The sequence below is a fragment of the Suncus etruscus genome, chromosome 12 (genome assembly GCF_024139225.1).
Source record: "Suncus etruscus isolate mSunEtr1 chromosome 12, mSunEtr1.pri.cur, whole genome shotgun sequence".
Classification (NCBI taxonomy): Eukaryota; Metazoa; Chordata; class Mammalia; order Eulipotyphla; family Soricidae; genus Suncus; species Suncus etruscus.
This window is the reverse complement of record NC_064859.1, coordinates 51,594,971-51,739,149: the sequence shown is the minus strand read 5'-3', so window position 1 is coordinate 51,739,149 and position 144,179 is coordinate 51,594,971. Positions and strand designations below refer to the sequence as shown.

Here is a 144,179-nt window from a genome sequence, read left to right as displayed (position 1 = left end):
TGTATTCACCTGAAATTTCTGATAGGTATTCTGCATGTCAGAGATGCTTTGAGCGAGCCCTTCAGTGCTAACGTCATATGTGTGTGTGTGTGTGTGTGCGTGCGTGTTTAGTCTTTAGTATATATATATATATATATATATATATATATATATATATATATATATATATATATATATATATAGGTTTGGGGCCACACCCCCGGCTGTGTTAGGGGTTAGTCCTGGCTCTGCACTCAGAAATTGCTTCTGGCAGGCACGGAGGACCATATGGGATGCTGGGATTTGAACCACCGTTGGCTTTGAGTCGGCCACTTGCAAGGCAAACGCCCTACCATTGTGTTATCTCTCCGGCTTTATAGAATTAACTTATATATATATTATTATACCATTTGTAACTTGTAATATTTATAATACTGAGTTGGGAAGGTCACACTTGGTCACACAAACCTGAGTACCTGGGTCAGACCTGGTCACCATCATTCAAAGCTTGTGCTCCAGTTCTTTGAACTATCTTCCTAGCTCACTGACTTCTTTTTTGATTGTTTTTGGGCCACCTCTAGCTGTGTTTAGGCTTGTTCCTGGCTTTGCTCTCAGGTATCACTCCTGGCAGGCTCAGGGGACCATAAAATGGTGCTGGCAATTGAACTCAGGTTGACCTCATGCAAGAAATGTGCTGTGCTTTCACTCTGACTCCTATTTGTTTGTTTGTTTGTGTTTGTTTTTGGGTCACACCCGGCAGTACTCAGGGGTTACTCCTGGCTCTATGCTCAGAAATTGCTCCTGGCAGGCTCAGGGAACCATATGGGATGCCGGTATTCAAACCATCGTCCTTCTGCATGCAAGGCAAACGTCTTAGCTCCATGCTATCTCTCCGGCCCCTATTTTGTTTTTTAATAATTTTTTTTTTTTTTTTTTTTTTTTTTTTGGTTTTTGGGCCACACCCTGTGACGCTCAGGGGTTACTCCTGGCTATGCGCTCAGAAGTTGCTCCTGGCTTCTTGGGGGACCATATGGGACGCCGGGGGATCGAACCGCGGTCCGTCCTAGGCTGGCGCAGGCAAGGCAGGCACCTTACCTCCAGCGCCACCACCCGGCCCGTTTTTTAATAATTTTTATTGTGACCAATGTGAATTACAAGTCTTTCATAGTTATATTTAAGGTACATAGCAACAGTGAATTAGGGTCATTTCTACCACCAGTGTTTTCTTCCCTCTACTCCTGTTCCCAGCATGCATCCCATACCTTCCCCTTTTGCCCCCTTTTATACTTTGCCCCCTGGACTGCTAGTGTAACAGGTTCCCTTTGTATATAGTTTGTTGTAGATTGGGTATCTTTATTATGTTGTCATTGATTTTGGGTTTGGTGTTTATGTCTGATCATTTTATATTTCCACTCAATGTTCATGCAACTGTTTGCTCCTGGTACATACACACACACACACACACACACACACACACACACACACACACCCCAGTTTATGAGGCAGAACAAGATGATTTAAGTTCTGTGGTTCTGTTGAAAAAAAAAAGCTGGAAGGAGGGGCCGGAGAGATAGCATGGAGGTAAGGCATTTGCCTTTCATGCAGGAGGTCATCGGTTCGAATCCCGGCGCCCTATATGGTCCTCTGTGCCTGCCAGGAGCAATTTCTGAGCCTGGAGCCAGAAATGACCCCTGAGCACTGCCGGGTGTGACCCAAAAACCACACACACACACAAAAAAAGCTGGAAGGAGCCCTTCTAGAAGCTATAAATATCAATTTAAAAGAGAAAAGAGGGGTTGTAGAGATAGCACAGTGGTAGGGCATTTGCCTTACATGCAGAAGGATGGTGGTTTGAATCCTGGCATACCATATGGTCCCTGAGCCTGCCGGGGATGATTTCTGAGCATAGAGCAAGGAGTAGCCCCTGAGTGCTGCTGGGTGTGACCCAAACAAACAAACAAACAACCAAAGCAAAACAAGCAATGACAAAAAACACAAGAGCACCAAAAACAACTACAAGAAAGAAAGAAAAAAAAGTAAGGAGGACTGGTGTGGCAAGAATTTGTGTTTCTTTTTTGCTTGTTTTTTACATAGACACAGTAAGTATTGGGGAAATTAGAATGGGAATTCTCTTGGCCTACAAGATACAGGGTTTCTCTATCCTTGACACATATTGTTATGTGAAAAATTATAGGCTCTGGACATGCTCAATATCAAACCTCAAGGTCTTTTTATAGAGCCAGGAAATGTTCTGCTCAGTTGTGGTTGATAAAATCAGTCCTCTATAATTAGAGATCTTGGTATTTGCACGATCATAGGACAAAGTCTAGGATAGAGTCTTTCTTTATGGTTCTAAAAGTTCTGCTCCATCATGGTTGTTGTAGTCATTCTTCTGTAATTAGTGACCTTGGTTATTGCACAGATCCTAGGATGAAGCCTAGGATAGAGTCTTTCCTTATGGTTCCAGAAGTTTTGCTCAGTCACAGTTGTCAAAGTCAGACCTCTGAAATTAGAGATCTTGCTTTTTGTATAAATCCTAGGCCAAAGCCTAGGCTAGGGTCTTTCTTATTGGTCCTAGAAAAAGTTCTTCTCAGTTGTGGTTGTCAGAGTCAGTTTTCTGTTGTATAATATAAGCCCTTTGGATGGGCTTTGATGGTGGTGGATGGAGATGGATGGTGATGGAGGCCTTTCTCCTTCAGCCCAGGCCACGTGTATCTTCAACCCCCTCTCCAGCCAATGGGTCAGCAGCTTTCAGGATAGCGGCAGGTAGAAAATTCACAGGCAGTCAGGCTTCTGGAGATATCATCTTTATTCAGCCCTGGCCAACATGTGTGGCCTATAATCTTAAATCTATTTAAGCATGCTATCCTCAGCTTGCCCTGTGTCTTAGCTTCTTTCAGCTATCTCTCCTCCTCCTCCTCTTCCTCCTCCTATCCTCCATCAATCCTCACATCTCCTCCTTCCTGACCTTCAGACCAAACCTTTTGTAACCTCTCAAAGACCCTGGCCAGATATGGGCAAGCCTTTCCCTAAGGTAAAGTTATTTAGAAGATGGGGGTGGAGTAACATTCTGTAATTAGTGATCTTGTTTTTTGCAGAGATCAAATGACAGAGTCTCTTCTGATTTCATCTTACAGTTGGATGTTGAGGGAGGGCAACCTGCTCTTAGATTAAGTTATTGCTGTTTTCTCATCATCAGGATGTCATATCAATCGGCGCAAGTTGGTGTCTGGCTTCTCTTTAATGCCTTTTATTTATTTTTCTTGCCTAATTGTTCTGCCTCAGTCTTCCAGAACTATTCCATAGTGGTGTTTAATGTGAACATCCTTTTTTTCCTGATCCATGGGATCAAGCGGTGTTCAAAAGAATTTAGCTCCTTTACTGAGATATATTGAGATTTGTTCTTGTTAGTTCTAATATATTAAGAATGTTTATGATGAATATAAGTGTTGACTATTGTAGATGCTCTTTCAGCATCTACTGATAGGATCATGTGGCCTTATATTTATATATTTCCATTTACTTATTTATTTTTTTGGTTTTTGGGTCACACCCGGCAGCACTCAGATGTTACTCCTGGCTCTATGCTCATAAATCACTCCTGGCAAGCTCGGGGGACCATATGGGATGCTAGGATTCGAACCACCATCCTTCTGCATGCAAAGCAAATGCCCTGCCTCCATGCTATCTCTCTGGCCCCTATATTTCTCTTTATTGATGTGATTTATCACATTAATTGATTTGTATATATTGAACTCTCATTGAATCAATGTAACAAATGACACTTGGGGCCGGAGAGATAGCATGGAGGTAAGGCATTTGCCTTTCATGCAGGAGGTCATCGATTTGAATCCCGGCATCCCATATGGTCGCCCATGCCTGCCAGGAGCAATTTCTGAGCCTGGAGCCAGGAATAACCACTGAGCGCTGCCGGGTGTGACCCAAAAACCACTAAAAACAAAACAAAACAAAAATGACACTTGGCCATGGTGATCTTGATTAACCAAGATTTGAAACTCTTAGAAGTAAACTTAAGGGGAACACTGGTAGCTTTAGATTTGGATGTCTTAAATGTGACACCAAATCAAGAGCAACAAAAGAAAAAAAAAAACATATAAATTTCACTTCACCAAATTCTAAGCACTGGAGGCCAGAGAGACAGTGCAACAGGCAGAGCTCTTGCCTTGCAGACTATTGACTCAAGTTCAGTCCTCAGCACCACAATGGTCCCCTGACACACAGGAGTCACACAGAGGTGATCCCTGACACAGAGCCAGTAGTAAGCCGGAACACCACTAAGTATAACTCCAAAACAAACCACAACAAATAAAAGCTATAAGTATTGTACATTAAAAAACTTTATAGGGTTTGGGACTGTGGTGGAATAGCTGACTATGTTCATGAGGCCACGAGTTTAACCCCTGGACCTCTCCCCACCAGTGGATACTATCCCTGCCTTGCTGTGTGATCCTCAGTGCTATAGCAAATGTGGTTATTCCTGGTATGCCGCAATCAAGTGTGTGGTCTCAAATATCACAACCTAGCAACAAAAGTAAGGGGAAATAAAAAAAAATTTTTTTTTTGGTTTTTGGGTCACACCCGGCAGCACTCAGGGGTTACTCCTGGATCTAGGCTCAGAAATCACTCCTGGCAGGCTCGGGGGACCATATGGGATTCGAACCACCATCCTTCTGCATGAAAGGCAAACGCCCTACCTCCATGCTATCTCTCTGGCCCCAGGAAATAAAAATTTAAAAAGACCTGGGGCCAAAGAGATAGCACAGTGTGTAGGGCATTTGCCTTGCAAGCAGCTAATTCAAACAGATGGTGGTTTGAATCCTGGCATCCCTTATGCCCCCCCCCCCCCCCCGTGCCTGCCAGGAGCTATTTCTGAGTGCAGAGTCAGGAGTAACTTCTGAGAGCCTCCAGGTGTGACCCAAAAACAAAACAAAAACAAAACATAACAGAAACTTAAAAAGACCTGGGGCTGGAGCAGTGGTGCAAGCAGTAGGGTGTTTGTCTTGCATGTGCTAACCTAGGATGGACCGCAGTTCGATCCCCTGGCTTCCCATATGGTCTCCCAAGCCAGGAGCAATTTCTAAGAGCAGAGCCAGGAATAATCCCTGAGCATCACCGGGTGTGGCCCCTCCCCAAAATTAAAAAGACCCAAGAGAGGGACTGGAGTGGTGGCACAAGTGGTAAGGTGTCTGTCTGTCTTGCCAGTGCTAGCCTAGGATGGACCTCGGTTCAACCCCCCTGGTGTTCCATAGGGTCTTCCAAGCCAGGAGAGATTTCTGAGTGCATAGCCAAGAGTAACCCCCGAGCGTCACCAGGTGTGGCCAACCCCCCAACCCCCTCAAAAGACCCAAGAGAGCACTATGGGCTGAGCTCAGGCTTCTTGTGGAAGAGACCCAGGTTTGATCTCTGGCACTACATGGTACCCTGAGCCTCACCAGATGTGCCCTCCCCAAACAAAACAAAACAAAAAGGCATTTGAAAAAAATGAAAATCAGCTCTCTCTCGATCGTCTCTTGAGCTGGAGGCTAGTTCTAGCCGGCATGGGGTTGGGGGAGACCTCATGTGGAAGGCCTTCTCCCTAACTTGGGTGCGCTGGGAGCCTTGATAGGCCCCCAGCCTTCCCCTCTTCTGCCCCCGGCCTCCAGGCCTTCTGGGGTGGCAGCCCAGGTGGCCAGAAATGGTTGGTCCTAACTTGGGGTTTGCTGAGATTTGCTCGGTTGCGCTGTTTGTCACTGGCAATTTCTGACCACTCTGCATATGCACTGCTTGTATTAAGAATATTCCTGGGGCCAGGCGGTGGCGCTAGAGGTAAGGTGCCTGCCTTGCCAGCGCTAGCCTAGGACGGACCACGGTTCGATCCCCTGGTGTCCCATATGGTCCCCCAAGCCAGGAGCGACTTCTGAGCGCATAGCCAGGAGTAACCCCTGAGCGTCACTGGGTGTGGCCCAAAAACCAAAAAAAAAAAAAAAAGAATATTCCTGGGGCCGGAGAGATAGCATGGAGGGTAAGGCGTTTGCCTTTCATGCAGAAGGTCATCGGTTCGAATCCCGGCGTCCCATATGGTCCCTCGAGCCTGCCAGGAGCGATTTCTGAGCATGAAGCCAGGAGTAACCCCTGGGCGCTGCCGGGTGTGACCCAAAAAAACAAGAAAAAAAAAAAAGAGTATTCCTTATCTTTATGTTATGTTTTGCGTATCCAGAATGTCCATTTTGTATTCTGCCCTTTCCCACACCCCTTCAAAGCTCATTTTTACTCCTTAACTCTCACCCGCCCCAAACATCACTAATCCACATTACTCTTTTTAACTTCAGTATTGCACAATCCTAATCACAGACCAAAGCCATGCATTGTGTGTAACAACCCGAACTGTTTCAAAAGACATAAAATGGACACATATGTCTTTAGAATATTTTGTGTTTTCCCTGACAACTATAAGTCTTACTAAATATTCTCTTATACAGTGACGATTCTAACCACTTTTTATCTTCTCTTTATGAGCTGTTCAACAAGGAATTTTGGTGAAAGAGTCCCTATGATTGAACCATGTCATGGGGATTATTGGACTTGTTCTTATATCCCCCATATGCACCAATAACTTCACATGGCATTGCTCCTTTTTTGCATAGGCACATTAAAATGAGAAAATAATATACATACAAATAAGATCCTATCTAATAGAGATTGGAATACACAAATCTTGTAGTGCAAAGGGACCTTACACCCTGAATATTGACATAATGACCTGGCACAGGGCTCAGAAGAAAGGGCATTTTCCATTCACCCCTGAACCAGGGAATCCATCCACGAAACATCCAGGTTTGTCTATAACATCACCTAGAAGCAATCCTCTACCACGGAAGACCCTACCACTGCTCAGACATCGACCTGCTCAAAAGAGACTTTCCTTAACACTGAGAAGACTTAACAACAACGACCTGTTTACAGGACAGGGCTTCCTGCATTGTCCTTTAATGATGAGGTGAAACGAGAGGACGCTCCACATCCTGACTTCAATGTAGGATATGCAGATTCCAGGATCTTTAATACAGAAACATGATACCAACAACTGAGACTGTGTGAAAAGTGTGTTGGCAGGGCCCGGAGAGATAGCACAGCGGCGTTTGCCTTGCAAGCAGCCGATCCAGGACCAAAGGTGGTTGGTTCGAATCCCGGTGTCCCATATGGTCCTCCGTGCCTGCCAGGAGCTATTTCTGAGCAGAAAGCCAGGAGTAACCCCTGAGCAACGCCGTGTGTGGCCCAAAAACAAAAAACAAAAAAAAAAAAAAAAAAGAAAAGTGTGTTGGCACTACGAACAATGTCTTGGATTGGACGATCTAACTTGCCTGGAGCCTAGAGTTGGTCTTATGCCAGGAAACTTCAGGGGTAGGGTCTCTTTGTATTTAGTCCAAGGTTATTCTTTTCCATGCCTCTCATATTTTGGTGGGCCTATGCAAACAACAATTGCCACTCTAACACCATTTTTACTGTGCTCCTTTGACTCTAATCCTTAAAAAAAAAACCACTTAAAATTTGAGGTTAACTTATGCTAATATGCATGTACATGGAAATGTAAAAAATACTATGCCTTTAATGTTTAAGGAGTTATGTAAGTTTTATGGCTTTAGATTGCCTTGTGTGCTGTTAAGAAATGTTATAATGTGTTACAATCTGAGGACTTGAGGGACAAAGTAACTGTACATGGATTCTGTTTTATCTTAATGTTCTTTGGCTGAAAGATAACAGCAAGGGGACTTCTTCTGAGAACTATGTTATGGGTGATTGTCCTTCCACTGTAACTTTACCTTGTCCTCTTTCTTTGCATCTTTGTTCTCATAATTAAAAATAAAAAAATTAAAAAAAAGAAAAAAAAGAAAATATAATCTATAGAAGGGATTGAGAAAGTGTTTGGAAATCATAAATCTCATTCAGAGTAAAGAATTGGGATTCAAAACAAGAAGCTGTGAATTCAACAACAACAAAAAAGACAATCTACTTCAAAATATGAGGGTAGGGGCCAGAGCACTAGCACAGTGGTAAGATGTTTGCCTTGCACACAGCCAACACAGGATGAACCCCGGTTTAAATTCTGACATCCCATATGGTTCCCGAGCCTGCCAGGAGCAACTTCTGAGCACAAAGCCAGAAGTAACCCCTGAGTGCCACCAGGTGTGACCCAAAAAAACAAAACCAAAACAAAACAAAATATGAGGGTAAAACATACAATTAAACATTTTCTCAAAGTAGACACATAAACAGACAACAATCAACACAGAGAACTGCTCAGCATCACCAGTCAAATCAAAACCCACAGCGAAATAGTACTTTACTTTATTCCCACTAGGATCTTGGTATTAAGAGTAATGAAACAATAACAAGTGTCAGTGAAAATAAGGAGAAACTGGAAGCTCTGGTACAAGGCTTGATCAATCGTAAACTGGGGCATTCACTGTAGAGAACAAGTTGGCAGTTCCTTAAAAAGTTAAACATAGACTCACCACATGATCCAGCAACTCTATTCCTAGCTATTTACACAAAGGATTGAAAACAAGTATTCACATACTTGTATGCACATATTTATAGTTTCACTTCTCACAACAGACAGTTATGGAACAACACAAATAAATGTCCATCAGTGATGAATGAATAAATAAATCCATTGATTTCAAAGCTATCAACCTACAACAACATGGATGGAAATACAAGGTCATAAGTATAATTTGATTTTTATGGTTATTTAGAATAGGCAAATGCGTTGAAAAAGAAATGATGTGGGTAGTTTTTCAGGGTTGTGAAAAGAAAAAAGTGCTTAATCAGCTTTGGGTGGGTATTGCTTCATTTCTAAATAATTTTTTCTGGGGCTGAAGCGATAGCACAACAGTAGGGCATTTGCCTTCCATGCAGCTGACCCTGGTTGGACCCGGATTCGATCCATGGCACCCCTTATGGTCCCTTGAGCCTGCCAGGAGTGATTTCTAAATGAGGAGTCAGGAGTAACCCCTGAGCGCTTCTGGGTGTGACCACCCCCCAAAAATTATTGCTTCTTTTTTGGGGGGGCCACACGCAGTGACACTCAGGGGTTACTCCTGGCTATGCGCTCAGCTCAGAAATCGCTCCTGATAAGAACAGATACTACACTTGATCTTAGCCAAAAAAAAAAAAACAGAGAGAGGAAAAAAAAAAAGAAATCGCTCCTGGCTTGGGGGACCAGATGGGATGCTGGGAGATTGAATTGCAGTCTGTCCTAGGTCAGCTGCATGCAAGGCAAACACCCTACCGCTGAGCAACTGCTCCAGCCCCTAACAAAAAATTCTTTTTCAAAAAGTTTTTACCACACCTGGTGGTACTCAGGGGTTATTCCTTTATTCCTAGCTTTGTTCTCTGGAATCACTCCTGATGGGATTCAGAGACCATTTGGGCTGCCAAAGATTAAGCCCAGGTTGGTTGGTTTGTTGCATACAATACAAACACTCTACTCTCTGTACTATCACTCTGGCCCTGCTATTGTTTTTAATTTTTTTAGTGACAAATATGTATATTGGGGGCCAGAGAGATAGTATAACAGGAAGGGCATTTGCCTTGCATGCAGCCAACTCAGATTAATTCCCAGCACCCTCATGGTCCTCCTAGTCCTGCCAGGAGTGAGTCCTAAACGTAGTCAAGTAAGGCCCAACCCCTCCAAAACAAAACAAACAAACAAAACTAAAGAAAGATGCTGTGTTGTATACTCTAATTAAATTAATTAATTTTTATTTTTGGCCCATGCTTAGAGTTGCTCACAGGTTATACATGGCTCTACATTTGGGGATCACTCCTGGCAGTGCTCAGTGGACCATATGGTATGCCTGGAATTGAATCCTGGGTCAGCTACATGCAAGGCAAGTGTCCTCCCCACTGTACTATCTCTCTGGTCCCACTGTACACTTTTAAATGGTGTCTGTGGGAAGTGGGGATATGGCAGAAGTGGTGGAGGCGCTGAATTTCATCCTTTACACAGCCTTGGGAGTGACTCCTATAATTTTTTTAAACAAATTAATGTCTAACTTTGTTACATGAATCTTGACTCTATAAAATATTATGGGGTGAAGAGCATGAACAACAAGAAGGGCACTTGCCCTTATTTGTGTTATCCAAATTCATTTGGGTCATCCAATTCATGGGGGGTTGGTGAGTCGGGACTCTAATCTTGCCAGCCTCCACCTCCCAGGGCTATTCTGGGTGAAGGCCAGAAGGAACCGGGATCAGTACCCAAGGTTGCATCTTGGAGTTCCAGCTTCTCCAGTCTCTGGGTTCTCAGTTTGAAACTGGGTGAGAGAGTGTCGGGTTGTTGTTTTTTTGTGTTTTCCTTACCCAGATCATGCTCAGGGGACCATATCTGGTGCTGAGAATCCAACTGGCTGCGTGAACTCCTGCACTAAACTTTGGTTGAGGGGATAAGACTTTTGTTTGTTTGGAGTCACATTTGGCTCTGCTTACTCCTGGCTCTGTGCTCAGTGGATCATAAGAGGAATGGGAAATTGAATCTGGATGGTCTCATAATTGGCAAGTGCCCTTCCTGTTCAGCTGATCCAAGTCTTCTAAATTCAACTGACCAATCACCCCAGTGGATGTGATTTTTTTTTTTTTAATTGACACCACTGTGCTGGGTTTTGCCATTACCACCCATGATGCCTTTTGGCGATTCATTTTGTGATTCATTTTGTCTTGTGCCCTTGTTAACCAGCTGTTCCATGAACTAATTTAATAATAATCTTTTGATTGTTCAGTGATACCTCAGTGAGTAGGGTGTTTACCTTTCAAGTTTACCTTGCCTTTGTTTGCTTTTTTGGGACCACACCTGGTTGTGCTCAAGGGTTACTCCTGGCTCTACACTCAGAAATTAATTACCCTTGGCAGGCTCAGGGAGCCATATGGGATGCCCGGGATAGAACTCGGGTTGGTCACGTACAACGCAAACACCCTCCCCACTGTGCTATTGCTCAGGCCCTGACCTGGGTTTGATCTTCGACATTCTATATGGTTCTCAAAGCCTGCCAGAAGTAATTTTTGAGCACAGAGCCAGGAGTAAGTCCTGAGTGCCCCAGAGTGTGACCTAAAAACCTAAAAACAAACAAACAATAACAACAAAAAATATCCCAATGACATCTCAACCTTGCTGTTCATTTTGGGGAGGGGGTGGGGCACACTGGGCAGTGCTCAGAATTTACTCCTGGCTCTGTGCTCAGGGATCATTCCTGGTGGGGCCCTGAGAACTATATAAGAATCCTATGGATTTGTCGAAAACCAAGTAAGTGCCTTACTTTCTGGACTTTCTAACCCCCAACTCCACCTAGCTTTAAATCATGTTGGTTTTTTTTTTTTTGGGGGGGGGTCTTGGCATGCTCTAGGGACAACATGGTGCTGTGACTCTCATATGCAAAATACACTCAACAGTCCTTTAGGCTATCTTCCAGTGTTCCCCTCACCCTGATACCTCGTTTTCACTCAATTTTTAATTTTTTTTCTTATTTTTGGTTTTTGGGTCACACACGGCCGCGCTCAGGGGTTACTCCTGGCTCTGTGCTCAGAAATCACCCCTGGCAGGCACAGGAGACCATATGAGATGTCGAGATTCGAGCCATTGACCTTCTGCATGCAAGACAAACACCTTACCTCCATGCTATCTCTCCAGCCCCTAATTTTTAATTTTCATGAGTACATGTGAAAGCTACAAAATAAACTTTATTTTGTGGCCAATAGAGATGAGGGCCAGGAGCACCAGTCCATGGAAGGAAGCTTGCCACAAAGAGGGGTGAGAGCAGTTAGGGCAGAAAAGTTCTACTATGACAATGGTAGCTCATCCTGGACAAGAACTAGGAGCTGAAAGAGGATAAAGTGATATGTATGGTACCATTTCATTAACAATAGTGCAAACCATAGTATCGAAAGGAGAGGGAGAGAGGGAAGAAAGATGGAGAGAGGGAGAGAGAGGGAGGGAGACAAAAATGCAAGAGAGTAAGTGGGTGGGTGAGAGGGAAACTCGGGACTTTGGTGGCAGGAAAAGTGATCTGGTGAAGAAGGGTGGTGCACAATCTATGAGTGAGACTCAAGTATGAACAATTTTGTAACCATGGTGCTTAAGTAAAATAATGATTATCTAAACAAGCAAGCAAGCAAACAAACGGTCCTTTGCAAGAAGCCTCCCTCCACTTGCAACTCGGTAAAGCGTTGCCTTTCCTTTTCGTGATGACCCGCTGCCCCCGTGTGGCCACACGCTGAACAACTTCATCCTTGTGTCTTTGGGGGTGGCCTGCTTGTTGGGTGTCGGGCCACACCTGGCTACACTCAGGGCGCACTCCAGCCTCTCTGGTTCAGTGCTCAAGACTCACGCCTGGGCCATCTCTGATGCCCTGATGGACGGTGGCAGCCGCGTGCAAGGCCAGCACCAGGAGGGCTCGTCCACCTCTGCCTGCGGCTCTCCAGGCCTCTCCCGGCTGCAGCTCCAGGTTAAACTAAAGTCGAAGGAGAGCATGAAATGGAGTGCTGCAGTGTAAGAGGGTGCAGATGGCCTGCATCAAACTCATCCTCTGTCCTTCTCTGCAGTGGCAGCTGCAGATGCCAGCGACCCGAACCCCACTCTGGGCCTCCTCCTTTCCTTGGCTCCTGGGAACATCCCTTCCGGGACTAGTTTGGCTTTTGCAGGTTGGACTCAGATCACAGTGGAGTGACAAAGCGTCTGGCCCTGTGCGCCCACCTGTGTCTACATGGGACTTTTCCCACAAAGCTGAGCACTGGCCTCAGCGACTAACGGGGCGCTCTGACACGCGCCCACATGGACACACACTCACATATACACTCGCACACACACACATCTGTCATGCCGATGAGGTCACATCAACTGCTAAGCTACCTGACTCGTCCATCTCAAGGGCAGAAGCAGCAGCTAAAGGCAGCTTGGGTCATTTCTATTTTTTATTTTTTTGGGGGAGTTTTGGGCCACACCCGGTGGTGCTTGTGGGTTACCCCTGGCTCTACGCTCAGAAATCGCCCCTCAGGCTCGGGGGACCATATGGGATGCTGGGACTCAAACCCGGGTCCTCTCCTGGTCGCGTGCAAGGTAAATGCCCTACTGTTGTGTTCTATCTCAAGGCCTTATTTTTGTGATTTTATGGAGACTCACCCCTATCCCTCCAATATGGGTGTCCTGGATAGTATTCCATGTGCATTGTAGAGGAATGTGCATTTGTTTTTTTGGGGTGGAGGAGGCCCTTTGTGTGTCTATCAATATCTCTTCACCCGATTCTACACTGAACACTCATGTTACCTGGCTGATGTGACCAATTGTTCTTTTTTTTTTTTTTTTTTTTTGGTTTTTGGGTCACACCTGGCAGCACTCAGAGGTTACTCCTGGGTCTATGCTCAGAAATCGCTCCTGGCAGGCTCAGGGGACCATATGGGATGTCGGGATTCGAACCACCGTCCTTCTGCATGAAAGGCAAACGCCTTACCTCCATGCTATCTCTCCGGCCCCGTGACCAGTTGTTCTGACTTTATAGTGTGGGTTGTTAGAATCTCCCACTATTATAGCGTTGCCATCCCTGGGGACTCTCAGATTTATTAATAGTTACGTTAGGAACTTTGCTGCCCTTCACGTGGTGCATAAATGTTGCTAAGAGTTAAGTCCTCCTGACTTAATGTATATGTTATTTTCTTTGGCTTGAATGCCAGTTAGTCTGATACAACTATAACCACTACTTTTTAAAATCTACCATTAAAATAAACAAAATAAAATCTACCATTAGCTTACATGTTTATTTTCTATCCTATAACTCAAGCTTGTGCTTATTGTGAGAGCTCAAATTTGTCTTCTATAAGCAGGTTGGGTTTGCTTTCTAATTCAGTTCAACATTCTGTGTCCTTTGTCTTTTTAAATTTCTTTTTTTGGACCACACCTGGCAGCACTCAAGTCACTCCTGGCTCTGCATTTAGAAATTGCTCCTGGTAGGCTCAGGAACCATATGGGATGCCGGGGATTGAACCTCAGTTGGTCCTGGGTGGCTACCAGCAAGGCAAATGCCCTACTGTTGTGCTATCACTTAGGCTTCAAGAACACTGTGCCTTTTTTTTTTTTTTTTTTTGGTTTTTGGACCACACCCAGCGGTGCTCAGGGGTTACTCCTGGCTGTCTGCTCAGAAATAGCTCCTGGCAGGCACGGGGGACCATATGGGACACCGGGATTCGAACCAACCACCTTTGGTCCTGAATTGGCTGCTTGCAAGGCAAACACCGCTGTGCTATCTCTCCGGGCCCACTGTGCCTTTTTTTGTTTTTGTTTTTTTGTTTTGTTTTGTTTTTGGGCCACACCCGGCGGTGCTCAGGGGTTACTCCTGGCTGTGCTCAGAAATAGCTCCTGGCAGGCACGGGGAACCATTTGGAATACCGGGATTCGAACCAACCACCTTAGGTCCTGGATCTGCTGCTTGTAAGTCAAACACCGCTGTGCTATCTCTCCAGGCCCAATACTGCCTTTTAATACATTTTGATCTACTGACATTAGGAGAAATTATTAATACCAAAGAGTTTGTTGCCATATTTCTATAAAGATTTTGTTCATTTTTCTATTTTTTGTTGTGTGTGTGTGTGTGTGTGTGTGTGTGTGTGTGTGTGTGGCATATTTGTACTCAGGAAATCATTCAGGAAACCATATGTTGTACCTGAGTTGGGACCAAACTCAGGAATCAAACCTGAGTTGGTCATATGCAAGGCAGGCACCTTACCTGTTGTACTATCTCTCTGGCCCAAGATTGCTGTTTCATTTAAATGATCAAGTAATGAATTTCGGTTTTGGGGACATACTCTGCACTTCTCAGGGATTACTCCTGGCTCTGCACTCAGAGATATCACTTCTGGTAGTCATGGAACCATAAAGAATGCCGAGGATTGAACCTGGGTCAGATATATACAAGGCAAACATCCTCTCTGCTCTACTCTCACTCTGGCCCAATACTGCTGCTTTAGTAGGAAGGTTAGGGAAGACCTGACAAAGTAGGAGGCATAGAAACTAGGACCAGGCAGGAAAAGGGGACAGCAGGGCACAATTAACAAAGCTGTGACATGTTGGAAAAGCCAGTTAGCCAGGGAGGCGGCTGGAGGGAAGGGCAAATGGCATTGCTGAGCCGAGAGCAGCCGAGAACAGTCCCTGGATGAACACGGGGCTTCAAGCTAACCACAGCTGCATTCATATTGGGGAATTGGGCCCACGCTGACCCAGGCCACACAGGGACTAAACGAAGGGCCTGGAACTGAAGCACCCCCACCTGCCCCTGTACCCCGGACTCTCTCTTCCTCTCTCTTCTGTCACGTGTCAGGAGTGCTGCTGTGGAAAGTTCTTCACGGAGGGAACCTGCATCATTTTCAAGTTGCAGCTTTACTTCCAAGTGTCCATTCTTCAAAGCTACCCCAGAGTTCACTTTAAACTGAATTAAGGATTTATCATTAGCTCTAAGGATTAGTTGGAGACCTTTATAGTGCATATAACGCTTACCACATCCACCATAAAGTTCACTTAAAAAAACTTAGAGCCTGGTGTTGAAACAGTATGTGCATAGAACCCTGTTATAAATGGCGCTTCAAATAAAAAATTTAAAAATATAAAAAATTATAGTTTATGGGTCAGAGTGGTGGCACAGGCTGTAGGGCGTTTGCCTTGCATGCGCAAACCTAGGACAGATGGTGGTTCGATCCCCTGGCATCTCATATGGTCCCCCAAGCCAGGGGCGATTTCTGAGTGCATAGCCAGGAGTAATCCCTAAGCGTTACTGGGTGTGACCCAAAAACCATAAAAATATTATAGTTTAGGAAACACATTTATGACTGTTCATGTTTAGGGTTCTGAACTACAGTTGGCTTTTATTTATTTTTTGGCCACACCCAAGGGTTGCTTCTGGCTCTGCACTCAGGAATCATTCCAAGAGGTGGTTGGGGGACCATCTAGGGTGCCAGGGATTGAACTCAGGTCAGCCACATGCAAGGCTCTGTACTATTGTTCTGACCCCAATATTCCCTTTTTATTTCTTTTTTGTTTGTTTGTTTGCCACACCCAGTGATGCTCAGGGATTCCTCCTGGCTATTGGCTCAGAAATCGCTCCTGGCTTGGGGACCATATAGGATGCCGGGGATCAAACGGCAGTCTATCCTCGGCTAGCGCTGGCAAGGCAGCTACTGTCTTACTGCTCCGCACCACCACTCTGGCCCCCAATATTCCCTTTCTAAGGATAAAACACACTTTATACTCTTACAGGCTTAAACAGATTTACATTTGTAGAATTGATCTATTTCACGTAAACTCGAAAATGTATTAGCACAGTTATTCATAATATTAATTCCTTAAATTTATATTATATAAATAAATATGCGGGCCCGGAGAGATAGCACAGCGGCGTTTGTCTTGCAAGCAGCCGATCCAGGACCAAAGGTGGTTGGTTCGAATCCCGGTGTCCCATATGGTCCCCCGTGCCTGCCAGGAGCTATTTCTGAGCAGACAGCCAGGAGTAACCCCTGAGCACTGCCGGGTGTGACCCAAAAACAACAACAACAACAAAAAAAAACCAACAATAAATAAATATAACTGAAAAAGTAAAAAAGGGGCCGGGCGGTGGCGCTCGAGGTAAGGTGCCTGCCTTACCTGCGCTAGCCTAGGAGACGGACCGCGGTTCGATCCCCCGGCGTCCCATATGGTCCCCCAAGCCAGGAGCGACTTCTGAGCGCATAGCCAGGAGTAACCCCTGAGCGTCACCGGGTGTGGCCCAAAAAAAAAAAAAAAAAAAAAAAAAAAGAAAAAGTAAAAAAAAATTTTTTTTTGGGATTTGGGTCACACCTGGTAATGCTCAGGGGTTACTCCTGACTATGCACTCAGAAATGGCTCCTGGCTTGGGGAACCACATGGGACACCGGGATTTGAACCACTGTTCATCCTGTGTCAGCTGCGTGCAAGACAAATGCCCTACCACTGTGCTATCGCTCAGGCCCCCAAAGTTATTTATTTTTGGTTTTTGGGCCACACCGGCAGTGCTCAGTGGTTACTCCTGGCTATCTGCTCAGAAATAGCTCCTGGCAGGCACGGGGGACCATATGGGAAGCTGGGATTCGAACCATCATCCTTCTGCATGAAAGGCAAATGCCTTACCTTCATGCAATCTCTCTGGCCCCCAAAGTGAATTTTTTTTTTTTTTTTTTTGGTTTTTGGGCCACACCCGGTGATGCTCAGGGGTTACTCCTGGCTATGCGCTCAGAAGTCGCTCCTGGCTTGGGGGACCATATGGGACGCCGGGGGATCGAACCGGGGTCCGTCCGAGGCTAGCGCAGTCAAGGCAGGCACCTTACCTTTAGCGCCACCGCCCGGCCCCCAAAGTGAATTTTTTTAATTTACAATTTTGTAAGGGGCTGGAGCGGTGGCACTGGGTGTAAAGTGTCTGTCTTGTGCACACTAGCCTAGGACGGACCGTGGTTCGATCCTCTGGCATCCCACAAGGCCCCCCAAGCCAGGAGTGATTTCTGAGCGCATAACCAGGGGTGACCTCTAACCCCTGAGCATCATTGGGTGTGGCCAAAAACCAAAAAAATTTTTTTGTAAAACTTCAGTTTATCGGGCCGGGTAGGTGGCGCTGGAGGTAAGGTGTCTGCCTTGCAAGCGCTAGCCAAGGAAGGACCGCGGTTCGATCCCCCGGCGTCCCATATGGTCCCCCCAAGCCAGGGGCGACTTCTGAGCACATAGCCAGGAGTAACCCCTGAGCGTCAAACGGGTGTGGCCCAAAAACCAAAAAAAAAACCAAACTTCAGTTTATCTCTGTTCCTCTATATACGTGTATGTATCACCATCTAAATTTTTTTTTTACATATATGAGGAAAAAAAGAAACACTAGAACAAAAATGGTCAAAGCCATCAGAACTGAAGATTTTGTCTCGAGAACTCAGTTTATATTAGGGATCTTGGGACCTTGGAACCCTGGTGGAGGAGAGTGGCTTTCAGAGGTGATGTGGTGCTGGAATGAGTAGAATGAGTAGAATTTCAAATCCAGATTCCTCAATAAAAATGGTTACAAAAACAATGACTACCTCCGAGGTCGGGACATTGAGTTGGGTGCTTGTCTTGCCCACAGCAGATTGGATTGCCCACACAGGTTGGATTCCTGGCACTCAGTGTGGAGCCCCAGAGCCTCCAGAGAAATCCTTGAGTGCAGAGCCAGGAGTGAATCTTGAACACCATTGGATGTGGCTCAAAAGACAAAAAACCAACCAACCAACCAACCAACCAAAAAACAACCAAAAAGAAACCCCACCCTTATTCCAGAGATCACTTTTCAATATCACAATCCTTAGGGCTGTGAAAAATTATTTCTCAGCTTGATGTTAATCTGTGACTTTTACCAATGAGTTTCACTGTTAACCCTATTATTGAGTGTTCATAAAAGAAAACCAATATGAACCAAAAAGCTAGCTGGGATTTGGGAAAAGAAAACACTATTGAGGGCCGGAGAGATAGCATGGAGGTAAGGCATTTGCCTTGCATGCAGAAGGTCATTGGTTTGAATCCTGGCATCCCATATGGTCCCCCGAGCCTGCCAGGGTCGATTTCTGAGCGTAGAGCCAGGTAACCCCTGAGCGCAGCTGGGTGTGACCCCAAAACAAATCAAAAAACAAAACACTATTGATAGGGAGAAGCCTGGTGCCCTCCACCTAATGGGCTTTTATCTTATTTGCCTTGGGAAGGTAAGGTCAGATGTTCCACCTTTTCCTGTGGGTTCAGTTTGTCATCCAAATGTCCTTGGCAATGGGTCTTTGGGAAACGTGGGTGGATAGCAAAAAATGTGGGCAAATGAAGTGAGCATTAATGAAATATACAGACAGAAAACAGAAGGAAAGAGGAGCGGAAGCAGAGGAAGGAGAAGATAAATGAGATATTCATGGGGTGTTAAAGCTATAGGAATTTCCTGCAGAACAGCCAAGACACCTGGACGTCTGAATGCGTTGAGTATTACACTTAAAAATGATGTACTAATGCAGCCACTGAAGTGAAGCTTTGTGCTTTCATGAATGAAACAGAAAGTGAAGTGGTAACATAAATGTTTAAGTGTGTATTTAAGAGTTTACTCAGACCAAAGGGAGAAAAAAAAAAAAAGCTGGGGACTAGAGAGCTAGTACAGCAGCTGAGGTGCTTGCTTTGCATGGCAGCTGACCTAAGATTGAGCCCCAGCACTCTCACCAAACCCTACTATGAGTGGAGCCTGCACAGACTGCCCAGAGCAGCTGGGTGTGCCTCCCCAACAAGGCTGGTGGCCAAGGTTTTTAAAGAGAACCCAATTAAAGAGGGGTTAGTCAGGAGCTGTGGCCTTCTGCAGTACACAGCACAGTCTAGCTGTGGATGTTTGCCAAGGTCAGCTTGAATGTTCAGTGGTCAGGTAAGAGTGAGGCTGTATCATCACTAAGCTTCAGATTGCTTTGACAAGCTCTTTTCTAATTAGTGTACAGCATATATATATATATATATATATATATATATATATATATATATATATATATATATATATATATATATATATATATATATAAAGACTTTTCATCAGTGAAACTAGTGTCAAGTTAGTCACAGGGCTCTCAGAGGTAAGATTAAAGACACTCAAGACTGGCTGAGTTTATATGTAGGATACCAGAATCTGTGAATCGTTGGCTTCCTGCCTACTTGTTTAGACTTAGTATTACAAATAAATTTACTTGAAACATTATGTCCTCTCTGCCTCAAGTAAACCTTTTATACAGACCATGGTCATCTAGGAGAAAATTGGGACTGTATCCAGTACTGAAGGGAAGATGTACCCACTGTTTTTGTGCCAGGACTGCTATCTCCTTGTTCCCCTACAGCAGGATCTGAACCTGTCAATCTGGCAGCAGGCTTGAAGGAAGTTAATTTCCTCATCAGACTGATCCACAAAACTACCAAATGGAACATGAACAGAGACCTTGGAGAACACTTCGAGATGGGAAGGGGAGAAAGTTCTGCTCCTTGAAGAGATGGTGGTAGGAGAGCTCTAAAGCCAAAACACAGAAGCAACAACAATGAAAACATGAGATCTAAGCTGCAACCACCAGACTTTGTAATGTGTCTGTCGGGTGGCAGGCAGGGAGGTTGGGTCGAGGATGATGGAGTAAAGAACTGGTGATGGGGGGGGGCCGGAGAGATAGCATGGAGGTAAGGCGTTTGCCTCTCATGCAAAAGGTCATCGGTTCGAATCCCGGCGTCCCATATGGTCCCCCGTGCTCGCCAGGAGCGACTTCTGAGCATGGAGCCAGGAGTAACTCCTGAGCACTGCCGGGTGAGACCCAAAAACCAAAAAAAAAAAAAAAAAAAAAAAAAAAAAGAACTGGTGATGGGGGTTGACACTGGAGGTGGGAATGGTGCTGAAATATTATATGCCTAAAACTCATTAGTCAACAACTTTGTAAATCATGGTTAACAAAATAAAGTAACAAAAACTTGTCAGGGCCTGGAGAGATAGCACAGCGGCGTTTGCCTTGCAAGCAGCCGATCCAGGACCTACGGTGGTTGGTTCGAATCCCAGTGTCCCATATAGTCCCCCGTGCCTGCCAGGAGCTACTTCTGAGCAGACAGCCAGGAGTAACCCCTGAGCACCGCTGGGTGTGGCTCAAAAACCAAAAAACAGGGGCCGGGCGGTGGTGCTAAAGGTAAGGTGCCTGCCTTGCCTGCGCTAGCCTTGGACGGACCGCGGTTCGATCCCCCGGTGTCCCATATGGTCCCCCAAGCCAGGAGCAACTTCTGAACACATAGCCAGGAGTAACCCCTGAGCATTACCGGGTGTGGCCCAAAAATCAAAAAAAAAAAAACACAAAAAAAAACCAAAAAACAAACAAAAACAAACAAATAAAAAACAAACAAACCTGTCAGGCTTGAACAATAGTAGAGTTGTTAGTACTCTTGCCTTGCAGATTCAATTCCCAGCACCCCACATGGTCCCCAGGAGTGATTCCTGAGTGCAGAACCAGGAGTAACACTGTCTTGCTGTGTGCAGCCACTAAACAAACTGTCTGGGGGATGGGCTGGAGAGACCAGAGGGTACTTGCTTGCATGTGGCCATCCCAGGTTAAATTCCCAAAATTCCATGTGGTTTTTCAAGTCTCCCAGGAGTGATCCCTGAGCACAGAGCCATGAGTAAGCCCAACAATCACCAGTGTAAACCCCCCCCCCCCAAAAAAAAAGTCTGAAGATTCTCTTGCAGAAAATGTCTGTGCAAACTGTAAAAATTAAAAAAATAAACAAACAAACAAAAAAACCCCAGAACACAAAAGTCTTCACTGCAAGGTGTAATAAAACTAATAGTTAGGATCAAAACTGTATTCAAAGAGTCCATAAGAATGAAGCTGGGGTGATACAATATGTAAGCAATGGAGCCAACAAACCAAATGTCCCCTCCACTATCTCCAAAGGAAAGAACCTGGTGGCAAAGGGCATGTTAGGAACGCAGTTGTCTGTCACCCAGAGAAAATCAGCTGGAGGGGGTGAATCATCTTCAGCATTGATGGGCACTTGTGGCACCATGGAAGATATAGGACACAAAATCAGGGAGTTCTTTTCTGGGGGGATGGGAGACTCAGGCCTCTCCTGGAGATGCCTAAGACTAACTCATATGATCAGGGCTTGGAGGACTCTATGGTGCCAGAAATTAAACCAGGGCTGGCTGTGTGCAAGGATTAGGGTTAGCCTTCCACCTGCACCAACCTTACAGACAGGGTTTTTTATGATGGAAAGATCTTTAACGAGTTACTATAAAGTTTGACTTCCTAAGACACAAAAACTCAAGGGGAGCGTTCTAACTTGTCATTTTAAGCCCACAAAAGCCAAAGTACTGTTCACCTGCCAGCAGATTCAACTCAAACGAGAAACTTCTCAAACTTGAATCTGCCCAACAAGCTGAATAAGTGACACGTTTCTAGCCATTAGCTGCTGGGATGCTTAAGAAAGGAATTCTCCAAATTCACTTTAAAATATTCTCAGGGACTGGATAGCACAGCAGTAGGGCATTTGCCTTGCACACTGCTGATCTGAAATGGACCTTGAATTCTCGGCATCCCATATTGTCCCCAGAGCCTGATAGGAGTCACTTCTGAGGGTGGAGCCAGGAGTAACCCCTGAGCATCACCGGGTGTGGCCCAAAAACCAAAACAAAAATATTTTTTCATTGAAGTGGGCCGAAACTGTTGGGAACAAAGTATTCCTTAAGCATCATGTTGATGGGTGTCAGGAACCAGAATTTTTTTTTTTTGGTTTGGTTTTGGATCACACCTGGCGGTGCTCAGGGGTTACTCCTGGCTCTAAGCTCAGAAATTGCTCCTGGCAGGCTCGGGGGACCATATGGGATGCCGGGATTCGAACTACCATCCTTCTGCATGTAAGGCAAACGCCTTACCTCCAAGTTATCTCTCCGGCCCCCAGGAACCAGGTTTTTACATTAGTTTGAAGTCATCTGAGTTGCTGTTCTAATGTTGGGGGGAGGGGCTGGGGGCCACAACTAGCGGTGCTCAGAGATCAGTCCTGGCAGTACTAAGGGGACACTATGAAATGCTGGTGGTCAAACAGGAATAAGTGTCTTAGCCTAAGAGGGCTAAGGTACTCTGCCCAAGGCCACGTTTAAAGCCACAGAATTTTTCATTATCACTAATAAATGAAGTTTGGAACTGCCACTCCAGGTTGCATTTCAACTTTAACCTCTCCCCACTGCCCTAACAGTCGAGGGGAAGATTTTGGTGTCTAGAGTCCAGTTTCAAAGTCCAGAGGCTGGTGTATGGTGGGAAGCAACTGCGAGGTGCTGTTTGCTTAAAGGTTACTTTGTAGGAAAAACATAAAAAAAAAAAAAAAAAAAAAGCACTTTTATTTGTATTGGGGCCACACTTGGCAGTGCTCAGGGTCACTCTTGGCTGGTAGAGGGTAGCATATGGGATGCTGGGGATTAAACCCAGTTGGTAAGCTTGCAAGGGAAATGCCCTACTTGTTCTCTGGACCCAAAGCAGGATTTTTCTTTTTGCCAGTAATGAGACCAACTGAACATAACTCCAGAAAAAGTTTGTACTGACTCTCACTACTGTACACAAAAACCAACTCTGTGACTTCAAAACTGCATGCAACAGTTTAAAAACAGCAATTAGACACCACTGTCTTTTTCCACAAGATGCACCTATTTGTGAAGAAATTACAAGCATCCACTATTTCAATGGTAGCTGAATGTAAAGAAAAAAAAAACAAAAAACAAAAAACACCACCACCAAAAAACAGCTCTTTGATGCAAGGATTCTATTCAGACCTTTTTCTTCTTCATGAAACCCTTTCATCTTGAAACTCCTTTCCTTGCTTGCTGTCAAACAGACACAGGAACTATCAAAGTTTATAACAATGCCATGAGCCACAGACTAGGATGTTCAGGTAAAGTGGAATACTTGTCAGGGGCACGAGAACTCTGGTCCAATTTTATATAAATTATGACCAGAAGAAAATCCACAATGTTTAGTGATTACTGAAAATCTTCATGAAAGGCCTGGGGATGTGTGGCTTAGTGGTAGAGCACTTGCCTTGCATGAGAAGCCCTAAGTTTGACCCCTCAAACTAAAGTGAGAACCCAATGCAGTCAGTGTTAAAGTATTAGGACCTAATATAAACCCATATGTCTCCCTGGAGCCAGCCACAGAAATGATTATGTTACAGACACACATGTGTCACACATATGTGCAAGTATTCCTACTTGTTCAGCTGAACATTTCTAGAAAACAATGAAAATGAGGCTATGATCCCAAGTTCCATTATTCTGGTTAAATATCCATGCCATCCAGACTCTAATTCCAGCTTAGCAGGACCTACTCTGTATTCTTTTATTTTGGGGCTATACTTCCAGTCCTGCTCAGGGGTCCATATGTAGAGTTAAGGAACAAACCTGGATGGGCTGTGTGAGGTAAGTGCCTTGTGTTGTCTGATCTTTGACCCCTACTTTGGGATTCTTTTTTTTTTTTTTTTTTTTGGTTTTTGGGCCACACCCGGCAGTGCTCAGGGGTTACTCCTGGCTGTCTGCTCAGAAATAGCTCCTGGTAGGCACGGGGGACCATATGGGACACCGGGATTCGAACCAACCACTTTTGGTCCTGGATTGGCTGCTTGCAAGGCAAAAGCCGCTGTGCTATCTCTCTGGGCCCTACTTTGGGATTCTTAAGACATACTATATATAGAAATAGAAACCAATACTTCCAAACATTCCGTGTAGGAATGTTTTGGGTATTCCTATACTTCACTATATTGCTTTGAGTCATGACTTTAAACTTTTAGAACATGCTGAATGAAAAGATTTAAAGTTCTGAAGAGAAACTAAAGACAAACATTGTGGAACACTTATGAAACTTAAATCCTAAACACTCAAAACTGCACAAAAAGCTTGCAAAACTCAGCATCTGGTGCTAGGAACTGAAAAGGATGGCCACGATAAGCAATGGTATATCTATTAGTTTTGTCTCCTTCACATCAAAGTCTTTGCAATTATTTTTATTCAATAATTCCAATACTATGATGTTAGTCAGAAACTAAAGAAAAAACACAAGAATATGAAGGGCTTAAATATATTTTTATATTGATAGTCTGTGTCTTTCTACCCTAAAATAATACATCATTATTGATTACATACAGGATGAGGTGAGGTATTTGTAAAATATCTGGTAAAAAATAATATACAGTATTCTACATGAGATGGAATTTTTATGAACCTTTAGGTCTTCTGAAGTGTTAATCATTAAAATTAATTTGCCCTGATGGACTTACAGTTGTTCCCTCAAAACAGGTTTTTTTAAAAAAGAAAAAAAGATCTTACATTCCCCCAGAATATCTCCAGAAAAGGGACAGCAAATAATCGGCAACTTTTAATTTCTCACATCCATAGTAACACATTCACACAGTCAGGGCCTCCAAGTTGAGCATAAAAAAATACTGGATTAAGTGTTGGAGATATAAAATCTCTGATGAAAGATTAGGCTAATTCATCAACACCAAAGAAATTCAAGTGGTCAACAGTCTTGAAAATGCTTTATTGAAATGTGTCACTTATGTGCTGAAGACGTGTTTGAAAAGACCACAACTTGAAAACTGGTTTTTGAAACTTCTCACCAACAAATTAGGGAAGAAAAAAAAAGTCCCCACTGAACTTAACTTCTAGTATAACCAGAAGCCGGGTGTAAAATTGTCTTTGAAAACATTTTCCATCACAGAAACTAAAGGAAACAAAGCTATTGTATTTGAAAACTGTTGGGAGTTTTGAAGTTTCAGAGAAGCAACAGTTTTGGAGACATGTGGGTGACATTTTTGGTTACATCTGGATGAACATGGATTCACAGTTCTCGGAAGAACACCGAAGAGTGTTCAAGTCTGTATGCTTGTCATGGTGAAGAGACGGAGAAGCAGACGGGAAGGAAAAGGATGACAGGAGAGAGACGGAGAAAAGGGCTCAGAGGAAAGAGAACGGGAAGAGACATGATTAGGTAAGTCTAGTTATAAAGTTATCAGAAGCTGTGCGCACCTTTTTTTTTGAAAGTCCTAAATTACATTCCAAAAACTGCCCCCCACCCCCCCTGTACCCACTGTCCCTGCCTTGGAGCTACTGTGAAAGTCTATGACAGAAACCGAGACTGAAAAGAAAAAAATATCCCGGCTCCTCCACACCCCAAACAAGCCCCAAAAAGCTATACATTTTTTTTTTTACACACATAGGATTAATAATATAGGCATATAGGTGGCATGATTCAATTAAAAGGCTTTACTTCTTATGCCAGGAAAAAAAACCCAATAAATAAAAAGGTGCTAAAGTTAGCATTAAGAATTTGGTTGTACTATACTGGCAAGATCGGGGAAGGCAAATCCTCAAAGCTCCCCCAATAACGATCTGTCTCTGCAAACTATGAAGCAAATACATAAATAACGCGAAATATGATTGAGAATGTGAGATTTTTTTTTTTAAACAAAGACAACATAATTCAGGTTAACTTTGTTGAACAGTGGATAAATGAAATTCATCTACACCCGAATAAAACATTTAACAATTGAAAAAAAAAATTTCCAACAACCACAGAAAGTCAAAACTGCAAACAAGGATGAACAGGATTTGTTTTGAGGGCACACAAAGGCCCTGCAGCAGATTCCGACAGCGGCTCTCCAGGGTCTTCGCAGGCGAGCGGACACGCTGAGCTCCCACGGGGTCGATGACTGACAGGGCGACGGGGCAGCCACCGAGGGGGCCGGTGGCCTGCCGGGCCGCTGCAGGCTGGCCTTGTGCTTAGGAGGCACACAAAGAAAGGAGATTCAGGCAGACATTATTCAAAAGCTCGTTTGTCAGGTAACTTGCTTCTCACGTAACCATTGAATAATGTTTGGGAAAGCTTTGGGCTTTTGTTTTTTTTTTTGTTTTAAGTTTTACACCTTGTATTTAATTTTTTGTTTTAAATAACAAGGTCACTAAAACTCATGCACGCTGCAAAAAACCTCATGCAGTAGTTAAGGTAAACCATCCAAGCAGTTTTTATTCATTAATATTCATAAATACACACAGCAGCTTCATTAGAGATTTCAATTTTCCTCTTCAGTTTGAATGTGGAGTATTAGGAGAGCCTTTTTGCATGTCGGGGGACAGGGAGCAGCAGAGTGCGCCCCTGCGCCGCGACCTACATTTACCTGCTAGAAGTAAAAATTAGTGAAGTGGAAATGATTATCATATATATTTTCTCTCTTCCTTTTGAATGTACACAATGTAACAAGAGTGACAGACCTGAAATTACAATCACCAAACAAACCCAAGATAGTTGTTGTCCACTTTCATTGGCAAATACAGCACAGAGGACACTGCGTGCGTGGGATGTCATCAAAGAGGAGGTGGCGGAGGCTCATTTCCTTTATTACTCTCTTTCAGATTCAGGTTTTCTAAAGCAACATCTAAAGGCATAATATCTACACAGCCCATAGCACCGAAATCTGCCATCTCCCCCCGTTCATCCTCGTCGGAGGACGAGCTCTCCTCACGCACTAACGTGGACAGAAGAAGCTCTTGCACAAACAGGCTGCGGTCTGCACGCTCACTTTCCAGGGACTGGCGCTCCGACTCCGACATTTTGGGGTCATTCAACCTGTGTGAGTGAAAAGAAAAGGACCCGTGGGTAAAGAGCTGAGGAACAGTGGGAGGACCAATCTTTAGCTATTTCCCACCCGGTAAGTGGTTCCAGGATGCAAGACTGAGGATTTGAGGCACATATTTGGCAGTGCTTAGCTCATGACTTCAATCGCACAGAGTGGGGACATGCCTGTATCAACACTGCTACCTTAATCTGTGCTTAAATGGGTTCAATGAGAGAAATGTCCACTTTTAACAACATTTCCAATGAAATAGAGAAGTCGTGATTTTCCTAAGAAAAAACTCACTTGAAGATAGTAAAAAAGAGAAAAAGAAGTGACTCTAGTCACGAAAATAAACTGTAGTGACTAAAGAATTTGACTGAACAAAAATATATCGAAAGGTCCCTAGAACTTTTATTTCCACCCAGTAAGTCTTCCCAAAAAAGAAAACACCTCTAGACGACCATTGTGCAGCTCCTGCCAGGGTCACAAACAGGATGGGCGTGACTCAGTGGCCTAGTCTGCTCTTCCAATGGACGCTGCTACACTCAGCTGGCACCTGGCTCATCTGCACAGGGACTGGGCAGATGTCAAGAATGGATTCTCGTGAGTTACTTGTTAAATGAGTTATGGAAACTTTTGTCTAATTTCAGGACTGATTTCCCTACATTTTCAGGGCCAAGAGAGGGACACTAGCACTGGGATAATAAAAAAATAATTGAAGGGCTCGGAGAGATAGCACAGTGGTGTTTGCCTCGCAAGCAGCCGATCCAGGACCTAAGGTGGTTGGTTCGAATCCCGGTGTCCCATATGGTCCCCCGTGCCTGCCAGGAGCTATTTCTGAGCAGACAGCCAGGAGTAACCCCTGAGCACTGCCGGGTGTGGCCCAAAAACCAAAAAAAAAAAAAAAAAAAAAGAGGGAGAGACCGTGATAATGATGGAAGGCTGCGTGGGGAAGTGTCACAGTGGTCTGTTCCTTGAGGCCCTGCTGCTTCAAAAATGGCTATTGTCCCCCCTTTGAAAAGGGCACAGGGAACCTAAAGGAACAAGGGGAGAGGCACACTATGGGCCAGGATCTGGTCTAAGTCCTTGATATAGATAGACATGAGTTCTTTTAGCTACTTGTTGAAAGAAATAGAATCAGGTTCTACAATAATTGATTTACTATCACTGATACTTCATAAGCAGAGAAATGAAAACAATGTGTCATGCAAACAAAGTGTTCCTTTTCCAGGTCACGTTAATAACCAAGGTACCTTGTTAAAAGAAACTGGGAATTCTGGGTAGTTTGCTGACTGCTCTCTGTGTTAGCTGTGTTGGTGGTTGCTGTGGATTGTGTGATTGTAGTGGTGACACTGCTTGTGTTAGTACGCCGAGTTGCGTTGCGTGCGGTCTCCAGTTGTTGCCGGGCTGCCTGGGCGTGCTGCCGTTCCAGCTGCAGCTGCATCTGCAGTTGTTGTAGCTGAGATGCAGAAGGGCCAGAAGAATTAAGCTGTCCTCCTGCGGATCGTCTCACTCCTGACAACTGAGACAAAAGCTCTGCCAATGGAAGCACAGATAGCCTGGTAAACACAGAGGAAAACAAACGCTACACAGGAACATCAGAAAGACCTTTAGGTTCCCATGACAATAGTTTCAACTTGGAGCTCAATGCCCTTTTGAAAGCCTCCTGAAGGCTGGCTGCTGTGGTAACATACAATTATTTTTGTCTGAAGTAAAACATCACAGTGACTGTTCTTTGAGGTTTGGTCCAAGCCCAAATGGTTCATACCCTGGGCAGTTGAGCCCCTGGTTTTGTGCTCAGAGATCACTTCTAGCAGTAATGGTACTGAACCTGGGTTAGCTGCATTTAAGTAAAGTGCCTTAATCCCCTTTTCTATATATTTTTTAAGCACTCAACTCCCCCCTCCCCCCATCTCGGTCTGAGATTGCTCTTTTAAATTATTTGCTTCATGGACGCATTTTATTGTGCTTTCTCTTAGCATTTTAGTAGATAAGTGATTCATATAATGGTCCAATCCTAACATAAGCCATTCTAACATGAGCTCCCTGAAAGCAGGGATTAAGCCTGTTTCTAACATTCCCAGTATTCAAAATACTGCCAGATGCATCACAGGCACTAAACTTTACTGAATGATTTAATAAATTGTTTAATTTCAATCCAACAGATGTGAATCACTTCTCTGACCTTTGCACACTCACCTCTGCCTTCTTTCTGGTACTGGTGTTTGCGAGTAGTCAAATACCATTGGTGGCATTGACTGATGGCATTGTTAGGCTCCTGAATACCCTACTTGGTGGGCTGTTTTGGTGTGTTTTTTGTTTTGTTTCCAAGAAGGGTGCAGCAATCACTTTCCCCTATCTGGAGGCCAACCTCTCCTACCAGGAGCTGACTACTGGCCCACAGATACTACACCATCTGAGGATGCCCTGGGCTAAGCTTTAGCACTCCTGCTTTCTGTCACTGAAGCTGAGGCATCTTAGCCCATTATTACAAGAAACTGTTTTTTTTTGTTTTTTGTTTTTGGGTCACACCCTGCAGCGCTCGGGGTTACTCCTGGCTCTATGCTCAGAAATCGCCCGACAGGCACGGGGGACCATACGGGATGCCGGGATTTGAACCACTGTCCTTCTGCATGGAAGGCAAACACCTTACCTCCATGCTATCTCGCTGGCCCTGAAACTGGTTTTTATTGAAAGAAACTTACCAGTCATGTAGAGAATTTCTCAGCTGTGAACTGTGCTTCCAGAAATAAACTTTAAGAGCCCATTACCAAAGATAGGCAAGACATTATCTCTATAACTGAGCCACATCCCTGCCTGAAATGAATAATATTTTTTTTAAATTTCCAAAATTCAGTGTGCTGAGCTCATCGTACAGCCAGGTGACCAAAGCACATGTGAACTGAAGACACTATGGTGCTCATCTCAAATTTTTTTTGTTTGTTTTTGGGTCACCCCTGGCGGCGCACAGGAGTTACTCAGGAGTTACTTCTGTCTCTGTGCTCGGTCACTCCTGGCAGGTGAGAGACCATATGGAATGCTGGAATTCGAACCGGGGTCTTCTAGCCATGTGCACCAACTTGGAGCTTCTCGGCTCCAAGAGATTTATTGCCCCCATTTTATTCTGGGACCAGCCCATGAGTTCTGTTACTAATCTTCTGTGCTGACCAGCCATGTGCCAAGGCAACAAAATTCATGTCCTAGGCTATTGGTTATTATTATTTTTTGCTTCTTAGGGCCACACCCAGTGGTGCTCAAAGGTTATTCCTGAGTCTGCACTCAGAAATCAGAAATCAGAAATCCTGTTGCCAGCTCAGGGGGCAACAGGAGATGCCTAGGATCCAACTCGGGTTGGCTGAGTGCAAAGCAAATTGCTCCAGCTCCCAGGATATAGTTTTTAAGTTTGATTTTCCAAAGCTATTAAAAACATACACTTTCCAGCACATCTCACAATACAGTTCTCAAATCTGGGCAAGGAGAAATTTCTTCTTTACTTTCTTCCAGCCGAATCCCTTGTTTTTTTTTTTTTTTTTTTCCTAATTTGTTGTACTTAGTAGAGGTTGTAGCATGGAATCTTCTAAAAACCTTTTATAATTTTATCTTTGCTATTGATGTTTTTGATCACACCCAGTAGTGCTCAGGGGTTACTGCTGGCTCAGCGCTCAGATATCACTTCTGGCAGGCTAGGGGGATCATATGGGATGCCAGGAATCAAATCTGGATCCCTCCCAGACTGGCCATGTGCAAGGCAAACACCTTACCACTGTGCTATTGCTCCATTTCCACTATGTATCATTTGTTTACTTTATTAATATAAACAAACTTACCAGCTATAGGATCCATGGCTTCCCTATTGCTTGGAGAATATGAACTCTGAGAAGAGGAAAGTCCGCCAGTAGAACTGCTAGTAAAGTGCATGTTTGATCTCCGGGCACGAGGACCTCCTAGTCCCCGACCAGGGTGAAACATTCTACGGACATGGCGAACACCACTCGATTCATCGTGACTCCAAAGTTAAGGAAATAACTCAGGTATTTTTCATAGAAGAGAATAAAAATCAATTGAGATCTTGCAAGATACATGTGTATCTCCTAAACTGGAAACATTTGAAAACAGGACACTTAACTTAGAATGCAAATGTCACAAGTATGAGGGCTATTAACTCTGAAAAGTAATGATGTTTACTTGTACACTGTGGATTAAGCAATGGGAAAGAACTTTTCCCCAGGTAAAAGGGGATGGAAATGCCCAGCCTGAGGACTGTATAAGGCCTACAGACTCTTGTGGTCTGGCCTTGGCAGTGCAATGTGATGGGGCCGGACACATCTGCCTCTCTGGGCAATTTGCCTGCAAATAACGATTTCTGAGCACATAGCCAGGAGTAACCCTTGGATGTGGCCCCAAAACCAAAAGCCAAAAAAAAAAAAAAAAAAAGAAAAAAGAAAAAAAGGAAGTAACAAAATCTGGCAAAGAGGGACTGGAGATATAGTTCAGGGATTAAGGCACTTACTTGCCTTACATGTGGTCAATTGAGCACTTATTACTGCACATATGGTACCCTGAGCACCAAGCCACAATTAGCCCCTGAGAACCTTGCGTATAATCCCACTGTCCTTAAAAATAAAAAAATCTTGCTGAGGCCAGAGAAATAGCGTAGCAATTAGGGGCTTTCCCTGATCATGGTCAACCTGGGCTCTATCCCCAGCATCCCATATGGGCCCCTGAGCCTGCCAAAAGTAATTCCTGAGTGCAGAGCCATGAGTAAGCCCTGTGCACAGCCAGTTGTAGCACCCAATCAAAACTAAAGCTGGCAAAAAAAAAAAAAAAAAAAAGTTCCGACCAGCTCATGCACTGCTTCTAATTGCAATGAACACGGAAGCCATCCCATTAGGACAGAGGCCTGGGCGAAAAGGTGACAGTTTCTGGAAAAGGATCCATGACCTGGAACCAGAAAGAGTGTGCCACAGTGCCTGTACTGCTGGACCAGATACCCCCGGACACAGTAGAAGACATGCCAGGAACTTTGGAAAAACAGGGCTGAGGAGGGAAATAAAAGTGAGAAAGGAATTCAGAGCTGGCCGTGAGCCCTGAGTTCCTATTCAGAGGGATCAGGACGTCTCTGTAGTGAGAGAAAGGAGCCCTGAAATTACCTACCAGCCGCCACTGTTGCTGTGATGGGGCCAGGGCATCAAGGGACAGGAAAGGAAGCAGACAAACCCTTATATCTAATTAGATTTTAATTTGGCTTAGTATTTCCTTCTTTTGAATGAAATATCCTTCTGAAGATTTACTACCAGGTTAAACCTTTGATCATAATGAACTAAAGATGATGAGCAAGTCACCAGCATTTAATAGCACAGTTCATGTAACTGTACTGGCAAATAAAAAGAAAAGCACGAAATCACCTTTTAACACCGACTTGGTCACTTTTCAAAAGCAAGTCAGATATATTTGGAGGCTAGACTGTCTTCTGTGAGTCTTTAAAAAATAAACAAAACAGGGGCCGGAGAGATAACACAGTGGCGTTTGCCTTGCAAACAGCCGACCCAGGACCTAAGGTGGTTGGTTCAAATCCCGGCATCCCATATGGTCCCCCGTGCCTGCCAGGAGCTATTTCTGAGCAGATAGTCAGGAGTAACCCCTGAGCACCACTGGGTGTGGCCCCAAAACCAAAACAAACAAACAAAAAATAAACAAAACAGGACGGGGAGATAGCTTAAGTGACAGAGCACATGCCTGGCATGTGTGAGCCTGAGTGTGATTCCTGGCACCACGTGGCCCCTGAAAATTGACAAGGCACAGCCCGTATAATAAAAAAAAACAAAACAAAACACCTCAAACAACAAATGTTCCAAACAACTCCCCGCTGCCTCTTGAAAGGATATTAAATCTCTAGGGGCTCTGTGTTCAAGTGTCAGATGAGCTGCAAAGTCATCCGTGACATGATTGGGATCGCCGCCAGGCAATGCTGCACAGATTGGGCAGATCTGAAAGGAAACAAAGAAAGCAGATTTAGTAGCTGATCAGTGACCAGACATCACTCTGGCTGAGTATTTTACTCAGGAAAAAGCGATGCATATCCTGAGCTAGTGGAGAAGTTCCCCAAGCTGCCTGCCGCTCACCACCTTGGAAATAGCCTTGTATGTGGCTCAGACAGGACATTGGAGGCAGCAGCCTGATAATCCTAAACTCTGGCAAACCCACCAAACTGTGTTGTTCTCTTGGATGGTCTAGCATGTTTGTATAAAGCATTTTAAAACATGCTAGTTAGTACATTTATGTCTGACAGTCAAACTTGACTTGGTAAAGACGGACACATAGGCTCCCCCCAAAAAAAATAAACTAGATTTGAAAACTGATTTTTAAATAAGTGGCAACTTTTAGTGAAACTAAAATGCAAGGGGCTGGAGAGATAGCACAGTGGTAGGGCATTTGCTTTGCATGCGGTTGACCCGGGAGAAACCTGGTTCGATTCCTGACATCCCATATGGGCCCCCAGCCTGCCAGGGGTGATTTCTGAGTGCAGAGCCAGGAAGACCCTGAGCTCTGCTGGGTGTTGCCCAGAAACCAATCAATCAATCAATCAATCAATCAATCAGGTTAAAAAAAAAAAAGAAACTAAAATGCACGTGTACTTGTTTGTTCCCTCAGGGGCAGGGATTAAAACCAGGACATCACACACACAGGGTTAAGTTTTATAAAACTGAGCTACAACTCGGGACCACAGGAGAAAGGAGAAGGAGGGGGAAAAGGTGTTTTTGAATGAGCACAGTCCTTAGGAGGCTTCATGGGGTGGGAACATGGCTCCTGAAATCATAGTTTTCATAGAAGTGGTGAAAGAGCAGGCAGGAAAGAAAGGAAGAGGATGGGTGGGGGAAAGGCAGCACTTCTCTTTTAGAAATCCAAATGGACAAATAATGGCCATGAGGTATGAAGAGCCTCTATCTTCAAGGACAGAGTCGAGAAGAAAGGTCTGATAAAGGAGGCCCCAAAGGGCCAGGCCCTATGCAGTCACAGGGTATTTTGTACCCATCAAAAGAAGTGAAGAAGGGTGAGAATGGCACCTGACTCATGTTGGCGATGCATGTGCCATGTGCTGGAAGTCTCATTTGGAGTGAAATTCCAGCAGAAATTTCAGTCAAGCATCTGCCTGACTGACTCTACTACTGGCTTAGAGACAAGTCAAGGAGAGGGCAACACAACGGGTGAGGAGGGTGAGGAGGCAGGTGAAGGCGGGACTTGGAAGGAAATGGGGATAGAACAAGAAACACGCATCTTTAGATTTTGGGTCCCAAGCACAGAAAGACCCATTTGGGGGGGATAGAGTGAAAGGGGGGGGGGGAGAGTGTGTGTGTGTGTGTGTGTGTGTGTGAAGTTTACAGGGACTATGACCATTTGTTTCTTGTAGCCTGCATGTTTCTTGTTACCTCTTTTTCTACTGTTTCGGACTTGCTGAACTAGACTGTAACTCTCAGAAGTTCCGGGCTATGTGGTATGTTTCATTTGAGGGATGTGTGACCAGAAAGATTAAGACGTGTTGGACAAGTAAAACAGCCTAGAATTACTTAAAAATAAAAGAAACCAGGAGATAGCTGAGGAGAGAATATATAGATGAAGTCTCTGCCCAAGCTCACTCAAATACCTCTCTGTCAGGAGCACTGATAGGTGGGGGCTCCTGAGAAAATGGACCTAAACAAATCAGCTGAGACACCTCTGAAAATATTTTGCAAGAGTAAACAGATGCTAGACTATGTATAGTATCATTACAGAATCTAAGACTTGGGCCCAGAAGAAAATTCCGAAAGCATCATCTTGTAAGTTGCGGAGACAGCTTGAGTAGAGAGCAGATAAAGGTAAAGAAAGAGGAAAAGAGGAGTGCCTTGCAGACTTATGTCATAATTATGTTTTCCTGGGCCCACACCACACGTGCTAAATGCACTCCTGGCAGCTGTCGTCTGTGATGTCAAATCTTGCAGGTGAGAAGTACTGTAAGTGCAACCCACAACAAGCACCTGAGAGAACACTGCAGTGACCCTTGCTGGGCACAACTGCTATCATGTGTAAAGGGCAGGCACAGAGCATGAGCTGGCAAACACCGCGTCTGCACAAAAGACATGAACTGTGGCCAAGGGCGTGAGCCCCAGAGCTCAGCTCAGGTCACAGTCAGATGCTCCCAGCGATGAAGGGAAGGGGAAAGATTCTTGTTTAAAAGCATGTATAACATTTTTACCCAAACAGAAAATAACAATATAGGAAAAAAATTTTTCTTCTAAGATATCTAGACCTTTGGATGCAATCTATGAACAAGTCAAAATGCAAAATTACAGCTACAGAAACAACTTCAGTACTCTAGAGATGCATGTAAATATTCTTACATTAAAACAGTATCCTTGGGGCCGGAGAGATAGCATGGAGGTAAGGTGTTTGCCTTTCATGCAGGAGGTCATCGGTTTGAATCCCAGTGTCCCATGTGGTCCCCCATGCCTGCCAGGAGCCAGGAATAACCCCTGAGCACTGCCGGGTGTGACCCAAAAACCTCAAACAAACAAACAAACAAAAAAAAAAACAGTATCCTTGGGGCTGGCGAGGTGGCGCTAGAGGTAAGGTGTCTGCCTTGTAAGCGCTAGCCAAGAAAGGATCGCAGTTCGATCCCCTGGCATCCCATATGGCCCCCCCAAGCCAGGGGCAATTTCTGAGCACTTAGCCAGGAGTAACTCCTGAGCATCAAACGAGTGTGGCCCAAACCTCCCCCCCCCCCAAAAAAAAAAACCCCAAAAACTAGTATCCTTAAAAATATGGACTCCTGGGGCCTGAGAGATAGCATGGAGGTAGGGTGTTTGCTTTGCATGCAGAAGGATGGTGGTTCAAATCCCAGCATCCCATATGGTCCCCCGAGCCTGCCAGGAGCGATTTCTTTTTTTCTTTCTTTTTTTGTTTTGTTTTTGGGCCACACCCGGTGTTGCTCATGGGTTACTCCTGGCTGTCTGCTCAGAAATAGCTCCTGGCAGGCACGGGGGACCATATGGGACACTGGATTCGAACCAACCACCTTAGGTCCTGGATCGGCTGCTTGCAAGGCAAACACCGCTGTGCTATCTCTCCGGGCTGGGTCTGGATTCTTAAACAAACACTCCACACATCCTTCCCCACGCAGTCAGCCTCGAGTTTGAGTTTCCTCCAGTCTTTTTTTTTTTTCCAACACAATCGACCAGATGGCACTCACGGACTACGGTGTGGAGCATAAAAACAGAAAGAGGAGTAGTTAAACATCTAGGATGTGTGAGGTTTTTCCGTCCCATATTTTTTTTGGGGGTGGGTGAGGGTCCGCACAACCAGATGTGCAGAGGGATCACTCCTGGGCCTGTGCCAGGGAACCTGGGCAGACAAAGTGCAAGAACAGCTGTATTGTCTCTCTGGCCTCCTCCCACTTTTTACAAATAAATTTCTCACTCACTCTATTTACTGCTATAGAAAAATTAATGAAAAAAAAAAAAAAAGATGGTGCTGGGGAGATCGCTCAAAAGCAGGAGGCCCAAGGCTTGATCCCTGGCCCCTCGGGAAACTTCCAAACACCAATGGGTACAGTTCAAATAAAAAAAAAACAAATAAAAAATGGTCTATCATACCCTGTCTTAACTAAAGTTAGATTGCAACACCAAGAGATGAAAACTCCCTACATACTTAGATTTTGAGGGACCTGTCTTCTTTTAAAATGTCTCTTTATAGGGCTGGAGTGATGGCACAATAGGGAGGGCGTTTGCCTGGCATGCAGCTGACCTGGGTTTGATCCTCTGCATCCCCTATGGTTCCCTGGGCCTGCCAGGAGTAATTTGAGTGCAGATTCTAGAAGTAATGCCCGAGCATCACTGGGTAACCCAAAACCACTACCACCACCGCCACCAAAGTCTCTTTAGTTATCCACCAAAATGAGCAAATACAGTTTTTTCTAGATTCCCTATTATCTGTACTAAACTGATTCCATTTGTTTCCTTCAACAATAACATTCCCTTCCATCCACTTATCACACCTTTTCTACACCATGTCTTGGTTTATTTTTGGCTACACCCAGCATAGAGTTTACTCCTGACTCTGCACTTAGGAAACACTCCTGGCAGTGCTTGCTGAACCATTGGGATGCCAGAGATTAAACGTGGGTTGACCACAAGCAAGGTAAGTGCCTGACTTGCTGTGCCATCTCTCCAGCCCCTACTTTTCTTTATTTAAATATGGGGAAGGGGAATCCTAGCTATGTGCTGTGGGCTGAACCTGGGCCTCCTGCACTTGTAGAATGTTCCCACCCACCAGCCATCTCTCTTCAGCCCCTGCCCCCATTCCTTCCACTTCGTGACAATCACATCCATTTTTCTTTTTCTTTGGTTTTTGGGCCTCACTTAGTTCTGCTCAGGAGTTACTTCCAGTTCAGTGCTCAGGAGCTGTTTCCAGTAGTACTTGGGAGGATCATAAGGTGCCAGAAATCAAAACAGGACTTCACATGCAAGGCATATGCACTGAGTCACAACCTTGGTCCCTATTTGTCAAGGCCTATCATAAAGTCAAAAAACCCTCTGACTCCCTCCCAAATTATTCTCCAATGGTGTCCTATTTGTCTAGTTTAGTCTTTAGATAAACCAAAGAATGTGTATTTTTTTGTTTTTGTTTTTGTTTTTGGGCCACACCTGTTTGACGCTCAGGGGTTACTCCTGGCTATGTGCTCAGAAATCGCCCCTGGCTTGGGGGGACCATATGGGACGCCGGGGGATCGAACCGCGGTCTGTCCTACGCTAGCTAGCGCTTGCAAGGCAGACAGACACCTTACCTCTAGTGCCACCTTCCCGGCCCCTGAATGTGTATATTTTAAAAAGCCATTTTAAACTTTGCTAGAGTGCTGACAGGCAATATACAGTGGGTAAGACACTTGGCATGCAGCCACATATAGTCCCCTGAGCTCCACCAGAATCAATCCCTGAGCCCTCCAAACTCCAAAATGAGCAAAACAAAGCGATACTTCTTACCTTATATATGAAATGCACCGCTCTTGATTAATACTGCAAAGATACACTCATCACTTATGAACAGACGTTATTATTTCTTTTTTCCAAGCTATTCTGAATAAAATGGCCAAGAAACTATTGGGGTGGGGTTTGGGCCACACCCGGTGACGCTCAGGGGTTTTACTCCTGGCTGTGCGCACAGAAATCGCTCCTGGCTTGGGGGACCATATGGGACGCCGGGGGATGGAATCGCAGTCAGTCCTAGGCTAGTGCAGGAAAGGCAGTAAGTATAGAGCAAGCCCAACTTGCTTGTGCTCTACAGAATATGGGGTTTCAGATAGAAAGATCTATCTGACTGAGGCTGGGATTATGGACACTCCTTACTGGTCTTGTTGGAATGAGTAAATGATACTGTGGACTGAAATACGTATGACATCTTCATTTCTTGAAGTAAACTTAGTTTCTGCTGAGTTGATCAACGCAGTCCCTACATTTTTTTTTTTTTACACATAAGCCCACTAAGTCCCCATCCCACCCTTGCGTTCTTTCTTGTTAGTAACTTCTGAAACTTGAAAATTGCTTTCTCCTATATCAAGTCCTTGTTCCTACCCAAATTATGGTTGAAAGTATCAATGTACAACTGCCCTTGGGTCTAAGGAGCCAAGGTTCTTAAAAAGAACGCAACAAATTAAACTACCAATTGTGGTGTCTTCGGAAAAAATAACTGCTTATTTTTCACCATATGCCAAGGTGCTTTTTAGTCTCAAACATAAGCACAATAAATTAAAAAAAATAAAATAACACAAACAACTTTCCCGTGTTAATTCTATTTTTCTAGTATAAGGTTGGCAGTTTTAAAGAAAAGCTTGGGGCTCAGAGAGATAGCACAGCGGTGTTTGCCTTGCTAACAGCCGATCCAGGACCAAAGGTGGTTGGTTCGAATCCCAGTGTCCCATATGTTCCCCTGTGCCTGCCAGGAGTAACCCCTGAGTACCGCCGGGTGTGACCCAAAAACCAAAAAAAAAAAAAAAAAAAAAGAAAGAAAGAAAGAAAAGAAAAGCTCTCCCCCAAAGGCAGACTGCTAATTTATTACGTCTGAGTTCCAAACTATGTAACCCAACAATATTTACAAAAATGGTTTATTTTTTATTTACCTATTAGTTCTAACAATACACTTGGTGACGCTCAGGGTTTACTCCTGGCATGGCTTGGGGGACCATATGGGTTGCTGGGTATTGAATCTAGGTTGATCACATGCAAGGCAGCCTTAATAGCTGTACTATCTTTCTGTCCCCTTAATGGGACTTTTTTGTTTTTGTTTTTGTTTTATACCTGGTGGTGCTGAGGAATTACTCTTGGCTCTATGCTCAGAAATTCCTCCTGGGAGGCTTGGGAATCAGATGGGATGCTGAAGATTGAATCCAGGTTGGCCACGTGCAAAGTAAATGCCCTATCTGCTGTGCAATAGCTCTGGCCTCTTAATTTTCTTTTAATCATAAATTTCTTTACAGGAGTATAATCCACATTAATTAATAAACTAGAATTTAAAGCCAAGGCACAAAATATCATTATATACTTTTTTCTGTGGGGGGGGGCATACCTGGTGCTTTTCAGGGGAAGCCCTACACTCAGAAATTACTCTGATGGGGCCGGGAAGGTGGCGCTCGAGGTAAGGTGTCTGCCTTGCAAGCGCTAGCGTAGGACAGACCGCGGTTCGATCCCCCGGTGTCCCATATGGTCCCCCCCAAGCCAGGGGCAATTCTGAGCACATAGCCAGGAGTAACCCCTGAGCATCAAAATGGGTGTGGCCCAAAAACCAAAAAAAAAAAAAAAAGAAATTACTCTGACAGGCTTGGAGGATGTTATGGGATGCCAAATATTGGACCTAGGTCAGTCGTGTGCAAGGCAGATGCCTACTTGCTGTGCTATTGCTCTAGGCTCCATGCACTATTTTTTAATCCTTATTCTACAAAAAATGTTGTCATTATACTGACCTCGTGACTTCTGAGACTAACTGAAAGCAGTTTTATGCTTTTTTTTTTTTGTCAGAGCCAAGCACTAAATCCAGGTCTCATGCAACGCTAATAAATGCTCTACCTGTGAGTCACATCCCCTATACATGTGAACAGCATTGAAAATATTAGGAAGTTTCAGTTATGTACAAATAAAATATCTCCTTCGTATTAAGCCCTTAATAAAGCTTTGATTAGATAAAAGTTTTCTTCTCTAACCCTTTCTTATACCCTTCAGCCATGGTGCTTATGGGAGTTGCTACAGTGCTTACACCAATGCTCACGGGCTGCGGCCTGAAACTGCCGGTGATGCTGAGATGGGAGAGAGCAGATTGCACTTGGTGCATGAAGGTCAGTGGGGATTTGAGTGAGTGACCATAAGCTTGTAAGGCAGATGCTCTAAGCGACTCTACCATTTGTCAGGGTCGACAGTTTGGTTTTAAAAATGTTTCTTGGACTTTAATCATGCATGTAAGTTGATGTTCTACGAATGAAAAAACTTGAAATAACAATTTAGTCACAATGAAAAGTAACTCCATGTTTTTATTCTATGCACAATTCATTCCAGAAATAAGCATAAATGCTCAGCAAAAGGGAAACTTCCTACAATGCTCTTATTTAGGTTTTTCTTGGGTTATGCTATATTTTGGCTTGTAGACTTTGAGAAAGAAAAAGAAATAGGATTCTCTTATTGCTCAAAGGTGTCAACAGGAAGCTGCACGCTGCAAGGAGTCAAGGTGGAAAGTCAAGGCCCAAAGCCCAGTACCTTTATCGAGAATGAGAGCTGAGTTCGGCCTGATTTCCACTGCTCACATGATCTTAAACCAGAGTCTGGCGATTACAGAAACATTTATGGCCGTCTCAGAACATTTTCAGTTCGTCAAGTAAGGGCAAGTTGGGTTATGTTTCCAAAAACAAATGACCTAACTATAATTAGTAGGACAAGCATTTTCAAATCATTTTTTTTTTTTTGTGGGTCACACCTGGCAATGCTCAGGGGTCATTTCTGTCTCTATACTCAGGAATCACCTTTAGAGGTGCTGGGGGAACCATATGTGATACTGGGGATTGAACCTGGGATAGCAGCATGCACAGAAAACAGGTACTTTGCTCGCTGTACTACCTCTCCAACCTCCATATCTGGCTTTGCATGCAAAAGCCTGAGGTTTGAAACCTGGATTTGAGCCGACACTGCATTGTCAGCAAAGTTTCCCAGGAGTGAGCACTGAATAAGAATATGAGCCACCCCAGGTGTGGCATCCAATTTCATCACAGTTTATCGTCAGTAAATGTTCCATTTGTATACTTACTTTATATACCTATATACCTAGAATTTTGTATAAAATGACCTCTTGGGTGAAAGAGACCATAAGGAGGATAAGTTTGTGAACTAGACAAATCAGTAGTTCATAGAATGAAGAATAAAACCAAAATAATGGGTAAAGGAAGTAATAATTCACAATGAATGAAGACACTGGGTGTAAGCTTGCCTCTTCACTTCAGATGTTCCTCTGGTTTTGAAAACTGCCCTGGTTCACACCCCCTATACAGGAATTTAGTTCAACACCAAATAAATAACAGCAGTGAAAACCTCACCCAATGACAGAAACATACTGTCAAAAATGATGACACAGGTACCTTCCTGGAAAACTCGTTAGTGATCTAATTTTCACAATCTAAGCCACTTCCCTTCTGGCTTTTCATCTTAAGAAACATTGATTTGATGCCGGAGGCCTGCTTGGCCAGGCCTAGGGGGGGTGCAGGACTTGGGTAACTCCAGCACCCCTCTGCCGCCTTGCTCCAGATCTCCAGGGCTTCCCCGGGCCACACGCCTGGGCAAGCCGGTGAGTTGGGTCCCTTGGTGGAGCTTGAAGGTACCCTAGGCCTTCCCCCACTATCCATGCGGCTCCTTAGGGAGGGTCTGGGTGGGGCTCTGAACTTCTGGTCTCCCAGCTTCTTGAAGGATCTCTCCTTCCTGGGAGCCGGGAGTCTAGCAGGAGGAGGTTTGGCTGGCACTAGTAATCTCTGTCCAGTCTACATTTTCAAAATCGCGCGCGCGCACAAGAAACATTAATAGTACTCTCACAAGAAACATTAATAGTACTCTCACAAGAAACATTAATAGTACTCTCACAAAAAACATTAATAGTACTCTCACAAAAAACATTAATAGTACTCACTATCATTGAATTATGTTTTTATGTATGCAGAATGTCCATTTTGTACTCTGCCCTTTTGCATACCCCTTCATAAGTTCATATTTCTCTTTAACTTCTTTAACTCCTATCATCATTACTCCTTTTTTACCCTTTCTAACTTAAGTACTGTTGAGTCCTAAGTCACAGACCAAAGTGGTGCCCTAGAGTTAACACCCACCCAACTATTTTAAAAGGCATAAAAAGGACACATATCTTTTCAACATTTTATGGGTGTTTTCTTTGACGGCTATAACTTTTGCTAAATACTTTCTTATATAGTGATGATCCCCCCCCATGTTTTTTATCTTCTCTTTGTGAACTGCTCAATATGGAATTTGGTGTGAAAGAATCCCTCAGTTTAATACTTATGTTTGAACCAAGTCATGGGTCTTGTTGTAAATGTTCTTATGCCCCCATATATCTGATAGCACCACGTGGCTTTATATCTTGTTTGCGTAGGCACACTAACATGGGAAAATACTATACATACCAATAAGTTCTTATCTAATAGAAATGGGAACACACAAATCTTGTAGTGCAATGAGACCTTACACCCTGAACTTTGACATAAAGATCTGGCACAGGCCTCAGAAGAATGGGCATTCTCCATTTACCCCTTGATCTACAGAAGACATTTACAAAACATCCAAGGTTGTATATAACATCACCCGGAGGCATTCCTGTACCAGGCACGACCCTACAGCTGCTCTGACATCGATCTACTCAAAAGAGACACCCCTTAACACTGAGAAGACAACAAGAACAATGACCTGCTTACTGGACAGGGCTTGCTGTATTGCCCCTTTATGGTGAGGTTTGTCTATAACATCACCTGGAAGCAATCCTCTACCACGGAAGACCCTACCACTGCTCAGACATCATCCTGCTCAAAAGAGACTTCCCTTAACACTGAGAAGACTTAACAACAACAACCTGCTTACAGGACAGGGCTTCCTGCATTGCCCTTTCATGGTGAGGTGAAACGAGAAGGCACTCCACATCATAACTTCAATGTAGGACATGCAGATTCCAGAATCTTTAATACAGAAACATGAGATCAACAACAGAGACTGTGTGATAAGTGTGTTGGCGCTACGGACAATGTCTTGGATCGAACGATAACTTGCCTGAGGCCTAGAGCTGGTCTTGTGCCAGGAAACTTCAGGGGTAGGATCTCTTTGTATTTAGGCCAAGGTTATTCCTTTCCATGCCTCTCATATTTTGGTGGGCCTATGCAAACAACAATTGCCACTCTAACACCGTTTTTACTGTGCTCCTTTGACTCTAATCCTTAAAACGCACCCACTTAAAATTTGAGGTTAACTTAAGTTAATATGCATATACATGGAAATGTAAAAAATACTATGCCTCTAATGTTTAAGGAGTTACGTAAGTTTGATGGCTTTAGATTGCCTTGTGTGCTGTTAAGAAATATTATAATGTGCTACAATCTGGGAACTTGAGGGACAAAGTAATTGTACATGGATTCTGTTTTATTTATCTTAACTTTCTTTGGCTGAAAGTTCAAAGTTAAGATATCAGCAAGGGGACTTCTCCTGAGAATTATTTTATGGGTGATTGTCCTTCCACTGTAACTTTACCTTATCCTCTTTCTTTGCATCTTTTGTTCTCATAATTCAAAATAAAAAAATTATATAAAAAAAAAAAAGAAACATTGATTTCTTTCTTTTTTTTTGTTTTTGGGCCACACCCGGTGACTCAGGGGTTACTCCTGGCTATACACTCAGAAATTGCTCCTGGCTTGGGGGTACCGTATGGGACGCTGGGAGATTGAACTGTGGTCCTTCCTTGGCTAGCGCTTGCAAGGCAGACACCTTACCTCTAGCACCACCTCACTGGCCCCAAACATTGATTTCTTACAGAAATATCATATATACATATATAGGGCAAATCGAAAACCTCCAATATGTGTCCTATCATTTCATTATCCCCCAAAACTGTTGGCTACTAATGGCTTATCATACTAGAAGTATTCAAAATAACATTTAAAAATTGAAAAGACAGCCCAATGAAAGGACCACAGAGACAGATCAGAATCTAAGACGCTTGCTTTGCAGGCAAATGACCTGAATTCAATCCCCAACACTGCAAATGCTCTGATCACCACTGGAAATGATTCCTGAGCACAGAGCCACGAGTAAGCCTTGAGAATAGCTGAATGTGGTCCAAAAATAAGGAAGAGATCCTTGTCAAGATTTTTATTACTTGTTAATTTGGGATGGAGAGGTAGTAAAGCAGGTAAAGCATTTGCTTTGCATGCAGCTGACCTGGGTCTGATATGGTTCCCAAACACTGCCAGGAGTGATCCTTGAACATATAGTTAGGAGTAAACTCTGAGGACTGATGAATAGAAAGCTCAATTACTGATGATAAAAAGTTATTTATGGGGGCTGGAGCAGTGGCGCAAGTCATAGGGCGTTTGTCTTGCACACACTAACCAGGACAGACCGAGGTTCGATTCCCTGGCGCCCCAGATGATCCCCTGAGCCAGGAGAGATTTCTGAGCACACAGCCAGGAGTAACTCCTGAGAGTCATCAGGTGTAGCCCCAAACCCAAAACAAACAAACAGAAAGTTATTTATGAAAAAGAAAAAGCTTTGAGTCAACCATAATGAAAAGCACAATATTCAAAGTATGAAATTCTGATCTTTAATCTTTCTAGCTAAATACAGTTATGTAGTGGCATTTTGGTTGCCTATAGCAGGGCATAAATTTTCCACTCACAAACCCTTTTTGTTGAAGACATACAACATAGGTAAGCACTGTCAGAAACATCTCGGACTTACTACATGTTTAATTTTGAATCAATTTTTGGTTATATGTGTTCAGAAACCTTGAATCATTGCCAAATTTTCATGACCTGTCACAACAAGTTGTTCAAACTTACATGAGTCATTAGTTAAAGAAGTTAGGGTAGACAGCAACTATGATTTTTTTTAGTGACCATGATCTTTCAAATCACATTTCTTCCTACATTGCAAACATAAACACTTTTTGGTGCGAGCCACACTATGTGGTGCCCAGGGCCTTCTCATGGTTCTGTGCTCAGGATGGTTCTGGCAAGGTACCAGGGATAGAATTCAGGTAAGCGGCATCCAAGTCAAGCTCCTTACCTGCTGTACTATCTCCCTCAACCAATTTCTACATTACTATTAAGTATTGTAGTTTATAGAAAATCAGACAACGGGGCCGGAGATATAGCACAGCGGTGTTTGCCTTACAAGCAGCCAATCCATGCCCTAAGGTGGTTGGTTTGAATCCCGGCATCCCATATGGTCCCCTGTACCTGCCAGGAGCTATTCCTGAGCAGATAGCCAGGAGTGACCCCTAAGTGCCGCCGGGTGTGGCCCCCCCCCAAAAAAGAAAATCAGACAATATCTGACTATCGTCTTTAGTAAAAGAGTTATAAGCAGCATTAGACTATTTTTTTCCATTAATGTATTTTGACTTTTTATTTATCTTTTTGGCCACACCTGATGAACCTCAGGGCTTATTTCTGGCTCTGCACTCAGGAATCATTCCTGGAGGGCTTGGGTGGCATATGGGATAGAAGATATCAAACCTGGGTTGGCTGGGTGCAATGCAAGTGCCCTCCCTACCCACTATACTATCTCTTTAACTCCCTTATTTGTCTTTTTATTTTTTTTCTTTTGGTTTTTGGGTCACACCCGGCAGCTCTCAGGGGTTACTCCTGGCTCTATGCTCAGAAATCGCTCCTGGCAGGCTCGAGGGACCATATGGGATGCTGGGATTCGAACCACTGACCTTCTGCATGCAAGGCAAACGCCCCACCTCCATGCTATCTTTCCGGCCCCCTTATTTGTCTTCTTAAATGTTTATTTTTCCTGATTACAAAGGCAAATACAGTACTATAAGAAAATTTGTAAGAGTATATTAGAAAATTACACAAGAATGGTTTGCATGGCAGGGCATATGACTCAGTGGTAGAGGACATAGCTTGCATGTGAGGCCCTGGACAGAACCAAGAATCTAGTGATAAACCCTCAGGTCGATGCACAATTAATCTGCGAGAAAGGAGTGGGGTGCAGAAGTAGAAAAAGAAAAGTTTTCAAGTGCTGCTGGAAAAACTGGAGAGCCATTTGCAAAAAGTGAAATTGGATCTGTATTTCACTTCATACACGCAAACTAATTCAAAGTGCAGTGGATCAAAGACATCATGATTAGTTCAGAAACCATAAACTACACTGAAGAAAGCAGGGATTAGCATCAAAACAATACAATAACCTCAATAAAAAAATGGGGAGAGCAATTATGCTTCCATGAAGAGATATGGATGGTCAACGAGTAAATCAAAGTGTTGATCATCACCAAGTATGAGGGAAACACAAATCAAAAAGACAATGAGAAATCATTTTATACCAGCAAGAATGTCAATTTTTTTTTTTTTTTTGGTCACACCCAGCAGTGCTCAGGGATTACTCCTGGCAGGCTTGGGGGACCATATGAGGTGCCGAGATTTGAACCACTGTCCTTCTGTATGCAAGGCAAATGCCCTTTTGGGCCCAGAGAATGACATTTTTAAGTGGAGTGTGGCAGGACAAAAACTCTTATTCACTGCTGGTGGGAAATCTGGTAATTGCCCTAAGTGCTGCATTGATCATAGGTGCGCATGTATCAATTCAAATTAATGTTTTTGTGTTTTGGTTGGTTGTAAATAGCTAGTAATGGGAAGCTGTGTTATTTGGTGGACTCTATTCTTAATTTTTAGATAAATCTCCATATTGTTGCCCATAGAAGCTAGAGTCCCCCAAATGACAACATTGCCAGTATAAGGGAACAATGCAAAAGGCCAACCACCAATGAATGAACAAAGTTGTTGTGGTGTGAATTTCTATCACACACACACTCATCCTATGCAGTCACAAGAAAAACTCAAGCAACTGCGACAACTAGGATAAAGCTGAGGGTGTCATGCTGAGTAAAAGAAATCAGAAGCAGGACAAATACCCGATGATCTCATTCAATTGTGGCACACAGAGAACCAAATAAGGGTAAGGACAATATCAGATGTTAATAAATATTGGGCACAGACGGACACGCACCTGAGAATAAATACCAGGTTGGAGAAGAAAGAGTAGTGGAACAATGAGGTGGACTGAAGTGGACAGATGTCGAAAATCATGAGGCATGCCGCCCCAAATACTCCACTAACATTTTTTCTTTTCTTTTTCTTTTTTGGTTTTTGGGTGACACCCAGCAGCACTCAGGGGTTACTCCTGGCTCTATGCTCAGAAATCGCTCCTGGCAGGCTCAGGGGACCATACGGGATGCCAGGATTCGAACCACCGTCCTGCATGCAAGGCAAATGCCCTACCTCCATGCTATCTCTCCTGCCCCATCCACTAACATTTTTTCAAAAACCCATTCTTTTTTTTTCTTGCAGGAACACACCTGGCAGTGCTCAGATCTTACTCCTGGCTCTGTAGTCAGAGGATGATAAGGTATGCTGTGGATCAAACCAGGGCTATTCATGTGCAAAACAAGCATGTGCTTGCTGTACTACTTCTCCAGTCCTAAAGACTTATTTGAAGCCAGTATTTAAAAAAAAAGTTTTGGAGGAAGGATATCTACAACCAGTAGTGTTCAGGGATGACTTCTGACAGTGTCCAAGGGAATATATGGTGCCAGGATTAAATCATGGTTGGCTGCATACAAGACTGTCATTACTAGTTTGACAGATTTTGGTAATATGCTGTGCTACATACTTTCTTCAATTATTTCCACAAATAACACCTAGTAGGTTGACCTAATTTACCATATCTTATGATGATTATGAGGATTCTTTTTTTTGGGGGGGAGGCCACACCTGCTGACACTCAGGGATCAATTCTGGCTATGCGCTCAAAAATTGCTTCTGGCTTGGGGGACCACACGGGATGCTGGGGGATCGAACCATGGTCCGTCCTAGGCTAGCAGGTGTAAGGCAGATGCCTCATCACTCGCGCCACTGCTCCAGCCCCAATGATTATGAGGATTCTAAAGAATTTGTTTAATTTGGGGCCAGAGTGGTGGCGCAAGTGGTAGGGCATTTGCCTTCCACACGTTGACCTAGGTTCAATCCCCCGGCGTCCCATATGGTTCCCCAAGCCAGGAGCGATTTCTGAATGCGTAGCCAGGAGTAACTCGGAGTGTCACTGGGTTTGGCCCAAAAACAAAAAAACTAACAAAACAAACAAACAAAAAAAGAATTTGTTTAATTTTAAAATCAGATTGTTTATATCACAGTGATATTCACACATTCCTCAGAATACATACAGTGGACTTTACACAAATTTAAGTAGTAGGCCAGAGAGAGCACACAGTGGGTAGGGTGCTTGCCTGGCATTCAGTCGACCCGAGTTTGATTCTCAGCATCCCATAGGTTCCCTAGTACCTCCCAAGGTTGATTCCTGAGCACAATTCCAGGTAACTGCTGAACTTCACCAGGGTCACCAGGTGTGCTCCCAAAACAAAACAAAGTTTAAGCAGTATCATTTTTACTGTACATTATGTTACATGTTTTTTATAATATTCATTTTTTGTTTGTTTTTGGGCCACACCTGGTGTGACGCTCAGGGGTTACTCCTGGCTATGAGCTCAGAAATCAGTCAGTCCTGGCTTGGAGGAATCATATGGGATACCAAGGGATCGAACCGCTGTCTGTCCTAGGTCAGCCACCGCGTGTAAGGCATCCTACTGCTTTGCTGTTGCTCCAGCCCCATGGATTCCAATTTAAAGACTTCTCCTTATCCTCAAATGGAAAGCTATAAATTTACAGTTAATCTAGAATTACGTAACTGTAAGAAGGGAGGTAAATTTTAGGTTGGAGCCTTGGTTTTAAAAGGAGATAAAGGGACAAGGGTAAAAAAAAAATACAGAGAAGTACTTTAAAGCTGTTCAAAGTCTTAAAAATTAGCCTTCAATAGATTTTCTTTCTTTTTTTTTTTTTGGTTTTTGGGCCCCACCTGGTTGAGGTAAAGGCTTGCTCTGGGTTCTGCACTTAGGATTACTCCTAACAGTGCACAAAGGAGCTTATAGGGTGCCAGGGATAGTATCCAGGCAAACACTATGCATAGTGGTATCGCTCCAACCCCAAGTTACTCTTTTTTTTTTTTTTTTGGCTTTTGGGCCACACCTGGTGACGCTAAGGGTTTACTCATGGCTCTGCACTCAGAAATCGCCCCTGGCAGGCTTGGGGGATCATATGGGATACCGGGATTTGAACCAGTGTCTGTCCGAAGTTGGTCATGTGCAAGGCAAATGCCCAACCGCTGCGCCATTGCTCCACCCCCCCACCCCCCCAGTTACTCTTGAATGCCAGAATTTACCAATTTTTGTAGGGTTAGGAATATAGCTCAGTAACAGAGTGCAAGCTCTGGCATAGATAAAATAAGGAAAAATTAAAAAGCTTGGTTAACCAGTAACCATGACTTTGGAGGTAAAGAGGATATACTTAGTAATAGCAACTAGGGAATTTCATGCAACAGAAGTATTAGAGTTGTAAGCTGCAGAGAGATTCGAAACACTTAAGAGCTGGAATGGTATAGGCAGCCTTTTCAGAACAGGCACTGATCTTATTGTGGTAAGACAAAGACCACTAAATGCCAGTCTTTGTTCTAGGATACACTTCACATGGTTAGACAAAGGAAAAAAACCTCATTATCTTCAAGTCAAAGACTCTGGTCTGCTTCCTCACTTATATTTTGAGATGCCCAGATGTGTGATAGGAAGAACAGAGGATGCAGCAATACTAATGAAAAGACTGAACTAATGAAGGAGAAATCCTTAAAATACTTCATGAGTATCACCGTGAAGCACAATTAAGGCCATTTCTTTGAGCTATGGTCAAAATCCTGAGAGCCTGATTAAGGCATAGAACTCAACACAACTTATAGAAAAGAAATCATAAATCCATTTACAGAAGTATAACTTTTTAGGGAGGGGGCGGTTACTCCTGGCTCTGAACTCAGAAATCGCTCCTGAGCCTGCCGAGTCGCTGCCATGAGTAAGGCTCACCCCCCGGAGCTGAAAAAATTTATGAACAAGAAGTTATCATTGAAATTGAATGGTGGCAGACATGTCCAAGGAATACTGCGAGGATTTGATCCCTTTATGAATCTTGTGATAGATGAATGTGTGGAGATGGCAGCAAGTGGGCAACAGAATAATACTGGAATGGTGGTAATACGGGGAAATAGTATCATCATGTTAGAAGCCTTGGAATGAGTGTAGACAGCGGTTGTTCAGAAGTCAAAATGCGTTCATATTTCTTCATTGTATCTTTATATGATATAAAATTGGGTTGTGTACATTTTTCTGAATGTTTTTGGTAAGTAAATGTTTATAACAGTCAAAAAAAAAAAAAAAGAAAGCAAAAAAGAAAAGAAAAAGGAATTGCCCCTGGCAGGCTCAGGGGACCTGGGATGCTGGGAATCGAACTGGGGTCCGTCAGGGGTTGGCCATGTGCAAAGCAAATGCCCTACCACTGTGCTATCACTACAGCCCCAAGCATAACATTTGAAACCTATATATCAGGTAGATACAGAGGAGCATAAACACAATTTGTGTATTTATTTTCAGAAAAAAAATTGTTAAGACTCAAGAGTTGAGTCTTACTATGTCTAAAGTGAATGATTATCTATTTATTCATGGACAAATACAAACCAAATTCTCCAACTTTAGATGTGGTAAACTGGGTCTAGTCTAAGTAGTGATGGAAATCCTAGACTCTGAGCTGTTGGTCAGCACTGATTGAAATATTTATTGGAAATAGGGGGAATATCTCCTAAGGCATCTAGGGAAATCAAATATCTAAAATTGTGGGGAGGTTGTTTTGCTTTTGGATCACACTCAACAATGGCTCTGCATTCAGGAATTACCTTCTGGTGGTGCTTGAGGACCATAGAGGATGCCAGGAATCGGACCCAGATTGGCCATGTTCAAGGAAAGTGCCTTACCCTTTGTACTATTGCTCTAGTCATAAATAAGCAAAAATCTGATCAAAGAAAACTTATTACAATTTTTCAACCACAATCAGTCAGAGACAGAGTCGACTAAGCATTCTTCATCACTGTATCTGAGATTGTCCCCAAAAGAAGCAAAGTTACTTTTCACAAACAGAAAACATGCTATCAGGATAGCAGCATAATGAACAATAAACAGTGTTTCTGAGGGCCCCATGGTGCAAGATGAGAGCGTTCTTGAACTATGATGTAAGTTTACCAGGTTTTTTTTTTTGATGGGGAGGGGCTCAATACCTGACTGAGGGCAGGACTTACTCCTGGCTCGGCACTCAGCTATCACTCCCGGCTGTGCTTGGGGGACCATCTGTGGTGCTGGAATTGAACCCCAGTCATATACAAGGCAAACATCTGACCTGTTGTGCTATCACTCTGGCCCCAAACTGACCAACTTCTTGACCAATAAATCTTTCTGCAGTGTCAGGACTCAAACTAGGTGTCATGCACAAGACAGATAACTGTTGAGCCACACTCCTAACCCATAAACGATACTCATCAAAACCTTCACACTGGAGTGTGAATGAGAATGAATGGGAAGGTTTGTTACTCTCAGTAGTAACAGCAGAGCTGCAGCACAACAGGGTAGTGTTCATCTGGGCTCTTGAGTTCAAACACTCAGCACAGGCCCTCATTAATGAGCTCATATTCTTGAACACTCGCAGATTTAAGTTCATTTCTTCTCGGTATGATGCAAGTGAAACTGTTTATGCCCCCAGTTTCCAAATTCCATACCCATCTCTTATCTCTTACTTTATCTACCCATCTTACATATCTACTACTAAGATGGGCAACCTGCAAGAATGTACTTTTTTTTTTTTGGTGGGGAGAAATGAACTGGGGTTTCCCACACACAAGGACAATCCACCAATGAATTACATCTCTGGCCCCTAGTTTCTTAAAAGTAGATGTACACTGACACTCAGATGATAAGTGAAAATATCCGGAGGTTTTAAAGACAAGAATTTGTGCTTATTCTGGGCTCCTGGTTTGTAGTCAGTGAAAAAATAAAAATAAAAAATAAGAGATAGGGGGGCCCAGAGAGATAGCACAGCGGTGTTTGCCTTGCAAGCAGCCAATCCATGCCCTAAGGTGGTTGGTTCGAATCCCGGTGTCCCATATGGTCCCCCCCCCCCCCCCCCGTGCCTGCCAGGAGCTATTTCTGAGCAGACAGCCAGGAGTAACCCCTGAGAGATAGACAACCTTTGAGAAACCTTAGTATTCTAACTTACAAAAAAAAAAAAAAGCAACAGATTTGATGGGGTGAAAGTCAACTAAGAGTAGTGATGATACAAAGTGGTGAGCTGATGAACAATGAGGTGTGAAAATGCTTTTTACTAGATTTTTGTTTTGTTTTTGGGTTACTCCTGGAGGACTTGGGGGGAACCATATAGGATGCTGAGGGTTGAACCTGAGACGAGAGCATTTAGGGCAAATGCCCTACCCACCATGCTATCATCCCGGCCCTTCTACCCCCTTCCCCCGCCCCTCCATGTTCTTGTATTTCCTTACAGAAAAAAATCTATGTAGCAAGAATACAATAAAGACTATGCTGCAGGCTGGTGACCTGTTCACAGTGTACTTACTGAAGAGCTCCTGAATCTGGTCAAAATTTCAGTTTTATTCTTCCTAGAGTGAGGCTCCTCTGCAATGAGGTCATAGCTAGTTTCCTAGTTTTTTTGTTTGTTTGTTTTTGGGCCACACTTGGTGGTGCTCAGGGATAACTCTTGGCTCTGCACTCCGGAATCACTCCTGGCAGCCTCGGGGACTATATGGGATGCTGTGAATCAAACCAGGTCTGTCCCTGATCAGCCACGTGCAAAACAAATGCCTTATCACTGTGCTATCGCTCCGGCCCCGGGTCACAGCTGTTTCATGCAAGGTCCTGACGACACGATTCTGCTCAGGCCTGTGGTGCCAGTGACTGACCAGGACAACTTCGCAATGATCAGGAGCCTTTAAGGCCATACCCAGTGGTGCTCAGTGATCGAACTGGGGTTGGCTGTAAGCGAGGCATGAGCCATAAGCCAATGACCATCATTGCAGCCCATACACTATTTTTAACGAGAGGACAAGAAAACTAATGTGAGTAAATGTGCATTATTTTGTGCACATGGAGCCTTCAAGAATGTAAGATTTTCGGGCCCGGAGAGATAGCACAGCAGCGTTTGCCTTGCAAACAGCCGATTCAGGACCAAAGGTGGTTGGTTCGAATCCCAGTGTCCCATATGGTTCCCGTGCCTGCCAGGAGCTATTTCTGAGCAGATAGCCAGGAGTAACCCCTGAGCACCGCCGGGTGTGGCCCAAAAACCAAAAAAAAAAAAAAAAAAAAAAGAATGTAAGATTTTCTATTAAAGTAAAATTTTCATGATTATTATATAACAGTATCATTACACTTAGATTAAAAATGCACTATGTTAGGAAAATACCTTACAAAACCATTTTAGATAGAAGGCTACTTCACTTACCACTTCTGTGGATGTTTCTGCATGTTCAGAAGTGACATGTTCTTGAAGAGATGTCTCCGTATAGCCCATTTTTCCACAATAGGGACAAGTAAAAGACTGTGGCTGCTCTACAGAGAAAGCTTCCCCACCATAGTACAAATCTACAAAATAAAGCAGAATTTCATTGAGAATTTTTAGAGTTTTCTTAATATGGAACAATGCAATCTTAGGTACAATGTTAAAAATCAAACACACTGCGTGTCTGGAATCTCCACTAACTTCACTGTCAAGGAATTTCTGCTAGGGATCTCTTTGATGTCATGTATACAACACCCTCTTTTCTTCCAAGGACCCATGAAACCCCTCCATAATTCCTTCTCTATAAAATAACAAAAGCCTTAAAAAAAGGCAAAAAAGGGGCCGGAGAAATAGCATGGAGGCAGGGCATTTGCCTTGCATGAAGAAGGATAGTGGCTCGAATCCCAGCATCCCATATGGTCCTCCTGAGGCTGCCAGGAGCTATTTCTGAGTGTAGAGCCAAGAGTAACCCCTGAGCGCTGCCGGGTGTGACCCAAAAACAAAAAACAAAACACAACAAAAAAGAGGGCAAAATATTTATCCTCCATTTAATTTCAAAACAATTACTTTATACCTGGTTCTAATTTTAATTCCTCCCTTTATTTCTGTATATACTATGTCAATGCCAATGTGAACAGGTATGACTGGCAGAGAGAAACATATCTGGAGTGCAAGTGCTCAGAGTTAAAGAATAGAAGGCCTTGTTCCATGCAATTCCTAAGTGCAGCTACCTTTCAGCTACCTGTCTGTATAGCATACTACCATAGTAGAAGTGACCCTAAGCATCCAGTTCATGCACATGCTAACTTGAATGGGTAATAACATACTTTGCTTAACTCACTTAGTGAAAAACTGACAAGACTAAAATCTCTTAGGGACCGAAATGATAGCGACCTGGGATGAATATGGGTTCGGTCCCATATGCCTGCCAGGAGCGATTTCGGAGCACAGAGCCAGGAGTAACCCCTGAGCTTTGATAGGTGTGCCCCCGAAACAAAAACAAGCAAAAAAGTGAAATCTCTTAAAAGAATTACTTGCCTCACAAGTACATCTCAAGGAGGAAGTCTAGCTTTCTCTACAATCTCTACAATGCCTTGCACAAAATACAATGGAAGATATATTTAGCTATCATTTCATAAAAAAAAGAACTCATTAATATAATAAACAAAAAGCATCACTTAAGAGGCTATGCTCACTTTATTTTGTGTTTTTGGACCACAGCTGGTAGTGCTCAGGGGCTACTCCTGGCTTGGCAATCAGGAATCATTCTCAGCAGTGCTCATATGGGATACCAGGAATTGAACCCGAGCCAGCTGCATGCAAGGCAAACACCCTACTTGCTGTACTATATATTGCTCAGGCCCCTATAATCACTTTTGTAGAGAAAATGAAAATATTCACGACATGATATAGCGGTTCAATTTTAGGAAAATTGAAAACCTATCCTCAATATTTAAGGAGAACCAGGGAGACAGCTCTAAAGGGCAGTGCCCAGGATTTGCATGCTAGAGGCCTAGAGGTTTGATTCCTGGACCTCAGGATTCTTTAGACATGCCAGGAACAACCCCAACCATTGGGCCAGGAGTAGCCCCTAAATGCTGCCAGTTGTAGCAAAAACAAACCTATCTTAGACTGGCTAGGTAATAAGTGGGACTATAACATTTAAAATAGAATTTCCTCACCAAATAAAGGGAATTTACCAAAACTCACAGCTTGGAGCTGGAGGGACAGTGGAGCAGGAAGAGCAATTGCTTTGCATGCAGTCAACCAGACTTGAACTCTGGCATCCATATGGTCCCCTCACCCCCCAAAAAAAAGCCCCATGAGTGATCCCTGAGTGCAGAGCAAGGAGTAAGTCTTGACCATAGCTGGGTGTGGTTTCCAAACAAACAAAAATAACCTTACAGCTAACATCACTGTTACTATTGAGATATTGAACATTTTCCCCCTAAGATCAGAAACAAGAAAAGAATGTCCATTTTCACAATTTTGATACAATATTTTATTAAGGCTCTAACAAGAATAATGGGCTAGAAAAGGAAAGATATCCAGATAAAAAAGTATCTAATTTAGCAGATGAAATAACTTTTATAGAAATAACCTTGTATATAGAAAATCCTAAGGAATCCACTAAAAAAAAAAAGCAAAAATAAAACAAGCAAACCCAAAACCAAACAGCAACTATTAAAACCAAAAATTTGGTTTATAGCACAATTTTAGGACATAAACTTATATATAAAATCTTTATTTATTTATTTTTGTTTTTTGTTTTTGGGCCACACCCGGCAATGCTCAGGGGTTACTCCTGGCTGTCTACTCAGAAATAGCTCCTGGCAGGCACGGGGGACCATATGGGACACTGGGATTCGAACCAATCACCTTAGGTCCTGGATTGGCTGATTGCAAGGCAAACACCGCTGTGCTATCTCTCCAGGCCCAAAATCATTATTTTTATACACACTCAGTAAACAAAAACATTCCACCTCGCAAAAGTAAAATAAAATTTTAGGACTACATTAAATGAACGATATAAAACTTATCTTAGGACAACTATAAAATTTTGTTTAAAAAAAAAAAGGCTGAGCTAAATAAATGGAAAGATATTCTAGGTTCAGTTCAGTTCTATGGGCAGTTTTAATATTATTGCTCTCCAGACTGACCTAAAATTCATGTGGAAGGCAACAGGAATATTAAAAACAATTTTGAAAAAGCACAAGTTGGGAAAATACATTTCTAGATTTCAAACTTTACCACAAAGCTTCAATATCAAGACAGTGTAGCACAAGCACGAACAGGCACTTGGGTCAAAAATAAAGACACATGGTGCAGGATAGATAGTAGTACATCAGGGAGGGTGCTTGCCTTGCATGTGGCTGACCCAGGTTTGATCCCCAGCATCCCAGATGGTCCCCTAAACTCGCCAGGAGAAATTCCTCAGTGCAGAGCCAGGAGTAACCCCTGAACATGCCGGTGTAGCCCAAAAACAAAAACAAAAACAAAAAATGACTTTTTTTTTATGTGCAACTGATTCTCCCTCACCTCCCAGTTTTTAATTTCCTTTTGTTTCTTTGGATCATAGCAGTGCTCAAAGGCTACTTCAAGATCGGAGCTCAAGGGTCACTCCAGGTGGTAGTCATGGGCACCATGCAATGCCAGGGATAGAACTCAAGCCTCCTGCATGCAAAGCATGCTCTCTACTAGCTCATAAGTTATTTCCCCAGCCAGACTTCAGTTACAGGTGATAGCACTGGCGGGCATGGCCCAAAATCAACAACTACAAAAAATTCCCAGTATATAATAATGATGACTCTAGAAACCACACGATAAACTAGATCACTAGAGTCAACTCATTTTGCACAATGAATCAAACTATTTCCCCCTCAGATCTACTGATTTTCATCAAACAAGAATGCCAAGATAGTTTATTGGGATAAAGAAAGGCTTTTCAACAAATGATGCTGTGGCAACTCAATATTTACAACAAATAATGAAACCAGGGGAAAGCGATAGAATGAACAGTTAGCTTGCTTTTCCCTGAAAAGGGCAGGAAACCCAGGAACTCAGGTTCAATACCTAAGTACAGAACCAGGACTAAGCCCTGATGAGTACTGCTGACTGTGGTCCAAACCACCCCCATAAAAGAGGTTCAACTGCTACTGCAGTTCATATATATAAAAAAACAAAAACAACTGAAAATGGATAAAAAAAAAAAACCTAAACACGGGGGCCGGAGAGAGAGCATGGAGGTAAGGCACTTGCCTTTCATGCAGAAGATCGGTGGTTCGAATCCCGGTATCCCATATGGTCCCCCGAGCCTGCCAGGAGTAATTTTTGAGCTTAGAGCCAGGAGTAACCCCTGAGCGCTGCCGGGTGTGACCCAAAAACCAAAAACCAAAAACCAAAAACAAACCCAAAAAACCAAAAACAAAAAAACCTAAACACAGAAGCTACAACTGTAAAATTCTTAGAAGGAAACAAACTTTAATTTTCATGGCCACAGATTAAGCAACTTTTGTATTATGTTCTTGATACAAAAAGAACATCAAATGTACACTTTCGGGCTGCAAAATCCAACACCCTAAAAGTAAAAAGACAACCCACAAAAATGGGAGAAAAATTCTACAAATCACTCCTATAATAAGGAGCTTAAATATAGAATACACAAAGAAAAATTAAAATCCAATAATAAAGAAGACATCATACAACTGAAAAATGAGCAAAGGGTCTGAACAGGTATTTCAAGCAGACATACAAATGGCCAGTAAGCTCAGAAACTTAGTACCCATTACATAAAATCAAACCTACTTTACATCCATTAGGAAAGCTATGAACAAAAAGGCAAATAATAAATGCTGACCAGTAAAAAGTAGCATTAAGCAGCTGTAGCCTTTTACCCCCGTCCCCCAATATTCTGGGACTAGGCCTGGTGATGCTTGGGATGCTGGTGTGTGTGTGTGTGTGTGTGTGTGTGTGTGTGTGTGTGTGTGGCCTGGTGATGCTTGGGATGCTGGTGTGTGTGTACAATGCCTGTGTGTGTGTGTATGTGTGGCCTGGTGATGCTTGGGATGCTGGTGTGTGTGTACAATGCCAGTGTGTGTGTGTGTGTGTGTGTGTATGTGGCCTGGTGATGCTTGGGATGCTGGTGCGTGTGTGCAATGCCAGTGTGTGTGTGTGTGTGTGTGAGCCCAGGCCAATAAACATGGAAAGCATGTGCTTTACCACTTGAGCTACAATGCCAGGGATCGGGCGTGTGTGTGTGTGTGTGTGTGTGTGTGTGTGTGTGTGTGTGTGTGTGTGTGTGTGTGTGTGTGTGTGTGTGGCCTGGTGATGCTTGAGATGCTGGGTGTGTGTCTGTGTGTGTGTACAATGCCAGGGATTGCGTGTGTGTGTGTGTGTGTGTGTGTGTGTGTGTGTGTGTGTGGCCTGGTGATGCTTGAGATGCTGGGTGTGTGTCTGTGTGTGTGTACAATGCCAGGGATTGACCCCAGGCCAATAAACATGGAAGGCATGTGCTTTGCCACTTGAGCTACACTCCTAGCCCTCTTATGCATTGACAATGTCTTTGAATCAACTAGGAACCATTTCTTTTCTTTTCTTTTCTTTTTTTTTTTTTTTTTTTTTTTTTTTGGTTTTTGGGCCACAGCCGGCGGTGCTCAGGGCTTACTCCTGGCTGTCTGCTCAGAAATAGCTCCTGGCAGGCACGGGGGACCATATGGGACACTGGGATTTGAACCAACCACCTTAAGTCCTAGATCGGCTGCTTGCAAGGCAAACACCGCTGTGCTATCTCTCTAGTTCCGGAACCATTTTTTTTTACTTGTTGCTGTTTTATTTTATTTTGTGGGGAGTGAGACTGGGAGGATGAGAGAATGGTTGACACCTCACTGTACTCAGGGCTGACTCCTGGCTTTGCACTCAGGGATTGCTCCTCACAGGTTTGGGGAACCATATAGGGTGCCAGGGATCAAACCCAGGTAGGCAGCATGCAAGGCAAGCATTACTAAACTGTACTATCACTCTGGTTCCCCAAATAATCTGTTTTCTGGTAACTAGGCCAAGAACACTTGCGGTCTGTTATCAAGGTTGGTGTAACCTCATTTCTTTATTGAAGCATCTTGTAGGCTTTCATAAAAAAGTGGACTCTGATTACGAGAATTACTCTGAGTAAAAAATTAAGTCTTTTTTTTGTTCTTTTTGGGTCACACCCGGTGGTGCTCAGGGGTTACTCCTGGCTGTCTGCTCAGAAATAGCTCCTGGCAGGCACGGGGACCATATGGGACACCGGGATTCGAACCAACCACCTTTGGTCCTGGATTGGCTGCTTGCAAGGCAAACACCACTGTGCTATCTCTCCGGGCCCATGTCATTTTAATTTTTAATGAATTTGGAGTCTCATGTATGGTACTCAGGATGGGGACAATTCCAGAACATTTTGCTTTTGCTCTTCAAACACAAATACATAAAATTCTAAATGATTCATTAGCATTTTAACTAAATACATACCAAAATCTACCCTTGTTAATATGCACTGCATTGGGTGGTCAGTTGTATGCCTTGTTGTTGTTGCACCACTTTCATAACAAGATGCACAAAGATCGTAATCGTAGCAAATTAAACACTTATATCTGCGACCTCGAAAATTTCCTTTTAAACATGCATCACAGCTGACACCTATAAAAAAGAGGAAATATCATTAATTAGAAGCCATAAAAGGCCATTCTCCATTTTATTCTAAAGAAGTTTTTATGTACTTATTTTAAAACACCAATTCCTTTCCAAAATGACATATAAAACGAAAATTTCTAACAATATGGATTTGTTACCTTGATTTATGTCAGAAAAAAGAACTTACGCTTGCTAAAAAGTAGTACGTGCTTTAAAAATATTTTGGTAAGCTAGCAGGAGGGTGAAAACAGTGGTAGAGAAATCGAAGCTGGATCCTAACAGAAGGCATTTCCTAAAGTGGTTTTTCAAGTCTGAGCTCAGATTTTTACCAACATTGCTGGCAAAGCACAGGAAGGAAGCAGAGACTATGGTCTGCTGAAGGCACACTGTCTCAGAGGGTTGAGGCACTTGTGTACCCTCAGTTTTTGGGTGAGCTGGAAAGCCTCCTTAGGGGGTGAACACAAACCTCTCAACCCTTTAACCAACCCTTCCTGGCACCACAACCAAACCCTGAAGTTATACCATCAAAAACTGTCTTATTTTATGGGGGATGGGGAAGGCTAATTCAGACTTCAAAATGGTTCCCCAAACTGTGGGACAAGCATCCCTGGTAGCTGGAGCCAAAGGACAGCAGGCAAGGTACTTGTCTTGCATGAAGACAGCCAGGTTCTATTCCTGGCACCACACACAGTGCTCTGAGCCCTGCCAGGAGTGACCCTGAATCTGCACAGAGGCAGAAATAACATAACAACCCCTGAGGCACAGCTAGGTGTGGCTCAACCCACCAAAAAATGTGATGTCCTGGACCCATTTTAAAATTAAAATGCTAGGAGCTGGAGAGATAGCACAGCCATAGGGCGTTTGACTTGCATGTGCTGGCCCACGAGGGACCTGGTTTGATTCCCAGCATCTTATATGGTCTCTGCCAGGGGTATTCCTGAGTGCAGAGCCAGGAATAACCCCTGAGCACTGCTGAGTGTGGCCCAACAACCAATCAATTAATAAATAAAGTTTAAAAAAAATTAAAATACTAGAGTTGTCACCAAGCAGAAATAAACTTCCAGAATTCAAATACAAAACACAAATCACCAAAAAGAAGTAGCACAAACACAGCAAAATCAGACTGCCACAGAATGTATCAGAATTGGACATCAAATAATATATAATACTCTCTATAAAAAAAATAACAACAAAGCAGGGGTCAGGGATGTGGCTTGGTGATAGAGTGCATGTTCCACATGCATGACTTAGATAAGGAGGGAAGAAGGAAGTGGGAGAGAAAGGAAAGGGAAGAGAAAGGAAAAAGGAAAGAAAAAGAGAAGAGAAAATAAATTCAATTTAGTAAAATACTATGATATTTCTTCACTCCTCCCAAAAGAAAAATGCTTTACTAAAAATTACTATGATTCTACTTTCAGGACCTAAGTTAAATTTATAGGAAAAAAGACTGAATAGTGGTTACAAAGGGCTGGGAAGGAGGGAGATTGGTGTGAATTGCTTAATGGCGACAGAATTTCAGTTTGGAATGATGGGGAACTTTCTGGAGAGAGTTTAAATGGTTGTATAACAATATAAATATACTTAATGCTGCTGAGTTATAATGTACAATATGGGTTTTATGACATTTGTAATATTCATAGACTAATAAATAACTGCACCAAAGGCGAATGTACTGAAAGACTAATGTGAAAGGGCTTTGAAAATGAAAACACTAGGTTTATAGACTAGAATGATCCTAATCAAAACCACAAAAGAATCTCTGGTGGAACATAACATACTTGCTCAAATTTTCATTCAAGTTTTGGAAGGAAAAGAATTGCCAAAGAAAAATCAGATGAAGGGTCTTGCTTAAAAATCCAATAGTTAGGAGCCAACCAGTAGTGTAGTGGGTAGGGTGCTTGCCTTGCATGTGCCCAACCTGGGCTTGGTCCCCAGTACCCCAAATAGTCACGGAGCCCATGAGTGATTCCTGAGTGCAGAGCCAGGAATAACCCGAAAACAAAACAATTTTTTTTCAGTAGTTATTAGAAAGCTATAGAGCAACTACAGTGGAATGGTGGTACTGTAGCAAGACAATCTATCCAACACAACAGGATGGAAAACCAGAAAGAACGCACATATCTAAAGTTTTGTGACATCAAGATCACTAGAAAGTAATAGGTAAAGGAAGAAGATAAATGGTGCCAGCACAAGTGGTTATCTATATATGGAGAAAATAAGATGTCTCACTTCATAGCACAGCGGGTAGGTCATTTGGCCTTGCACATGGCTGACCTGGGTTCGATCCCGGGCATCACATATGGTCAGCTGAGCCTGCCAGGAATGATTTTTTTCCTTTTTCTTTTTTGGTGTGTGTGTAGGGTTACACAGGGCCACACTCAGGGGTTACTCCTGGCTCTGCACTCAGAAATCACTCCTGGCAGGTATGGGGGACCATATGGGATGCTGAGAATCAAACCACAATCCTTCGTGGATCAGCTGCATGCAAGGCAAATGCCCTACCGCTATGTTATTTCTCAGGCCCTGCCAGGAGTGATTTCTGAGCGCAGAGCCAGGAGTAACCAAGTGCCACAGCGTGTGGCCCAAACAAACAAAATACCCAAATTAAGAAAAAGAAAGGAAGAAAGAAAGAAAAGATTTATCACTTCCCCGGAGACTCAACATACACTGCAGCTGAGGTGAAGACCAATGGAAAAGAAAAAGCAAAACCTCTCTAGAGGACAACACAGAAAATGCTTTTTATGAGCCAAGTAGGGAGCCAGAATGTCAACCTAACACGTGTGCATGCAACGCTGTTTGGGGGGCCACCAGAGCCATACTCAACCATTGCTGAGGGTCCATGCAGTGCCCAGGACTAAACTTGAAGCCTCGCAAATACAAGCCATGTTCCTCTCTAGCCATCGGAGCCATGTCCCTGGCCCTACTCAGTTTTTACAAATTCGTTTTGCTTGGGGCCCATGTGTACTCAGAGCTTACCCACTGTACTATCTTTGGGGTCCTCATTCACATTCAAAAGAGATTTACTTCCAGCTCCATTCAAAACAACTAAACCAAAACACAAAGCAGGGATTGCTTACAACAGCCCTGATTCCAGGAATGGCAAACCGAGGTGGAAAACGAGCAGTTTTGACAGACTGCAGATTTCCAATGAAATGTTTGTTGAATTAATACCTCTTCATTTTGAAAAGAAAATGGGATTGCTGCTTTAGTCACTAATAATGCACTCTTAGGCAAATCGCCCATTGTCTCATTTATCAAGCTTGTGGAGAGAATATACTAAGAGGGAAAATCCAAGTTTCAAAGCAATAACATTTTAAAAATATAGTCACACTTTCTGGCATAGAATTAAATGTCAATAATAGTACACACACAAAAAAACCTTTGTGTACTATTGGTCCTCAAAATTCAAGATCAGGGGGCTGGAAAGATAGCATGGAGTTAGGGCATTTGCCTTGCGTGCAGAAGGAAGGTGGTTGGAATCCCGACATTCCATAAGGTCCCCTGAGCATGCCAGGAGCGATTTCTGAGCATAGAGCCAGGAGTAACCCCTGAGTGCTGCCGGGTGTGACCCAAAAACAAAAACAAAAATAAAACAAAACGGGCCCGGAGAGATAGCACAACGGCGTTTGCCTTGCAAGCAGCCGGTCCAGGACCAAAGGTGGTTGGTTCAAATCCCGGTGTCCCATATAGTCCCCCGTGCCTGCCAGGAGCTATTTCTGAGCAGACAGCCAGGAGTGACCCCTGAGCACTGCCAGGTGTGGCCCAAAAACAAAAAACAAAAACCAAACAAAAAAACAAAACAAAACAAAAAAAATCAAGATCAGAGATCTCCCAAGTTTGTAGAGCTTCCATCAAGTCACACTGAGAGCCAACTGGTATCAAACAGTTTTTCTGCAAATACTGATTGTCTGGTATGTTCTAGGGTTCTAGGAGGACAGAAGAACAGACAAGACTCTTTCCTTACCAAGCTAACATTTCAATGGATAAAAGTGCATAAAATACAGCTACAAAAGCAATTTGTAAGATGAATGCTATGAAAAAAACAAAACAGAAGCAGAAAGTGAGAATACTTACAAAATATACCACGATGCTACAGTATATCACTGAAAATACTGAAATGGGGTAAAAAAGCTACTTAGATTGACAAACCAAAGTTTAACATAACGGTGTACAAACTTAGTCAAACAAATGGGGCAAGAGCATGCTTTTTATAAAAGGTGCCTGTGACTGGAGCGATAGCACAGTGGTAAGGCCTTTGCTTTGCATGCAACCCAACACAGGAAGGACGGCAGTTTGAACCCCGTCATCTCATATGGTCCCCCGAGCCTGGCAGAGGTGCTTTCTGAACCCAGAGCCAGGAGTAACCCCGAGCGCTGCTGGATGTCACCCAAAAAACCAACCTTCCCCCCCCCCCCCCAAGGCTCTGAAATGGTAAACTGCTCTGAACAGAAATGCTCTAGTTACTGAGAATGTAGCTCAGGAGTCAGTTGCCTGGGTGAGACCTGGGGTCTAACCAACAGTCCTGGGAAGAGGAGGGCTAGGACTGCCTTTTCTTCTTGTGTTGGGGATACTTACAGATAAGCATAAGCCAAACTTAAGGAGATCACAGATGATGACAGGACAAATACTGACTGCTTCATAAGATGTCAACACAGCTTGTTCTTGTCTATTCTATCTTCTGATTTAGTTAAAAGCAGTAAAACAAAATGCCCATGCCTCCTTTTTTGGGGGGAGGGGAGTCACACCCGGCAGCGTTCAGGGGTTACTCCTGGCTCTATGCTCAGAAATTGCTCCTGGCAGTCTCGGGGACCTTATGGGATGCCAGGATTTGAACCATCGTCCTGCATGAAAGGCAAATGCCCTACCTCCATGCTATCTCTCTAGCCCCATGCCCGTGCCTCTTATGGATGCGGGTGTGTGTGTCTGTAATAGCAGAACTTGCCTCTAAACTACCAGCTGGGATTCACTAATTCTAAGTTCCTTAAGAAACCTTACTGTAGTTTTAAAAATAAGTTAATTACTTTTGATGGGATCATTTTTCTTTTTGTTATGTTTCTTTTTTGGAGGGGGAGGAGATGGGCACACCCAGCAATACTTAGGGGACCACATGGGATGCCAGGATTCAAACCTACATCAGCTACATGTAAGGCATATGCCCTACCTACTATATCATCTCTCCAGTCTCTCTCTCTCTCAACACACTGAAAGACATTTTACAAGTTTCATGATTCAAGGTCATTATTTCAAACACAAAGAACATTGTTATACTATCAAGCAAACAGTGTTAGATAGTAAGTCCTCTACAAGGTTTCTTACATTCAGAATCACTTTATAAGTAACTACCTTACTTAAACTAATGATATTAAATTGGTCAAATTCACCGTGTAATACTCTATTACGACTAACATGCTACAGAGAAAGCTGAGTTCATTAAATAAGCACCTAATAAACACTTGCTCCTTTAGAGTCAACTCCAGAGACTCTACATTAGGCCTCTGTTTCATAGTCCCTTTGTTAACAAATGTGTTTGGTGATCTAAGATATAGCACAATAGATAGGAGGTGCTTTCCTTGCATGGTACCAACCCAGATTTGACTCCAGGCATACCATATGGTTCTCTGAGCACGAAGTCAAGAGTAAGCCTCGAGGACTGTCTGAGGTGGCCCCCAAACTAAAAGAAAAAAAAATGATAAAAGTAGGTCTGGAAGAGAGACTAAATAAGTACTTGTTTCCTACAGGAAGAAAGAATTAAATATGTAAAAATGCCATTCAGAGCCAGGAAATGAGTTCAAATAACTAACACCATGCTCTGCATGTGGAGGCCTGAGTTCACCCCAGAAATGCCATTCCCCCACAGGAAAAGACAGGCATCCATCACTATTCTGTAATAGCAGCCTACGAGGGATTTGCTGCAGCTGAATTATAGCAAATATAGAGTTGTTGGGAAACTACCTGTGTTAACCATTTTACAAGCAAATTATTCTTGCAGTTCAATTCAGCTGCTTTTGATTAGAAAACAACAATAACAAAAAGACAACGCATACATACCTAGGGCAGGAGTGACAGTACAGGGGATAGGGTACTTGTCGTGCATGAGGTCAACCTTGGTTCAATTCCCAGCATCCCATATGGTTTCCTAAATACCACCAGGTGAGATTCCTCAGTGCAGAGCCAGGAGTAACCTCTGAACACTGCATGTGTGTTCCAAACCACCCCATCCTCAAATGAACAAACAAACAAACAAACTAGGGGCCGGAGGAGTGAGGTTCTATCCCCTGGCATCCCATATGGTCTCCCAAGCCAGGAGAGATTTCTGAGTGCACAGTCAGGAGTAACCCCTGAGCGTCACTGGGTGTGGCCCAAAAAGCAAAAAACAAAACAAAACCTCAATAAAATAAAACTAGACAACCACAATGCACACTGAACAGAAACGACCAGTTTTTAAAAGACACGCCTCCCCTTCTACTTCCACCCAACACATCCCAGACAGTTATATGAAGCAAGGCAAGAGCTCTAGCCCTCCCAAAACACTAGCTCCTAGAGAAGGTAGTCATTTGATGAAAACATTGAGGGACTATGAGATTTTGAAGATATGTAAAGGAAAATACTAGTAAAAGCAAAACAACAAGAAACACTTAAAATTTATTTAAAAATATTTATATTGTTTAAAAAATCACGCCCCTGGTTCTGCACTCATATATCGCTCCTGGCAGGCTCAGGACCATATGTGATGCTGGAGATTGAACCAGGCCTGTCCTGGGTCAGCCACATGCAAGTCAAACACCCTACCGCTGTGCTAACAGCATGACCCAAAGCTTAAACATTTAAAGCCAGACTAAAGTTGAATGTGAAATAGTAAAACATGAAAGGTAAAATAGGCCAGAGAGATAGTAGTAGCCTTGCACAGGGCTGACCTGGCACCTATATGGTCCCTTGAGCCTCACGAAAAATGATCCTTGAGCAGCTTTGGGTGCAGACCAAGTAGCCTCCCTGCTCAAAAAGAGATAAAGTATGAGAGATGATCCCATAGGTCATTTCCTCTAGTAGTGTCTGAATGACCTTGATGCCCCTATTCGGGGCCTGTTCCTAAAGACTGCTTCCCTCACAGGTCATCACCGAGGTAAGGCGCACTAAGGATAAGGAATTCACTCCAAAGGCACCATCATCAAGTCACCATTTGGTGAGTTTTCTGGAACAGTTTTCCTGAACCTTTGGAAAAAATCATAGTCTATACCTAAGTGGTCCCCAAATTCATTTGGCCTACTACTCTTTCCAGAAACAAAATTACGCAGCACCTCCTAACTGCACCCAAGGCTATTACTACCACTCTCCTCCATCATTCCAGCACCCTCTGGGGACTGGCATCTATGAAACACTAGCTTATTTAAAGTCAATGTTTAAAACAATCCCATTTCCCTTAAAAATTTCTATAAGCTAAAAACATGTCCAGTCTACTCCTTCACATCACAGCAGAGCATTAATGATCCTGATGCCTTTTATTTTCCTTTTGGGATTCTTTTCTAATATAAGGAAAAATGGCATGCAAATTAAACCACTTCAGACATGGCATATCAACAATATGACAAATGAAATCTCATAACAAAATATTAGAACACTGTTCCCATTAACTAATAAACTTAACCCCATCAATGTATTAAATCCTCAAAGACAAGCTGTGAAAGGATACACTGAAAACATTTTTAAATACGTCTTTTTTTTTTTTTTTTTGGTTTTTGGGTCACACCTGGCAGCGCCCAGGGGTTACTCCTGGCAGGCTCGGGGGACCATTTGGGATGCCAGGATTTGAATCACCGTCCTTCTGCATGCAAGGCAAATGCCCTACCTTCATGCTATATCTCTGGCCCCTAAAATACATTTTATTGTATAATTATTTATGGACATTCATTTAATATGGAAAGTATACTGAACGGTATGCTTAAATCGCCAGGAGCAATTTCAGAATGCAGAGCCCCCAGGTGTGGCCCCAAAACAAAAAACAAAAAGAAGGCAGGCCTGATTTGCATGTATGAGGCCTGGATTCATTACCTAGTCCCCTCCCCTACACCTCCACCATCCAAAGAGTACAGGGACTAAGGTTCAGGTCTTGCCTGAAGCTGACCTGATTCAATCCCAGAAACCTTAGGCAGTGCTTCTGAAATAGTGTGGAGCCCCCCCCCCCTCCTTAAAAGGGGTTATGTTTGACCTCAGCAAACACTGTTATAACAAGCTAAGCCCCGTGTTTATGTCTCTGTATGTCTTTGGAGCTGAGAGTTGCTGTGTCCTGCTTCAAACCCCACTTCGAAAAGCTATGCATTGCAAGACGTACTCATTGTAGCCATTAACCAAGACATCACCTCTGATTAAAAAAAATCAGCTCAAATTATTTTATATATTTTTGTTTTGCAGGTTGAAATTTTTTAAATAAAGATACTATTTACAGTTGCGTGGGGGAGGGGGGCGCGAAAAAGGTTTTCTTCTTCCTAGGGGGGCATGACAGAAAATAATTGAGAAGTACTGCCCTAACGTGTCCTGAGAATCACAGAAGGATATCACCCAGGATGATATACCTGGATCCTCTGTGGGTAACTCAATCCTCAGACCCTCACACTAAATTGCTGGACAGTCAAGAATAATAAATCACCAGGGGAGGGGGGTAGGGTGGGAGGAAGAGTTGCCATCTTGTATCGCATACTTCTCCCCAAGGACAATACACGATCTGAACATGCCAGACAGCTCACAGGAAATGTAACAGCATACTGCTTGACACTGACAACAAAGTAAAAGAACTGCTTTAAGTGCTTTCATCATGCTTTCAACCAGTCAAGACTAATCGCAGTAGGGCACTTCTTGCCTGCAAAGACAAACAGCAAGTATTCCAGAGAGTGGGATGAGACATACTGAAGGGTTATTTCCTCATTTCGAACTTATTGGTCAACTCTTAATACAATTTTTTGTTTGTTGTTATTTTAATACTTAGGGGGGTTAAGCCACACCAACTGTTACTTAGGCCTTACTCCTGGCTCTGTACTCAGGGATTTACTTCTAGAGGGCTTGGGGAACCATACATGATGCTGGATATTGAATACGGGTTGACAGTATGCAAGGCAAGAGCCCTCCCTACCTGCTGTACTATTGCTCTAGCCTATTTAATAATTTCATTTATTTATCTTGATTTTTTGGGTCACACCCAGGGACGCTCAGAAATCGTTCCTGGAGGGGCCAGAGCAATTATGCAGTGATAGGGCATTTGCCTTGCATGTGGCTGATCCAGGACGAACCTCTCAGTTCGATCTCTGGCGTCCCATATGGTCCCCCGCCCCCCCCCCCCCAAGCCAGGAGCGATTTCTGAGCACACAGCCAGGAATAATCTCTGAGTGTCACCAGGTGTGGCCCAAACCACCCTCCCCTCCAAATAGCTCTATTAGGGATTTGAGCCACCAATACTTTGGTATTGGTATTGGGCTCTGGCCCCAATACTTTTTTTTTTTTCTTGTTTTTTGGGCCACACCCGGCGGTGCTCAGGGGTGACTCCTGGCTGTCTGCTCAGAAATAGCTCCTGGAAGGCACAGGGGACCATATGGGACACCGGAATTCGAACCAACCACCTTTGGTCCGGGATCGGCTGCTTGCAAGGCAAAGGCCGCTGTGCTATCTCTCCGGCCCCCCCAATACTTTTTAACTGATGTCCTGCAGCTATTGTCGGGAAAGGGGAAAAAGCTAGAAAATTTTAATGTGGCACAAGATGAATGGAGGTGTGTGAAGAAAACATAGTGCTTTATTTAATGTACTTACGTAACAGTATTCTGAGCTGGAAATGTTTGTACATACATTTGTAATAAATTCCTACTTAAGGGGCCAGAAAGACAGCACAGAGGTAGGGTGTTTGCCTTGCAAGCAGCCAATCCAGTGGTTCGAATCCTGGCATCCCGTATGGTCCCCTGTGCCTGCCAGGAGCAATTTCTGAGCACAGAGCCAGAAGTAACCCCTGAGCGCTGCCGGGTATGACCCCAAAACAAAAACAAAATATTTTTTACTCAAGTAAGTCACACAATAATTCTTTCTTTCTTCTTCTTCTTCTTTTTTTTTTTTTTTTTTGGTTTTTGGGCCACACCCGGCTTTGCTCAGGGGTTACTCCTGGCTGTCTGCTCAGAAATAGCTCCTGGCAGGCACGGGGGACCATATGGGACACCGGGATTCGAACCAACCATCTTTGGTCCTGGATCGGCTGCTTGCAAGGCAAACACCGCTGTGCTATCTCTCTGGGCCCACAATAGTTCTTTCTATTGCACTGCAAAAATTTTATTCCTGATCAATATCAGGGGGAAAGTTTGCATTAAATTATGAACACTTTTTTGTTTTTGTTTTTGTTTTTTTTTTTTAGGCCACTCCTCTCAGTGCTCAGGGATCACTCCTGGCTTTGCACTTAGGGACCACATTGGCGCTGGGGATTGAACTCATGCCTATCTGCATACAAAGCAAAAGCCCCACCCACAGCACTATTGCCGTTTCTGACAAAATGTGAGCATCTATAATAACCACACAGTGTCTAGTTTAATAAGAAAATAAACATAAGTAAATAATTAAAATATAGCCTAGAGAATGGGGTACAGAAAACTATGGAAACATTCAACTCACACAACAATAAAAGACCGCTGTTTTGGCTGGGAGATACAATGGACAGACCCCCCCACCCCCCCCATGTCTGCCTCACCTTAACAAGTAATATGAAGCAGTAATCAGGAACCGTCTCTTCAAAATACATAATTTTATCTTCAGGACTCTTACTCCATGTTCCCTACTGCACATAAATGTTCTCAAAATTCTGCTATATAGCCTCAAAAGAGAATTTAATTAACTCCTGTTCTTTTATATGCCAACCAATTATTAGAAACTTAACAGGTTCTCAATAATCCTACCTTCAACTGTTACATCATTTTTCTTTAGTCTATTCCAGTTCTGTTACTGATTTTAATCTAATGCAACCCAGATGAGATATAGAAAGGAATAATTATGATCCCAGAGAATGCTCAAGCACCAGGAGAGAAGCGAGACTTATGATTGTATTTGAAAACATACTATCCTATGTCTGTCAGGATCTGAGGGGCCAGACATAATGCAGTTCAAAGGCTGTTCATTCCCAGGCTTTTCTTCGGGAGCTTTTCTCTGAGCGAGGGCATGTATCTAGCCTGAGAGTGACTGACAAGAACATAGTAAGAGAAAAAAGGAAGAAAAGGACTAAGCACAAAGACAAAATAGAAGAAACAGACAGTGCTGATATAGTTTGAAGTAAATCTCTAGGAAATCAATGTAATAAGTAGTCACAGATAAGTTGGCTTTGAGTTGGAGTGATAGCACAGTGGTAGGGCTTTGCCTTGCCCACTATCAACCTGGAATGGACCCGGGTTCGATCTCCAGCATCCGATATGTCCTCCGAGCCTGCTAGGAGCGATTTCTGAGCTTAGAGCTAGGAGTAACCCAAGTGCTGCTATGTGAGGCCCAAAAACAAACAAAAAAACATTCGCTTTAATATAAATATTACCCATGTCTTCTTCCCTCCATTTGTAAAGATTCTCAGACATGACTTTGAACATTATCTCTAGAAAGGAATCATCTAGAGATCACCATATCTTGTTTAACCATGTATCAATGACACGTTCAGAATGCGAAGTAATGGTTTCAGCCACTAGAAACAATACAGTAATAACCCCAACCCAGAAAAGTCAAGAGCAATTTAAACGGTAATTTTGTCAGCAAGAATTGTAACTATCAGAGTGCAAAGAAACTGCTTAAAAGGTTTCTACTTTACTTACAAATGAAGGATAGGACAAGAAGATAGTAACTTTTCTGTATTGCCAAAGACTATCACAGGCACAGAACACTGCTTTCTTTCTCCTTCCTTCATATTTCAAGGACAAGGGCTCTGGTCCTTAACTGGGGTGGGGAGAAGCTGCCCGGCTGGGTCATGGAGCTAGCTGTCGGATCAGGACGGTTTTATCTTTAAGGAAGCTCTGGCAACGTATGGAAACATTTGTTGGGTCTGAGTGGGGTGGAGAGAGGAGTATCACGTGGGCAGAGACACCGGGGTGCCACTAAACATCCCTCAACATAGACGGGCACCTGGCACAAAATGTCAATGGTAGGTCCTAAGCAAGGCTGGGGACATCTGGCGGTGGGCCCATGAAATCCTGTGCTATGGTCCTGCTCCATGAAGGGGCAGACTTGCTTCTCCTTAGCTGCTTGCTGCCTGCCTGTTTGTTCTGTATGGCACACAAGTATTATAAATACCTATATGGCCCTCCACAGAGAAGGGGCTCCCAGCCCTCTCCTGGGGGGTGTGTGTGAAGACAGCCCACCTCTGACAGAGGAACCCAGCACCATCTTCTGGCATTTTCATCACCAATCAGCTGCATTATATACAAAAAGTGTAGCAACTGTGCAGAAATGGACTGAGGTGCCAGTTCCTAAATCCAAAGACTTCCCAGACTCTCCCTTTCCCTTGTATAAGAACAAAAATGTTGAAGGGTTGAACGTAGTAGCCACTAGTACAACTAGTAAGTTTCTAGCCTTGCCTGTGGATTGTGCACAGTCAGGAATAAGCCCTGAGCACTGTCAGGTGTGGTCTAAAACCAAAAATATAAAAATATCATAAAAATAAATAAAGCAAACATAACTGGGAGGACCTGGAAGCAGTGACAATTCCTCAGCGAATACAAGAGAAACCTGTTTCTTGTTTCTGAACATCCTCCTCCATCGAGGAACCAAAGCTCATTGGAGAAATGTTCTGGGGTTGAAACAAAGCAAATGCTAGGAAGTCCCAGAATGAGCAATCCAAGGAGGAGGATAATCACATGTTGTAAATGACATGACCCTTGAAGGGTTTTCTACTGGCATGATTTGGGAAAATTTGTGTAGCAAAATAAATAATAGCAAATAATGGGTTCTTAAAATGTGACAAAGTGACAGTACAGCTCGCACTGTCAATCACACGCAAAGGCTGCTATACTATCCAGCCTTCAAATTAAAAAAGTTTTAATAATTACATTAAGCAGAGGGAAAATAGAAAATTAAGAGAAAAGAAGCATATGGAAAATAAAACAATTTTTAGAAGCTTGAAAGCAAATGCACTTTCAGCAGCAACTGACACTGGGAAAAGTGTAGCTCTCCAAGGGCCAAAGGGAGAAACACTTTACAACAGAGATTCAACTAAATTCCAGGGCTGGTAGCACCGGCCGTGGCACCTGAGTTAAGATAAAGAACTGTTCCAAGATGGAAAGTTTAGCCTCTAAGTTGTCTTTTTTTAAAAACAATAAAACAGAGGATTTTTATTTGTGTTGCAGGCGCCGTTGACAACAGAATAACATACATGCTTATGAGAAAACAAGGGTAGGGGTTACACGGAAAAACTATTTCTATAAGGATGACAGGGGTGTGTGGTGGAGGCATGCACGTGAAGTAATAACACAGAGGATTGGGCACTTGCCCTGTATAGGGTCAACCTGAGTTTGATCCCACACAAGCCTTATGTTGAACTAAGCTAGCCAGAAGTGATCCCTGAACTCAGAGCCAGGACTAAGTCCTGAGTACCGCTTGAGTGTGATCCAAAACACTTCCCCCATCCAAAGGATGACCTGGGAGTGGGAAAGAGTAGGGAGGAGGATGGGACAGAGGGATACAGGGAGAGAGAATACAGTAAAGATAATTGGAACACCTGTCTAGAAAGTTTCAGTAAAGTGCTAAGTGGAAGTAATCAATAGAATAATTAAAGAAAATATTCAGAAATGTGAATTGCCAGGGAATGGGTAGAAGGAACCTACCAATCACAGTGCAGAAGAACAACTATATAGGAAGTGGTTTCATTGGCTTCCAGACAAGTAGGGAAAGGGGAAGGGGAAGTCATGATGATATAAACAATGCCAAGAGCCTGAAAGCTCAAAGGCAGAAGTGAACTCTGAGGGGCCGTAGAGATAGCATGGAGTTAAGGCTTTTACCTTTCATGCAGAAGGTCATCGGTTCAAATCCCGGCATCCCATATGGTCCCCCGTGCCTGCCAGGAGTAACCCCTGAGCACTGCCGGTGTGACCCAAAAAACCACACACACACACACACACACACACACACACACACACACACACACACACACACACACGACGTGAACTCTGAAAAGTAACACATTACACCTCACCAAAGTGAAAGAAAGAACTTCCAAATTGATTCGAAACCTAGCTATGTCATCAATCAAGTCTGATGATAAGAAGTGAACTCTGAAAAGTAACACATTACCTCACCAAAGTGAAAGAAAAAACTTCCAAATTGATTCGATACCTAGCTATGTCATCAATCAAGTCTGATGATAGGACCACAGAGGCTGCTCGAGGGCCAGCATGTGTGCTTTCATGCAAGGCCAGTGTGGGACTGAGTATTGCCCAAAATCAAGACAAAAAGATGATAAGGACAGTGTCAGATTTTCAGATGTCTGTTCTTGTGGGGGCTACCTTACAACAGGTAAGGCCTTGCATGTGGCTGACGATGGCACAGATCTAGAAAGGATCATTGAGTGAAGGCATTGAGTGGAGCCCAGAACAGCTGGTGTGATCCTAAAACTAAAAACATTTTTTTCCTCACTTCCACTAGGCTGAGGATACAGCTCCATGGTAGAATATTTGCCTTACATGTGTGAATTCCTGGATTATATTCGCAATAAAACACAACACACACACACACACACACAACCACACATGCACGCACGCATGTCCCTGGGTATTCCCAGTATAACACACACTTAACACATAGTCCTTTCAAGAAAATATATGTGTAAATTACATAATAAAAAGATGGTGGGGCCAAGGTGGAGGAACAGAAGGCAGGGCACTTGCCTTGCGGGTGTCACACCTGAGTTCAATTTGTGGCATCGTATCTTGATCCCTCAAGACTGCCAGGAATTATCCCTGAGCAAATGAACCAGAAGTAACCCTGAGCACTGCTGTGTGTGGCCCCAAACAAAACAAAAAAGGATGGAATTTAGGAATCTCAAGGTCCAGTATGACAGTAAGCAATGAAAACCACTTGGAGAGATCAGAATGAAGGCGGGCAGTCGCCTGAGTTTGCACCGGTCTAGATACAATCAAGAGGCATCTATATTGTGTGATCATCACCTCAATTCTAAGGTTTTGTTACGCTGTTTAATAACATTTTCATTCAGAAAAGGCGAGAAATACATAACTTGTTCTTCTCGAACTATACACCTCCTGCTTAACCATCACAGATAAAGCAGAATTTTACCAGTCTTTCCTTAGTCCCCTTTAAGTAACATCAAACTGTCTTGACTTATAACATTCTAGACTAAATATTTTTAAGTATCAATATTGATGGTGCAATCACAATTCATGTACATTCCCCAGTGAGGGGTAAGAAGTCAATATTCTGTCTTCCTGTTTCAAATGCTCACACTATGTGAAGAAGTCCTTTCCAAGTCTATTTTGTGCTGAGACCATGTATACAGTGTGGCTGATCAACCGGCAGGAGACGGCTTAGCTGAGGGTAGGCCAGCCTTGGATACCACTGTTAGGCACACGCCCACCCCCACCATCATGGTCCTACTCACTGCCCCTACACTCAGTGCCTTCTTCCAAAGCAGGGAGAGTCTGAAAAACCAGGGAGAGGCTGAAGGTGGACCTTACTCTGCTTCTTCATTCCTAGGAGCTTTCATGCAAGAGCACAAACTGTCTTTCTGTCACACAGCGATGTCAGAGTTTGCCACTGCCATTTCTGTATCTAAATACCACATTGCATACGGTAGGAATACAGCCAGCCAGCCAGCCAGCCAGCCAGCCAGCCAGCCAGCCTGCCTCTCTCTCTCTCTCTCTCTCTCTCTCTCTCTCTCTCTCTTCTCTCCTCTCTCCTCTCTCTCTCTCTGTGTGTGTGTGTGTGGGCAAAGCTACAAAGAAAGGCATAAAGAGGATTATGAAAAAGGTACACACACACACACATAGTGGGCAGAGCTATAAAACACAGGGAATTATGAAAAAGACCCAGATAAGAATTATGCACAGGTGTGAGAGATGGTTTATTTCATAATACGGGTGGTAAGAAGATACATACATTTCACATTCTTATGAAGAGATAACATGCATTCCTTACATTCTTAAAAATTTCTTTCCTGGATCAGGGCTATATCACCAAGGGCTGAAGCACAAACTGCATGCTAGAACCCAGGTTGATCTGTCGTATTAGCACTGCTGGAGTGATCCCTAACCATGACTAAGTAAGTCCAAAAACCAAAGAAAAACTTCCCATCCATTTTTAAAGAAATGGCAGGTCTTTTAAATGTCAAATTTTGGGTGATGCCCTGAGTTGAATCCTGACTCCACAAAATAAACGTGATGTTGGGGCCTGAAAGATAGCACAGCGGTAGGGCGTTTACCTTGAATGCAGCCAATTCAGGACAGATTGTGGTTCAAATCCCGGGATCCCATATGGTCCCCATGCCTGCCAGGAGCAGAAAGATTTCTGAGCGGAGAGCCAGGTGTAACCCCTGAACCCCGCCAGATGTGACCCCCAAAAAACAAAATAAACTCGATGTCAACTTTTGAGCTGGGACGAAATCCTATTAGCAGCAATACTATAAAAAGCACAGTGCAGAGGCCGGAGAGATAGCATGGAAGCTGGGTGTTTGCCTTGCATGCAGAAGGACGGTGGTTCAAATCCCCAGCATCCCCATATGGGCCCCCATGCCTACCCGGAGCATTTCTGAGCTCTGTAGAGCCAGGGGTAATCCCCTGAGCACTGCCGGGTGTGACCCAAAAACCAAACCCAAACCCAAAAAAAAAAAAAAAAAAAAAAAGCATAGTGCAAAAACTTACCAAAAAGCAAAGGTGACTGGTAGATGAAAAGCATGGCCCTACTCCCATTTGATGGAGGGAATTGGATACTGGTAAAGAGACTGGTGCTGAAACTTTTTTTTTTGTTTTTTGTTTTTGGGGTCAAACCCTGGCAGCGCTTGGGTTACTCCTGGCTCTATGCTCAGAAATCGCTCCTGGCAGGCTCAGGGGACCATAAGAGATGCCAGGAGTCGAACCACCCATCCTTCTGCATGCAAGGGAAATGCCCTACCTCCATGCTATCCTCCTCTGGCCCCTGGTGATGAAACATTTCTATGAATAACTGTTAACTGCTCTGTGATTAAATAAAAATAAAAAGGAAAAAACTGTGCAGTAGATGGGAAGAAATATTGCAATAAATAAAACTAAAAGATTCACTAAAAAGACAGAAAATTTAGATATGACATACAGGTATATATTACTAAAGTATATCATTAAAAATGCCTTTGGAAGAAATATGTCTAAGTCCTCCTATATATCCAATAGCTCATTAAAAGACACAATAATCTTAAAGTAGAAAATTCAGGTATGCCTGACAAACTAAAAGGTAAAATAACAATCATATATCCAAAACTGGCTTCTCATAACTATTGCCTTCCACATACCAGACCTTTCTCTCCACAAATTTCTGCAGAGTTCTTACTTAGTCAGGTAGTCAGGTGCCCTAAAAATCAGCATGCAAGGATACAAGAAGAAATCAAGGCCTTCTCAAGCTAAGAACATTTCTGAGCTTCCTCACATAGTTACATACTTGCTACATCTTCACTTGCCTGCTTATATCATGGGAGGCCTCCTTCACAAGTTTCTACTGGTGACTTTAGAAAATGACCAGACACTATAAACTTGTGCATAAAGACACAGTTAAAATATTCCAACAGGGGCCGGGAAGGTGGCGCTAGAGCTAAGGTGTCTGCCTTACAAGCGCTAGCCAAGGAACGAACCGCGGTTCGACCCCCCAGCGTCCCATATGGTCCCCCCAAGCCAGGGGCGATTTCTGAGCACATAGCCAGGAGTAACCCCTGAGCGTCAAACAGGTGTGGCCCAAAACCAAAAAAAAAAAAAAAAAAAAAAAAATATTCCAACAGTAAAAATTTCAAAAAGAGAATGAGCCGCTAAAGTATATAAGATTAATTATAAAGGGATTCACCCAGTGTTGGGGGCTCTGAGCAGTTAGTACAGTGTGTAGGGTATTCTCCCTCTGTAAGAGGTCAACTTGGGCCCCCCCATAAGGTCCCCATATCTAACTAGGAGCGATTCTGTAACAGAGTCAAAAGTAAACTCTGAGTAGAGCAGGGTGTGGCCCCAAAACAGTAAGTAAAGTAAGAAGATTCATGCAGTCTTGTCTTTGAATTAAACAACATGTTAAAAAAAATTCTGGATAAAACAAACCAATACCAGTTATTTGACCAGGATAAAATGAAGTTAAAAAGATAAGTCAATAAGCAAACATTTTTAGGTTGCATTCAGAGATATGAGAAGGGGAGGTGGGCAAGGCTGAGTCGGCTGCAACCACCCGGGTCTCCCCTAGAAACCACAGTCCCATCAGAGGATCATCTGCAAGAAGATGGACCTGAACCCCACTGAACAACACCTTCACAGCAGGAGGCAAAAGGAGAGCTCCCAGAACCATCCCTGCCAGTAGGTACACAGCAGGACAAACTGGTAAAGAGAGCTCCACTCCCAGAACTCAGATCTGGAGTACTTCCTTACACCCAGGCAGGGACTCCCTAAGCATCACCCCCCCCACCCCCAGGATCCCTGTCACTGCCCCAAATTCCAGTCCTGGCACCATGTGCCATCCCCAGCACCACCGGGTGTAGTCTTGGGGGTGGCCTCTCAAGACTGGTGAGGCAACACCTAGCAGACAGACGGACCTGCCTCATTCCACACCCACCTGCTAGCATAAGAACCACATCTCTCCCCCACCCCCAGCATAATAAGCAGGAGGGCCCACAGTCTGGTAGCTTCCTCCCCTGCCATGGCCAACCAGAGGAACCCTGCCTGCGCTGTCTCTAGCCCTAGTTGGGTCTCCAGGCCATGTGCAGGCATACTTGATTACAAGATCACCAGTGTCCTTGTGCCCAGCTGCCGCCCAGGCCCACTGCACCTTGACTCTAAAACACGCTACTCCCAAACACTAGCAAGCTTAGACCCCTCTTACTCATCTTGGCCCCAACAAACTCAGTTCCATGGCAGAGGTAGGTACCCAAAACAGAATTCCCAAGGCATCCAGATATTCCCAGATATGCTTAAACTTGTTTTTAAGCCAGGGCAGGTAAGCGGTTCTTTCAGGGCCTGCGTCCCAGGTCATTTCACAGGAAATTATTTAATACTATTTTTATTTCTCTATCTCCATAATCTTTATCTCATCAAGGTTATTTCTATTATAATATCCTTTCCGCTTAGCACATTTTCAAAATATATTCCTTCTTTATTTTAGTGGAGTTTGCATACATTTGAACTCATTCATTTTCCTATACTCTTTATCCTCTAATCTTTCGTGTTTTTTGGGGGGGCAAACTCAGTGGAGTACCTGGCCTATTTTTAGTCGTGTGCTCAGAGGTCACTCTTGGAGTTAAGGAACCATCGCAGTTTGGGGACAGAAATGGAGTCAGCAGGATGCAGGTCAGGTCCCTTAACCCCTATATTGTATATCTTTAGCCCTATGGATTATTCTTTAAAATCCAAATATATCTACTCTGAAGTATAGGTACTCAACTATTTCACCTTAACATCTAAAATAACTGAAACTGTATTGATTTATTGTAAGATTATCAAAGAATATCAAACTTTTGTTATAAAAAGAGGCACTATATATCTCAAATAACTATGTTCTCCAGCACCACCTTAGGGGGGGGACCAGTAGTTGAGGCACCCAAACAACAAAGCCGGAGAGAATACTAGGGTTCAGGTATTTGCCTTGCATGAGACCTACATAGTGCTGGGGAACACAGCACTAAATTCTCAGAGCCCCAAGAGTGACCCTCTGAGCAGAGTCTAAAAACTGCTAGCTGTGGGTCATGCACACACATGGTCCCCCAATCATCTTCCAGAGCACTTATGCCAGTAGCAGTCCTTCTCAAGCACTGCTTCGTGGCCCCCAAATTAAAACAAACAAACCACATATTTCTTTTTTCTTATTTTGGTACTGGGGCCACACCCAGCGATGCTCAGGGGTAAGTTACTCCTGGCAGGCTCAGGGGACGATATGGAATGCCAGAGATAGAATCTGGGTTTGTCACTTGTGCAAGGCAAATGACCTACCCACTGTGCTATTGCTCTGGCCCCTATATCTTGATGTAAGTTAACTCAAACAAGCTTGCAGACCACTATTAAAGTGTCCCTCAGACACTAGATAGTCTTGCCCATCCACTCTTCACTTATCTGTCTATCCAGTCTATGATCTGCTTTCATTCCCCCATAAAGTATATGCCTTCATCTTTTCACTTCCTACATGAAAACCTTCAAATTACCCACTCAATTTTTTTATATCATTTGTCATAACAGAAAACAATCAAATATGAGGCAGGGCTAAAGGCCAAACAAACAAACAAACAAACAAAAAGGTCTTTTCAGGGATGATGAAAGCATATAAAGCATAGTGAGTGGGCAGGGCATGAAGCTCTGTGCTAAAAGACTCCTTTATCCTGCATATGTGAGGACCCCACCCTCCAATCAGTTCAATCCTCAGCACTGAATGAAACAGAACCACTACCACCCCCCAAAATCACCCTGACTAGTAATTTTTAAAAGGAAGAAAAAAGGGGGCATTGCACCATGGGTAAGATGCTTCCCTTGTATTAGGCCATCCTGGGTTAGATTTCCTTATAACCATGGTCCTCCAAGCCCACCAGGAGTGATTCCTGAGTGTAGAACCAGGAATAAACCCTAGGTGCTGTTGGGTGTGCCCTCCCACATACAACATCAAGTCAAACCAAACCAAACCACCAAACCCAAAAATAAATGAAAGAAAAGACATATTTACAATGAAGATAAAAATCTTGACCAGAGAAACAGAGAATACAGCAGGTAAAGCACTTGCTTTGCACTTGCCGGACTCAGGTTAAGTCTCTGGTCCCATATATGGTCCCCTGAGCCCCAACCCACCAAGAGTGATCCCTGATCACAAGTAGAAATATGTTATGCCCCCAACCCTAAACAAAACAAAACAAAAAAGAAAATAAATATTGGGGCCAAAGAGGTAACTCAAGGACTGAGCACATAAACTGCATGCAAGAAGCTGGTTTTGATTTACAGCACAGCTTGATCTGTCAGCACAGGGGGAGCCACCCACCCGCCCCAAATCAGAGCCAGTGTAGTCCCTGAGCACTGCAGGGTGCAGTCTGGAAAAGAAAAGAAAATCTTTGGGGGCAGGAGAGAGTCAAAGACACGCTACCATATAAGGCAAATGTGGCTGGGGGAAAAGTCTCATAAAAAAAAAAAAAGATAGAAAGCTTTTGTGGGCTGGAGGATAGTCCAGCCAGTCGGGCACATATCCTGCATGCAGCGGACCTGGGTGTAAACTGCAGCACCACATATAACCCCCTTAACCACTTCAGGAATGACCCCTCAGCACAGCCAGGTAAGGTCACCTCCAACGTCCCCCCCAAAGTTTAAGTCCTTAACCTGGTAGTAATCAGAAAGAAACCAGCAATTCTTTAGGATGTATGTATGGCGACAGAAGGCAATATTGTTAAATGGGACACACTAAGTTAAGTTGCACACACACCTTAAGGTTCAGCAGCATATAATCAACCACTCATGACAAATTATCTCATTATACTAATTTTTAAGAGACTCAGGCTTTTGAGGTCTAAGGTAATATTAACAAAAAGAGTGACACTAGGCCAGGACACAGCCTGATGAAGTACAAGTGTAGCATGTTCAGGGACCTCAGTTCCACCATCTGCATTGCACGGCTTCCCCTTGTCCCCATGAACCATGCAGCACTGCTGAGTGCTCCCTGTAAAATAAAAGATGTTTTTGTTCTCCAGCCTTCAAATGCTTGTAATGGTTATTTCATTTCTTGCCTTAAGTATTGATCTGACTGAAGAGCCTTAAAGAGGGTTATAATACTTCTAATAGGGAATTTTGAAATTTCAGTTATCACTTATAATTATCATCTTGGTATTTGGCTGGTTGATAAACAACTTGGATTCTAGAAGTCTGCAATGTAATGGCCAATATTATATAATGAAGGACTGTCCAACTTTTCACCACTTTCAAATGTGTCAATAGAAATAACCAGCTTGTAACTATATCTAAACTTAGAACTAACTCAGTTTTACAAACATCCATTCTTTTCAGGGCTTACTCTTGGCTCTGTAAGGATAACTCCCAGAAGTTGGGAGATCATATGTGGTGCTGGGGAATGAATCCAGGTTGGGTGTGTGCAAAGCATCTTACTCTCTGTAAAGTCACTCTGCCAACACAATTTTTTTTTTCATGATTTCAACACACATTGAAATCACCAGTATTACAACTGCTTGAGTAAACTGTGTAGAATTGGACACCATGAGTTTAAGTCAGAACAGTACAGCAGATAGGACACTTTTCTTGAATGCAGCTGCTTAGATCTGATACCATTTGGTTTCCTTGAGCACCGCCAGGAGTGATTCCTGAGTGTACAGCCAGGAATAAAGCCCTGTGCACTGCCTGATATGGCCCCAGAAAGGAAAAAAAAAAAAAAAAAAAAAAAAAAGAAAAAAAAAAAAAAAAAAAAAAAAAAAAAAAAAAGAAAAAAGGAAAGGAAACTGCAGTGATGAGGGAGAGTTCAACAGGTTGGAACCACATTTTACCTGAATTCAAAGCCCAGCACCTGGAACTCTCTACTCACAGGACTGCTAGAAGTGGCTTTTTTTTTTTTTTTTGGGGGGGGGGGCATACCCGGCTGTGCTCAGGGGTTACTGCTGGCTATCTGCTCAGAAATAGCTCCTGGCAGACCGGGGAACCATATGGGACGCCGGGATTCGAACCAATCACCTTAGGTCCTGGATCGGCTGCTTGCAAGGCAAACGCCGCTGTGCTATCTCTCCGGCCCCTAGAAGTGGCTCTTGAACAATGAGTTAGGAGTAGCCCCTAAGCATTGCTGAGTATCTCCAAAATCAAATTAAAAGAAATAGTAGGGGGCCAAAGCGACAATACAGCATGTAGAACAGGGGTCTCAAACTCAATTTACCTGAGGGCCGCAGGAGGCAAAGTAGGGGTGAGGCAGGGCCGCGTAAGGGATTTCACACACACAAAAAAAGTCCTCAAACGTCATTATTAACAGTTTTAATTATTTCTTCTGAACATGAATAGAACACTGAGTGAAGATCATGAACGGTTCTTCTGAACATGGCATCTTTTGCCTATTCCTTGCTGCCAGAGACTTGACAGCGCTTCTTCTCACAAATCTGAACCACTTTTGACTTTAGAGAAGAAGCAGTTGAGACCCTCAGTATGGCTTGAAGATGATCATCATTAAGTCTAGACCTGTACTTTGACTCATTGAAGTTCAACGTGGAGAATAACTTTTCACACAAATAAGTGCTCCCAAAAAGGCACATGGTGCACTTGAACATTCGGGAAAGCTCAGGGAAGCTGGGGGGCAATTCTCTCAAAAATAGCCCATGCATGTCTGCTTTTCCACTAATCTCCCTGAACTTGGCTTTGAGATCAGAGTTGCATTGCAGGTCCATGAGCTCCACTTGAAGCACAGGAGGGGCATCTTGCACATCAAAGGAAAAGGGGTCCACAAAAATTTGGAAAGTGGCTCTGTGCTTTTTGAAGTCTGCAAATCTGTAATTAAATTCCTTCCCTAGCTTAAAAATAGCATCAACATATTTCTCACCACTGAATGGTATGCCTGCATCCACAAGTTCCTTGCATGCTGGGAAATGGCAAAGGTTTGTCTGAGAGAGCTGGGATTTCCATAACACAAGTTTTGTGGAGAATGCTCTCATGTTGTCATAGGCAGCACTGATAAGCTGCCCCGGGCCTTGTAACATCTTGTTTAGTACATTCAGCTATGTGTGATGTCAACAAGAAAAGCTAAGTCCATGAGCCATTTGTGATCACTCAACTCAGAAACAGCATTCCCATCCTTCTCCATGAAGGCTTTCACTTCTCTCAACTCAAAAAATCTTTTCAGGACATTTCCCCTGCTGAGCCAACCTTGGTGAAATAGAGCACACCTCCATATTCTGACTCCATTTCCTCTAAAAAAGCACGGAACCTCCTGTGCTTTAAGCCCCTGGATCTGATTTGGTTGATGCATTTCACAACAACAGACATCACACTGTCACACAGCAGGCATTTTATTGCAAAGGGCCTGCTGATGGATAATGCAGTGAAGAGCAGTGGCCTTCTCTACACCCTCCTCTTCAAGTTTTTTTTTGAACAAGTGCCACCAGTCCATTTTTCCTCCCTGTCATCGATGGCACTCCATTGGTTATTATTCCAACAAACCTCTTCCATGGCAAACCTGCATTCTCAACGGCATCACACAGATGCCAAAATATCTCATTAGCGGTGGTCTGGCCATGCATTGGAATTATTGTGAGCAGCTCCTCTGTCAATTCAAAATTGCAATCAACACCATGGACATAAATTGTGAGCTGCGCAGTGTCTGTTATATCTGTGCCCTCGTCAAGAGCAACTGAGTATGCATCAAAACATTTGGCTTTCTCACACAGTTGATGATAAATGTCACTTGACATGTCAGAAATGCGTTCTGCCACAGTGTTGGCAGAAAGGCTGATTTTGCTAAACTGACCTTTCTTTTCCGGACAGGTAATACTTGCAGCCTGTAAACATGCATTTTTTAACAAACTCTCCTTCTGTGAATGGTTTCCCTGCCTTAGCAATCATCTCACTAACCATGTAACTAGCTTCGACTGATGCAACATTCTCTTTGGTTGCTTTCTTGAAGAAATCTTGTTGCCTCATTAGACATGCTTGAAGACTGGCAACCCGCTTGGCTCTCTCATTTCCTTGATATTTTGCACATTCCTCAGCATGTTTAGTTGAATAATGGCGTTTCAAGTTGTATTCCTTGTGCACTGCAACTTTCTCTGAGCAAATAAGACATGTGGGGATGCCCCTTTGCCCACTTTTCCTGAAATTGTCTGTGCTCGTCATCAATCTTTCTCTTCACTGCAGGCTTTGATGAAGTCATGATGAAGGTATGACAAAATCTAATTCTGTAATAAACTCTCCCTTCTCTCCCTTAGGCCTCCGATAATGCAAGGGACAGCGGGCAGGAGCAGCGGAAATGACGTCTGCGCTAGGCGCAAAGTATTCGCAATAAAAAATCGCATCAGTAAGAAAAAAAAATCGCAAAAAATCCCATTAAGCATTTGCATACCCCGAACGGAACTGCTCGGGTTATGCGAATGTTTAATGTGATTTTTTTCTTACTAATGCGATTTTTATTGCTATTATTCGGTAAGCAAATAATTGCAAATGCTGCGATATTTGAAGGCCGGCCGCAGGTCACAAAATGTTGTACAGAGGGCCGCAAACAGCCCACGGGCCACAAGTTTGAGACGCCTGATGTAGAACATTTGCCTTAAATGAGTTTGAGCTATGGTATTTCTTATGGTCCCTGGAGCTTGCCAAGAGTGATACTGGAATGCAGTGTCAAGGGTAAACCCTGAGTACTGCCAGGTGTGGGCCCCAAAACCAAAAAAAGAAAAGGAAGAAAAAGAAACAGTAGGGCTTGAAGAAGAGCACACTATGTATGATCGGGTACAAGTAAGCACCATAAAATAGGACGTGATCCCTGATGAGTCCCACAGCTAAAAGGTCTGCCAACATCATGGTTAGGAAACACAAGTTTGAGGCACTGCAGCAGGTGTGTTTGAGCCCAGTCAGCCTAACAGCCACAGCAACAATGGAGGAAAGAGGGGATATAAAGATAAAGCCTTAAAAAAGAGCGCTGATGGCAGAGCTGCTGAAGTTTCTTTCATCTTCCAGTTTTCGTGCAAACCTCATGTCTCTGACAGTACACATTTGCCTTAAATGACTCTAATGCCCTAAAGACAGTACAGCAAGAATCAAAGGGTGTGTTAAAATGAATTGATAAAAAATGCAAGCAGAGTGTGAGAACTATAGCAAAGAAACAATTGTTTCTTCAATAAATAGCACTTAAAAAGAAGGATGTTAGTATATTAAGAGATTTTAAAGGAAATATGAAATGTACTATCAGGCCTTATTTAGAGATAATTAAGAAGCCCCGGGCCCGGAGAGATAGCACAGCGGTGTTTGCCTTGCAAGCAGCCGATCCAGGACCAAAGGTGGTTGGTTCGAATCCTGGTGTCCCATATGGTCCCCCGTGCCTGCCAGGAGCTATTTCTGAGCTGACAGCCAGGAATAACCCCTGAGCACCGCCGGGTGTGGCCCAAAAACAAAAAACAAAAAAAAAAAGAAGCCCCTATTTTTTAGGGGGGGATTGAGGCCACACCTGTAGGTGCTCAGGGCTTACTTCTGGTGGGTTCGGGGGACCATATGGGATATTGGGGATCTAACTCGGGTAGGCTAAGTGCAGGCCAAGGCCAAGTACATCCCCTGACCCTGCTGTACTAGATCTCTGGCTCTGACCCCTCTCCTCAGGAGCCACTGATTGAGGCACCTCTGGCCTAAATAATTCAATACCAGAGCACAAGCAATGTGGTTCTGCTCTAACTCATCAATGCTGTGGGCCCCCAGGTTCTTGGTGGTCAAATGATTAAGAAACTACAGCTACATACGCAAGCACCAAAAGATATACATGATTCCCCCAGCAACATCAACAATGAAGGCAAAGAAGAAAGATAAAAATGTAAAAAGCTCTTCCAAAAGGTAAAGAATAGGAAACTGACACAAAAAGGCAAAAGGCTGATTTAATGTAACTACATAATAGAACAATGGAGTTTATTATTAACTATATGCTAATTTCAAAAAAAAAATCTTGGAACAAAAATAGAGGTAGAGAAATAATCCTATAACATGGGAGAGTGGTTTAGCTCTACATCTAAAGCACAGACTCAACAAAACTGAAAACATGAAGTGTAAGCTGCAACTTGGTTAAGTGCCTGCCAAGTGGGGAGTAGTAGATGGAGGGAAGAGGTAGTTAGTGATGAAGTTTGGGAGCACAGCACTGGTGATGGGAGTTGACACTGGGTGGGACAGGTGTTGAAATATTACATACCTAAAACTCAACCATCAGTAACTTTGTAAACCACTGTTCTTTAAAAATTTTTTGGGAAAAAAATAAATAGGCAAGAAATAGATTTTAATGCCAGTGAGAGAGCTCAAAGTGCTGGAGCAAATGCTTTGCATACAAAAGGTCAGGGCTCAATTCCACTGTGTCCCCTGAGCACTACTGGGAGCAGCACTGAAGCACCTGCATATAAGGAGCAGTTCTAGTATGACCCCAAACCAAAGACAGAATTACCTCCTTTGGTAATTTGGAGAAGATGGGAGCACCTAGACCTTCATACGATGCACACATCCTACCAGCGAGCTACATTCTAGTCCCTGTCCTCTCTAGCTTTACACTAAACTATGGACCAACATGGCAAGGTCCTCAGGCCAATCCATCTATTCCAATGACAGAATTGTCTGAAACTTAATGAAGGAAAGATACTGTCTATATTGGTGATTCATGTGTGGTCCAGTATATCTTCAACAATCATTTATCATGATTTTCCTATGCCTTAATCTGAGCAAAAAAAAACCCCACAAACTTTTCACTGTTAAGTTTCCATTGTGTGGGGCCGGAGAGATAGCATGGAGGTAAAGTGTTTGCCTTTCATGCAGAAGGTCATTGGTTCGAATCCCGGCATCCCATACGGTCCCCTAAGCCTGCCAGGAGCGATTTCTGAGTGTGGAGCCAGGACTAACCACTGAGTGCTGCCGGGTGTGATCCAAAAACCAAAAACCAACCAACCAACCAACCAAACAACAAACAAACAAAAAAAAGAAGTTTCCATTGTGTGGTCCTACCTTAACCACCCTTATTCCACATTCCTCTCTAAATGCTCTAGCACTGTAGAGTACCTATCTTCTTCTAATCTATCCAGAGATGCTCCTTCTTCCTTCCCAAAGTTTGCTTGAATCCCTTTTTCACATTTCCCTTGCCTTTATGTGAAAAGCTAGATTCACAAAGTCAGAAAACATTATTCTATAAGGAAATGTAACATATTTTGTTACTACTCATATGCAAAGAGTTAAGAGTACAAAAGACTATCCTCTAGTGCTTACATCTGCCAGGTACTCATTTTCTATATAATAACCATGATATCCAACTGCTCTGCATTTTGACCTCTTAGGCAATGATTGCATCAGGTGACCAAAGCTTGGGTGTGAACCCAAATGGTCTGACTCAAGTCCCATTCCTATATTTACTCACTCAACACCAAAGGAAAAACTTTTTCTTTCCCAGGGGACCACGAGGTGCTCCTCTATGCAGAACACCCGCTTCAGTCCTTGGAACTATCAAAAGGGAAAAGTCTGGCCTCAGAATATCTCACAGTTATTAAACCCTCTCTGAGGCTGTTAATTTTCAGTCACTTCATATATTTGGTATGGATAGAAGAAAATGGCTGCAATGAGTAATGGGACCTGAATTCTAGTGCTGCCTGGAATTGAAGTAGTATGACATAGCTTCTGAACCTCAATTGTGGGTGTGGAGGTGGGGAGAAGATGGGTGATTTCCTTTTAGACTAAAAGGCCTATTATTCTATCTTCCTCTTGATTTTATTGGAGGAAAAAGAACTAAAATAAACTAAGTCATTATGCAGCTGCCAACTGGCCTAATTCCCATCCTAAATTCTCCTGGCTGCGTGGGCATCACTGCAGCACTGCACAGGACACAGTGAGCATTTACCTCCATGCCCCCTCTTCTCTGCTACTTTGGTGGTAAAAAAGGCTCACTGACCCACAAAAGATATTTGTCTAACAAAAGGTTTGAAGAATTCAAGCCACAATAAAATGATTACAACATGTCTTTGAGGTCCCCAAATATCCAAGTATTTATACTGAACAAGTATTTATTCATGTTCATTGAACCGAAAGAATTTCACATTCAATTATCCAAATGGCCTCTTCTTAAAACTTCTCCACCCAAATATCTAATAGTTTGAACAAACCCCACTCCTCAACAGTGCTACTCTCTGGTCTGGGCATGTGGCTCAAAGGTAAAGAAGACCCATGCCTGAGACCAGGGGTCTAAACTGCTACCGGGTGGTAAAAGTGACTTGTTTTCCCAACACATCAGGAAGTTCTGAAACTCTTTAGTTCAAGTCAAATGCCTTACCATGACTGGTATACTGGCTCTGGTCTACCCCTACCTCAACTTTCATATTTCTTCTCACCTTGTTGACGAATCATCCTAGAATCCCTCAATCAAACTCCTTTATTCTAATCGCACTTTTTTTTTTTGTTTTCATTTTTTTCTTTTGGTCATACATGGCAGTGCTCAGGGATCAGTGCTGGCTCTGCCACTCAAGGATCATTCTTAGTGGTGCTTGGAGACCAAATGGCACATCACTTTATTGATAACTCCAGCCCAATTCTACAGCTTCTTATATTGGGTAAATTCTCTGCTTGAAAAGAGTCATCTTCTCTGAAAGGCATTTCATTTCTGACAGCTTTTTTTTTTTTTTTTTTTTTTTAAATAGTCACCCAGGGGGCCAGAGAGATAGCACAACAGTAGGGTATTTGACTTACAAGTGGCTGACCCAAGACCAATGGTGGTTCAAATCCCAGCATCCCATATGGTCCCCTGAGTCTGCCAGGAGTGGTTTCTGAGCGCAGAGCCAGTGGTAAGCCCTAAGCGTTGTGGTCCCCCCCCCCCCAAGTCACAAAGACCATTTACTTTCCTTCTATGATATTGATACTATTCCCTCTGTCTGTTTTATTCACAAAATTTACCACTGAATCATAAAAGACAACTCAAAGGACTGGACTATGTGCTTGCATCCTGAATCACCAGGCTTAAGTCTCAGCACCACATAGTCCAAGCACCACTGGGAGAAAGCCTTGAGCGGACCTAAGAGTAGTTCCTGAGCACCAGCAGGGGTGGCCCCAACACTCCCCCCACTAAAAAATATGTTTAGCATATTACAAAGAGCCTTTTAATTCCAAAACACCACCAGATGTGGTCCTAGACAAATAATAAAAAACAAGCCCAGGGGCCGGGCGGTGGCGCTAAAGGTAAGGTGCCTGCCTTGCCAGCACTAGCCTAGGATGGACCGCGGTTCGATCCCCCGGTGTCCCATATGGTCCCCCAAGCCAGGAGCGACTTCTGAGCGCATAGCCAGGAGTAACCCCTGAGCTTACGGGTGTGGCCCAAAAACAAAAACAAAAAACAAGCCCAGAATACTTATCTTTTAAGCAAAATTATATTGTTTCTTTTCTCATAACTAGTTCAATTTGAATAACTGCATTTTATATCTATAGATAATCAGTATCTATACTATATTCAACATCTAGTCAATATCTCAGACTTAAAAGAAAAAGTATTCCCAATGTAGTATCTGTCAAACCTTGCAAGTTGCTAGATACCATTAGCTGTCTGTCATCTCTTTTTCAGATCTAAATCTTCAGGCAATGTCTCTAATTTCTTGAGTTCCTACAGAATTTCACTACACTATGATCTGGACTCTAAAAATCCACTCCTTTAAACTGTGCATTAAATTCCACAACCCTCCTAACTCTAATAGTCTAAGTCCAGAAACATTCTTTTTTTTTTTTTTAAGAGTTAGGTAGGAAAATGGACCATAGCCTCCTTTCTAATTTCATTTTTTTTTCTTTTCTTTTCTTTTCTTTTTTCTTTGTTTTTGTTTTTGGGTCACACCCAGCAGTGCTCAGGGTTACTCCTGGCAGGCACAGTGGACCATATGGAATGCTGGGATTCAAACCAGCATGCAAGGCAAACACCTTACTTCCATGCTATCTCTCCGGCTCCTCCTTTCTAAATTTTGATGTGCTCTCCCATTTCTCTTCATTCTCTTAACCACTGGCCATATCCAGTTGATCTGCAGCTTTTTAAATGTGTGTTCCCAAGTGTTTACTGGGCAGTCTCCTTCATTTTCTCAACCTAGGTTTCTCACCATCACTGAGCAATGAATAAACTTTACAACTGTAGATTTCATTTCATTCTGATGCATTCTCCTGAAATCGAAACCCACAGTTTAGTTGCCCCTGGACAACACTCTTTTTGTTTTGTTTTGTTTTGTTTTTTTTTTTTTTGTGTCACACCTGGAGGTGCTCAGGTTACTCCTGGTTCTGTGCTCAGAAGTCGCTCCATGCAAGCTCGGGGGACCACATGGGATGACGGGAGGGGTGTGTCCTGTGTTGGCTACATGCCAGGCAAAGGCCTTAACTGCTGTGCTATCTCTCCGGCCCCCTTGGATGTTAGGCCCCTTGGCCTCTTAGATGTTCTATTAGAACTCAAAATGCTGTGCTCGCTTTGGCAGCACATATACTAAAATTGGAACGATACAGAGAAGATTAGCAAGGCCCCTGTGCAAGGATGACATGCAAATTCGTGAGGCTTTCCATATTAAAAAAAATGCTAACCACACTTTATTTCCCATCCAAGCTTTTCTGTCCCACATGCACATAACTGAAAGGTATGACCCAACGAAATCAAATGAAAAACCTTTCTAAAATTTTTTTCTAGGGGCCAGAGCGATAGCATAGCAGTAAGGCGTTTGCTCTGCACATGGCCAACACAGGACAGACCCCGGTTCAAATCCCGGCATCCCACATGGTCCCCCTAGCCTGCCAGGAGCAATTTCTGATTACAGAGCCAGGAGTAACCCGAGCGCTACTGGGTGTGACTCCCCCTCAAAAAATTTTGTTCTTTCACTATTTTTATGTCTAATAAAAGAGCAAATAAGTCTCTTATTTGACCCTAGTAATCTATACATGATAATTAACTTAACACATGATAATACCTTAATTTCTTTCCTCCAAATCCACTCTTCAGAGCACTTATTTCTGGGATACAAAATATGGGCCTTACATGGATAGGGTACTTGCCTAGCATGTAGCCGACTCAGGCTTGATATGGTCCCCTGACCACCATCCATCCAGGAGTGATCCCTGAGCCCTTTGTGTGGCATCAATACAAAAGAAAAAAATAAAAGGATATTCTTTGACTTTAAGTTGTAATCTTAAACAATTCCTCAGAGATCCAAAGATAAGAGAATAGCGGCAGAACATGTCTTGCAAGCCTAATGCCACAAGTTCCATCTCTAGTACTATGTCACATGTGCCTAGCACGATTCTGACCGTACTGTCATTTAGAACCCCAAGGTTTAATCCCAGCACCCATATGGATCTCAAGCCCCACAGAAGTGATCCATGAGCATCAGTGAGTGTGGCCAAAATCTGAAAGGACTGGGGTGGGGCCGAAGCAAGAGTATATTGGGGAGGACATTTGACTTGCATGTGGCTGACCTGGGTTTGATCGCCAGCATTTCATATGGTCCCCTGAACCTCCCAAAAGTGATTTCTGAGCACAAGCCAGGAGTAACCTGAGTGCCACCAGCTAGACCCAAAACCCAAAAACCAAACCCAAGGAAAAAAAAACAAAAGGCTGGGAAGAGGAACACGTGCTTCATATAAATCTTGGTACCACATGGCTCTTCAGGCACATCACTAGGGGCAAGCTGAAGGAAAAAAAACTTTTTTGGGGGGGTGTTTTGGGCCACACCTGGTGACGCTCGGGTATTACTCCCGGCAATGCACTCAGAAATCACTCCTGGCTTGGGGGACTATATGGGAAACCAGGGGATCGAACTGCAGTTTGGAGTAGTATTTAAAGCAGTATAACCACTCTACTATCTCTCTTTTCCCAAAGCAGTAAATAGCTTAACGCTATCTGTCCTGCATACAGCTGATTCTGATTCAAATACCCAACATTGCCAGCTTACTCATGAGCACAGAGCCAGGAGTTGCCCCAGTGCACGCCTGATATGGCCCAAATGCCCTTTACCCCCAAAGAATATTTGGAGATGACTGATAACTATTTGAATTCTCATGTCAGTGCCTTTGCTAAAGATGTACTGGCTCACAGCCATGCATATCTGTTTATATTTGTAGTTTTAGAGCTAATTTCATACTATAGCAGTTGGAAAATAAGTTTCACTAAGAGATCAAATGGGGTTCAAAGAGACAGTACAGTGCTTAAGGCATCTATTTACCTTGCACATGTCTGACCCCCAGTTTGATCCCTGGTAGCATATGATTCTCTTGAACATGACACGAGTCAGGAGTAATCCTAAGCAGAGAGCTTGTGTGACCCCCCTCCCCCAATACAAAAAGAAACAAAAACAACAACAACAAAACCAAAGAACTCATATGGGGCCACAAAATCATATTGAAACTTAACTCTAGAAAAATGTATACTAGCTTCTGAGTGAACTGTAAGTCAACATAGGCTTGGATTTCTGGCAACTGGATTCAAACCCTGCATTACAACTTATTCCCCATGTGATCTCAGACAAACAACCCAGTCTCCCTGAAGCCCTGTATCTTCATTTGTCAGATACATCCTGCTGGGTCATTCTGAAAGCAGCACTTCTTTGAGCTGCTGTTCCTGCTAAGGAAACCAATGTAGAAAAGTGTCTGGTAAAAAACATTCTGAATCTAGGTCTGGATTTCATTCCAACTCTATCAGAAAATGCATGACTTTGGACAAAGTATTTAACTTCTATGTTCCTCAAGTTCACCTATAAAACTAGGCCAAACATTATCTCATAGGTCTGTTGTGAGATAAAAAAGCCTTGGAACGTGTGACCTGGAGACTGTTCCCACAGATTTGTCTCTGACAGTAGCTAGCAAGCAGCAAGCACTCAAGAATTACTATTAATATAGCTGATGCTTGATTAATACTAGTTTTTGCCCATCCCACTGATTCATCTACCTTTCCTCTCATCCCTACATGTAAAGAAGTCCACATCTAAGAGTCTTGTGACTTTCAAGTAACATCCCAATCAGGGTTCTCCCCTCATGGCTATCCTATCCTGTCATCTGTCTCTTCTAAAATATGAACAAAGCTCTCCTTTCTCTAGACGCTTTCTTCCTCAGAAAACTGGCTAATCCCCAAGTCTTACTATAGGGGCTACAAAATGCTTGTTTCCTGATCTAGGGAGACAGCTCAAAGGCTGGAGAATAACCCCCAAGCATGAACAGGAATGGCCCCCCAACTTACACATTCATTCATTCTCATTCATATTCTCTTTCTCTCACCCTCCCACCAACTCCCAATTTCTACTTAGTGACCTACTCAACTTAAATTCAAAATGTCAAAAACTAAAAATTACTTTTATTCCCATCTTTCCATGCACCTTCCTTTCATTCTTTCTTATTTACAGAATAGTCTATATTTCAGAACCCTAGCTGATTTGTTCTGAAATTATACTTATTCTTCTTTCCTGTCTCACAATGAAATTTTGCTTCAAGTCACCCCCCCACCCCTTTCTGGTTTTTGGGTCACACCCAGCGGTGCTCAGGGGTTACTCCTGGCTCTGCACTCAAGACATCACTCCTGGCAGGCATGAGGGACCATATGAGATGCCGGATTCAAACTGGGGTCCATCCTGTGTAGGCCCCATGCAAGGCAAACGCCTTACTGCTGTGCTATTGCTCCGGCATCTTTTTCCCTTTTTTTGGTTCATACTGCCATTGAATAATTCAGGTCCTTTGGATTACATGCTCATTCTAGCAAAAAACATCTAATCACAGGTACTAATCTACACTACTACTAATCTTTCTGATATATATACTTTTCACATGTCCTTTCTCTGCTTAAAACTTTGGTAAACCGGGCGCCGGAGAGATAGCACAGTGGTAAGGCGTTTGCCTTAGATGCAGAAGAACGGTGGTTCGAATCCCCGGCACCCCAGCCTGCCAGGAGTGATTTCTGAACATAGAGCCAGGAGTAACCCCTGAGCGCTGCTGGGTGTGACTCCCCCCAAACAAACAAACAAACGAAAACAAACTTTGGTAAACCAGGGCCTGAATGATGATAGTACAGTGGGTAAGACACTTGCCTTGCATGCAGCTGACCCAGGTTCAATAAAAACAACAACAACAACAACAAAAGAGCAAACCCACACCAAACTTTGTCACACCTCTCCTCCATCCCAAAATCTTCATGAACAAAGGACGTCAGTGTGACATCAAAAAATCCTTCCCTGGGCCCGGAGAGGTAGCACAGCGGTGTTTGCATTGCAAGCAGCCAATCCAGGACCAAAGGTGGTTGGTTCGAATCCCGGTATTCCATATATGGTCCCCTGTGCCTGCCAGGAGCTATTTCTGAGCAGACAGCCAGGAGTAACCCCTGAGCACTGCTGGGTGTGGCCTAAAAACCAAAAAAAAAAAAAAAAAAAAGTCCTTCCCTATCCTCCTTACTCGAGTCTCCCTTTCCAATTTCATCTCCCATGATAAAAATGCCAGAACTGGGCCGGAGCGGTGGCGCAAGGCGTAATGTGTCTGCCTTGCATGCGCTAGCCTAGGACGAACCTTGGTTCGATCCCCTGGCGTCCCACATGGTCCCCCAAGCCAGGAGTGATTTTTGAGTGCATAGCCCTGAGTGTCACTGGATGTGGCCTGAAACCCAAAAACAAACAAACAAACAAACAAACAAACAAACAGACAGAAAGCCAGAACTTCCATGTATGCACCATTTAGCTCAGAAGATAGTCTTACATACACTGACCTATCCTCTCCATAGCAGTCCATGGAGAGAATGAACATGTTTCTGACAAAGGGAAAACAAGACTTCAGTGCACCGAGTGGAAGGCAGAACCCATGACCTATGAGCCCTTGTTCAATCCTGAGACCCTTCAGGAACCACCCTCCTGTCAGAAATCCTTTCTCTTTCACCAGACAGGGCCATGGCCCTCTGCTTCTCCAGCCATCTCTTTCCAACATAGCTCATGTTTCCTAGCTTTGCATTCTACCTATCATTCTCCCACTTTGTAAGACACTCCAACCCAGCTCTCATCATGAAAATTGAGTATTTAAGTTTAAAATGTCCTTTTGGAAATATCTTCTAATATCCAAAAGATACTCTGTTCTTATCAACACTATAGAATGTGGAGTAATCAATTTAATACATTGTTTTAGTCTGACTACAACTAGTTTGTTTTATATATATTTAAGATTTGGGGCCATAGTGATATAGTACTTGCATTGCATGCTGCTGACCTGGGTTCAATCCCCAGCATCCCATGTGGTCCCTTGAACACAGCCAGGTATGGCCCCAAAACCAGAAAATAAAAGGAAGTACAGGAGTAAGACATCTGTGGCTTCAAAATACACAGATGTCTTTACCATAACCTCTTCCAAGAGGAAAAGTTGCTGGAATGATCTATTTTCCTTTCCACACTTATCACAATACTTTGCACATAAGGACTATATTTAAATGGATCAGATAGCCTAAGCCAGTATTTTTCAACAGCAAACCACAACTGGAGTAGAATGTGAAATTCAATCTAGGTCGTTACAACTAGATTTCTGTATTTAATGATATAGCATAGAAAATCAAAGTGTATATAAATCGTGGTAAACTTGTATGCTGTCACATTCTTAATTATTTTTTATGTATGTAACTACTGGCTTATAATAATGGTGTCTTACAGTGTTAAATATATTTTTTTTTTTTTTTGGTTTTTGGGTCACACCCGGCAGTGCTCAGGGGTTATTCCTGGCTGCAGGCTCAGAAATTGCTCCTGGCAGGCACGGGGGACCATATGGGACGCCGGGATTCGAACCGATGACCTCCTGCATGAAAGGCAAACGCTTTACCTCCATGCTATCTCTCCGGCCCCAAGTGTTAAATAATTTTTAAGTCTGAAAGCTGCTAATGGAACTAATCTTAACTCTATGCTCAAGGACTTCAAATCAGGGAGTAACTGCTTTTTACCAAACTCCACAACCTCCAAGAAACATCAACTACACAGGGAGCAAAGATATGCAAGATTGAAGAGGAGGGGCCGATGCGGTGGTGCAAGTGGTAGGGCATCTGCCTTGCATGCACTAATCCAGGCTGGACTTCCGTTAGATCCCTGGAGTCCTACATGGTCCCCTGAGCCAGGAGCAATTTCTGACTGCATAGCCAGGAGTAACCTTAGTGTAACTGGGTGTGGCCCAAGAACCAAAAAACAAAACAAAAACAAAAAACAAAAAACAAAAAGAGTCAAGAGAGAAAACTTGTAGAGAAATGTTTATTGGAATTGTTGGAATGTGCTACAATACCAGTTTATATTCTAGGCTTGGTCTAGGAAAAATTTAAATTTTACTTTTTTTTTTTTTTTGGTGGGGGGTCACACTTGGTGGGACTTGGGGCAACTTCTGCAGAGTGGGGAGCAGGGATCAATTCCAGGGCTCCTACACACAAGCTTTTGTTCCTGCTCTTTGAACCATTTCCTCAAGCACTAGTTTTTAGGGAGAAAATGTCCCTCCATAGTGAGCTTCTAAAATGAATTTCTCAACGTACTCACAATCAAACAGTTTTCACTGCAGCCTTCAATATAATACAATTTGATGCCAACTTTGCAGTCAGAACAACTTTCTGTTATTACCAGAATATTCTGAAATCCAGAGCCTCTGTATATGACATACTCTTACTCTATTTAAATTATTTTTCATTAAATGTACCACTTTTGGGCTGGAACAATAGACAGGAGGTAAGGCACTTGCCCTTCACATTGTCAACCCCACTTTGAACTCTGGTACCACATGGTCCCCCCAAGCAGAATCAAGAGTAGCTCTTGAGCCTTTTTTGTTCTCCCAAAAGACAGACAACAACCAGACAAAAACCCCACAAATGTTCCACCTTTAAAGTAGTCGGTCCTCTCTCTATTCCTTTAATTGGCTATAAAGTATTTTTAATGATATACATATCACCTCCTAACACTATGCAACTTTATTATTTACATTGTCATATTATTGTATGACTTTTCTGTTTTTATAAACATAAATTCAACTCTGCTACTGTAGAACAAAAGCATTTTAGTCAATATAAAAAACAGCAGATTACCTCAATTATTTAATTTTTACTGGATATTAGGTATCAGGACATACATGGAATATTCCTACTAAGAATATGCATGACATAGAAACAGGAATTCTTTAAATATAATGGGGTTTCTTTTTTTTTATTTTGGTTTTTGGGTCACACCAAGTAGCGCTCAGGGGTTACTCCTGGCTCTGCACTCAGAAATCACTTTTGGCAGGCACAGGAGAACATATGGGATGCCAGGAATCGAACCACCGTCTGTTCTGAATTGGCTGCGTGCAAGGCAAATGCCCTAAAGCTGTGCTCTCTCTCTGGCCCCTGCAGGGTTTCAAACATTTTATTGGACAGAAAAAGGTCCGGTTTTACTTAAACTAAGTAAAGCATTTTACAATCTTGATTTTATTAAATATTTTAAATATAAAGCATTGGGATTTACAAAGCTATTCATAATTCAGTTTTAGACATATAATGTTTCAGCATCAATCCCAGCAATGTCAACCTCCTTCCATCAGCATTCCCAGAGACCTTCTCATACATCCCCCCTCCCAGCCTACCATTATAACAGGCACCTTTTTAAGTTTGGTTGTTAAAATTTGGGTTTCATAATTTCATTGTTGTTGACTCTTCTCTTCCACTCAATTTTTTTCCTTTTCTTCAAAATACTCTGGGGCCAAGAGTATTATAGACAACCTTCCCTCCCCACTTAAAATGCAATGGCATCCCCTCATGCATTATTCTAAATACCACATGTAAATGATAGATCATCTTGTATTTCTTCTTCTTCTGGCTTACTTCATTTAACATGTTATCTTCCAGTTCCATCCATGTTGCTGCAAATTGCATGATTGCATCATTTCTTACAGTGTTGTAGTATTCCATTGTATATATGTGTCACATTTTCATGGTCCACTCATCTGTTCTTGGACATCTAGGTTGAATTCCTATTGTACAGAGTGCTGTAATCAATAGTGGTGTGCATATGTCCTTTTAAATGAGTGTTTTTCTGTCCTGGGGAGTTACCCCCACAAAAGTTTGGATTGCTGGGTCATATGGCAGCTCAATTCTGAGTTTACTGAGCACCCTTCTTACTTTCTCACCACAACCCCGCCAACAGAAATTGTTCCCAGTATTTCTGATATGTGCTATCCTCACTGGTGTTACCAGTTACCTCATTGTCATCTTGAACTGATTTCCCTATGATAAGGGATGATGAGCATTTTTTTCTTGTGCCTGTTGGCCATCTGTTGGGTCTTCCTCAGAGAGGAGAGACAGGAATTTTTATCTTGTTTACTTACTACCCTTGGCCAGATTAGTGCTTGGCCCCCGAAAACATATTTAATAACGATATGGTGAGCAAATACATAGTAAGAGGAATGGGGAGTTGTGCTCCTCCTCCACGTTCTCAAGTGGAAGAACATGACGTTCAAGAATAAGATCAAGGTCAGCAGCTCCAGGCCAATTTCATTAGAATCACACCATGAAAAACGATACAGCCTAGAGGGCTGATGCACATGCTTTATAGGTGGGAGCCTTGGGAACCATCTGTAAGCAGCCCCCAGGACTGCTAGGTGTGCACCCTCACAAGAAAAGTGGGAGAGGGGCAAGTAGCCATTAGGTGCCCCATCACCAAAGGCGATCATCTCACATGACTGACTTTAGGTGACAACTGGGTCCACACAGTATTAGTTAAGATAGCCAGGCTCTGAGGCCAGAGTGATAGCCAGTGGGTAGCACATTTGCTTTGCATGGGGCTGACCTGGGTTCATCCTGGACTCCCATTCAGTCCAGGAGTGATTTTTGAGCACTGAGTCAGGAGGATCCCTGAGCATCACCAGGTGTGGCCCCAACACACAAAAAATGACTGCACATTCTGTCTGATTCAGAAGTTGGAGGTAGGGGCCAAGAATCCATTTTCTAGCAAGATCCTAGGCAACATGGATACCACACTTTGAGACCTACTGGGCCCAAGCTCAGAGTATTCATTTCTATATTATTTATTTATTTTTTTGGTTTTTGGGTCACACCCGGCAGAACTCAGGGGTTACTCCTGGCAGGCATGGGGGACCATATGGGATGCCGGGATTCGAACAATTGTCTATTTGAATCAGCTGCGTGCAAGGCAAATGCTCTACCGCTGTGTGCTATCTCTCTGGCCCCATTTCTATACAGTATTATGCTGTCTCTCCGGCCCCTACAGTATTATTTTTTTTTAATGGAGCCACAAATTACTGATATTGCAATGATCCCACTGGAAGGGCAATGAAAAGACTAGAACTATAAAGCTGATTGCCCAGTACAACTACTGCTTCAGTCAAATGAAAGAAAAACACAAGGTCTTTAATTTTTAACAGACTATCTTCCAAACACTCTATTTTTACTTGCAAATTAAGTTTTAACTGGCTAAAACAATAAGCCAAAGAAAGAGAGAAATAACTGGCTAGTGATTAAATCTGGTTGTGGGCTAAGAATTAGCTGTATGAGCAGAGCCCTTAAAATTATTTAAAGAATACATTACCATCTGCTTCTCTATTGTAGAAACCATGAACTTTATTTTTTATTTATTTATTTTTTTTGGTCACACCCGGCGGTGCTCAGGGGTTACTCCTGGCTGTCTGCTCAGAAATAGCTCCTGGCAGGCACGGGGGACCATATGGGACACCGGGATTCGAACCAGCCACCTTTGGTCCTGGATCGGCTGCTTGCAAGGCAAACGCAGCTGTGCTATCTCTCCAGGCCCAACCATGAACTTTTTAAAGACAGATACAAGACCCAATTTAACATCAATGAAAAACACCTACAATGCACCAAACCTAAAGGATGTCTTTCTGAAAGGGTGAAAAGCCAACTACTACCATAACACTTCACAAACATCACAGGCTCACCATTGCAGAGAGCGATGGACTAGGAATTAACAAGTGGTACTTTATTAATACACAGGCATAAATATCCCTCCAGGGATTGGAGTACTAGTACAGCAGGGAGGGCACGTGCCTTGCACACAGCAAACCTAGTTTTGATCTCCTGCTCCCTATATGGTCCCCCAAGTCCCACCAGGAGTTACTGATCCCTGAAAATGGAGTCAGAAAACCGGGGCACTACTGGGTATGACCCCAAGCCCCAAGATATAAAAGTAAATAAAACAGGTGTGTGTGTGTGTGTGTGTGTGTGTTTATGTCTCCCAGCTCTGCTCAGTTTCACTCCTGGAAGGGCTCAGGGAGCCATACACAGCACCAAGAACCTACTTGATGTACTATCTCTCTGATCAACACTGACGTTATAAAACTTTCACCAAATATAAACAACTGAAATCAAGATCTTTAAAACATTTTAAGGGAAAGGCAAATGCTAAAAAAAATTTCAAAAACGTTTTTATGTTGATAAAATACTGAGATGTTACTTTGCATATACTGAAATTAAAGTATTGAATTATTAAAATTAATTTCACCTCCTTAGTTTTGTTACTGTGGCTACCAGAGTTTAAAATTACACCTGGCTTAGACTTCTACTGAATAGGAACAGAAATAGACTTGATGGTCTATCCCAGCATTCCTCAGCCTTTCACTCTGCAGACCAGCCCTTTCTCACACATGAGGGGAGTGGGGCTGGGCAAAGGGGGTTGGAAGTTATGACCCACCCTGTCCCAGGGAGAGTAGTGGTTTTCAATCTTCCCACACCTGTGGACTATCGGGCCGAATCCTAGAAGTAGATGTGCCATTTCTTTCATTGTGGTTTCTAAGAAGTTTATAGGAAATGACATAGGAGCAGGTAATAAACATGAAGCGGACAGTAAGCCTAACGTGAAGAGCCCTGGCCCAGGATTAACACAGGTAATCACCAACAGGCTTCTGTACCAGACCCATCACTTGGGGTTCCAATCCTTTGTTTTCCTTCAAAAGATTGGTCTGACCTCTGCTAACATTATGTTTATCTGTATCCATAGATAAACAATTGCAAAGTTTACATTCATCAATGACCTGTTACTAGCTGTTCATAAGGTTGACTGCTAAGATGTCTAATGTGGAAATTAGTGGCCAGAGCGATGGCACAGCAATAGGGCATTTGACTTGCAAGCGGTTGACCCAGGACAAGCCTCAGTTGGATCCCCTGGCATCCCATATGGTTCCCCAAGCCAGGAGCGATTTCTGAGCTCATAGCCAGGAGTAACCCGAGTGTCAACAAGTGTGGATCAAAATCAGAATGAAAAAAAAAAAAAGATGTCTAATGTGGAAATTACCTGGTTCTCACCATCCCATCATCCTGAGCATTATTCAACTGCTTCACTTTTACAATAAAGAAAGATATGCCTCTAATAACTCCTTTACATAATCTGACTCTTTACTTCAATGTCCTTAAGCCTTAATTTAGAAAGCTTCTCATTTACTTGCAATGCCAAACTTTTACTAGCAAAGGACACCAAAGGAAACTACTGGTTGGGGAAGAAAACCAGAAGGACCGAGTATCAGGCTATGAGCACCTCTGCTATCGTACCTCTAAGTAGGACTCTGAAACTTTCCACAGCAAAACATTCTACTGAACATGAACATTAAACATTGAATCCTTTGAGCTCCTTAGACTTATGAGGAAACATGTATTTGAGCATATTAATAATAACGTACATAGATGTATTCTTGGGACTTCCAGTTTCTTTCTTCCGTCACATCCAGAGATGCTAGAGGATCATGCATTGCTGAGGTTCCCACATACAAACATGCATCCCACCGTTAGAACCATCTCCCTGGCCCAAGACTTCCATAATTTAAGGCAATGTTAAGGGAAGAAAGGTACTGCTTTGCAGAATAGGGATTATGAGACGTAAATGAAAGTAAGTTTATAAAAAAAAAAAGGGCATTGCAAAATTTGCAAAAACATCAAACTACATGACTTAATGACTCTGCCACAAATAAAAACTTCAAGGACTAGCTCCAGTGCACAGGAAGAGCCATCGTCCCTGAAACTGGGAAGCATTTAATCACCAGTCATGCATTTCAGACACACTGAATATTCTCATTCTGGTTAAAGGGAGGAAGAACCTGAGTAATCAGTCTATATGTATTTCTAAATGAAAAAACCAGAAAACTCAACACACAGACTGCAATTAATATGCGGAACCGACAGCCAGTTAATCTGAAATGAGAGCAAGAAGTAGAGCAAAACATGGTGAGTCTAGTCACGGGCCAGTCCCCAGGAGTCAACTCCCTAAGTTATTTTCGCTCTATGTAGTTTATTCATCCCCGTCCACAAAGCTCCCAGCCTTCTTTTCCATTCTGGCCCTCTTAACTAGCTTCCCCCAAATAAAAACAGAGGAAGAACATTTTCCAGCCTCCCTGTTTTAAAAGCAAGTATTAACATCTGTGACTTCTACCCACATGTGTTCACAGGGCTTCTGAAAAAGGCCCACACTTGGCTAGCTAGGCACAGGGTACAAAGGTGAGTGAAATCCTATACTACTACCTTCTCAGAGTTTGTGGGGGAGGAAGACAAACAAGTATTGTGTAAACAAAGCCTGGAAAGGGGCTGGAGAAGGCTCAGCCTACCGGAGCCCAAGGTTCAATCCCTAGTAGCCTGTGGGCCTCTGAGCACCAGTGTGTGTGGCTCAACAACACCCACAGTGTCCCAAATGCCTGGAGAAAAAGGCAGGCATGCCACTGAACATTACTTTCGTTGGGCAAGAGAGGAGGGTGGCCGTCTCTTTCCTTGGTCTTTGTTTTAGCCAGATGGTTGAGCAAACCATAGCCTCAAGACATGCAAGCTAAGAACTGTACTGGCCCACGGTGACAACCTTAAAGGAGCAATAAATCAAATCAAAACCAATATTATAGTTCAACATAGCTGTGTTGTGAACAGTCAACTCATCGAACAGGACTAGAAAAGGACTAATTACAATTCTCTCACTATAAAAGAAGTTTTAAGTTCACAACACCGCAGAATACCAACAAGGAGTGGAGGGTAGGGAAGTGAGCAGAAGGAACCTGCACAGATCCGTCCCCTTGGTTAGAGGCTTCACTCACCAGCCTCCTTGACTGATCCACTACTAGGATTTCCACTGGTTCTAAAAATGAATTTCGTCTGGCTGGAGAGAGTACAGAAGGTGGTTGGTTATGCTGCACGCGGCAGACCTGACTTTGATCCCCAGAACCCTTTATGAGTCCCACAGCACCACCAGAAGTGATTTCTGAGCACAGGCAGGAGTAAGCCCAGAGCACTGATAGATGTAGCCCCAAAACTAAATGAAATAAAACGGGTCTGGTCACTTTCTCCTTGATACCTCTAGTGGTCATTGACACATCTTCGAGACTGCTGGCTGAAACTACTGCTGTGGAAGAGAAAAAAACCCATTAACCATGTACATGAACCAGATGGATCACATACTGTTTTGTTATTACCCAGAAAGAAACGAAAAACAAACTCTCAGGCTGGAGAGACAGGATAGCAGGTAGGATACTTGTCTTGCACATGGCTGACCTGGATTCGATCCCCAGAACCACATATGGTCTCCTGCAAGTTCACCAGGACTGAGCTCTGACCACTGCAGGTGTTGCTCAAAAACAGAAGGAAGAAGGGAGGCAGGTGGCAGACAGACTATAGGAGCATGATGGAAGCGGGTGGCACTGTGGTCGGAGGCTGAAAGGATTCATCCCTGACTGGCAGCACAGAACATTGCATTTCCCCCTCCTGGTAATCAGTACCAGACATTCCACAGGCATAAACACTGGTTTTGTTTCCAACTCCCTGTGGCAACCTACCCTTCGAAGTTGAACACACATCTCAGCCGATCTTTCTTCTGCCAATATCCTCCTGACCTCTTGACCACTCATTTCCTACTCAGGGAATCAGGTACTGCTACTCTGCCTTATTCCAACTCTCCAACATGAAACCAGGGCAAGACTAGTATATAACAACTACCACATTGGGGGTCAGATAGCACAGCAGGGCACTTGTCTTGCAAAGAGCCAACCTGAGCTCAATCCCTGGGCACACCATAAGGTTCCCTGAACACGTACCAGAAATGATCTGCTTGCAATCAGATGTATGCTCTGAACACTGTTGAATGTAACACAACACCCTCCCCCCAAATTCCTACTATACATTTAAAAAATGTTCTAATTAGTATACCTGCTTTGTTTTGTTTTGTTTTTGTTTGTGGGCCACACCTGGGGGTGCTCAGGGGTTACTCCTGGTTCTGAGCTCAGAAATCAGTCCTGGCAGGTGTGGGTACCATATGGGATGCTGGGGATCAAACCCAGGTCTATCTATGCCAGGGTTGGTCATATGCAAGGCAAACACCCTACTGCTGTACTATCGCTCCAGCCCCATAATTTGTATACCTGTTAAGGACTCTTTAATTTTAATTGTCAAATGTAAATGACCAAGGGCAGAGAATCAGGCTCAGTGGTAGAGCACTTGCTTTATTTCTATTCCCAGCAAGGTCTGGTTCCCGCAACCCCCAGACTGCTGGAAGTGATCCCTGAGCACACGGTGATTGTGGCCCCTAAACAAAAACTTCTGTAACTGAAAAACTGTATCATATCAAGGCAATGAAAAATACCACATGGCTCCTGGCACAAGACTTAAAACTAGTACAACCTTTTCAGAACAAATATTTTAGTGATAAAAACTGCTCTCTTTTAACTTTTATGAAGTTTTCCTGTTAGGTTGGTTTATTGGGTTATGTTTATTTTTATTTTTATTTTATTTTTTTGTTTTTTTTTGGGCCACACCCATTTGATGCTCAGGGGTTGTTACTTCTGGCTAAGCGCTCAGAAATCGCCCCTGGCTTGGGAGGACCATATGGGACGCCAGGGGATCGAACCACGGTCCTTCCCTGGCTAGCGCTTGCAAGGCAGACACCTTACCTCTAGCGCCACCACACCGGCCCTGGGTTATGTTTATTTTGAGGTTCATATTGGGCAGTGCTCAGAGCTTGCTCCTGATTTTGCCTTCAGGGTTCACTTCTGGCAGGGTTGCCAGAGATTGAACCTAGGTCCACCCAGCATCTTGCCTGCTGTACTAATGCTCCAGCCCCCCTAAACATGTTTGGAATCTCAAACTTGAGAGGAAAAAAAAAAGCCAAGCCAGGTGGCCAGGCACATAACTTAACATAGTACATGCCTCTCAAACTATGAGGCCCAGGGTTCAATCAGGACAGAAAACATTGTTTTTGGTACATTATATGTGTTTGGTATCTTATATATAAAGCTGATGTTTTGAAATTAAGTTTTGACTCATAAATGCATGGATACTTTTAAAATGTTGCAAGCCTAATATTTGGTTGATGCTTTCACATTATGTTTCCTAAGTTTCTACTATAAGTTTTCAATCTTTTTTTTTTTTTGGACTTGTAAAGTCTTTTTTTGTTTGTTTGTTTTTTGGGTCACACCTGGCAGCACTAAGGAGTTATTCCTGGCTCTACGCTCAGAAATCGCTCCTGGCAGGCTCAGGGGACCATATGGAATGCTCGGATTCGAACCACCAACCTTCTGCAAACTTTACCTCCATGTTATCTCTCCAGCCCTTTTGTTTGTTTTTGGGTCACACCTGGCAGCACTCAGGAGTTACTCCTGGCTCTATGCTCAGAAATCGCTACTGGCAGGCTCGGGGGACCATATGGGATGCTGGGATTCGAACCACCGTCCTTCTGCATGCAAGGCAAATGCCTTACCGCCATGCTATCTCTTCGGCCCCATCAATCACTTTTTTTTATTTATTTGTTTTTGAGTGACACCCGGCAGCACTCAGGGGTTACTGCTGGCTCTGTGCTCAGAAATCACCTCTGGCAGGCACGATGGACCATCTGGGATGCCGGGATTTGAACCACCGTTCATCCTAGGTTGGCTACATGCAAGGCAAATGCCCTACCGCTGTGCTATCTCTCCAGCCCTAAGTTTTCAATCTGTAAGTAAGATTGCTAACACATCTTAAAAGATCTTAAGACTAGAAGGAATTTCTTCCAGATTAAATTTCATATTTGAAACAAGAAATCTTTATCACATTTTATTTATTTTTTTTTTTAGTTTTTGGGTCACACCCGTCGGTGCTCAGGGGTTACTCCTGGCTGTCTGCTCAGAAATAGCTCCTGGGCCCGGAGAGATAGCACAGCAGCGTTTGCCTTGCAAGCAGCCAATCCAGGACCAAAGGTGGTTGGTTCAAATTCCGGTGTCCCATATGGTCCCCCGTGCCTGCCAGGAGCTATTTCTGAGCAGACAGCCAGGAGTAACCCTGAGCACTGCTGGGTGTGACCCAAAAACCAAAAAAAAAAAAAAAAAAAAAAAAAAAAAAGAAAAAAAAAAAAAGAAAAGAAATAGCTCCTGGCAGGCACGGGGGACCAGAAGGGACACCGGGATTCGAACCAACCACCTTTGGTCCTGGATCGGCTGCTTGCAAGGCAAACGCCGTTGTGCTATCTCTCCGGGCCCTCTTTATCACATTTTAATGTAAACACAAATGCCAAAATAAGGGAGAAATGAGTTTCAAAACCAACTTATATGCATTTAAAAAATCCAAGAAATGAAAATATTTATATTCTTATCATTTACTGAAAGTAAAAGCAGAAGCCAGAGACCTGGCTCAAGGGACTGGAGCGCATGCTTTGCATGTAGGATGTCTGGGTTTGATCCTTGGCACATAGTCCCCAGAATACTTGCCAGGAGTAGGCCCTGAGTACCTTGCAATGTGACCCCTAAGTAAAAAAAAAAAAAGAACAAAAAAGAACAAAAAGAAGAAGAACAACAACTAAAGTCAAGAGTCAGAGATAAGGTAAATGGGTAAAGTGCTTGCCTTGCACATAAGCAACCCAGTTTAATCCCTGGCTCTGCAAATGGTACCCACAGCACTGCTAGGAAAGAACCCTGAGCACAGAACCAGGAGAAAGCCCTGAGCACTACTGGGAGTGCCTCAAAACCAAAATTAATATATATTTTTTTGGTTTTTGGGTCACACCCAGTGATGCTCAGGGGTTACTCCTGGCTATTCACTCAAAAATCTCTCATGGTTTGGGAAATGAACTGAGGTCCATCCTAGGTCAGCTGCTTACAAGACAAATGCCCTACTGCTGCACTATCATTCTGGCCCCAAATTAATTTTTTTTTAAATAGGAAAGTTGAACTGGAGATATTATAGCGAATAAGGCTCTTGCCTTGCATGCAACCAGTCCAGGTTAAATCCCCAGCATTACATATCCTGAACTCCACCAATAGTGATCCCTCAGCACTGAGCTAGAAATAAGACCCGAGTATAGCTAGGAATATCCTCCCCTAGCCCCCATCCACCAAAAAAAAAAAAAAAAAAAAAGTCAAGGTAAACTTGATGACTTAACTGAAAGTTAAAAACCGTCAAAGGTGCTGCAATCTTTTAACAGATCATTCTTAAACTGCTCAAACTAATGGTGAAGAGCTTTTAGGTGAAAAGCAGTTGACTTTGCTACAGGTAGACAAAAGTCATCACATGAAAGTCAAATGCTTTCATGATCAATTTTAGGCTTATCGTCTCCAAATCCTGAAATCAGCAAAGAAACAAAGTTATGCTATTTATTCTAAGTTTCTCTTTTAGAAAACATTTTAGAGGGGCCGGAGAGATAGCATGGGACGTTTGCCTTGCATGCAGAAGGACGGTGGTTTGAATCCCGGCATCCCATTTGGTCCCCCGAGACTGCCAGGAGCGATTTCTGAGCATAGAGCCGTGTGTGACCCAAAAACAAAACAAAACAAAAAAAATTAGAGACAAGAAAGTTTAAACCTATTCGCAAGAGAATGATACAATTTCAAAAAAGTGTATTAATGGCCTACCTATTCTTGGACTTAAAAAAAAAAAAAGAGCTGCTTCAAAACTATAGCATTCATTCATTATCATTTTCACATATGAAAATCTTCCAAGAGGTAAAAGAAACGCAAATCAGGTAAAGGGCTCTTTTTGAAATTTACCCAACAATTTACCCAAAATCAAAAGTAGCCTTAAATCAAAAGATATAAGAAGGGGGCCGGAGAGATAGCACAGCGGTAGGGCATTAGCCTTGCACACAGCTGACCCAGGACTGAGGGTGGTTCGAATCCTGGCATCCCAGATGGTCCCCGAGACTGCCAGGATCGATTTCTAAGCATCGCCGGGTGTGACCCAAAAACAAAACAGACAAACAAAAAAAGATTTAAGAAGACACCCAGCAGTCAGAGATACAGCTTAAGGTGCAAGATGGATCCTGGACTTGATCCCCAGCATCACCTGGTGCCCTGAGTAAGGAAGGCCAGGTGTGACCCTCAGAGCAGAGTTGGGTGCAGTCCCCGAAAACTGCTGGGTGTGGCCCCAAAACAAAACAGAGGAAGCTCAGGCAAAAAAAAAAAATAAAATAAAAATAACAGTGACAAACAAATAAACAGAAACCCTATTAGAAACCACAATAGAGGGGCCGGGCGGTGGCGCTAAAGGTAAGGTGCCTGCCTTGCCTGCGCTAACCTTGGACGGACCGCGGTTCGATCCCCCGGTGTCCCATATGGTCCCCCAAGCCAGGAGCAACTTCTGAGCGCATAGCCAGGAGTAACCCCTGAGTGTTACCGGGTGTGGCCCAAAAACCAAAAAAAAAAAAAAAAAAAAAGAAACCACAATAGAATCCTTCTCTGAAACTGGGCAAAAGTTATCCTGCACTTGTTTCTTTCTCCTTTCCTCCAGTCTGTCACACTGCACTGCAGAAGCCATCTGAATAGGCAGCTTTCCCACTAGATTTAAAAGTGCAAAGCTGCGCCTCATTCACTCATCTCCACATTCTTCCACCAAGCAGGATGCTTTTATACATAATAATTTTGAAAAGGCTGAATGATTTAAGGCAATGAATGTATTCCTAATTCCAGGTAGCCATTTAGGCTAATGTATGAAGGAAAACTGGTAATTTCATTAAATAGGCTAAAAAGCATCTAGTAATTGGATGTGGCTTTTTTTTAATTTGCAAAGCTATTAAGTCAGTTTTAAGCTATGAATAACAATACTTGTACTTAAAATGTATTTTAAAAAAATGGACTAAAACATTAAAGAATACTTACAAATAAAATAGGAAATGATTGGATACACTGTATCTAACTAATATGGAGCTAGATAGTATCCATACGGTGACCATAAAGAGATTGGGTACAAGTGTTAGAACATGGTTTTTAATATGACAAGAACACCATAAAGTAAATTAAAGATTAAAAGAAGCCCTGGAATTTCTATGGCTAGAAAGTCTTAGCGGCAAGCAAGAAACTTAACATAGACAGTTTTCCCTCTCCACTGTGACAGGGTCGGGGAGGGGAGGGTATCTGTTTCTCACCCCAGAAAAACTGTCATTGCCATGCAGTGGGTGATTCTCCAATTTCATGTGGTGGCAATGGCGGAAAACTTCAGCCCATGGACTCATTCACCTTACCGAAAGCTGGGTACCAAGCAGTGCACAGCATTCCTGGCCTCCCAATAGTTTCATTTCCATTGGTTGCCTACATCCCAAGTCTGAACCTAAGTAGGCAAATTACAGCATGAGGCCCAAACTAGGCCGAAGTTGACAAACTCTTGTGTTTGTGTGCCCTGTGACCACATCAAATGGTTTTACATTTTAAATGTAGCTGCAAATGTAAATAGCATTACATTTTAAGCGATAAACAAAGAGTCCTATTTCATAGTACATGGAAAGTATGAAATTCAAATGTCAGTGTCCATAAAATACATTCTTAAACAGGCTCCACACCCAGCAGAACTTGGCCCAGCAATCCTGTTCACAGAGACAACCAGGCCCACACCCATTTGGAGGATGTGGACACATGGTGCTGTGGGGTTGAACTCAGGGCCTCACAAATGCTAGGTATGTGCTTTGCCACTTATCAAAATCAAGTTTTAATTAAAAAACAGCAGTGCTCGCTCCTTTACATGTAGTCTAGAGCTGCGTTCGCACACCACAATGGCAGAACTGACTGAGAGACCTTAAAGGTTGCCAAGCTCACAAGATATATTACCTGGCCCTTTAAAGAAAAAGTTTGCTGACCCCTGGGCTAGAGCACTTTTCCATGCTCCAGGTTGTAATTCCTTTCTCAGAGGCAGTCCATTGCGTCACAAGGTAGAGACTCTAAGCTTGACAGGTGTCCATCTTGGGAAAGTTGTCCAAAGTGACATCATTACATACAATATAGTATAACTCATTAGGGTGGGCACAAAGACAAAATGACAAATTACAAGCATACAGAAGACACTGAAAAGGAAGCACAATGCAGGTACATTACAGAAAGCACAGTTCCCATCTTTTCCCAGACTATTGTGCCTGATTCTGGGTCATATTACTGAAAAGAACTAGGCAGCCCAGAGAATTTGGAGGTGATAAGATGATTAAAAGCCCCCAACTAAATATAATTTCTTTCTTTTTTCTTTTTTTGGTTTTTGGGCCACACCCGGCGGTGCTCAGGGGTTACTCTGGCTGTCTGTTCAGAAATAGGGGACCATATGGGACACCGGGATTCGAACCAATAAATATAACTTCTTTTAGACTAAAGAAAGTCTACAAGAAGTGGGATTATGAAGAAAAAAACTGAGGAAAAAGTGTAATGTAATGAGATGTTGATAAGTGAAGTTCTACCGATGAAAATAATGGCAGCCTGACATAACAGTCTACAGACTATACCTCTAACAAATTAAATGTGATTCTTAACAAGACTGCCACTTCTGCCTTAGGTCATAAACTAGTCCTATGATCACTGTGAAATACTGTATTGTAAGTCTTCAAGTAATTATAGAAGTTTCCTTTTTTTAAAAAAAAATTCTGGCATTATGTAAATTACCAGAAAAGGTGTGCTACGACTAATGTGCTGAGGTTCAGTAATATGCAAGTAACTTAAATACAAGTTTCATAATCACAAGACTTTCCATTCTGGCCAAACAGGGGGAAATGGGTTTAAGTTACAGAATTTGTGTTACATTCAAAATGTTCCCACTGTGAGACTTTAATTACTCTGAAAGATTACTGAGAGTAAAGGAATTTCCCAGATTCAGTGAAAATATTCAGCCTGGACCTCTGAGGGCGATTTCCCAGAGCCAGAGTCCCGAGCCAGGGTCTTAAACCTGCTATCACCGTGGGCTGTTAACTTTGACTCTCCCAAGTTTTACAAAAAGGCTGAAGCTGCAGTTCACTTTCGATTTGTGCTGAAGGTGGTTAACACACAGCCAGTCTAAAATAAACATTTGACTCTAACTTCTTTAACACTGACTGATAGGGAGTATATTCCATTAGGTAGGAAAAAAAGTGAAAACATCCACATATTTCTATGACCCTCTGTTAGTTAACCTTATTATTTCAAAATGTCCAACACTGAACGCTACAAGAAAACACAGCCTATTTCCTATTAGTTTGGGGATTTTTAAAAGGCAGAATCTCAGAACACAAAACCGTCTTTGAGTACATCTCAAAGATGCAATTAGAAATGCAAATTCGGAAACGTGCTCTCAGAACCCTTCCAGTTTTTCAACCTGGAAATTCTTGGGGCCAGTGTTTTTTCTTCCGCACACACCTCTTTCACAGGAGGGAAAACATTCACCTCGCTAGCTTTCTCCACTTCTTGGATGGCCTAGCCAGGATTAAAAAAAAAAAAAAAAAAAAAAAAAACCAACAACAACCAAGAACACACAGATCCCTCTCAAAGTCACTTCTACTCTCCAGCATTAACCTTACAGCCCAGGATCAACACTGGGCCAAGTTTTATGTATCTGGGAAGGAAACAAAGAAACAAATCAGCCTTCGGACCTTTTCGAAACCATATGGCAAGTATAAATTAAAGTTAACTTAAAAAAAAAAAAAACCCAACTCAAAGCCTTAGTTAGACACCGGCCGGGAACACAAAATTGGGGACTCTTTTGTGCCCTGGGGCCGGAGGGGGGGGGGGCCTAGCGCGTTCTGCTCGAGTGCAACCACCGGTTCCTCCAGGACGGTCGAGTTTTCAAATCGCAAAAGCACCCGAAGTAGGAGCAGGAACCAGGAGCGCGGCTCGCCACGCGCCACGGCTCCGAAACCTTGCTCGGGAAGAGGTAGGTGCGCACGCCCGGGCCCGAGTCCCGGCCGCCGGCTGCTGGCCGGCCACTTGGTCCTCCCGCCGGCGGACGGGCCGCCCGAGCAGAGCAGCCAGCGAGCGACGACTTCGCTCGGCACGGCACGGCACGGCACGGCACAACCGGGCCGGGTTGGATCCGCCCCGGGGAACTTGCCTTACCCGAGCCCAGGGACTCGCCGAGGCCTAGCTAGCTAGCCGCGAGGGCCGGGGCGGGCTTCCCGGTTCCCGCTCGCCCCGCAGCTCTTCCACCGGGCCCGGGAACGGCTAAGTTGGCGTCTGTCGGCCACCGAGTCCAGCCGGGCCGGGCCGGGCCGGGCCGAGCAGCTCCTGCCACACCACCGGCCTGGGGCCGCCGCCGCGCCGGGCCCTTTCCGGGCCGGGCTCCGGGGACAGCGCTAGGCCGCGTTGGGGCCCCCGGCTCCCCGGCTCCCCCCGCCGGGCTCCCGGGCGTCCAGTAGGCGCCCCCGAGGGCCGGGCTCCCGCCGGTAACGGGCCCCGAGCTCGCTCCCCTCCCCCTCCCCATGACAGTGCAAACCCTCCGGCCCGCCTGGCCGGGCCGGGCCGGGCCGGCCGCCCCGCCTCCGGCTCCGGCTCCGGCTCGGCTCCGTCCAGGCCCAGCTCAGCTCAGCTCAGCTCGGGCCGGCGGTCGTGGCTCGGCTGGCGGGCTGGCTCTCTGTCTGACGGCCGTGGCCGGCGCCGCTGGCTCGGGCTCAAGTAGGCCAGGCCGGCCAGGCCGCGGAGGCCCGGGCGGGGACGGGGACGGGTGCGGGCGCGGGCTCACTCACCTTCATGTCGGGACATCCTAGTCGAGACGGTGGCGGCGCGGCCCTGCCCGGGCTCCGAGCGGCTGCAGTGTGCCCGCGGGGTCCCGGCCCGGCGCTGCCCGTGCCGTGCCGCACGGCCGGCCGACTCGCTCTCGGCGGACTCCCGGGCTGGGCCGCGGGCGGCGCGGGGGCGGGGTGGGTGGGCCGGGAGCGCTCCCGCGGCGGCGGCGGCGGGGAGTCGGGGAGACGAGGAGGCGGCCGGAGGCGGCAGGAGGCGGGCCGGGGGCCGGGCCTGGCCCGGGGTTCAGCTCCTCCAGGAGGCGGATCCGACGCCGCCGCTCGCCTGCTCGCCTGCTCGCTCGCTCGCTGGCTGGCGGTCGGGCCCGCCGGCTCCCGGTGTGCGGCGCGGCGCGGCGCGGCGAGTCCCCGCTCCTCCCCTTCCCTGCCCTGCCCTGCCCGCCCCCCGCCCGCTCCCCGGCGCCCGGCCGCCGCCTCCGCCTCCTCTTCCTCCTCCTCCTCTTCCTCCTCCGCCGCCGCCTCTTCCGCCGCGCTCGCACGCCGGCCCCGCCTCTCGCCGAGCGCTGCCCGCGCCGGGCGCGAGGCCCGTGTCCTCCTCGCTCGGCCCGGCCCGGCCCGTACGAGCTTTGCGATCGCAATCGCGACCGCGCAAGCCCAGGCCCGGGCTGGTTGCTGGACGGACCCCGGGCAACTCTGGGCTTCGCTTGCGGCCCCGGAGCTCGTAGAGACGCTGATGTCGGAGCCTGCATGCGGCCCCGGATCGCCCGCCCGGGAGAACGGGACAAGGGGCGCGAAGCAGCCGCGTCCTCCCGCCTGCTGTCTTGCTGTCTGTCTGCACGGCCTGCCGCGGTCGGCCTAGCTCGCCTGGCTTCCCTAGAACCCGGCCCAAGACTCCGCTCCGCTCCTGCCCGCCCTGCACCGCCGCGCCCAAGTTTGTCCCAGAGTCGGAGCTCATCCTGGGAGCCCTGGCTGGCAAAACTCCGTGTCTGTGTGTCCGTCTGTCCGTCTGTCCGTGTGTGTTCGTCTGTCCATGAACGATTTTGCTCTCACCCCTTTTTTCTTATTTATTTATTTATTTATTTTTGGTTTTGGGGCCACAACCGGTGGCGCTCTGGGTGTTCCTCCTGGCAATGCGCTCAGAAATCGTTCCTGGCTTGGAAGGACCCTAGAGGACGCCGGGGATCGAACCCAGGTCCGTCCTTAGGCTAGCGCGCGCGCGGCAGGTGCCTTACAGCTTAGCGCCACCGCTTCGGCCCCCCCCCTTTCTTTTTTTTTTTTTTTCTTTTTTTTTTTGTTTGTTTTTTGGGTCACACCCGGCAGCGCACAGGGGTTACTCTTGGCTACACGCTGAGAAGTCGCTCCTGGCAGGCTCGGGGAACCATAGGGGATGCCGGGATTCGAACCACCGTCCTCTATGCAAGGCAAACGCCTTACCTCCATGCTATCTCTCAACCCCCCCCTTTTTTTTTTTTTACATTTTTAAGCGTTCTTTTTTTTTTTTTTTGGTGGTTTTTGGGTCACACCCGGCAGTGCTCAGGGGTTATTCCTGGCTCCAGGCTCAGAAATTGCTCCTGGCAGGCACAGGGGACCATATGGGATGCCGGGATTCAAACCGATGACCTCCTGCATGAAAGGCAAACGCCTTACCTCCATGCTATCTCTCCAGCCCCTAAGCGTTCATTTTTAACTCTTCTCTGCCACTATTGCAGATTCAAATTAATTGCCCCCCCTCCACACCCACCACGTGTTTTGATAAACTATGTATGTGTGTCTTCTGTTCTTAACGCTGCTCTGTTTCAACTTGGTTCTCAGGCATTGTTGCAGATTCAAATGCGATTTCCACCCCCCCCTTACCACGTGTCTTCATCAAGTGTGTGTGTGTGTGTGTGTGTGTGTGTGTGTGTGTGTGTTTAATCTTACGGGTTTTTTGTTTGGTTTTTGGGTCACACCGCATGTTTTTAACACTGCCCATTTTCCAACTGTGCTCCCAGGCATTGTTGCAGATTCAGATTCGGTTGTGTCCCCCACACCACGTGTCGGCGGGTGGCCTGGTTTGGGGAAAATAAAACTGGCACTTTGGACTCCAGCCACCTCCCATGGATTCTGGGTCTGATGTGGTCTTGTTTCACATTCCTGAGCCCCTCTGTGTCTTTGTCTTTTGTTTGTTTGGGTGGTTTTCGGGGTTTTTTTTTGCCTTTTACTTTGGAAATTTTCCTGAGGTCCCCTATGGTGCCCCCCCCCCCCCAAAAAAAAAAAGAACTCTAGCCCTAGGCTACTTCTACTGAAATTAGACCTTAAGGTAACTTCAGTTTGAGCTTTCTATTCGGAAGCGTGTTCTTTAACTAGTTTTATGAATACCGGAGCTAAAATGACTTGGCATCCTGTGCCTAACTTTTTTTGTCTTTGCATATGACTACAGATGATGGTAATACCATAATAGGTAGAAATTTGGAGAATTAAGTGCTCAAGTGTACGTAAAATATTTAGCACAAGGTGCCGTAAAACTTTATTATAACTCATTAACTGATTTTAAGACACTTTGTGATTTTAGAGATACTAGAAAACTAATCTCTAGGTGACCGTCCAAGGACTATCTTTGGTAGTAACTACGAATAAACTAGGTCTTAGCCATGCTAAAGATTTAAACAGATTGGAATTTAAACAAGGATTTTGTTACCAGAAATATTTCCATGGCATATTATGAAAAATTTTGCCTAAATGCAATTTAACACAGTGCTTTGAAAAGATTCATTAGCACCAAGAATTAGGCAGTGATGGAGCAGAAAAAAAATAAGACTTAAAGCAAGATAGTGAGCACTAACTGGTATTTACCCCCGCCAGATAGTTTTGGACTGTAAACAATGAGGCTAATACCTACATTTTCTTTTTTGTTTTGTTTTGTTTTTGTTTTTGTTTTTTGTTTTTTTTGGATCAGCAGCGCTCATGGGTTACTCCTGGCTCTATCTACGCTAAGAAATCGCTCCTGGCAGGCTCTGGGTACCATCTGGGATGCCAGGATTCATCCTGCACGCAAGGCAAACACCCTACCTCCATGCTATCTCTCTGGCCCCAATACCCACAGTTTCTAATGAGTAAACCATACCTGTAAACTACCAAGTTAGAGAAGTGGAACCATTGAATATAGTCTTAGATGTTGAAGTACACCAGAGAATGAAGATACACACCAAGCATCGGGAAGAAAGAAGGAAGAAAACAGAAATTCAGTTAGTTTTGATTTGAGGTTTTAACCTTCCCTTGAGAATAGTTACTGTCTAAAATCTCATTGGTCATTATACTTCATTCACTTGGGTAAAAGTAAGAGGAAGTGATGGGAAAGAAAGAATAATTTTTCCTGTTTGAGTAAGAGCAGGAATATGCTATACTGCTCACTATGTGATCATATACTTCATATGTTAAATAATGGGACTTTCATGATTGAAGGAAACATTTCCCCAACTCAGCAGTCAGACCCTTCCATTTAAAACAACTATCTTGGTGTCTGGAGCGGTAGCACAGTGGGTAGTCAAATATTTGTCTTGCAGATGGCTGACCCAGCTTTGATACTGGGCATCCCATATGGTTCCCTGAGCACTTCTAGTTGTGATTCCTGAGTGCAGGGCCAGGAATAATCCCTGAGCGCTGCTGGGTTTGCCCCCAAACAAAACCGGAGACCAGAAAGAAGACAGGTTAAGATGTTTGTTTCCTTTGCATGTAGTCAAACCCTGTTCCACCCCTAGTACCATATATTGTCCCCAGGAGCACTGCTGGGTGTGGCCCGTAAAACAAAAGCCACTTGTTACCATGTCCTATGAGAGATTTTATTTCCCAAAAATGAACTGATTAAGAGGTGGGTTATAGCTCAGTGGTAAAACAAGTTTCACCTGCACTGGGTTCAGTACTCTGCACCAAAGGAAAACAGTCAAAGTATTTCTGTTGTACAAAAATGTTTTCTCCATGCTTTCTTCTTGCTATACTTCTGTGAGTCCTTTATTCTGTGTCCCTTTTTACCCTATCTTCCCTACTATGGCCCAATTTTCTTTTTTTCTTTTCTTTTTTCTTTTTCTTTTTCTTTTTTTTTTTTTTTTTTGGTTTTTGGGTTACACCTGGCAATGCTCAGGGGTTACTCCTAGCTCTATGCTCAGAAATCGCTCCTGGCAGGCTTGGGGGACCATATGGGATGCCAGGATTTGAACCACCGACCTTCTGCATGCAAGGCAAATGCATTACCTCCATGCTATCTCTTCGGCCCTGCCCAATTTTCTTAAAATAAGTTAACACATGTAAAAACCAATGATATCTGAATAAGGTCTCATTAATTATTTGATACTATGGTCAATTTCCTGACTTCGCTATTTTTCTAGTGATTTTCTGTGATTGTGTGATTATTTCAAAGTTAAAAAGTATGAGATTTCTGGATGCTGGAGCAAAAGCACAGCGAGGAGGGCATTTGCCTTCCTGGGTTCAGTGCCCAAAATTCCATATTATCCCCTGAGCCTGCTAGTAGTAATTTTTGAGTGCAGACCTAGGAGTACCCCTGGGCACCACCAGGTGAGGCTCAAAAACAAACAACCCACAAAAAATTATGCACACACACACACAGACACAGCTAGATAGCAGATCAATAATTACCTGCACAGTGTGGAGACCTGGGCAGTAGCTCAGAGGGTGAGAGGCCAGGCCTATCCTGCAGAGGGCCTTGAATTCAATTCTCGGTACAACATGCCTTATCATAAACCCCAGGGTGTACTCCAGGGGCTCCCGCCCAGTTGCCCTGTTAAGGAGACCCCATAATGAAAAATTGCTTGCAGCCTGGGGAGATGAAAATGAACAACAAGCTTTTTAGGTAATGAGTTTATTAGTATCTTTCCTTTTCTTCCTGTGTTTTTTTTGGGCCACACTGTGGTGCTGAGAATTGAACCCAGATCAGGTTTGTGTAAGGCAAACACCTTCCTAGTTATATTATCTCTGTGGTTCTGACTTGTATCTTAATGTTAGTGTTTATACATCTCAGATTTACAAAACTATGCGTAAGTATTTAATGTCAATTTTACCTCACGTAATAGCCTTTATAAATGAAAATCTTAGGCTGAGGGATAGTACAGTGGGTAAGGCGCACTCAAGAACTAATGCAGTTTATCCAATTCAATTTCTGGCTTCCCATATTGCTCCCTGAGCACAGCTGAAGATGACCCAAAAACAAAAAAGAGGAAAAGCTCCTAGGACCAGAGCAATACTATAGCTGGAAGTATTTGCCTTGCATGCAGCCAACCCAGGTTTGATTCCAGCACCCCAAGCCTGCCAGGAGTGATCCCTAAGTGCTGTGCCAGGGATAAATCTGAGTGTGGCCTGGTATGGCCCCCAAACAAAAGAAGAAAAGCTTCTGCCAACCCAGCCTCTGTAGAAAAGTGTTTCTGAACCGGGACTAATGAACACCCTGTGTTCTTCCAGGAACTCCAAAGGGCCGTTAAGTGTAAGTGGAGGGGTTGTCATGGCACAAGATTATGGGGCTAACTGATTGAACAGGAAGAAAGGAAGGAAATAAGGCCAGAGGAGGGGGGCACAGTCAGGAAAAGTTTGAGGAACACTGGTCTCAGGGATGAAACAGCTCATATAAGATCCAATATTCTGGCCAGATAATACCCACCTCCACAGTGGCCAAGTGGCACCTCATCCTTTGTGTCTTTGCATTGAGCTTCCCAGCATTGAACCTGGGACCTCCTGAGCAGTGCTGAGGAGACCTTCCCTCCCTAAAGAAGACATTTTTTGGCCATACCCAGCAGAGCTCAGGGGTTACTCCTGGCTCTGTGCTCAGAGATTGCTCCTGGCAGGCTCAGGGAACCATATGGGATACTGGGAATCAAACCCAGGTCCGTCCTGGATAGACCGCGTGCAAGGCAAACGCCTTACTGCTGTGCTCTCTCTCCAAACCCTCCCCCCAACCCCTACTAAAGAAGACTTTTTAAGGCAGGCTTCATTGATTCCTGCCTCCAGGTTTTAAGCACATGCTTTCTCTTTCCTCTGCTTAAAGGGAGCACAGGAAATGCAAACCCCAATTTTAATTCCCTGCACTCTGGAAACCTTCCTTGCCTCTCAGCACCAATAACTTCCTCTTCAGTGTGCTCTTATCCTGCTGTCATTAATTTTGTTAGGCATTGGAGCCACACCAGACAGTGATGGTGAGTTCTTTTGTGAGTTCTTGAATATAAATCATCCTCTTCATCCCACTGTGTGAGCTTTCTCTGGCCCTTAGACTTACATCACAATGGGCTGAATGTATAAGAAAATAAGAGAATCTAAATGTCTTCAATTGAGCCAAACATCACAGCATTAAACTCTCACCTTCAGAATACTTTTTACTTTGAAAAAGTTACTTTCTATAAAATGCATATAACAAGGAAATAGGTTTCTTTTAAACATTTTTTCTTATGGCCAGAACTAGAGCATAGTGAGTAGGGTGCTTGCCTTGAATGCAGCCAACCCAGGTTTGATCCTTGGCATCGCATATGGTCAGCCAGCACCATCAGGAGTGATTCCTGAGTGCAGATTCAGAGGAGTAACCCCTGAACATATCCAGATGTCTAGGGGACAGTTACAATCCCCTCATTATTCAAACAAGGAATAGTAATAATAATGTTGACACTTGAAGTAGTTTGCTACATGCCACAGGCCCTAGTATAAGCACTTGTGGAATGATGTAAATCTCCATTTTACTCATAAAGCAAGTGAGGCACCAGAGGCTCTTTGGTTTGGCCACAGTTCTAGTGAGGCCAGGATTTGTGCCCCAATGGATGACCATGAGCTAGTCAGCTGCTATGCTGCAGCCTGGGAGCATCAGAAGGCCCTGTTCCTCCAGGCTCACCGTCCATCTCTGCCACTGCAAGAGACACTGAGATTTCCAGCTTGTCTTGGATTTTTCATTTCATATCCTGCCACCCCAGTACTTGCACATGTGGCCTTCTAGGACCTTGATTTCTTCAAATCCAAGCTTGGCACCTGCACTTCAGACACCCCCATCCATCCCCTACCCATGACTATGCTTAGGGTGCTAATGTTTGATTTCCTATTTTACTTCAGCTTCCTGTTTTTCTAGTTTTCTTACTCTGCCTTTAAATATATGATTTCTTCAAAACCCTAAGTCTTTGATCTTTCTGACACCTTATTTTTTTTTTGTTTTGGTTTTAATTATTGGGAATGACAGTATTGCTCAGAGACCATTTTGTGCTGGGAATTGAACCCAGAGCCTCAAACATGTAAGGCAGGTATTCTACCACTTGTGCCACTTCCCAAGCTGCTCCCAACTCCCTTTTTACCTTTTAATCCCATTCATTTCCTACCACACACACCCTGCAGACCCTCTATAGTAAACTCAAACTATTCTCAGTCATAGAAGTCTTCAGAACCTTCAAACTATACCAGCTTTACAAACATTTTTTTTGGGGGGGAGGCCACACCCAGTAGTTTACTCCTGGTTCTACACTTAAAAATCACTCCTGGGCCCGGAGAGATAGCACAGCGGCGTTTGCCTTGCAAGCAGCCGATCCAGGACCAAAGCTGGTTGGTTCGAATCCCGGTGTCCCATATGGTCCCCCGTGCCTGCCAGGAGCTATTTCTGAGCAGACAGCCAGGAGTAACCCCTGAGCACCACCGGGTGTGACACAAAAACCAAAAACCAAAAAAAAAAAAAAAAAAATCGCTCCTGGGGCCGGAGAGATAGCATGGAGGTAAGGCGTTTGCCTCTCATGCAAAAGGTCATCGGTTCGAATCCCGGCGTCCCATATGGTCCCCCGTGCTCGCCAGGAGCGACTTCTGAGCATGGAGCCAGGAGTAACTCCTGAGCACTGCCGGGTGAGACCCAAAAAAAAAAAAAAAAAAAAAAAATCGCTCCTGGTGGGCTCAAGGGACCATATAGGAAGCTGGGGGTGGGGTAGAACCCAAGTTGGCCATGTGCCAGACAAAAACCCTACCCACTGTGGCCCAGCTTTATAAACTTCTGATGATACTGAATCAAATGCCTCCCTCAACTGGTACTAGCTACATTTGCAGAACAGATGCAAAGGCACAGGAAACTTGGGGTGGGGGGGAATGATAGCAGAGTTTATCTGAGGGCTGTTGGAAATGAAGCCAAAACAGTGGCAGGGTGTCTGGACTGAGCTACCCCTGGACACTGAACAACGCCCTCAGGTATAACCCATCCGGAGACTACTGCTGACTTATTCATATCCTTAGGAATAGCCTCACCAACACACAGGGGCAGTTCAAAAGGTGGAAAATTTCTAACCTTCCCACCGCATTGCTTCTTATGCAGTGGTCCTCAAACTATGGCCCGCGGGCCACATATTGTATTTGTATCTGTTTTGTTTCTTCATTGCAAAATAAGATATATGCAGTGTGCATAAGAATTCGTTCATAAGTTTTGTTTTTACTATAGTCAGACCCTCCAATGGTCTGAGGGACAGTGAACTGGCCCCCTGTTTAAAAAGTTTGAGGACCCCTGTATCTTATGGGTTATTTATTTTGTTTTGTACATGTGTATCCTATAGCCTCATTTTCTCCTTCCCTTCTCAGGAGGTCCATTTAATCTTTCCTCAATCATCCCACCTCATCCTATCTCCTACCAAGTTCCTTTAATTTATCATTTACGTTTCTAACCACTCAGCTTCTCCTGGCTCAAGACTCCAGGTCTGAGACACAGTCCAAGGACTGAGTACATGCCTGGGTTTGATTCCTAGCATCACAAGGTCCCTTCTTTCATTCCTATGCCATTACTTTCCTCTACCAGGCCATGTTTGTGCTCTTTGAATTCCCCAGAGTTGGGGAATATGTTGGACTGAACATATTCACTAGGCAGTCACCAAGATGAACTCCTTAGTCCTTTTCTCTCATCTCTCTTCTGTGGTCAATCAGCCCTCAGTGGAATTTATATTCAGTGAGCATCTCCCAACACCATTATCAAATCAGCTGTTTATTTTTTTTTTTTTTTTTTTTTAGCTGTTTATTTTGTTTCAAGGTCATACACAGTGTTGCTCAGAAGTTACTCAGGCTCAGTGCTTGAGACTGTTCCGTGCATTATTTGTGGGGATATGTGGCACTCAAAATTGAACCCAGACTTTCTGCCTGAAAAACATATACTAGCTCCAGCCCATCAACTAGGCTTTTATTAGTTTTATTTTTATTTGTTAATTTATCGGTTTGGGGGCCCAACGTGCTGGCTATCAGGTGTTACTCCTGGATCTGCACTCAGAAATCACTCCTGGCAGGCTTGGGGGACCCTATGGGATGCCGGGGATCAAGCCCAGGTCAGCCGTTTGCAAGGTAAAATGCTTTACCTTCTGTGCCATCACTCAGCCCCTGGTTAGTTTTAAATATTAGGTTTCAACCCCCTATTTGTTAGCAGTTAAATATTTTTTTCCAATGCAAATTGCTATGTGTAGCTGTTCAGCTGGGAACCAGCACAGCCACTCTAATTTTCTAGAGCAGTCAGCATTCCTAGTTTTATTTTCCTTGTCTAATGTTAAAATTGGCTTTAATTCCCTGAACCAGCTAAAGGAATAGAATGGTAGGTACTATTCCTAGTAGTCATGAGTGACATGTAGCTATTGAGCGCTTGCAATGCGGCTTCCTAGTCAGGCCTGGAGGTGGTTCAAAGGCAGAGTACATTCTTCCCATGTATGTACCGGGTTCTATCCTCAATACACACATTAAAGAACATGACTAGTTCAAATGGAAATATGAAGTGAATGTTTTTTGTGTTTGGTCTTTTCATTTGTTTTTTGGGGGGTACACCTGGTGACGTTCAAGGTTATTCCTGGCTATGGGCTCAGAAATTGCTTCTGGCTTGGGGGACCATATGGGACGCCAGGGGATCGAACCTCGGTCCATCCTGGGTCAGCTGCGTGCAAGGCAAATGCTTTACTGTTGTGCCATCACTCTGGCCCCTTGTTTGTTTTTTTTTTTAAAAAAAAAAAAACACCTTTCAGGTCCCATTCCTATGGTTGCCATACATCTGAACTATTCATAAAGACAGCTCCTCACCACCAACTCTGTTCCCCTTTGCAACACTTTGAAAGCCTTTCTTCCTTCCATTCTTTCTCTTTATTGATTGATCAATTTATTTATTGATTGATTGCTTTACTGTTTTTGAACATTTTTTGCTTCTGTTGTGTTGAGGTCTTACCCACTGTCAGAGCTTACTCTTGGCTTTGGTGGTGCTTGGAGAACTAAATTGGGTGCTCGGGATTGAATCTTGGTTGCCCGTGTGCAAGACAAGTGCCTTATATTCTATACTATCTCTCTGACCTCTGAGGACATTTTAGTTTGTTTTGGGGCCATACCTTACAATGCTCAGGGTTTTTTTCTAGCTCTGCACTCAGGAATCACTCCTGGAAGACTCAGGGGACCTTGTGGGGGTGTCAGGTATTAAACTTGGTCAGCTGCTAGCAAGGCAAGTGCCCTACCTACTCTGCCATCTCTCCAATCCAGTACATATATATATTTGGTTTTTGGGCCACACCCGGCGGTGCTCAGGGGTTACTCCTGACTGTCTGCTCAGAAATAGCTCCTGGCAGGCATGGGGGACCATATGGGACACCGGGATTTGAACCAACCACCTTTGATCCTGGATCGGCTGCTTGCAAGGCAAACGCCGCTGTGCTATCTCTCCGGGCCCCAGTACAATATTTTTAAACAATAAAAGTAATATCTTTATTTTATAAAATTTGGGAACTATAATAAAGCACAATGGAAAATGAATTTCCCATAATGTAGTCAAAAATAAAGTCTTTGGGTGGCTTCTTCTTTGCTCTTTCACAATATCAGGGGATCAAACTCAGATTTCATGCAAGGCAGTTTTTGGTTTTTGGGTCATTCCCAGCAGCGCTCAGGGGTTACTCTTAGCTCTACGCTCAGAAATCGCTTTTGGCAGGCTCAGGGAACCTTATAGGATGTTGGGATTCGAACTATAGTCCTTCTGCATGCAAGGCAAACGCCCTACCTCCATGCAATCTCTCCGGCCCAACAAGGCAGGTTTTTTTTTTTTTTTTACCATTGAATCATGTCCAAGGCCCAAATATTTCACTGGCTAAAAGCCCATCAGGGGCTCACTGACAAGGCTCCCCATCCCTAACCAAGGCTCAGACTTCTTAGAAAAAAAGTTCTTGCTTGTATATCTCTTGGCAGTCCATGAGGACAGGATGCATGGTCACAAGTGTGGGCTCCTTGCTTTCTTGCTGCATGTTCTCTGCATTGCTTCTTGTATCTGCAGCTGATTCTTCATACAATAGGCTTATGTTAAGGCCACTCCTCCAGAGAAGCCTTTAATGACTTCTCTTTCTAATATAAGAGAGCCCCCACAACACCCCCCACACTTATTTTTTAAATTTGGTTACCCCTTCCCATCCCTTTCTTTTTTTTTTTTTTTTTTTGGCTTTTCGGGCCACACCCATTTGATGCTCAGGGGTTACTCCTGGCTAAGCACTCAGAAATTGCCCCTGGCTTGGGGGGACCATATGGGACGCCGGGGGATCGAACCGTGATCGTTCCTTGGCTAGCGCTTGCAAGGTAGACACCTTACCTCTAGCACCACCTCACCGGCCCCCTTCCCATCCCTTTCATTGGTTTTGTTGAAGAGCATGAAATTACACATGGACTCCATTGTGCGGCCAATGGGATCTCAGGAACTGGGACACTGGTGGGGCATAACTCAACTGAGTTACCCCTGACTTCCTCTGGACAAACTTTGTTTATTTTCTTAATATTATTGACTTTGTTCAAATAATTCCAAAACAGGATTCCAAGAGTCATAGGTTTTTTTTCTTTCCTGATTTTATTTATTATTATTATTTTTTGTGGGGGGTGGGGAAGGCAGTGCTCAAGGCTTACTTCTGGCTCTGTGCTCAGGGATCACTCATAGTGGGCTCAGGATAATCATATAGGATGCTGGGTTCAAACCCAGGCCAGCCATGTGCAAGTAAGCATCCTACTCTTTCTCTCTCTTTCTCTCTCTGTGCTTTTCTTCAGTCCTTTTTTTTTTTTTGATATAGAAATCCCATTGCAAATAATTTGCCTTATTTAATTCAGAATTATACATGAAAAAGTTTTAGATGCAAATATTTCCATCAAAGCCTTTTGTTTTCAGACTATAGCCACCTGTGTTTGGGACAGCCTCTGTGGAGCCCAGGACCATATGTGCTGTGCACGGAACCCGGGCTCTTGGCAAAGCTTGTGCTCCAGCCCTTTGAGCCATCTCCCTGGCGCCTTCATATTTAAAATGGAAAGCAATTTCAGTAAATTATGATTTTTTTCCAAACCCAAAGCAGCTAGAAGTATATTTGTAGTATATTTTCCACAGAGAAGCAGTTTCAAAACACACTAATCTTTTTCTAAGTGATGTATATACAATGGGTCATGATGTTATTTGTTTCGTTTTTGTGGGAGGAAGGACACACCCGGTGGCTCTTGGGGATCACACCTGGCAAAGCTCAAATAAAACAAGATTTGTCATGGTGCTAAGTAGGTTCCTAACCCCTGTATATCTCTCCAGCCCCCATTTTTGCTTCTAAATAAAACCTGGATGAATATCAAGGTCTTAGCATTGTTATGAATGAGGTATGATATATATGATTTATGTTATTCATTGTATACATGCTTGTTAAGAGTCCTTGTTTCTGTCAAAATTGTGAAAACTATGCCTTCATTTCCTAAGCCTTTACATTCTGGTGACAGAAATTAATTGAAATGCCCTTCAGAGAAGTGTTAAGAGTATTTTTAGAGCAAGTGATGCTAATGTGAAAGGCCTTTTTCCCATTAGTTCTGAATTTTTCTATAATGCACATGTTACATAGTCCTTTTTTTTTTTTTTTTGTGGGGGGTGGTGGTGGGTAGGAAGGGGATCACAACCAGTGATGCTCAGGCTTTACTCCTGGCTCTTTGCTCAGGGATAATTTTTTTTTGTTTGTTTGTTTTTTGTTTTGTTTTTGGTTTTTGGGCCACACCCGGCAGTGCTAAGGGATTACTCCTGACTATCTGCTCAGAAATAGCTCCTGGCAGGCACGAGGGACCATATGGGACACCGGGATTCGAACCAACCACCTTTGGTCCTGGATCGGCTGCTTGCAAGGCAAACGCCGCTGTGCTATCTCTCCGGGCCCTCTTGCTTTTTTTTTGGGGGGGGATTTGGGTTTTGGGTCACACCTGGCAGCATTCAGGGGTCACTCCTGGCTCCATGCTCAGAATTGCTCGGGACCGGAAAGATAGCATGGAGGTAAGGCATTTGCCTTTCATGCAGAAGGTCGATGGTTCAAATTTCAGCATCCTATATGGTCCCCTGAACCTGCCAGGAGCGATTTCTAAGCATAGAGCCAGGAGTAACCCCTGAGTGCTGCCAGGTGTGACCCCCCCTCCAAAAAAAAAAAAGAAGAAGAAGAAGAAGAAGAAATCGCTCCTTGCAGGCTCAGGGGACCATATGGGATGCTGGGATTCCAACCAATGATCTTTTGCATGAAAGGCAAACGCTTTACTTTCGTGCTGTCTCTCTGGCCCCTGGAGATAATTCTTAAGGGTACTTTTGGGACCATGTACAGTGCTGGGGATCAAACCCAAGTTAGCCACACTCAAGGCAAGTACCATACCTGCTATCCTCTTTCTCCTGCCCTTCTTTTTCCTTTTTTAAAATGAGTTTTGATGGACTGGAGAGATAGCATGGAGGTAAAGCATTTGTCTTGCATGCAGAAGGACAGTGGTTCAAACCCCGGCATCCCCTATGGTCCCCTGAGCACTGCTGGGTGTGACCTAAACCCCCACCCCAAAAATTAAAAAAAAATAAAATGAGCTTTAATAGGAGCTAGAAGTAGATAAGTACAGCAGAGAGAGTGTCTGTATGTAGAATTGTGTGTATTTGTGTATGAGTATGGGAATGTGGTTGTGTGCACATGTGTGTAATATGTGTGAATGTGTGTGTGAGAGAGCATGAGTGAATGTGTGTGCACATGCACACATATACCTGTCTGTGTACAGGAGAAAGGAGGCCCCAGGGGTTTTCACCAGCAGGCTGAGCACTTCCTTCTCTGTTGCCTTGCCAATGAGATAAACTTGTCAGTGTGGGTAGAGCCGGAAGCTGCAGCAGTCATGCCTCGTGGCCTTCATTTTCACTAAGAGGAAGGCAGGACCATGTCATTTAGTGCCACAATGATTGGAGGTTTCTTTATAAAATCTTTCCTTTGTGTCTTCTCCCTTTGAAATTAGGCTTTCTGGGGCCAGAAAGTGCCCTGGTGGATTGTCCAACGCTCCAATGCCTAATATGGTCCCACCCCATTCCTAGCACTGCCAGGTCTGATCCCATGAGTTTATTTAGACTCTTGGATGCATCTGCCTTGGATGCAGGCATCCCCAGGTTAGATCTTCAGTGTGCGATATGATCCCCTGAGCCTTGCTAGGAGTTAGCCCTGAGCACAGAACCAGGAGTAAGTCCTGAATACACTGAATATTGTCCAAAAAAATCAAACAAATAAAAACAAGTAACACAAGCAACAGCCACAATAAAATCAACTTTAAAGATCAGGACTGTGGCTCCATGTTGGAGCATAAACCTCATGTGTATGACTTTCAAGCCAATCTCTCACACTTCAGAGAGATCACCACCCCCATAGCCCCCTCATTGGAGGTCCTGGTCATTGACGCACCACAGCCCCCAAGTACTCCAGCCCTGTTTAAGTTTCCAACTGGCAATGGTGCTGAGTCCTTTCCCCAAGGGGCTACTCTGGGGAAGGAGGGGCTCCTTATTTATCTACTCCAGTAAAAGCCTGCCCTTGACTGGCTTGGTGGGCTTGGGGATTGGGGTTCCTTAAGGAGTAAATGATACGTCCAGAACAGGAGCCAGTTGTCTTTCTCTGGGCATGACATAGTGTTGTTGTTGTTGTTGTTGTTGTTGTTTTGGGGGAGCATACCCAGCGGTGCTCAGGGATTACCCCTGGCTCTGTGCTCAGGGGTCATTTCTGGAGGTGCTCGGGGAACCATATGGGATGCTGAGAATTGAACTCATGTCATCTGCAATCATGGCAAATGCCCTATCCTCTGTACTATCACTCCAGCTCCTGGGCAATATGTTTTATCTCCAGAAGCCACTGGATTCTTCACAAAAGCATTTCCTGATTCTGCGGTGCCTACAAATCTCAGGTCCACTTTAAAGCCTCACAAAACCTCAGCGACAGAAAACAGAATTGAGTGGGTTTCGAGGCTCTGAGAAAAGTCAGACTGTGAGGTCTTCTGCCAGGGACATGAGTAGAATCCACCCCAAAGTGAGAAGCAGGCTCTTGGGCCTAGCTTCCATGGTAAGAATGCCCCCGAGGACTCCACAAATCTGCAGATCTGTGCAGGAGTTAAAACAGTCTCTGGATAAGAGCCCCGGAACTGAACAGAAAAGGGGTGTGTGTGTGTCCAGGAAGCAATGAGTCATAACAGAAGGCTTATGTGTGGCTCGCATGAATCCAGAAAAGGGAAGCCCACAAATTTGGAAATTAGTGCTATCCTCCCATTCTCTAAGAGTAAAGATTGCTTTAAAAAGCATTAAAGTGCAAGCAAATTAAGATCTCTAATTTTGTGTGTGTGTGTGTGTGTGTGTGTGTGTGAGATGCGGGGGTGCCTTCTGGCTCTGTGCTTTTTAGGTGTGTGTGTGTGTGTGTGTGTGTGTGTGTGTGTGTGTGTGTGTGTGATGTGGGGGTGCCTTCTGGCTCTGTGCTTTTTAGGGTTGCTCCAGTCAGGCAATGCTTTCATTGTCTTTTTTTTTTTTTTGATTGTGGGGGGCTATACCGGTGATGCTCAGGGGTTACTCCTGGCTCTGGGGATCATATGGGGTGCTGGCAGATTGAACCGCTGTCCATCCTAGGTTAGTGTGTGCAAGGCAGATGCCCTACCGTTTATGACACCACTCCAGCCCCAAGATTTCATTGGCCTTATTAAACAATTTTTCAGCCAGATTGCACTCTACTGAGCAGATAGGAAGGGGCTCTAGGAGCTGTATAAAATGAGAACCTCTTTTTCTCAAGATAAATGTAAGATGTAAGAGGGGAAATGTATTCAAGAGAGAACTCAGGTTTGTCCAGAGTGGAAGTGAGATACATGTTCAAAGGAGAACATAGACTTGAAGAGTGAGCCTAAAACACTTTTATAGACAGAAAGCAGCAAGCAAGGAATTTAATACCAGCAAAAAGTACATTGGTTGTGAAAGGTGTCTAAACTGTATTTTTTCTTTTTTTGGTTTTTGGGTCACACCTGGCAATGCTCAGGGGTTAATACTGGCTCTACGCTCAGAAATCGCCCCCTGCAGGCTCGGGGGACCAAATGGGATGCTGAGATTCGAACTACTGTCCTTCTGCATGCAAGGCAAACACTCTACCTTCATGCTATCTCTCCAGCCCCTAAATTGTATTTTTTTAATTGCAGTTTAGGTAACATGGTTATAATAGTGTTAATGTTTATTATTTTGAAAATTTTGCTTCATTTCCCCCTTTTAAAGTTTTTTTTTTATTTGTTTGTTTTTGTCAGTGCTGAGAATTAAATCCAGGGCCATACACATACAAGGCAAATACCACGAAAGAACATGGCTGGCTTCTTTTTTTTTTTTTTCTTTTTTTGGTTTTTGTGCCACACCCGGCAGTGTTCAGGGGTTACTCCAGGCTGTCTGCTCAAAAATAGCTCCTGGCAGGCACGGGGGACCATATGGGACACAGGGATTCGAACCAACCACCTTTGGTCCTGGATCGGCTGCTTGCAAGGCAAACGCCGCTGTGCTATCTCTCCAGGCCCACATGGCTGGCTTCTAAGTGTTTTATCAGGATTTTATTTATATTGCCTGCTTATTTGTGTTTGTTTATTTGTTAGAATTTAAAATACTTTCTTGCAAGAATAAAAAGAGTGAATTGAATATGTTTATTTGGGGTATGTGTGTGGATTGAACCAGGGATTGTGTGTTGTTCAGGGATCAATCTTGGCTGTGCTCTGGGGCCATAAATGGTGCTGAGGACTGAATTGAGTCAGCTGTATACAAGGCAAATGCCTTAACCCAACCCTGTACCATCTCTGATCTCCAGGTCAAAACAAAATTTTACTTTGTTTGATGGTGGAGAGTTATTTTTTGGGGGCTTTGCTCAGGAGAGAATCTTGGTGGTGCTTAGGGGCCCATGTAGGGCACTAGATCAAACACAGGCTGTGGAAGCAGAGCAAACAGGGCAAGTGCTTTAGCACCTGTGAGCTCTCTTCAATCCCTCTAGAACTCATGTTAAAGGGACTGGAATGGGGCAGCCACTGAAGAGCAGCAGAGCCGACATAGCAGAGAAGGATCTAATGTTGGCCACATCTGGAACTCTGAAGACTGTGTCCATGTTATTCAATTCCCTGAAAGCTAAAACAAGTTTCCTTAGCCCTTACTATACTAGAAACAGCTTTTTATCAGGCCTGGCTGTGTAAAACATTCACCTTGGGATGGATCCAGGTTTGGAGGCTGGAGGCTTACATATTTCTGTAGGAAACACCAAGTTAGACACAAAATCCCTGTTCCAGGAAGCCAGTGGCTTTGAAGCTTAAGTTAGATCTTTTTCCCAGTATCCATCTGTGTGTTTAAGCTGGAGGGTAGAGTTAGGGTGTTTCTGTGAGCTCAAAGGATCAGGGGCTCTCTGGATACTTAGAGGAAGGGAAGGAGCAGAGAGGCGAGAGCAGCGCCAGTGTTCCTTTCCCTTGATCTCATGAATAAATCATTCTTATTCTGGACATCCAGACAGGGTTAAAAGCTGGACTCTAAGCTCCTTAGGAATAAGAATCATGTCTCATTTGTCTTTGAAGCTCTTGTACTTCTCTCAGAGCATGAGTATAGCAGGCCATGGAAGGAAACAATGAATTGTCCCCCTTTACCTGTCACTATTGCTATTGATGTGGAGGCTGATCTTGGCTGTATGGGGCATGGATAGATGGTGAAGAAGTGCACGTGTGATACCAAGAACTAAAACCAGGACCTTGTGTATACAAGGCATGTGCTTGGGGCCGGGCGGTGGCGCTCGAGGTAAGGTGCCTGCCTTACCTGCGCTAGCCTAGGAGACGGACCTCGGTTCGATCCCCCGGCGTCCCATATGGTCCCCCAAGCCAGGAGCGACTTCTGAGCACATAGCCAGGAGTAACCCCTGAGCGTCACCGGGTGTGGCCCAAAAACCAAAAAAAAAACAAAAAAAAAAAAAAAACAAGGCATGTGCTTTACTACTTAGGCCATGTCACTTGGCCCCTTTATTTCTACTCCGTCAGTGATTTCTGGGAGGTGATACAGGATATATATATTTTGGTTTTGGGGTCACACCCGGCAGCACTCAGGGGTTACTCCTGGCTCTGTGCTCAGAAATCGCCCCTGACAGGCACAGGGGATCTTATGGGATGCCGAGATTCGAACCACTGTTTTTCTGCATGAAAGGCAAATGCCTTACCTCTATGCTATCTCTTCAGCCCCATGAATAAATATTTTAAATTCGGACTGGAGCAATAGAACAGCAGGTAGGACACTTGCTTTGCATATGGCTGAGCAAGGTTCAATTCCCAATAACCCTTATGGGTCCCTGAGCACCACCAGGAATGATCCCTGAATGCAAAGCCAGGAGTAAACCTGGCATAGCCCCTAAATCAAAACAAATAATTATATGTTGTAGAATTAGACCTGAGTTTGAATCCTCAATTACTGTACAACTTTCATATGACTCTGGAAAGTTCTCTAGTTTCATTTTTGTAAAATATAATGGTGGTAACCTGAGGGGGCTGGAGGTGATAGTACAGCCAACCCAGTTTTGATCCCCAGTATCCCAGATAGTCCTGGCAGGTGTGATCCCTGAAAAAGTCAGGAGTAAGTTTTGAGCACAACCAGGTGTGACCCCAAACAAATGAAAACAAAAATAAAACAAAATAATACCATCTAAATCTTGGGGGGAGAGTGCAGAGAAGCAGTGCCTATGCTTTGCATGCCAGAGGCTAGGTCTGATCCCTAGCACTCCATGGTGACTTCTGAACACGGAGCCAAGAATAGCTTCTGAGCACTGCTTAGTGTGACCTCCAAATAGAAATTGAATAAATAAAATTGTCTTTACTTCTTGCCTCCTGCAAGGTTGTGGAAATCAATAAATATAAGAAATGCCTGGCACATGGGAAGTATCAATAAACAATAGTTATTTTAATATTACTTTAGGACAAAATTAGGCAAGGCACAGCCCAGGGACCAAGTCTACTGCCCACATTTGCCACTGGAATTTTTTTTTGCTCTGAACTTTTATTTATTTTTTATTAAACTTATTTAAAGAAAATGCATCACATAGTTGACATAACTGATCAATAATACATTTGTTACAGAAAGACCAAAAGCAAAGTTATTAAAAAATAGAACATTGAAAGAAAAACTAAAGAGATGGAAGGGAAAAGAAAGAAGAAAAAGTTTAGTAGCAAGTATATTTTTGAAAATTATTGAATCACCAATGAACTCATTAAAGCACTAGCAGATTTAGTAAGCTCTTCTTCTTCTTCTTCTTCTTCTTCTTCTTCTTCTTCTTCTTCTTCTTCTTCTTCTTCTTCTTCTTCTTCTTCTCCTCCTCCTCCTCCTCCTTCTTTTCTTCTTCTTTGATAAGAGTTATAGAAATACAGCAAAAGAAAAAAAAAACGGTGTAAGAGTGGCAATTGTTGTTTGCATTGGCCCTGCAGAATATGGGGGAAATGGAAAGGAAATGCCTTGGCCTAAATACAAGGAGACCTTACTCCTGAAGTTTTCTGGCATAAGACCAACTCTGGGCTCCAGGCATACTATGTTGTCCAACCGCTGAGTCATTCTCTGTGGTCCCAGTAAAATTTTTTTGCACAATCACTGTTGTTGCTCTCAGATTTCTGTAGTTAAAGGTCCGGGTTTCTGTGCATATCTTACATTTGAAGTCAGGATGATGTGGAGCGTTTTCTAGTTTCACCTTACCCTTAGAGAGTAATGCAGAGCCCTGCCCTGAAAACAGGTTATTGTTGCTAAGTCGTCTGGGTGTTAAGAGAATCCTCTTTGGAGTAAGTCGATGCCAGGGCAGCAGTAGGGTCTTCCCTGGTAGAAATTTGATTCCTGGTGATATTATAGACAACTGTGGTTGTTTCTGTAGATGGTATCCATGGTTCAGGGATGCCACTGGGATTTTTGTGAAGTTTTATTGACAAACAAGTCACACTCATTTGTTAGCTATTGTATGACTGCTTTCATGATACACTGAGTTGAGTAGCTGTGACAGAGATTCTATGGAGGTGCAAAAAAAATCATCTAGTGACCCTCTGGATTCTTCAGAGGTGATTCAAATAAGTATGAGGCAGATTGATAAGAGAAAAATTAAGTTGAAATTAATGATATGTATGCTTGAATAAGGACAGTAACTTAAAGGAGCCCATCATTTCTTTGGATTTTGTTTCCTTTCTCTTTCTTTCTTTCTTCTTTTCTTTCTTTCTTTTTCTTTCTTTCTCTTTCTTTCTTTTCTTTCTTTTTTCTTTCTTCTTTCTTTCTTTCTTTCTTCTTTCTTTTCTTTCTTTCTTTCTTCTTTCTTTCTTCTTTCTTTCTTTCTTTCTTTCTCTTCTTTCTTTTCTTTCTTCTTCTTTCTTTCTTTCTTTATTTCTTTCTTTCTTTCTTTCTTTCTTTCTTTCTTTCTTTCTTTCTTTCTTTCTTTCTTTCTTTCTCCTTCTCTTTCTTTCTCTTCTTCTTCTTCTCTCCTCTCCTCTCCCTCTCCTCCCTCCCTCCCTCCCTCCCTCCCCTCCCTCCCTCCCTCCCTTCCTTCCTTCCTTCCTTCCTTCCTTCCTTCCTTCCTTCCTTCCTTCCTTCCTTCCTTCCTTCCTTCCCCTCCTCCCTCCCTCTCCCTCCCTTCCTTCCTCCCTCCCCCCCCTCCCTCCCTCCCTCCCTCCCTCCTTCCCTCCCTCCCTCCCTAGCTATGCCAGTAGTTCTCAGGGCTTTCTACATTCAAGGATCACTCCTGATGGGGCTCAAGGGACTATATGTGGTGCTGGGGAATGAACTTGTGTTGGCTACATGCAAGCAAGTATGGTATCTGCTGTACTACCTCTCTGGCCTCAGGATAGCAAGTTTTGCATGCCTGGGTTTGGTTCCCGACACTATATGGTCCCCCAGGTAATGAGGTGGAGTAGTCCTGAACATGCCATATGATCCCCAAACTAAAAAAGGAAAACAAAACAACCCTCAAAATATAACTTAAAAATGTATACATGGAGGGGCTGGTGAGGTGGCGCTAGAGGTAAGGTGTCTGCCTTGCTAGCGCTAGCCAAGGAAGGACTGCGGTTCGATCCCCCAGCGTCCCATATGGCCCCCCCAAGCCAGGGGCAATTTCTGAGCCAGGAGTAACCCCTGAGCATCAAACAGGTGTGGCCGAAAAAACAAACAAAAAATGTATACATGAAGACCAAAGACCAGAAAAAAAAATTGGAGAAACTCACTACATGATCTTACTACCTTTATTTTTATTTTGTGTGTGTGTGTGTGTGTGTTTGTTTTTTTGGGCCACACCGTTTGATGCTCAGGGGTTACTCCTGGCTAAGCGCTCAGAAACTGCTCCTGGCTTGGGGGAACCATATGGGACTCTGGGGGATTGAACCGCGGTCCTTCCTGGGCTAGCGCTTGCAAGGCAGGCACCTTACCTCTAGCGCCACCTCACTGGCCCCTATTTTTATTTTTTATTTTTTTATTTTTGGGCTACACTCGGTGACACTCAAGGGTTACTCCTGGCTGTGTGCTCAGAAATTGCTCCTGGATTGGGGGATCATATGGGATGCCAGGGGTCGAACCGCAGTTCTTCCTAGGTTAGCCCTACTGCTTGTGCCACTGCTCCAATCCCAGATCTTACTATCTTTAAATAGTTTAGTCAACACAGAGGATGCTGGAAAAAGGATAAGGAAGGCCAAGGAACCAAAAAAGTGAAACAATGCAGGCTCAGCCTTTCTAACAATCACATCTTGCCTGCACAATACCCTTAAAGGGATACATATACTCCTAGTGGTGCTCTGGAGATGCTGTGTGGTGCTGAAGTGCTGAGGATCAAACCCTGGCTGATTATATTTGCATTCACGGCAAGTGCTTGACTTGCTGTACTATCTTTCCTAAAGAAAGATGTTACATTTAATTATTATTGTATTGTTATTATTAGTTTTTTGGGCCACACCTGGCAGCGCTCAGGGGTTACTCCTGTCTCTGTGCTCAGAAATTGTTCCTGGCAGGCTAGGGGGACCATATGGAATGCCGGTAACTGAACTCCAGTCTGTCCAGGTCAGCAGCATGCAAGGCAAACTCCTTGTTGCTGTGCTATTGCTCTGGTCCCGTAAATGTAATTATTATTATTTTTTGGGGGGTCATACCCAGCCACGCTCAGGGGTTACTCCTGGCTCCATGCTCAGAAGTCACTCCTGGAGGGCACGGGGGACCATATGGGATTAGGTCCTGAATCGGCTGCTTGCAAGGCAAACGGCGCTGTGCTATCTCTCTGGTCTCATAATGTAATTACTTTTTAAAAGTCAACTATCATCCTGACTTCAGGGACCCATTGTGAAATTAATTTATTGCTTAAGACACATTACCCCAATAATGGTAAGCAAAGCCTAAACTATTTGCGCTGTGGTCCTTAACAGAAAGTTTGTTAACCTTTAATTCAGGCCTTGATCACAACTTATAGTTGATCTCCTAACCTCTAGCCTCTCTCCTGTTATCTCCCATATATAAACCTTGGTTGGGAGCTGGGGAAGTAGCTCAAAGACCTGGAGCACATTCCTTATATGCACTGGGCCCAGACTGGAATCCTAGCACTGTATGGCTTTCATCACCCAGCCACATACCACCAGAACTGGTCCCTGTGTCTCTTGAGCACTGCTTGGGAAAAGAACTCTTTAAACAAGAAAAGAAAGCAAACAAAAAGAATGCCTTTGGAACAGGGAGAGAGTACAGCAGGCATGGCACTTGCCTTGCTCGTTAGCTTACTCCACTTTGATCTTGGGCATCATGCAGAATCCCCCCAGGATAGTCATAGATCACTCCTACGCATGGAACAGGGAGGAGTCCCTGACCACTGCAGAGACTGATCTCCAAACCAAAATCAGAACAGAAACCACTCCCCTTTGTTGGCTCCCCATTTCTGAAACTCCCTAATGTAGTCTCAAGATTTGCCATAATCTGGTCCTTCCTCTGCAGCCTTTTCTTGCCTGAATCTCTGTCCTCTCTGTGTCTGACACACCTGCCCTCACAGACTACAGGCAAGTCAGTGGTGTTGGCCACACAAAAGAGCCATCATTTATTCCATCAACAAAATGGATTTTTTGGGAGGCCAGAGTGATATTACAGTGGGTTGTATGTTTGCCTGGCTTTGATCTCCAGCATTCCAAATGGTTCCCCGAGCCCACCAGGAGTATTCCTGAGAGCAGAGTAAGGAATAATATCTGAGCACCATTGGGTGTGGCCCCAAAACAAAACAACCAAATAAAGATTTTGTTGTTGGGTTATAACTGGCAGTGATCATGGGTTGCTCCTGGCTCTGCACTCAGGGTTCACTCCTGACAGTGCTAAGGGGACGATATGGGATGCTGGGGATGGAACCTGGGAAGGTCATGTACAAAGTAATCATCCTACCTGCTGTACTATCTCTTTCAGCCCCAATAAAATAGGAAGCAATAATAAATAATAATAAAATAATAAAGTGGCTGGTTAGTAAATACAGCCTCATGGTAAGACTCATGATTTTCCATTTAATCCAAAGCTAGCACCCCCTTTTCTGTGCTACTCCTCATATTTTATTCTCATGCCTCCTTTCTTCCTTCCCCTTGGAGATGCAAAGCATGCCAGCCCTGTAGTTTCTTTGCTACCTCCTAACTTAACTTCATTGGATTTCTGTGAAGCTATTTTCATGGCTCACGCAGTTTTGTAATTCCACACTTCCATCCTTATTGAGATGGTAATTTCTCCACTGTGGGATATATAACCTTGTGTGGGTCCCCAGATATTCCAAGGGGGCCACAGGAAAAAAAATCACACAAATGGAGACTAAAGCATGTGGCTAGGGGCCAGCTGTTACCAGGGGACCAAAGGAGGGAAACAAGATCACAAGGGGCAATGTTGAAAAGACGCTGAGACTGAACTGGTCTGGACAGTTCCTCATTCTCTCCTACTCAGTCAGCTCATCTCCCTAAGCTGTCCTGCATGGCCTGTTCTGCACTTCTCTATAAACCAGAACAAGGTAAAGAGCAAATAAGGGCCTGTAAGATAGGGCAGCAGGCAGTGCGCTTGCCTTGCACACAGCCGGCTGACTCAGGAGTAAGTCCTGAGCACAGCTGAGTGTGTTTCTTCAATAAAAGCACCCAACAACTTCAAATAAGTTGAACAAATAAAGAATAACATATATGTCATATATGTGTGTATATGGGCCCCATTCCTGGAGTGCTTCCTATCTATCTAATATTTTTCTTCTCAAAGAGGAAGACTTCTTCTTTCTTTTTTGTAATATGCATTTAACAACTAATTCCCTTATAGACAGATCCTAGTCATGCCTAACAAAGAGGCTTTTGTAAAGGGCGTGGTTGATTTTTTTTTTTTTTTTAAAGAAAAGGAGAACTTCCTTTAAGGAAGAAAGAACTGAGTCTGAGAGTACTCGGGTGCAATGAGTCAGTAAACGCCATCTCCCACGCTGGCCCTTTGCTTCTTCAGCCATGCCTTGCTCTCAGCCTTTCTCAGCCCCTCAGACTGGCTAGTGAGTATGGAGGGAGGACCCAGTCTTTCTGCTAAACTCTCCTCCTGGGGGTCACGGAGCTATGATTTGGGGGTGGAGAGGGTGAGGCCACATCTTGGGCTGCTCATGGACTATTCCTGGCTCTGTGCTTGGGAGGGAGCCCTGGTGGTATGTAGGAACCAAACATATATGGTGTTGGGATTTGAACTGGGTTGTCCCATGCAGGGCAAATACCTCAGCTCTGTCCTCTTTCTCTGGCTCTGGAAACCTGATCTAACTGCCCTGAAGAACACAGCAAGGAGTTTCTCCAAGGCTGTCCTGTCTTTACTCTGACATTTACTCCTCCCTGACACCTGCAGTGTTGGAGTAACCGGTTTTTATTTTATTCAGGATAATTCTTCTTTGCTTGTGCTCTGCTTGTCCCTCATGGGTGGAAAGTACCTCTGAATTGGTTCCTACCCCTACCTGTTCTCCACCCTTGAGGATGGTGCTACTCTTCCCAATAAAGACCTGGGTCAGAAAGACTTCTTCCGGTTTCAGTCCCACAGCTAGCCCAACTGCCTGCTGGTACCTTTTGCCTGCTTGCAAATAGGTTGTGATGGAAGTTCCTGAAATTGTTTTTACTCCCTAAAAAAAGAAAGTGTAGGGGCTGGAGTGATAGCACAGTGGGTAGGGCTTGTGCTTTGCATGCGGCTGACCCGGGACAGACTCAAGTTCATTTCCTGGCATCCCATTTGGTCCCCCAAGCCTGCCAGGAGTGATTTCTGAGAGCAGAGCCAGGAGTGACCCCTGAGTGCCGCCAGGTGTGGTTCCCCAAAACAAAAACAACAACAAAATAAGAAATAAAAAAATAAAGTGTAGTAGATGCCAACTCATGCCAACATGGGCTTGGAAGCAACGTTGACACAGGAAATAATCCACACAAGGTTAGGAAGATATTTTATTTTCTTCTCGGCCTTCCCTGCAAGGTTATATCTCTGATTCTGAGAACCATCCCAGGGATGAATCCAGAGTATTTTGTTCCTGCTCATATTTCCCCACATACTATTCTCTCAAAACCTATGAGGGCTGGGAAAGGGCAAGGGACAGATAGAGGTGTAGGGAGAAGGCACTTACTTGCCTTGCATGCAGAACTAGAACTGTGACCCTAATGCAATGCTCAGAACTCTGAGAACCACTAGGGGTCGCTCCTGAGCACAGAGCCAGGAATAGCCCCTGAGCTGCACAGGCAGATTGTAACCCAGTCTCTCTCCCAGTCATAAAAAAAAACAAAAACAAAAACAAAAACAAACAAACCTACAGGGAAACTAGTAGTTTCAAAATACTTAGTGGTACCATCTCTGGACTCTACTACACACGGAACAAAGGCCGCACACACTGTTGCTCTATTTCTGCCTCACATGCAGTCCTCCAAACCTGTTTTTGTCTTAGAGCCACATAAAAGCTGTTCAGGGGTTACTTCCAGTTCAGTGCTCGGAGGAACTCCTGGTGGTGCTCCTGGGACTATGTAGTGCTGGGAAGAGAATATAGAGGTCCCACATGAAAACATAAGCTCTGACCCTTTGAGTCCCCTCCCCTGCCTTGCTGAAACTCCATGTGACGCTTACAGAAATGTAGCATGTTTGGTTGGGATCAGGTGTGATAGCCGAATGTGGTTGCAGAATGACTTACCATCTGGGAATCACACCTCTCAGATTCCTTTTCCAGCCCCAGCCTGCAGCTTGTTTCCTGATGTTGACCTTGATCTTGTTCCTCTGTTGCTAGCCCTTGTCCCTGTGAATTCACTAGAATTTTTAGTTTTCACATGTGCACTTCTTTTTTGTTTTTGTTTTTGTTTTTGGGCTTCACCTGGTGACGCTCAGGGGTTACTCCTGGCTATGCGTACAGAAATCGCTCCTGGCTTGGGGGACCATATGGGACGCCGGGGGATGGAACTGCAGTCCGTCCTAGGCTAGTTAGTGCAAGGCAGACGCCCTATCGCTTGTGCCACCACTCTGGCCCCCATATGTACATATTTGCATTTGTGGGGTGCTGGAAATCATACTGAGGGTCACACATATTCAAGGCAATTGATCTATCATTGAACTATGTTTCCACTCATCTTTTGATGATTTTTGGGGCCCTCCTGGCCATTTAATGAAAGGGCCCAAGGATATGTAGTTACTCAGCTCTGTTGTGTCAGGGCTACTCCGGGCCACCCTGATGGTGCTTAGTGGCCTTAGAGGATGCAATGTTCAAGGGACCATGTGGGACTTGAAATCATACCTGGGGTAAGTGCATGCCAGGCATGTGCCTGAAATACACTACCTGAATTAAAAAAAAAGATATATGAATTTATTATTTTAATATTTTTTTGTTTTTTGGGCCACACCCATTTGATGCTCAGGGGTTACTCCTGGCTTTGCGCTCAGAAATCGCTCCTGGGTTGGGGAGACCATATGGGACGCCGGGCGAACCGTGGTCCGTCCTATGCTAGCGCTGGCAAGGCAGACACCTTACCTCTAGCGCCACCTCTCTGGCCCCCATTATTTTAATTTAATTTTATTTGTGGGGTAGAAGGAAGCCATACCCAGCAGTGCTCAGGGCTTACTCCTGGCTTTGTACTCAGGAATCACTCCTGGGCAACCATATGGGGTGTTAGGTATCTAATTGGGGTTGGTCACAAGCAAGGCAAGCGCCCTGACCACTGTACAGTCTCTCCAGCCTCAGCCCAGTGGATTCTTTGGAACTCAGCGTCCTATGCTTGCTTTTTGCTCCCCGCAGCCCACCACTCAATGCTGAGGCTGATTCGTCGAAACCCTTATGTGAGAACTTCAGAGATTACTCCAGAAGTAGAAACAATAGCGTCTTCCACCCAACCAATAGTTAATTCATTCATTTATTTGTCATTCATGCATTTATTTATTACTTAGCACTGGGTAGTCTCTGGCCCAACTTACATTCTTATAGGCATTATTTATCGTTGTTGTTGTTGTTCTTGTTATGTAATTAAAGCCCAAAGAGAAAGGCATACAGGATAATTAGAAATAGTAAATCAGGGCCCGGAGAGATAGCACAGCGGTATTTGCCTTGCAAACAGCCGACCCAGGACCAAAGGTGGTTGGTTCGAATCCCGGTGTCCCATATGGTCCCCCGTGCCTGCCAGGAGCTATTTCTGAGCAGACAGCCAGGAGTCACCCCTGAGCAATGCCGGGTGTGACCCAAAAACAAAACAAAACAAAAAAAATAGTAAATCAGGATCTGAGGATTGACTCATTAGTGCCGAGCACCTACCGTAAAGTCATGTGTTTGATCCCTGGTGCCACCCACATGCATGTACTGTTCTCTGGCACTCCTGGTACTACAGCAGAGGGTGCTGGCTCTGGCCACAGTTCAAGTGTGGGAACTCCAGGGGCCTGAGAGTTTGGTTGAGCCCACGAGGGAGCATACATATTTAGCACACATATTCTCTTAAGCACTATGCGGAGTCACCTCTAAAGATGAACAGGGAGGGCCCGGAGAGATAGCACAGCGTTGTTTGCCTTGCAAGCAGCTAATACAGGACCTAAGGTGGTTGGTTTGAATCCCGGTGTCCCATATGGTCCCCCGTGCCTGCCAGGAGCTATTTCTGAGCAGACAGTCAGGAGTAACCCCTGAGCAACGCTGGGTGTGGCCCCCCCCCCAAAAAAAAAAAGAATGAACAGGGAGTCGCTAATGCACACCACAGAGTGTGGCCCTCAAGGAAACAGAATAAGCAATAATCTTCAAGGCTTACTGAAGTACTAGTCTAGGACAGGACTGTACCATGCTGAGAGCTTGTGTGCGAACTCCATGGGGGCTTCCAGCCCTGCAAGTCTAACAACAAAGTCAGTGTGGTCTCTGGCAAATACGAATGCAGCACCATATCTGTTGCATCACCCCAGTGAACACCACAACCAAGCGTGTTTGACCCCAGTCGCAGCAGCAGCCTTAAAGGAAGGAGGAGACCTGAGCCAGAACCCGAAGGCTGAGGGTACTCCTTTCCTAGCCTTGACCCCTCGGTTGTGCTCCACCTCTCTGGTCTTTGGGATTCACTGACCTTTCTCCAGCCAGGATTCCCTCTTGGTTTGTCCCTGCTGCTTTCTTCTCAGTTTGTGATGTAATGATTCTTTCCCTCCAGGCTCCTCCTCATGTGAGGTGTTCTTTCTCCTATTCCTTAGGAGAAAAGTAAAAAGCCTGTCTAGAGTACAGGCTGGTGTGGGGTGGGGAGGAAGGACACTTGGGAATGCTGCACTGGTGAAGGATTTTTAATATATATATATATATATATATATATATATACATACATACATATATATATATACACACACATATATATATATTAAAAAATAAAAAATAAATAAATATAAAAAGAAAAGAAAAGGTAAGGCCGCCCAATTCTTACCACAGGCTGTGTTCTTTACACTGACTGTATAGAAAGAGGAGGTACAGTAAATGCACCCCAAATGCACCTCAACCCAGGCCCTTTGCCTGGTCTGTATTGTGAATTGGGGGACAAAAAAAAAAAGTCTTGAAATACCAAGAGACCAGGAACAAACTTCAGCTTGTCTGAAGTGCCTGGGTGCTGCTGACATACTCCAGGTGCAGAGAAACAGTATATGAAGGGCGTGTGGCTACTGACGGTCAGTGGACAGAGAGAAAAAGGAACCTTTCCTCAGAGCCTGATACCCAAGAACGATGTAAGAAGCAGCAAATGGAGGAATCAGTGAAGTCAAGGTGGGAAGGAGAATGAAAATTTAAGGAACTGTTTCTATCTCTGTCCTTGGGTCTGTCTATCTGTTTGTCTGTCTCTCAGCAGCAGTGCTCTGTGTGCAGCAGAATTAGGTGTCCAGTGTAGTGTGTGTGGGTGTAGGAGAGATCCAAGATCTGAAGCAACCTGCTGACCCGCACCCCATACTCCAACAGCAGACTAAGCTGAGCACTTGTTCAGGAAGGAATGAGCAGCATTGCTAGAACAGGATTTAGGCCTAGGGAGGAATCATGTGTGGGCATGTTTTTTATTTCTCTTGAGTATATACCAAAGAGACCTCTGACCCATAAATTGGGTGCTAAGTAGATAACTTTGTTAATTGTCTTTGGGAACTACCAAGGGCTGCATTATTTTACACCCACATAGCAAAGTTCTTGATGCTGTCCATTCTTGCCAACACTTCTTATTTTACATGTTTTTTAAATTACTATTATTGCCGTTTTAATGAGTGTGACACCATAGCCCAATGTGGTTTTGATTTGCACTTCTCTACTTATTAATGGTATTGATCATCTTCTTCATGTGCCTATTGACCCCTGGAAAGAATCTCTAATAGGGCCCGGAGAGATAGCACAGTGACGTTTGCCTTGCAAGCAGCCGATCCAGGACCAAAGGTGGTTGGTTCGAATCCCGGTGTCCCATATGGTTCCCCATGCCTGCCAGGAGCTATTTCTGAGCAGACAGCCAGGAGTAACCCCTGAGCAACACTGGGTGTGACCCAAAAACCAAAAACCAAAAAAAAAAAAAAAAAAAAAAAAAAAATCTCCAATAGTGGAGAACTTTTTTTTTGTTTTGTTTTTGGGTTACACCCAGCAGCACTCAGAGGTCATTCTTGGTTCTACGCTCAGAAATCACTC

The 144,179-nt window shown here is 44.0% G+C and overlaps 2 protein-coding genes and 2 non-coding genes across 4 annotated transcripts; 3 read left to right on the top strand and 1 right to left on the bottom strand.

Annotated features, from left to right (window-relative positions):
- Positions 1–25,082: 25,082 nt before the first annotated feature.
- Positions 25,083–113,967, bottom strand: KCMF1 (potassium channel modulatory factor 1). Its single transcript, XM_049784936.1, has 7 exons — positions 113,812–113,967; positions 59,943–60,110; positions 53,883–54,022; positions 33,061–33,162; positions 31,003–31,177; positions 28,429–28,711; positions 25,083–27,186 (listed from the first exon to the last, which is right to left on the bottom strand). The coding sequence occupies exons 1-7, from the start codon at positions 113,825–113,827 to the stop codon at positions 26,925–26,927; spliced, it is 1,146 nt and encodes a 381-aa protein (XP_049640893.1). The 5' UTR covers positions 113,828–113,967; the 3' UTR covers positions 25,083–26,924.
- Positions 50,399–50,758, top strand: LOC126024535 (small nuclear ribonucleoprotein G-like). The gene has a single exon (XM_049784969.1). The coding sequence runs from the start codon at positions 50,399–50,401 to the stop codon at positions 50,621–50,623; it is 225 nt and encodes a 74-aa protein (XP_049640926.1). The 3' UTR covers positions 50,624–50,758.
- On the top strand, positions 91,410–91,516 carry LOC126025108 (U6 spliceosomal RNA). Its single transcript, XR_007501155.1, has one exon. It is a non-coding gene; the product is annotated as a U6 spliceosomal RNA (small nuclear RNA).
- Positions 113,968–142,939: 28,972 nt separating the features above from the next.
- On the top strand, positions 142,940–143,072 carry LOC126024797 (small nucleolar RNA SNORA51). The gene has a single exon (XR_007500899.1). It is a non-coding gene; the product is annotated as a small nucleolar RNA SNORA51 (small nucleolar RNA).
- The last annotated feature ends 1,107 nt before the right edge of the window (positions 143,073–144,179 follow it).

Coding starts and splice junctions, on each gene's coding strand:
- KCMF1 (XM_049784936.1), bottom strand. Junction 54,023..59,942: donor ATTAACAAGGGTAGATTTTG/GTATGTATTTAG, acceptor TTTATTTTGTAG/ATTTGTACTATGGTGGGGAA. Junction 28,712..31,002: donor AGCCATGGATCCTATAGCTG/GTAAGTTTGTTT, acceptor TTCCATTGGCAG/AGCTTTTGTCTCAGTTGTCA.
- LOC126024535 (XM_049784969.1), top strand. CDS start 50,399: ATGAGTAAGGCTCACCCCCCGGAGCTGAAAAAATTTATGAACAAGAAG.